This window comes from Pinus tabuliformis, chromosome 7, assembly GCF_031772625.1.
Source record: "Pinus tabuliformis cultivar Carrire ecotype Pingquan chromosome 7, CPIR1, whole genome shotgun sequence".
In the NCBI taxonomy this organism is placed as follows: Eukaryota; Viridiplantae; Streptophyta; class Pinopsida; order Pinales; family Pinaceae; genus Pinus; species Pinus tabuliformis.
The window spans coordinates 211,304,442-211,448,620 of record NC_142293.1 but is presented as its reverse complement, the minus strand read 5'-3'; positions in this window follow the sequence as shown (position 1 = coordinate 211,448,620).

Genomic DNA, 144,179 nt, shown 5'->3' with positions numbered 1-144,179 from the left:
TTGCAGTTGGTTTATGACAGGCTCATTGGACAATGATATACATGACTGCAGTGGGTGATGATGGCTCCAGGACATTGACTATCTAAACAACAGTGTTTACACATATGTTGGTAGCCCTCCGTTGGTCTAGCTTGAGAGCTTTGAAGGCAGGTCATAGGGATGACCTGAGGCACTTGGGTTTGTGCCATTATTTGATAGTAGTGCCAGATGTTTGTAGTATTATGAGTAGTTTGGTACAATGTGACAACGTGATGTGTTGACTGCCTCATGAGCATATGATGCTTATCCTTACATGAGCAGTGCAGTATAGTGACCATTGCAGGTTGATTGGTTTGGTATAGCTTGGGCAGTGATTAGTGGTTGGGCAATGGAGTGGTCAGATTGAGCAGGGTTGTGCAAGAATGTGCAGTGTGATCACTATTGTGCATTGATCAATAGTACAGTTGCAAGACTTGATAGGATATTCATCTTTAGCATAACAACATTCTCTTATCTACTATCTTATTATATTGAAGTAGAGCATAGGGGGATCTAGTCTAAAAATTGTGAAACATGGTCCGTCGGCTCGTTAAGGGTGGCGGGGTGGTGTGAGGCAGGTGATTAGAGTAACCTTCAAGTTGGAGCTTGAGAACACTTCAAGGAGACAGGGTGGTGCTAGGGCAGATCGTTGCCTGCACAGGGTGTTTTTGCGTCCTTTCAGTTGGGTCTGGTAAAATACAAGGTGATGAAACATCCTTCTTACAACAGCTAGTAAACAGAGTGTTGGGGCACTCGTCAGGTGGTGGTCTAACTCACAGGGCATAGGGGCATCCTTCGAGTTGTAATAGGATATTAGGGTGTAGTAGTGTCATACAAGTTGTAGCCTATAAATCAGGGGGTTATGGCCTCCTTTACTTGTGGCTGAGAACTTGATGTAATTTGTATTTCTTTTAAAAGAGAATAAGAAGAAAATTACTATGAAGTGTTTGGTGGTTTTTGACCCTGAGAGGGTTTTCCACCTAAAAACCTTGTGTCTACTATTTTATCTTTTTGCATTGTTGTATGGTGTTGTCTACTGCATTTTATATCTAATAAAGAATAATAAAAATGTTGAAGAATAATTAATGCTCTGAAAAAGATTACTCAAATGCTAATTGCTAAAATACTTCAGTATTTCCAACAGTTATAGTATAGAACATGAGGTGGGTGGATTCACCAACATAGCTAGCTCATTCAACCTTTTCTTGGGATGGAGATTTTTTTTTTCAACAAGAGAACATCTGAAAAAGTCAAAGAGAATACCTCTCTAGCTAAGAGAAAGCATTGAATTTTGGTAGTTGTGGTCGATATTCATTTATTGTATGAGTCCTAAAAATTAAAAGAGAAGAAAACATAAATTTGATTTTTTAAGTTGTCTCCAAATTAAAGAGGGAAAACTCAAAATTTGAATTTCTAAATTGCCTCCAAAATTCGGCTCCAATTGATTAAGTTGGCCCAACCCAAGGACATGTGCATTGGGGCACTCTAATCTACTATATATACACCATTCATTTCCTCCATGCGCACCAATTCGGATCACATCATCAACATATATTTTATTTATACATACGAAGGAGTTAAGGAAAGACGTTGAGTTTCTTTGAAGAAGTCTTTTGTGGTAGCCAAAGCATATTGGTTTTGATCTATCTTGAACAACAGTTGACCAAAGTCCCTAAGGCACAATTTGACCAAATTTCATGAGGTCAGGTTGGCCAAAGTTCTAAATGTTGAAGAATGTAACTAGTGTCGGTCTTCATAATTGTATCAGAGTCTCCATTGAAAACTTCTAGGGTTTATGCCGAGTGTCATTGTCCATGTCACATTGTAAAGGACCCTTCTTGGGATTTATGTGTCAAAGAAGAAATTTATCTTATTATAAAATAAGTCAATTAGGCCTCCCCCACCAACTTGGCCTCAAACTGGACAAGTCGGCCTAAACTAGGGGGCAGAATCACTATATAAAGGCAGCAACTCGACCTCATTTGTCACTCACTCACAACAAGTTCGATCTGCAACTTTTGGGGCTAAAAAAAGTGTGAATTCCAAGGAAGAAGAAGGAAAAGGATAGTGAAGGAGAAGAAGGTCTCTCACAAGCATAAGCAATTGAAAATTCTCTTTTTTCCCACACATGTGAAACTGCTAGAGGGGCCGAAATTCTGAAGTTGCTGGGAGGCTGAAATTTTGAAGTTGTTGGTGAAGTTGGGGGCCGAAATTTCTAAGTTGATGTTGGGTTGAAGTTGTTGGACAAGAAGAGACTACTCAAGTGTGCTAAAACATATTGGAAGGTTGACTTGATGGAGGAGGAAGGTTTGTTGGTCTAGGATCTTTGTCTATCTCATTTGAATTACTGAAGGAAGAGTTCTTGACTGGTTTTTACTTTTCCCCTATATAGGGGCTTTTCCCTGGCTGTGAGCCTACATCTGGTGTCCTTGATCTTCGTGTTTTGGTTTTGGTAATTTCTTGATGAACTAAGATAAAAGAATAACATAATAAAGATAATAATAATTTAAAGAAATCACAAGTAATTATCAACAAGAGAAAACCTTTCTACCTTTCCGATATTCTAACATGGTATTAGAGCTGAGGCAAAGAAGGAAGGAAAAGGCAAGTTAAAATATCTATTGAGGAAAAAGGAGATCAAGAAAAAGGGATCGTATAAGGAGATAAGTCTACCATCTACAGGAACTATGTAAAACTCAATGAAGGGAGAAAACAAATTAGGAGAAGCCTCCAACTACAAGGCCTGGAAAAAGAGGATAAAACTCATTCTCAAAAAGAACAAAGTTTTGGATCTCTTTCAAGGAAAAATCAAGAAGCCTACAGATGAATCAAGTGAAGCAGAAAAAGAAAAGTTTAAAGAAATTGAAATCTTGGCTATGAACCTTATAGTGGGATGGAGTTAAGGATAACCTAATTCCGTACATATCCAACATAAATTCCGCTTAACAAATGTATGAGGCTCTCTCCAAGTTATTCACAATCAAGAACATTGGTCATATAACAAGCCTCAAGAATGAATTAAGAACTGTTAAGATGACAAATGATGATATTATTTCATCATATTTTATAAGGATATCTAGAATCAGACATGAACTCCAAGAAATAGATGAAGTTGTCCCAAAAAAGGAGCTCGTAATTACTACCCTTCTAGGACTACCAAAATCTTGGAGTGCCTTTGCATCAGGACTTAATAGTTAGAAGGATACTCCAACATTTGAATAAATGTGGAATTCATGTAGTCAAGAAGAAGCCAGAATATCGTTAGTAAACAACAAGAAGGAGGAAGAAGAAAACACCTCGAATGCATGTTTTGCTCGTCACAATAAGGGAACCTTCAAGAAGTTCGAAGGACCAAAGAAGAAAGCGGACCTATCCAAGATTGAATGTTACAACTGTCACAAGATGGGTCACTACAAAAGCCATTGTCCAGAGAATGCAAGAAATAAGAAGAGAGAGGGAACATGCAAATGTTGCTAATGAAGATCGACCTAAGAAGAACAAGGCAGAAGAATTAGAAGTCAAGGACTTATACTACTAAGTCCTCTCTCTCTCACATAGCCCTCTTAGTCTTTTATTTTTGTTTTGAATTGTTTTCCTTTATGTTTTGATTTCTAGAGTTTATATGTCTAATGTCTTCTCAGAATATTTTTCATTTTGACAAGGTTGTAGGTATCCCTCAAAAGGATTAGGTTAAGAGGGAGCCTCCACCATTTTACCAAAAGATAAGTATTCTATTTTTGGTTTCATATTTTCATGTTTGGTTTCCTCCTTACATCCAAACTTCTTTGTATTGTATATTAATAACCTCTCTTTATATTTTCCTTGGATAGGAAAGCTTTTTGATTGCTCAAGGGTTATGGAGGAGACTTCAAAGGATACACTTGAAGCATGAAAGAAATTCTATTGAAGCTCGTCAATATTTGATGCCCTACAAGGTTTGTTAAGGAACAACTCAAAGGTATGCCTTAAACTATAAACTTTGTTATAAAGTTCTCTTCATATAAAAGGTATGATCATTCTTCTTTGAAATTTTTCTTTACATTACTAGCATCGCTATGTCTAGGGTTTTGAATCTCAAAGATTCTTGTTTGGGTAATTAATTAATAAATGGAATCTACCCTCATTACATTATCATTTGATCATTCATATGGAACCCTAAAAGGTTCACTATAAAACCCTAACCTAAGGGTGTGTCAATATTGATTATGAAACCCTAGTATACTTAGGGTTGTTGATGAAATCTAGAAAAGCTATTAATTCTATGATTAGCGTTTTTGGTATTGTTATAGAAAACCCGATTGTTTAGTGTTTGTTGTTAATGTCTAAGTTATGTATTATAACCCTAGATATTTAGAGTTTGGTATATTCGAGTCTATGAGAAAAACCCCTATAATGACTATAGTAAGATCCTAGGAATGAAACCCTAGGTGTATGTTCTTATGTTTGATCGAAACCCTAGCCTAGTGAAAATTGTTGTATATATAACTTTGATGTATTAATGTTTGTGTATTGGGTTTACTTAGTAGATATTGTTGTGAAATCCTAGATATATTCGAGTATGTTAACTTAATTGTTGATACTCATGTTTTGATTTGTAAAATCTAGGGTTTGTAACAAAACCACCGTAGACTAAAATTCTAGGAAATAATGATATTGTTTTCAATTGTTGATATGAATTTGCTTTGATAATAAAATTTAGGGTTTGCAACAAACCCTAGTAGAGTCTGTCATACAATTCTGAAAGTAATATTAAAGTCTTAGATCTATAGTACTATGATTGGATTGTAATTTGATTGAATTGTTGATATCTAAGATTTTGTGTCTCGATGATAAAATCTAGGGGTTTGTGACAAAACCCTAGCTAGAAATTGAAGTTTAGTATGTAAAATATATGTCTCTTATCGATTATGAACCTAACTAGGCTTAGGTATTTGGTGTCAAAAGTTTGAATGTTTGAATGCTTCCATTATAGTAATATGATTTAGTTAACTTCATGCTTTCCTATATCTGTACTTTGTTGTACTTGCTATTAAGGTTTTGCAGGTATGTGACCTTAAAGATATTAAAGATGCCCGTGATTGAAGATGTTTATAATAATGAGCATGATGAAAGGAAGCTATAAGAATGATGATGATCAAGAAGACCTTGATGATGTCGTGAAAGGTTGAAGCTTCTCCGATGTTATAGAAGAAGAAATTGTTGATCTCCCTAATTTAAGAGGGAACATAGTTAGAAGAAAATGGTACATCTCCCCAATTGAGAGGGAGGGAATATTATAAGTAATGATGGATACCTTGTAGAAGAAATTGGAGAATGAATAGATCTACTAAGAGGTGCTGCAGAAAAAATGAAAGAAGAAAAGCTTTTGAATATATGAATATGAATAACTAAGTGGCATCAAGATGATTGAGAACCCCGAAGGTTTGTGTTTACTTGTATATGTATATTTGAAAAATTATTCTTGATTGAGGTTTGTGTTTGTACAGGTAAATCTCTTTATAAGAAGGCCGAAACACTTTGGAAGCATGCTTGAACAAATGGATATATCTGGTTTAGTTTATAGGAGAGATGAAGCATCTAATGGTGAATGCCTGGGAGGACATTTGGCAATCCTATGTGTTGATGTCTAGATCCTGAAGAGGGAAGGTGGCATTGGTCATGGAGCTTTGACCTTGGATATGCACCTAGATTGCTGGGTTGATGGTTAGCAAGTAAGCATGATGGTAACTAGACTGGCTGAAAGCTTGTGTCCATCTTAGACCCACCTGGATAGATTACCATGGTCAAGTATCTAGTTTGCAGCATTGAGTGTGCTAGAACTCTTCATAGTTCATTTTGGAGATCTTCCATGTACCTTTATAAATATAGGCAATTATTAATACCTCCCTAGTTAAGAGGGAGTTTTCAAGAATGTAACTAGTGTCGGTCTTCATAATTATATCATGATGTATTATATTTATTAAAAGAAACAAAAATAAATTTTATTGTTAAATAAATTGACTTATTAAAGTATGGGTTTCATGCTTGGGTCAATTCTTTTTTAGGTCAAAGTCTCCATTGAAGACTTCTAGGGTTTATGTCAAGTGTCCTTCTCCATGTCACATTGTAAAAGACCCTTCTTGGGATTTATTTGTCAAAGAAGAAATTTATTTTTATTATAAAATAAGTCAATTAGGCCTCCTCCACCAAGTCGGCCTCAAACTGGACAAGTCGGCCTAAAATGGCGGGAAAAATCACTATATAAAGGCAACAACTTGACCTCATTTGTCACTCACTCAAAATAAGTTAGATCTACAACTTTTGGGGCCAGAAAAAGTGTGAATTTCAAGGAAGAAGAAGGAAAAGGATAGCTAAGGAGAAGGTCTCTCACAAGCATAAGAAGTTGAAAATTCTCTCTCTTTCCCCACATGTGTGAAGCTGTGAAGTTTCTGGAGGGGCCGAAATTCCGCAGTTGTTGGGAGGCTGAAATTCTAAACCTGCTGGTGAAGTTGGGGGCCGAAATTTCTGAGTTGATGTTGGGTTGAAGTTGTTGGACAAGAAGAGACTACTGAAGTGTGCTAAAACATATTCAAAGGCTGACTTGGTGGAGGAGGAAGGTCTGTTGGTCTAGGGTCTTGGTCTATCTCATTTGAATTACTAAAGGAAGAGTTCTTGACTGGGTTTTGCCCTGGTTGTGCGCCTACATCTGGTGTCCTTGACCTTTGTGTTTTGGTTTTGGTAATTGCTTGATGAACTAAGATAAATGAATAACATAAGAAAGATAATAATAATTCAAAGAAATCACAAATAATTATCAACAAGAGAAAATCTTTTTGGCTTTTCGATTTTCTAACATTGAAGTTATCTCAGCACACTGAATTTTTGTGCAAGGAATAGGAGGTCGAAATTCAACCTAGTTGACCTGCGTTGATAGTTGTGGAAGAGTCTAAAAATATCTTTCTTTAACTAGGTTTGACCTTAGTCGATTGGCTAGTCAGTTTGACTTTATTTGACTAGAGAGATTAGATTGTATCTCTTGTTGAGTTAAATAAATTTCTCTAAGGAAAGGTTGTTGGGTTTTTCCCTAGAAGACGGTTTTCCAAAGATAAAATTTGTGTCTCGTGTTTGGTTGTCTCTTTATGATCCTACTGTCATTATTGTTTCTATTTTTGAGATCTTATATGTAACTGTTTAATGATAAATGTGAACATAAGAAAGATTAAATTAAGAAATCATTAGAAATTATTCTTAGATTAGAAGGTCTTGAAAAATCAAGAGGTTCTGTATGCAAAAGACCATTTCATCTTTAGATGCTTTATCTATTACAAAATCCATGGTGGTTATTTTTCCTTGTTTAAAAACCCTTGTGGATTCTTGAGGATTTCGTTATAGTGCAAGAACCAAACATGTGTCATCTTGCTTCTTCATGAGATGGTTCACCTCTACATAGAAACTTAGTATAAGAAGTTTTCAAACCCCACTGGTGTCCACATGTTCTGATTTCTCTAAGCTGGATCCATTAGATTCTATCTCTACGACCAGTTTAAGATACTCAAATGCTGAATTCTCCATGTTTCGCGCTTCATGCTCCTCTCCATCCAGGGGTTGCAATTCAAAATACACATTATCGTTATTGTTAATAATTGATCTAGATTCTTTCATACCAACTATTCCATCAACTTGCATGGTATCATGCTATGTAATTTCTGACATAATGTTCTCTCCTTCTGTTGAAGAATGCATGAATTTGGTGGAGATCTCTGCATTCCGCTGATACACACGGAGAATTCCAGTGTATATGATTTCTCCCCTACCTTCTCTTTCTCTCTTTGCTCCTCCACAATCAAGAATTGCGTACCATTTTCTTCCTCCATGAATGAACTTTGTGTTTTGGGTGAGAAAAAAACATGGTCAGAATCCGCTCTGACCTGCAAAGCCAATGAATTGAAGCAGTCCTTTTCCTGGCCTACTCGGATGCACTGAGATAATTCATCCAAACCCAGTTCATTTCTCACTGAAAATTCATTGGTTACATGTTTGTTGAATTTAAATTCTTCTTATGTGACCTGTTCTGGGTCAATCCCCAATGGGGTTTCACGGTTTTCCATGGAAACATCCATAGAAATATTGTTATCCAGACACTCGCGTGAGATCAGCGCTGCTTCCGACATAGATAGAAGGAAGACAATGATAATGAGGCTTGACAGAGATGTAGAGTCTCTCTCCATTAAATCATCTGGAAAAGGTCTGCCCTGGCATCTTTCAAAATTCAAAAAGAAAACAGAGAGTTTCCACCAGCTTGGAATCAAACTGTTATGTATATTAGAAGTTTGGGCGGGTGAGGAAGACTCTTAATTTTAACAAAGCTGAACGAAAATAAAGTTTATTTAATATATATGAATGAATGAGCGTTTTACTGTGAAATTTAATCATTTTTTTACTTAATTTTTTTACTTTAATTTTTTAAAAGTCTTTTTATTAAAAAGATAATACCAAGGAATCGATGCTAATATATTGCCATAATTGTTCATGATGTCTCTTAAAGCATCACATTCCAAAATGAAATATTTTTCCTATTCCACTCCCTCAAAAGTACAAAAGTACACACTGTTCTTCCTAAGCTTCTTTAGCTCTTTTCCAACATCTCGTTTCATGATGCGATTTAGTTCTTAATTGAGCAATAAGAATATTTTCTCTCCACGAAATACTAGCACCAATGTACTCTTTTTGTTGAATATTACAAGTGGGGTTGAATTCCTGAACATAGTACTTCTTTCTAACCAAATCTTTTCCCCATATACGGTTATGGAACTTTTCCACAACAAAATTCTTTAACAAAATTATTTAACTCCTTGCTATTTGTGAGACATACATTGAGGTAAATATTCTATTTTTTCATCCATTTGTTGTTTTGTCTCATCCATGTTTTTTTCCTTTCACTCATGCATTCATTGAAGATAACTTTAGGCCATCTACCTACTCTCATTTGGTCAATTCTTTTTAGCTACCTTATAAGATGCACCATAGCAATTGCTTCGACGGGAGCTACTCCTGTTTCACTCAATAATATTTCATAAAAAACCGACCTTTTTATTTTAAACTTGCTCATGATCAAGCGTTTTTGGATTTTCTCAATTTGTTTCCATTTTGAGACAGGGATGTTGTTAGCCCACAGTTCACACCCATATAATATCACTGGACAAACTAGGAGTCCAAAAAGCACTTTAATCGTTTTACAATCCCATAATGTCACCTCTCTACATCTGCTTTGAAGTGCATATAATGCTTTCCACCCTCCTAAAATTTTCTTCTTTCTGCATTCCTCCCAATTAAGCTTGTTGTTGAAATCAATTTTGAGTTACTTGTATTCAGTTACTTCTTCAAGAATGTTGCCTTCAAAGAAGAACTTATGTTGGCTCTGGTTTCTTTTAATAGAGAAAAACATTAGTTTGCTCTTACTGATATTGACTTGTATCTCCATTGCTTTACAAAAATGTTCAAGGATATATAGGTGCATCTGCAATCTATGGGCTGATTTAGCAGTCAATACAAGGTCATCAACATGTAAAAGAAGCTTTAACATAAACCCGATTTAGCAATCAATAAAAGGTCATCAACATATAAAAGAATCTTTATCATAAACTCCCCCAAACAAACACTATTCCCACCTTACAAATTTAGCCACTCTTCCAATTTGATATATAACTATTGATATATAATCTAAATTGTGTAAATTTATTTAACTTTTACTGCCTAATCTTTTCAACTTAAAATTTGTACTTGGTTCTTTATTTGTCCCTGCCCAAAGAGCCGATAGGGATTCTTGTAATCGAAGTGCCTCTTTATTAGTGCATGTATAAAAATTAAGACAAAAATGAGCACATCAAACCTAAAGTTCCATGCCAGACATTTTTCCTTCCCCTATTAAATATTGATAAAGCTTTTACTTCGCCAATTAAATATTGACAAGACTTTTTCTTAACCAATGAAATACTTTGACGTCTTATTTGGACTTTTCTCGAGATAGTTTCAAAATATTAGGTTAAAAAACATGTCAAATATTTTCCGTCATCATGCTAGAGCAACTCTAACATTAGTCAGGTAACATTAAATGCTTAAATGTTTTAAAACCAAATAACATACCCCACAATCCATGTTATCCTCACCTACATAATTTCTGCCACCTATACCATCTTCTGTCCACCTGCACCGCCATGCAAATGTCAGTTTTGTGGTCTTTTCTGCAACACCATCAATTGATCCCATGTCGGTCGATCCCATGTCAGTCATTAGTATACAGCAAAATTGGCTATCATTGCCACAAAATTGCCATTAGTATGGCAACGAAATTGTATATGAGGGATACTCTGTAGTCTTGAATTTTCTTGCACACCAGCTTTGTATTCTTATTTTGTTTTGTTTCATGCATAATCCTCCTCTGTATTCCTCTTCTTATTTTGTTTTGTTCCGTGCAGATTCCTCCTTGTTGACACTTCGAATCATTATTGTTGAGCCTTTGGTGACACTTCGAATCATTATTGTTGAGCCTTTGGTGACACTTTCAATCATTATTGTTGAGCCTGTGACGATGCTTCAGAAGATTCCTTCTCTAAGTGCTGGCATCGAAGGCCTCGGGTCGGAAAAGGATCATGTATGCAAGCAGAGTGAAAACTTATGAAATAAATGCAAACTTGAACATCTCCAAAGTTATTCTTACTCTGTATCACAATGGACCTCACCCATTTGGCTTCATCTATTGGGAAAATCAAACTTGCAGCCCGCCAATAGAATCTATTTGAAGCGAGCATCTTACATCGATAACAACATGGTCGAGTCTCTGTATCTGTTGTTGTTGTAGCTATTGTGTATCGTATCCCATTGTAGTTGTTGTTGTAGTAGTTTTTGTTGTTGCAACTATAGCCCGACTAACAAAAAACAAAAAACAAAAAACAAAAAACAAAAAACAAAAAACAAAAAACAAAAAACAAAAAACAAAAAACAAAAAACAAAAAACAAAAAACAAAAAACAAAAAACAAAAAACAAAAAACACAAAACACAAAACAAAAACAAAAACAAAAACAAAAACAAAAACAAAAACAAAAACAAAAACAAAAACAAAAACAAAAACAAAATCGTACATGGATTGCATTGTCTATATAGTGGAAATGAAGAGATGCATAAGTTCCATATTTCGATTTTCAACTTGTCTGATTTCTTTCGATCAAATAAACTTCATATCTAATTGATGTTAATGCATTTTGTTGAGGAGCATAGAAAATTGACCAAGCTCAAGCTGCAGTAGCAGACAAGGAGCTATCGAGAGCTATCGAACAGCTGGTCTAGGGCAAACCGTTAGATCCTCACCCACAATCTTATAACTATGTGCATCACTGGTATTGTCTCAGATAATGCCCACTGGTATTGTCTCGATACTCTGGATGTTTCTTTCAATCTTCTTGCAGTACTGGTATTTCCTTGATACTCTTGATGTTTCTTTCAATCCTCTTGTAGCTCAGGTATGAGGCTATGTAGTTTGTATTCTCTTTAGATGGGATATCAAGTATGAGGATTTATAGTTTGTATTCTCTTCAGTTGGGTATCAGGCTCTGTACATACAATGTCATTGTAAGTACAACAAGTTTGATAAATTTAATTTAAAAAAAAACAAGTTTGATAAATTTAACTTCAAAAAAAATTCTAACTCATTTTCTTTTTAATGAATTCCCATTTTTGGAAAAATGTGTTCGAGCTTAAGCATGCATGTAAATTTTTTTACTAGTTCTAAATTTATTCATTTCTACGAATCAAGCAAGAAAATAACTATTTCAGCATTGAAAATATAGTAATTTACAAACTCTATTTCTAATAAATTAGCAGACTTTCACTTTTTTATTTTTTTTGTTACACTTAGTTAATTGAATAGTATAAGATTAGATGATTACTCTTTTACTGCTTTAACATCAGAAAAAGTCAAAGAGAATACCTCTCTAGCTAAGAGAAAGTGTTGAATTTTGGTAGTTGCGGTCGATATTCATTTATTGTATGAGTCCTAAAAATTAAAAGAGAAGAAAACATAAATTTGATTTTTTAAGTTGTCTCCAAATTAAAGAGGCAAACTCAAAATTTGAATTTCCAAATTGCTCCAAAAGGCAGCTCCAATTGCTTAAGTTGGCCCAACCCAAGGATGTGTGCATTGGGGCACTCTAATCGACTATATATACACCATTCGTTTCCTCCATGCGCACCAATTCGGATCACATCATCAACATATCTTTTATTTATACATAAGAAGGAGTTAAGGAAAGACGTTGAGTTTCTTTAAAGAAGTCTTTTGTGGTAGCCAAAGCATCTTGGTTTCGATCTATCTTGAACAACAGTTGACCAAAGTCCCTAAGGCACAGTTTGACCAAATTTCATGAGGTCAGGTTGGCCAAAGTTCTAAATGTTGAAGAATGTAACTAGTGTCGGTCTTCATAATTGTATCATGATGTATAATAATTTTTAAAAGAAAGAAAAATAAATTTTATTATTAAATAAATTGACTTATTAAAGTATGGGTTTCATTCTTGGGTCAATTTTTTTTATGTCAAAGTCTCCAATGAAAACTTCTAGGGTTTATGCCAACTGTCATTGTCCATGTCACATTGTAAAGACCCTTCTTGGGATTTAAATTTCATATTTAGTTTAGCCAGTACAGTAGATATGCACTACGAGGTGGCTAGATAACATGGACCTTTATGGTTTGGAAGAAACTAACTGGGTTAGAGTAGTAAAAGAGTAATCATATAACCTTATACTATTCAATTAACTAAGTGTAAACAATAAAGATAAAAAAGCGAAAGCCTGCTAATTTATCAGAAATAGAGTTTGTAAATTACTATATTTTCATTGCTGAAATAGCTTGATTCGTAGAGATGAATAAATTTAGAATTAATAAAAAATGTGCATGCATTCAAAAGATCGAACACATTTTTCCAAAAATGGGGATTCATTAAAAAGGAAATGAGCTAGCAATTTTTTTTTGGAAATTAAATTTATCAAACTTGTTGTACTTACAATGATATTGTATGTACAAAACCTGATACCCAGCTGAAGAGAATACAGACTATAAAGCCTCATACTTGATATCCCAGCTAAAGGGAATACATACTACATAGCCTCATACCTAAGCTGCAAGAGGATTGAAAGAAAAATCTAGAGTATCAAGGCAATACCAGTACTGCAAGAAGATTGAAAGAAACATCCAGAGTATCGAGACAATACCAGTGGAGATTATCTCAGACAATACCAGTGATGCACATAGTTATAAGATTGTGGGTGAGGAGCTAACGGTTTGCCCTAGACCAGCTGTTCCATAGCTCTCGATAGCTCTTTATCTGCTACTGTAGCTTGAGCTTGGTCAATTTTCTATGCTCCTCAAAAAAATGCATTAACGTCAATTAGATATGAAGTTTATTGGATCGAAAGAAATCAAACAAGTTGAAAATCGAAATATGGAACTTATGCATCTCTTCATTTCCACTATATAGATAATGCAATCCATGTATGATTTTGGTTTTTTTTTTTGTTAGTCAGGCTATAGCTACAACAATAACAACTTCTACAAAAACAACTACAATGGGATACGACACACAACAGCTACAACAACAATAGATACAGAGACTCGACCATGCTATTATCGATGTAAGTTGCTTGCTTCAAATAGATTCTATTGGCGGGCTACAAGTTTGATTTTCCCAGTAGATGAAGCCAAATGGGTGAGGCCCATTGTGATACAGAGTAAGACTAACTCTGAAGATGTTCAAGTTTGCATTGATTTCATAAGTTTTCACTCTGCTTGCATACATGATCCTTTTCCGACCCAAGGCCTCTGATGCCTACACTTAGAGAAGGAACCTTTTGAAGCATCATCATAGGCTCAACAATAATGATTCAAAGTGTCACCAAAGGCTCAACAATAATGATTTGAAGTGTCACCAAAGGCTCAACAATAATGATTCGAAGTGTCAACAAGGAGGAATCTGCACGGAACAAAACAAAATAAGAATAAGAATACAAATGAGGATTATGCATGAAACAAAACAAAATAAGAATACAGAGCTGGGGTGCAAGAAAATTCAAGACTACAGAGTATCCCTCACATACAATTTTTCTGCCATACTAATGAGAGTTTCCTGGCAATGATAGCCAATTTTGCTGCCATACTAATGACAATTTCGTGGCAATGATAACCAATTTTTCTGCCATACTAATGACAATTTCGTGGCAATGATAGCCAATTTCGCTGTATACTAATGACCGACATGGGATCAATTGATGGTGTTGTAGAAAAGACCACAAAACTGACATTTGCATCGCGGTGCAGGTAGACAAAAGATGGTATAGGTGGCAGAAAATTATGTAGGTGAGAACAACATGGATTGTGGAGTATGCTACTTGGTTTTAAAACATTTAAGCATTTAATGTTATCAGACTAATGTTAGAGTTGCTCTAGCATGATCACGGAAAATATTTGACATTATGTTTTTTAACCTAATATTTTGAAACAACCTCGAGAAAAGTCCAAATAAGACGTCAAAGTCTTTCATTGGCTAAGAAAAAGTCTTGTCAATATTTAATTGGCGAAGAAAAAGCTTTGTCAATATTTAATAGGGAAAGGAAAAATGTCCGGCTTGGAACTTTAGGTTTGATGTGCTCATTTTTGTCTTAATTTTTATACAGGCACTAATAAAGAGGCACTTCGATTACAAGAGTCCCTGCCAGCCCTTTGGGCAGGGACAAATAAAGAACCAAGTACAAATTTTAAGTTTAAAAGATTAGGCAGTGAAAGTGAAATAAATTTACACAATTTAGATTATATATCAATAGTTATATATCAAATTGGAAGAGTGGATAAATTTGTAAGGTGGGAATGGTGTTGGGATGGGGGAGTTTATCATAAAGCTTCTTTTATATGCTGATGACCGTTTATTGATTGCTAAATCAGGTTATGTTAAAGCTTCTTTTATATGCTCATGACCTTGTATTGACTGCTAAATTGGCCCATAAATTGCAGATGCACCTATATACCCTTGAACAATTTTGTAAAGTAATGGAGATACAAGTCAATATCAGTAAGACCAAAATAATGTTTTTCTCTAATAAAAGAAACCATAGCCAACATAAGTTCTTCTTTGAAGGCAACATTCTTGAAGAAGTAAATGAATACAAGTACCTCAAAATCGATTTCAACAACAAGCTTAATTGGGAGGAATGCAGAAAGAAGAAAATTTCAGGAGGGTGGAAAGCATTATAAGCACTTCAAAGTAGATATAGAGAGGTAACATTAAGGGATTGTAAAACGATTAAAGTGCTTTTTGGACTCGTAGTTTAACGAGTGATATTATATGGGTGTGAATTGTGGGCTAACAATATCCCTCTCTCAAAATGGAAACAAATTGAGAAAATCCAAAAACGCTTGGTCATGAGCAAGTTCAAAATAAAAAGGTTGGTTCCTTATGAAATATTGATGAGTGAAACAGGAGTAGCTCCCATCGAAGCAATTGATATGGTGCATCTTATAAGGTACCTAAAAAGAATTGAGCAAATGAGAATAGGTAGATGACCTAAAGTTATCTTCAATGAATGCATGAGTGAAAGAAAAAAAAATCATGGATGAGACAAAACAACAAATGGATGCAAAAATAGAATATTTACCTCAATGATTGTCTCACAAATAGCAAGGAGTTAAATAATTTTGTTATGGAAAAGTTCCATAAGCGTATATGGGGAAAGGAGTTGGTTAGAAAAAAGTGCTATGTTCAGGAAGTCAACCCCACTTGTAATCTTCAACAAAAAGAGTACATTAGTGCTACTATTCCGTGGAGAGCAAATATTCTTATTGTTCAATTAAGAGCTAAATTGCATCAACTTTGGTGTGAAACGAGACGGTGGAAAAGACCTAAAGAAACTTGGGAAGAATAGTGTGTAATTTTGCACTTTGCACTTTTGAAGCAGTGGAATAAGAGGAAAGACATTTCATTTTGAAATGTGATGCTTTAAAAGACATCATAAACAATTATGACAATATATTAGCATCGATTCCTTTATATAACTTTTAAATTTCACTGCAAAACGCTCATTCATTCATATATTAAATTAACTTTATTTTCATTCAGCTTTGTTAAAATTAAGAGTGTTCCTCACCCGCCCAAACTTCTAATATACAGACTGGTTTGATTCCAAGCCAGTGGAAACTCTCTGTTTTTATTTTTGAATTTTGAAATATGCAAGGGAAAACCTTTTCCAGATGATTTAATGGACAGAGACTCTACGTCTCTGTCAAGCCTCATTATTATTGTCTTCCTTCTACCTATGTCGGAAGCATAGTCGATCTCACACAAGCGTTCGGATAACAATATTTCTATGGATGTTTCCATGGAAAACCATGAAAACCCATTGGGGATTGACCCAGAACAGGTCACACAAGAAGAATTTAAATTCGAAAAACATGTAAGCAACGAATTTTCAGTGAGAAATGAAGAGGGTTTGGATGAATTGTCTCAGTGCATCCGAGCAAGCCAGGAAAAGGGTCCATTGGAGTGCTGGATAGACTGCTTCATTTCATCGACTTCGCAGGTCAGAGCGAATTCTGACCATGTTTTGTTCTCACCCAAAACACAAAGTTCATTCATGTAGGAAGAAAACGGTATACAGTTCTTGACTGTGGAGGACGAAAGAGAGAAAGAGAAGGTAGGGGAGGAATTGGATACACTGGAATTCTCCGTGTGTGTCAGCGGAATGCAGAGATCTCCCACCAAATTCCTGCATTCTTCAACAGAAGGAGAGAACATTATGTCAGAAATCACAGAGCATGATACTGTGCAAGCTGATGGAATAGTTGGTATGAAAGAATCTGGATTAGTTATTAACAATCACAATAATGCAGATTCTGAATTACAACCCCTGGATGGAGAGGAGCATGAAGCATGCAACATGGAGAATTCAAAATTTGAGTATCTTAAATTGGCTGTAGAGATAGAGTCTGATGGATCCAACTTAGAGAAATTAGAACATGCGGACACCAGTGGGGTTCGAAAACTTCTTCAAAGGTAATTGTGAGCATATTTTCAGCATTGGGCCAGTCAAAGGTTCAATCTTTTTCGTGATTTTTTTCATTTTTATTTTTATGGTGAAAAATAATTTGAAATTATACATTTTTAATTGATCGCAAGCTATTTCTCTTCTTCACCTTCTTCATCTGGGAACCTGTTGGGCCATTGGACTGCTAGGAAGAGCAATAAACTTTAGAGGTTGCAATCCATACTTTTAGGCCACTGCTAAGAGTGCCCATCATGAATGGTCATATATTTCAATTATAGTGCAGTGCATCAGCCGAGGGTAGGCCTTGGGTTTTATTCCTAGCTTGTTTAGTTTTCAACATGGTATCAAAGCGAGGTTGGCTGAAGTGTGGATTGAGGGGGTTACTGTAGATAACAATCTGCGCAACTAGATTGAAATCTTGGTGGTCTAGTTTTGAACGTTGGATCAGAGCAAGGCTTTCAAAAGAAAGAGAAAATGAAACTGTAGAACTTTTAGAATTCCGACATTGGCCCGTTAGAGTGGATTAATTTGTCATATTTGTGGGTTCTCCATTTTAATTATCTCTCACTTTTAGAGTTATAGGAGGTGGCCTTTACAATGGATTATTTTGGCATATTTGTAGGTTATATAGCTTAATTATCTTTCATCTTTAGAGTTTCATTTATCATATTTGTGGCAGTGTCAATCGCACATCAACCGCTGACTAATAATCTTTCTTTGGATGTGTCCATGGAAAGCCAAAGAACGTCAACGGGGAACCCAGGTGTGTGAGGTGAGAATCACACAGGTTACAACTGGAGGACCCAGGAGAAACTGCGCAAGGAAATAGGAGGCTTGGAGGATAGAGGAGAAGACATATGTGTTGTCTATTCTGTTTATGAGTAGCAGTGAGAGATTGTACTGAGAGTTGGATAGCTTGAGAGCTAAAGCTTTGTGTAATCCTGTGATATTTCCACTTGTATGATAATACAAATAGCGAGGTTTTTAGCTGAGGCTTTCTTTAGAGTATTCTTCTGTGTTTCATGTGTGATTGAATCTTCTTCTTTGTTATATGTGTTCTTTTTGATCTTGCTCAAAATCGATTAAGCTTACGCAAGTTTGATTGTAGAAGTAGATTAAGTATTTTGCTTTAGTACCTTTCATTATCGAGATTAATCTACAGTGAAAATTTCTACATGGTATCAGAGCAAAGGTGATCAGACCAGAGAACAAGTCAGTTGTGAGTTCCTGTTGGCTTTACAAGCTAAAGCATGCTGCTGATGGTAGTGTGGAGAAACATAAGGCAAGGTTTGTTGCCCGTGGTTTCTCACAGGTCGAGGGGATCGACTATGATGAGAGTTTTTCTCCTTTAGCAAGGTACTCATCTATCAAATTGATGTTGGCACTATCAGCACAGATGGGTTGGAAGATCCATTAGATGGATTTGAACACTGCATTCCTCAATGGCAAGATTGAGGAAGAGATGTACATAGAGCAGTCGGAAGGATTTGAGACCTTCGATTGTGAGTTGCATGTGTGCCGACTCAAGAGAGCTTTGTATGAGCTGAAGCAAGCACCTCGTGCTTGGTACACTAGGATCGACAACTACTTCACCGAGTTGGGATTCACAAAGAGTGAAGCGGATGCGAACTTATACCACATCATGGTGGAAGGTAAGTAGTTGATCATTATTCTTTAGGTTGATGATTTGATATTGACAGGTGATGATCAGTTGATCATGTCTTGCAAGGAGGAACTTGCAATAGAGTTCAAGATGAAAGACATGGGTCTCATGCACTACTTTATAGGCATGGAAGTGTGGCAAAAGGATGGGAAAGTGTTTGTGTCTCAAGGCAAGTATGCAAATGAGATACTCAGGAGATTCCACATGGAGAAGTGCAAGCCCATGCAAACTCCTCTAGCTGGTAACTGGAGGAAGGAGGATGCTACTTCAGGTGAGGTAGTAGAGGCTACTGTGTATCGGTAGCTTGTGGTTTCATTGATGTATTTAGTGAACACATGACCAAATTTGTGCTTTGCGGTGAACCAACTGAGTCAAGCTATGGTTCAGCCTACCAAGCTATTTTGGAAGGCAGCGAAGCATGTTTTGAGATACCTCAGAAGCACATCTCAATTTGGATTATGGTACAGACGGTCAAAGGAAGCGAAGCTTATAGTGCTTCACAGATGGAGATTGGGGAGGGAGTTCATCAGATAGGAAGAGCACATCAGAAGGAATTTTAAACCTTGGTTCAGTTGCAGTTTCTTGGTACAATAGGAAATAGAGGTCAGTTTCACTCAGCTCAGTAGAGGCTGAATACATGGCTGCAAGTCAGGCAGCATGTGAGGCCATTTGATGCGGAAAATTCTAGTTGGTTTCTTTGATCAGAGGATGGATTCAACTATGATCTATTGTGATAATCAAAGTTGTGTCAATCTCTTTGAGAATCCAGTATTTCGTGACAGGTCCAATCATCTTAGAGACTATGTGGTGAGGAGGATCATGTTGTTTCAGTATATTGACCGAGGAGCAAGATGCTGACATTTTGACTAAGGCATTGTCAAAGTGTAAATTCGAGTTCCATAGAGACAGGATTGGGGTGGTAGATAATCCCTTTCTTGTTGAGAGGGAGTGTTGAAAATAGCAACAAGAAATGCTAAAAATAGAAATGCTAAAAATAACATTGCTATAGATAAGACTTCAGGATATATTCCAATTTTAATTTGTCCTTGAATTAAAATTGAGAAATAAAATTCGAATTTAGTCTCTCTAGCTATTTGAAAAATAATTAATTAATTCATATTGAGTTAATTAGTTCAAACATGAAGTCTTTGTGAAGACATGCAACAATTATCCCTTTGATTGAGGAAGTTATCCCTTAATTAAGGAGATAAGGATGAGTTGTATTTGAGTTGTAATTAGTTAGCTTAGTTAACTGAGTTAAGTCCAGTTAAATTGGTTCCAAATAGTTGGAGGAACTAATTGTGAGTTTAGTTAGTTAATGCATGCATGCATGCAACTAGTGTTCTCCAGATAACTGAATATTCTCTCATAAATAACTCATGCATGTTAGTTCAGACAAAGACCCAGTTGAGATTAAAGGCAGGGACAATGTACTATCAATTGCTAGGATTTTCCTATAAGAAAATCTCTTGCATGTAGAAGGAATTAATACCTTCAGGATTGCACAATTTCTACAAAGGTTAGAGCAGTGTGTGAGGTGAGAATCTCACAGGCTACAGCTGGAGGACCCGGGAGAAACTGCGCAAGGAAATAGGAGGCTTGGAGGACAGAGGAGAAGACATATGCGTTGTTTATTCTATCTATGATCAACAGTGAGGGATTACACTGAGAGATGGATAGCTTGAGAGCTAAAGCTTCGTGTAATCCTGAGATATTTCCACTTGTATGATAATACAGATAGCGGGGTTTTTAGCTGAGGCTTTCCCCAGAGTATTCTTCTGTGTTTCATGTGTGATTGAATCTTCTTCTATGTTATATGTGTTCTATTTGATCTTGCTCAAAATCGATTAAGCTTCCGCAAGTTTGATTGTAGAAGTAGATTAAGTATTTTTCTTTAGTACATTGCATTATCGAGATTAATCTATAGTGAGAATTTCTACAGGATATGTATGGAATTAGGTTATCCTTAAATCCATCCACTATAAGGTTCATAGCCAAGATTTCAATTTCTCTAAACTTTGCTTTTTCTACTTCACTTGATTCATCTGTAGGCTTCTTGATTTTTCCTTGAACGAGATCCAAAACTTTGTTCTTTTCAAGAATGAGTTCTATCCTCTTTTTCTAGGCCCTGTAGTTGGAGGCTTCTCCTAATTTGTTTTCTCCCTTCATTGAGTTTGACATAGTTCTTGTAGATGGTAGAATTATCTCCTTATATGATCCCTTTTTCTTGCTCTCATTTTTCTTCAATAGATCTTTTAACTTGCCTTTTTCTTCCTTCTTCACCTCGACTCTGATATCATGTTAGAAAATTGGAAAGGTAGAAATATTTTCTCTTGTTGATAATTACTTGTGATTTCTTTAAATTATAATTATCTTTCTTATGTTCTTTTATCTTAGTTCATCAAGCAATTACCAAAACCAAAACATGAAGATCAAGGTCACCAGATGTGGGCACACAGGCAACGAAAAATCCCTATATAGGGGAAAAGTAAAACCTAGTCAAGAACTCTTCCTTCAGTAATTCAAATGAGATAGACCAAGACCCTAGACCAACAAACCTTCCTCCCCCATCAAGTCAAACTTCCAATATGTTTTAGCACACTTCAGTAGTCTCTTCTTGTCCAACAACTTCAACCCAACATCAACTCAGAAATTTCAGCCCCCGACTTCACCAACAACTTTAGAATTTCGGCCCCTCTAGCAGCTTCACAGCTTCACATGTGTGGGAAAAAAGAGAGAATTTTCAACTTCTTAAGCTTGTGAGATACCTTCTTGTCCTTCACTATCCTTTTCCTTCTTCTTCCTTGGAATTCACACTTTTTTTGGCCCCAGAAGTTGCAGATCGAACTTGTTGTGAGTGAGTGACAAATGAGGTAGAGTTGCTGCCTTTATATAGTGATTCTGCCCCTTAGTTGAGGCCGACTTGTCCAGTTTGAGGCCAACTTGGTGGAGGAGTCCTAATTGACTTATTTTATAATAAAATAAATTTCTTCTTTGATTAATAAATCCCAAGAAGGGTCTTTTACAATGTGACATGGACAATGACACTTGGCATAACCCCTAGAAGTTTTCATTGGAGAGTTTGACCTAATAGTTGTTCGTTCATGTGAAGGGATAGGTCCTTTGCGCAGGTCGGCTTGTCTTTTTGGAGGGTCGACTTGCAAAATGGAGGGACAAATGACACTTTTCAAAAATTCAAATTTTCTTTTTTACAAGGGTCATGAAGAACATGCCCTTTTTCATCTTCTTTTGACCAAAACAAAGCATGAAGAACATGATAGAAAATAATATTTTTTCTTCTTTTTTCTTTTACAAGAATTATATATTGATATAAGTACAATGATAATTATTAGGATTGAACCTATTTACAATTTGAACACCCCCTCTTAACGAGGGAGGTATTCATAATGACTCACCGAGATCTTCTCAAGTTGAAGACTTCTATAAGAAAGGATATGGGTTGATAATCATTAATGATGATAACATCCTCATAACCAACATTGTCAAAACACAAAGGCCTTGACAAGTAAGCTCTATCTCTCCACTAGATCATAGCAAAATGTTGGGAGGCATTCAAATAGGACACCACAACCTCTCAAGGCACATACTCCACCTATGTTCACCAAAGTATGTCCTCACAAGATCATTTCCTAATGCATTGTCACAATACTTGACACAAGGAAATATCAATCCCCAGACCAATCTTATATCAGACCAATGTAATTGAATTATGGTTATTAGTCCTTATCACATTACAAATCTCAAGAATGTCAGTTCATGATGCTTATCCAATCGACCATTCTCCCTATATGTGTTCATGTACTAGACTTATGGTTGTTAGTCCTGGCCATAGTATATGACACATGGACAAGAAAGGTGTCCATCCTCAGTCCCTCTCAACTTGGGAGGAGTAATCCACAAGCCCAAGCTTGTGTTAAAAGTATGCATACTTTCCTTACATTAGCTACTTGTTTATCTATGGAGATATGTTGTAGCTTCTCGTCTCTTATCTGCACCATACTCTTGAATCATAAAGCACTTCGATCTTCCATGAAAAACGAGGTTCTCTAACAATTTTTCTAGGGTATTACGATCAAATCCAACACATTGTCAAATTTTCCATCAAGCATTTTACGGAACCAAACTGATTCATAGCTAATTGTACAAACTACCATATCTTCTGGCTCGATGCAACAGAATCTTGCTTCATCTTTTTCCAAGAAACCATACTAGAACCAAACCATCAATAGTATTTGTATTTATCAGCACTACCAACCCAATCGATGTATCCTCAATTCCTAATATCCTTCATGTCAAATTTTGCTTCCAACACCCTCTGAAGTCCATATTTCTTCTTTTGACTCTTGAATCCTTCTTTCCCAAAATACAAAATCTTCTTTAATTATGAGGCTTCTTTTTCAAGTTCCTGGGATAATTTTTCTAATTGAGGCAATCATCCTAACATGATCCTCTCCCTCTTACTGTTAGAACCTTATTGCATCCATGTTTTCATTTGTTTCATTCTACAGTCAATCATGGCATACTTTAAGTTGACAACTCTTTGGTTCTTCTTATAGTCCGCATCTGGAAAGTCCTTTTTGCTTCAACTCTTTCATTTTCTACCAATGTCTAGGAAACTCTTATCATTAACATGTAAGCCTTACTAGGAGGTTATAGAAGAACAAATACAATTAAGCAAATGAAAATATCAATAGTAGAAATTAAAAAAGGCGATATGGAGTACTTATGTTTTGGGAAGTGAATCAAATCCTTTCTTGTAATCACCCTAATCCTTAAGATGACATTTTTGTCATTCACAAGAGTCAGGGATTCTTCTTTAAGTGGAAACAACTGGTCCTAGGGTTTTGTTCCTAGAGTTTTCAAACTTCTACTAGGGTTTACAAACCCTAGATGCTTCAATATCCAAAGTCTTCAATACCTCACAACTTTCAAATTGCAAGTTATAAATGTATACTAATGTGTCAATAACAAGCCCCAGAAATGCCATTTATATGCCTTCTATATTAGAGATGCAACTCACCGATGTTTTTGATTGACTTACTCTAATTGTAGTACAAAACTTTGGCCTACATATGCAAAGAGAGAATATAACACTTGCCATATTGATTGTGTCTTTGTCCTCGAGACAAGAGACACATGCATTGTAGCATAAATCCATGAAAAATGATACACTTATAGATCTCTGAGATCATTATTTAGATGAACTTAGGAGTGATTAGTTGTAAGAGAACTTAATCTAAGTCTATGCCTAGTTCTTGAAATAACAAGAAATTATATGTACCTCTTTAACCTTATATGTTCTCCATTTTTTCCTTCGAGTATGGGTACCATATTATAACTTCTTTGGGCTACTTCAAAGAGATATGCTTACAACAAACTCAGAATTCTCATCATGGTAGCTCAACTCTTCAATACTTTGCATAAGTGTCACAGTCCTTCGTATGAGCCAAGGGTATAGACATCTAGTATTCATTTGGAAACAAGAACAAGATAATTTGCTATGGATTAGATCCTCAACTATACTTCTCTTTGCTACAGACTTTGGACTTCATATCTTTGTGAGATGAAATGTCTTTATGGCTATTTGCACATATCATATCTTGTGTCATAATTCAGATTTCGTGGATGTTATGTCATAGGACATGTCACTGTTCTATAATTTGGATAGAGTTTTCGGACTTGACCATTCTATAGGATGACAAAGATTGGACCTTTATAGTAAGAAGGAGACTTTTCCTTGTACAATATTGAGATGCAATAGTGCCATTTTAGCTATATACCTTTGATCTACCATAGGACTTGTCTTTAAACACATGGATAATAAACATGTAGGGTTGGCTTTGATTCAAGGAGAAATACGGCCATGTCATTGTTCCAAAGAATTTCAGGTCACTATAATCAATTAGGAGGCTCTATCATTTTTTTTGCTAAGAGAGAAGACTCGAAATCATCCACATAGCTTGGACCACTTATTCCTTGGTTTGGATTTAGATACAGTTCTACAGAGGTGACAAACTCGGATTCCATTTGCTAATTTTAGGTATGTTCTATGCTAGAGCAATTTATTTCAATTTCTTTTCCAGATTAGAAATCACATCAACATAAAGTAAACTATAGATATAACATAAATATAAATCACAAAAGACAAGCCAAGACAAGAGGACACAAGATGTGGCTCCAGCCAGGGACAAACCCAAATGTGGGGAAACCCTTGATCAATTCTTCTTTTATGTTCCTCAAAGTTCAGCAGAGAAAGTGAGGGAGATAGTACATTTACAATAGAAGTCAATATTTTGACTTTTGATATCGCATTAGATTAGTTGAAGACATATTGCTTCAACTGATTCTCTAAGGTGACTCCTTCACCTATCAGAGTGCTGCCTTTCATCCATTTGCTACACATAACCGTGTGACATCATGCTGTATTGCACATAACTGTGTGACACCATGCTGTACTGCACATAACAGTGTGACACCATGCTGTATTGCGCATAACCATGTGACACCATACTGTACAAGTCCTCCTCATTGTTGCACCATTGAAGCCATCATTACAGTCTCACTGAGATCAGTCTTGACATTATGTCAATGAGGTCTTCTTCAACATGACGATTGTGCCTTATATTTTCATCATCATTGAGACAATGATCCTCATTAATGCTTTTCATCAAGTAGTCCTATATTATATCATTCCTCCATTACTAGTTTGCTGGAGCTTTAGGACTGTTTCTTCATATAGACTGTGATATTGGTCCTTATGTCGAGACAGTGAGATATAGATCTGAATCTCAATGTGATGTATGATCTCTCTGTATCCCTATGATCATCACTGAGATTGACTGCTTTCTACTGCAGGAATACCTTCATGATCTTTATGTCCACATCCGAAACTTGTCTTGAAGATAAGCCCAGACTTGGTTGTGGACACTACCTTCAGACCTTGAGTGTACCCAGACTTTGCTGCGGAGAACTTATTTATTGCTCCATGCATCGAGGTTGTGACTGCACCTAAAACCCAAACCAGGTGCAGTCAAACCCTGTAGCTCCTCTCTTCATGACTGCGTCTGCTTTCTTCATGACTGTGGCTTCCCTTTCCAAGACTAAAGCTTCATGTGTTGACTGTGGCTACACCTCCTCATTGTTGCGGCTCCTCTTCTTCGTAACTGTAGCTCCACGCCTTAACTGTGGCTTCACCTCCTTGTGACTGCTGTTATGACTGTGACTTCCATATGAAAACCACTGCGTGTAGGAAGTCTCTACCCTACGTATAAATGATTTCCAAAACAACGTATAACATTCACAATGACCAGCATATAAAATCCATTATGAATGGTGTATAGAGACAACATAGGTCTCCATGACCTGTACATAAGTGTATTTATGACCTACGTATGTCCTATCTTTATGACCTGTGGCTAGGGCATGTTTGTACTACGGCTAGGCCATCATACACTAATGTATACTCTCAATGTTTTTACTTCTCCAAAAACCCAAAGACGTGGAGAGGAGATCACATGAAGAATGTCTCAAAATGACTTCAAATCCTCTTCTATTTATACCAAAAATGTAGAGGTTGAATAGACACGTTGGTTGGGCTTCTGAGCCTACATAAGATGCTGGCGGACTTAACAATTTGTCCATAACATAAGTAAATTCATAACTTCATAAATACTTCTCGGAATCAGATGATCTTTAGATCCATCCTACACCTCTCGATGAGAGGGACCCAATAAAATTATCAGTTGTCATCAATAAGATGACCCACATGGAGTTTGGCCCTAGTTACCAATTTTAACACTCCCTCTCAACTAGGGAGAACTCCATCTATTGATCCATATGTCCGATTGTACTGTCTCTGCCATCAGTGCCCTGAACTGCACTGCTCAACTATGCTCAGCTCAGCTATGCTCAGCTCAGCGCAGCTTAGCTCAGCTCAACTCAGCTTAGCTCAGCTCAACTCGCTTTGCTTTGCTCTGCTTAGCTCTGGTCAGCGCTGCTGGCTTTGCTCTGCTTAGCTTTACTGGCTCTACTAAGATCTGCTGAACCACGAAGAAGAAGAATTGACCAAGAATGTGTCATACCATTCTCCACTGACCCGAAGTCAGTCTCAGAGTGTGTACCATTGGTCCCAGACTAGTCCTGAACCGACCCGAAGTCAGTGTCTTAGGAGGTACAACTCCTACCATTGGTCCCAGACCAGTACTCTATTGACTCGAGTCAGTCTCAGAGTATGTACCACTGGTCACAGACCAGTGCTCAACCGACCCGAAGTCAGTGTCATAGTGGGTACAACTCCTACCACTGGTCCCAGATCAATGAAGGTCATCCTAGCATATAGGGAGTACGGTAGATACAATGATGCATCCATCGATACTCCTATCGTCCCTATCCTCATTTCCCTGCTCATTGATTAGATGAGAGGTACTTCCCATGAGTCCCAGACTGCATGGGTAGGATGCCTCGATAGGAGAACTAATCAATCCTGTCATCATAGGATAACTAATCATCCTGTTACACAATTGTCATGGAGAACACATCATCCAGACCTCACAGGAAAACTAATCATCCTGCTACACATGGAGAACACATCATCTAGACCTCACAAGAGAACTAATCATCCTGCTATACAATAGTCATGGAGAACACATCATCCAGACCTCACAGGAGAACTAAACATCCTGCTACACAAGAGAGCGAATCATCATGTCCCACAAAAGACTCAATCATCTTGTCCCACAAGAGAGCAAATAATCTTGTCCACAAAAGAGTGAATCATCTTGTCCATAGGAGAGCAAATCTTCCTGTCCCACAAGACAGTGAATCATCTTGTACCAGTGTGCACCACCAGGGGAAGGTGAGTCACCTTGTGGTCTTATGTTGCTCCAGTAAGAACCACAAGCCCCCAGAGCTCCCAGAGCTCAATGTATGCAACATGCAGGACCCTTTTATAAGCGTCTCTTGATGACTCCAAGTCGTTCAGGAAAATCACAAATTTGATCTTTCCTCGGGGCTCTGACAAAGTGTAGTGACCTGTACATCATCTCAATGCAATGGAGCCTCCTTGCTCATCGGCTTACCATATCCCAGATAAGGCAGTATCTGATGTCTATTTGCTAGAGCAATCATTGATTACAGGATTCCTCAATAATCGAATCCCACTTCTGGTTATCACAGAGAATCACAGTGGTATTCATCATGTGTACTCACTAAAGAGTTTCCACAACCAGGCAACTTCATACGAGGTCATACTCGTAGTTATGTATCCAGTCTCGGCGGAACTAATAACAACCAACTTCTGCTTCTTGCTCATCCATGATATTGAAGCACTGAGAAGTGCTCTAGTGATCCTCCATACTTCCTGCCGAGTCAACATTCAAATAATCATGCATTTTTCATATTTCTGGTAGTGTATCTCAATCCATGAGAGATTGTGCCCCGAAGATATCTCAGAAGATTCTTGGCACCAATCTAGTGAGGTTCAACCAAATATGAGCTCACCATGCTAACTGAAAAACATATGTCCATAATCCAACTCCCTCTTACTTCTGCAAATGAGAGGGTCTGCACATGTCAGAAATAGTTTGTCTGCATAAGGTGTTGGTATGAGAGGTCTTTCATCCACAACCTTCGGGTAATGGTTTGGATCGGTTTCACTCCTAGTGAATCTCAGCTTCATCAAACAACTATCAATCCTCTCATACTATGCATGGGGTGTTTTTCTTCAAGCCATAGAGGGATTTCTTCCACCTATATACATGAGATTCATGTTCATGAATCTCAAATTCCACGGGTTGTTCCAAATCCGTGGACCTGCTACATGAGGGGAATGGTCGCCTTGTAAGATTTTCTTTCGATACATCTCAGACATGTACTTTCATTCTCTTTTTGAATTCAGGCTTCCCTGTCACCATCTGACTCACAAACCTCCGGTGATATGTGTCAATGGACATGGTCCCCAGTGGACTTCCTGTAACTTAATACAACCCTGAGCTCGAAAACATCTTTGAAAATTCTATTTTCAAACACGTACCTTTCCATCGACGAATGCCACCTTAAAGCCTTCGACTTCCATTCCTGAAATGGACACCAAGTTCTTCTTGTGATCAGGTACATAAACGAGATTCTGTAAATGAATCGAGTTACCCTCATTCAATGGAAAGGTAACATTCCCTACACCCTTTTCGGGATAAGTGGCGTCGGCTCCAAGTATAATCCCACGATTGTTTCCATCTCTACCAAATTAGAGAGTGCACCCTTCTATTCGATGAAGTGCCTTGAAGCACTACAATCAACAAGCTAGATTCCAAAGAATCTAAAGGAGAGGGCCAATACAAGATAACACTTCTTTATCTTATCAGAAACAATATTTGATTCTTCATACCTGGGGTTCCTTGATTTATTTTAAGAGTCGACCATTTCTCCTTGATGAACTGTATTACATGTCATTCTTTTGATCATTGAAGATGTCCCTGGAATGATCATCAAGTTATGTGTCCCTGCCATTTGGACACTCCTTCACATAATGGCCAAACTAGTTATTTGTCTTTCCTTCCACCCTGAGATCCGGTCTTCCAATGAAGTGATCTTTAGATGAGTCATCAGAAACTTCTGCTACGCCATTATGATAATATGCTCTGCTTTGACTTCACCCTTGGTGAATGAGAAGAGGGATGATGATCGCATTGATCCTTTTGTCTTGTCCCAACTGTCTTTGGTGATTGCTCTTTCACTCTTGCTTGGGAATTGTCTTCAACTCAGCTCTGATACCATGTTAATTTTAGGTATGTTCTATGCTAGAGAAATTTATTTCAATTTCTTTTCCAGATTAGAAATCACATCATCATAAAGTAAATTGCAGATAGAACAAAAATATAAATCGTAGAAGACAAGCCAAGACAGGAGGACACAAGATGTGGTGCCAACTAGGAACAAACCCCAATGTGGAGAAACCCTTGATTAATTCTTCTTTTATGTTCTTCAAAGTTCAATAGAGAAAGTGAGAGAGATAGTACATTTACAATAGAAGTCAATATTTTGACTTTTAATATCGCATTAGATCAGTTGAAGACATATTGCTTGAACTAATTCTCTAAGGTGACTCCTTCACCTATCAGAGTGCTGCCTTTCGTCCATTTGCTACACATAATCGTGTGAAATCATGTTATATTGCACATAACCCTATGACACCATGCTGTATTGCACATAATTGTGTGACACCATGCTCTACTACACATAACCGTGTGACACCATACTGTATAGGTCCTCCTCATTGTTGCACCATTGAAGCTATCACTACAGTATCACTGAGATCAATCTTGACATTATGTCAACGAGGTATTCTTCAACATGATGATTGTGCCTTATATCTTCATCATCATTAAGACAATGATCCTCATTAATACTTTTCATCAAGTATTCCTAGTTATTATATCATTCCTCCATTACTAGTTTGCTGGAGCTTTAGGACTGTTTCTTCATATAGACTGTGATACTGCTCCTTATGCCGAGACAGTGAGATATAGATCCGAATCTCACTGTGATGTATGATCTCTCTGTATCCCTGTGATCATCATTGAGATTGATTGTTGTCTACTGCAAGAATACCTTCATGATCTTTATGTCCACATCCAAAACTTGTCTTGAAGATAAGCCCAAACTTGGCTGTGGATACTACCTTCAGATCTTGAGTGTACCCACACTTTGATGTGGAGAACTTATTTATTGCTCCATGCATCGAGGTTGTGACTGCACCTAAAACCCAAACCAGGTGTAGTCAAACCTTGCGGCTCCTCTCTTCATGACTGCGTCTACTTTCTTCATGATTGTGGCTTCCCTTTCCAAGATTGCAGCTTCATGCGTTGACTGTGGCTACACCTCCTCATTGTTGTGGTTCCTCTTCTTCGTAACTTTAGCTCCATGCCTTAACTGCGGCTTCACCTCCTTGTGACTGCGGTTATGACTGCGGCTTCCACATGACAATCACTGCGTGTAGGGAGTCTCTTTGCCCTGCGTATAAATGACTTCTAGAACAATGTATAAGAACAACATATAACATTCACAATGGCCAACATATAACATCCATTATGAACAGTGTATAGAGACAACGTAGGTCTCCATGACCTATACATAAGTGTATTTATGACCTGCATATGTCCTGTCTTTATGACCTGCAGCTAGGGCATGTTTGTACTGTGGCTAGGGCATCATACACTAGTGTATACTCTCGGCATTTTTCCTTCTCCAAAAACCCAAAGACGTGGAGAGGAGATCACATGAAGAATGTCTAATAATGACTTCAAATACTATTCTATTAATACTAAAAACGTAGAGGTCGAATAGACACGTCAGTTGGGCTTCTGAGCCTACATAAGATGCTGGCCGACTTAACAATTTGTCCATAACAGAAATAAATTCATAACTTCATAAATGCTTATCGGAATTGGATGATCTTTAGATCAATCCTACACCTCTCAATGAGAGGGATTGAATAAAATTATTAGTTGTCATCAATAAGATGACCCACATGGAGTTTGTCCCTAGTTGCCAATTTTAACACCATTAGATTACCATACCACAAAGATGATGCTCAGATTTTCATAGATTAGATTGACTAACAATTGATTTGAATAGTATAGGTTTTAATACGGATTCAGACTTAGTTTCAATCTTAAGAACTTCAGAAAACCTTAGAGAGTTTGGAGTTCAGATTCCTTATTGCTCAAATCCCAATCTTAAAGATAGGATTACCACGAATTTAACCCTTTGTACCAACCACATAATTTTTTGTCAATGTCAGAAACTTCGCATAAGATAGTTGCCTAAAACTTTGCATAGCTCCCTTAGATTTGTATCAAAAACTTCACATCACATATATCGTATGCCTTTTGTAGAGAATTAGATACCTCATAGATCTTTCTAGGTCAACATATTTCCACAAAAGTTAAACACCATAGGTCCACAAAGAGTATGGAGGATAAGTGCCACAGAGAAACTCACATTGAAATTGGTGATGATGTCTTCAAATAAATCTTTCAAATGGTCAATCCTAGCTCTAATACCATGTTCAAATTTGACTGAAAGATGAATTTCTAGTCATGATAATTACTTTTAACCTGTTTATATATGTTTTTCCTTTAGAATTTACTTCATTTACTTGTGTCATTAAGAAATTATACATTTCATAGATATAAAGAAAGTGCACAAGATGCAAGAGACACCAAATATTAAGCTAGAGGCTAGGGAAAAAACCATAAGGGGGAAACCCAACAATCCTTGTAGATTTTTCGTCAACAAGAGAAATCCAAGTCAAACTAATTAGTGATCCAAATGCCAAGTCATCCCTCCATCTATCCATAATATTGTTCAAAGATTGTTGCACAAATAGTTTCTTAGAATGATATGTTAGGTGCTTCAAGATCTGCCACAATAAGTTCGGTTATGTGCCTCAAGATATGCCACAAGAACCTTAGTTATGTGCCTCATGATCTGCCATAGAAAGCTTGGTTATGTATGTTAGGATCTTCCAAAGAAGCTCGATTATGTACCTCAGGATATGCCACAAAAGCTCGGTTATGTGCCTCAGGATCTGAGATAGAAAGCTCAGATCATCATAGAGAGAAGGTGCCATAAAATACTCGCATTAACCAGAGTAATGTGCCTCAAATTTGTGTGCCACAGTGTCGAATTGTCTTCCACAAAAGAGACCCAAATGGATTTCCAAAAGATGGAGAATATATGCCAACATATAGTTGTTTGTTCATGTGAAGAGACAGGTCATTTGGGCAGGTCGACTTGTCTTTCTTGAGTGACGACTTGGCAAAATGGAGGGACACACAAAATTTTGTGTCAACATCAGAAACTTGGCATAATATAGTTGCCTCAAACTTGGCATAGCTCCCTTAGATTTGTATCACAGACTTCACATCATAGATATTTGCCTCATATTCATATTGTTTTTGCAGAGAAATAGATACCTCACAGATCTTTCCAACTCAATATATTTCCACAACAACAAAAGAATTTATTCGTCAAAAGGGAACATCACTTAACCGCCTAATAACTTATACCTCGTATAACTTATATTTTGAAAAGAACATTGAGGGGCACAAATCCTAGGAGCCCGAGCCTGTCACTTGTGATCCTTCGATCACCCATATCGAAGGGCCCTCAACCCGCCACTTTTGATGCATCAAGAAGCATATATGAGGGCATTGAACTCGCCACTTGTTGCCCATGCAACACCCAAATCTGCAATTAATTTGTGACCCATTCGGCGTGTTAATTCGATGAGTCTACACCCACCATTTTTCAACATGTCAAAGCATCACAGGAGCCTAATCCAAGGGACTTGAACCCACCACTTGTTGCCCATATAGAGAGTAGAGCTAAGGGCCCTGAACGCACTAATTGTCTTCCATCAAGCACTCGGTTTTGAGGGCCCTGAGCCCGCCACTTGTCATCCATCAAGTGCCCAGATATGAGGGCATTGAGCCTGCCACTTGGCACCTATCAAGAGAGAAAATATGAGGGCCATAAGCCCGCCACTTAGAACCCATCAAGAGGACATATTCGAGGACCTTGAGCCTGCCACATGTCACCCATGCACTTTACAGATCCGAGGGCCCTTAACCTGCCACTTGTTGTGCATGCAACACCTAGATCCGAGGGCATTGGGTGGGCCACTTGTCGACCATCGAGCGCCCAAATCCGACGACCTTAAGCAGGCCATTTTTCACTTATCATGTGTGCAAAACCAATGAGCCTGAGCCTGCCACTTGTCATGCATTAGAGGGCCCTAAGCAGACCACTTGTCTTAGATGCAGTGACCTAATCCGAGACCTACACCCATCACTTGTCATCCATCAAGCACCCAAATCTGAGGGACCTAAGCTTGCCACTTGTCCTCCATCCAAAGCCCAAATCTGAGGGCCCTGAGCCCGCCACTTCCATCAAGTGCCCAAATCCAAGGGCCTTGAGCTCACCACTTTCGTAAGCACCCAGATCCAAGGGCCTTGAGCCTGACACTTTGATTGAACACCCAAATCCATGTGCCCAAAGCCCACCACTTGTCTCTCATGTAGTGCCAAGATCCAACGGCCCTGAGCCCACTACTTTTCACCCATCAATAGGGCAGATTCGAGGGTCATAATCCCACCACTTGTAACCCATGTTGCACCCAAATTCAAGGGCCCTTAACCCACCACTTTTTTCCCATGTAGCACCAAAACCAAGGGCATTGCACGTTCGCATTCAAGGGCCCACATTTGAGGGCCTTGAGTAAGGCATTTGTCGCTCATCCAACACGCAAATCCAATGACCCTGAGCCTACTGCTTGTCAACACATCAGAGGGCACTGAGCAGAGAACTTGTCACACATGCAAAGGCCTGATCCAAGGGAGACCCAATCCCGCCACTTGTAATCCATCAAGCTCCCATATTTGAGGGACCCAAGCCCGCCACTTGCCCCATCCAAAGCCCAGATCCAACGACCCTAAACCTGCCACTTGGCATCCATCGAGCAACCAAATCAGAGGGTCCTGAGCCTACCAATTGTCACCTGCCAAGAGGGCAGATCCAAGGGGCATGAAACCACCACCTGTCACACATGCAACACCCTGATTTGAGGGCCCTTAGCCCACCACCTATCACCCTTGCAACACCCAAATTTGAGGGCCTTGAGCTCACCACATCTCTCCCATGCAACACCCATGCAATGCCCATATTTGAGGGCCCTGAGCCCGCCACTTGTCGCCCATGTAGCACCTAGATCTGACAGCAATGAGCGGGCCACTTGTCAACCATCGAGCGCCTAGATCTGAGGGAAATGGACAGGCGAATTGTTAACCATATACCACCCAAATCTGAGATCAATAGGTCGACCATTTGTTAACCATCAAGAACCCAAATTTGAGGGCACCGGGTAGGCCACTTGTTGACCATCAAGTGACCAAATCTGAGGGCAATAGGTAGACCACTTGTCAACCATCAAGTGCCCAAATCATGTTGTTTTTCCACGATATTGTAATCTAGGTTAGGGTCTTAGAACCACTGACACTACCAATCCAAATGCCACAACAAAATGCTTTGCACAGTGGAACAAAATACAACAATAAATCAACATGTGGACAAACATAGACAACTTTTTACAATTTTAAAGGAAATTGGTACCTCTCTTTCTCCTGGGTTTATAAGGGCAAAAATTTTGAAGACCTTTTGAAGGCTTCTTTGTTGAACCTTATGTCATGCAGTGGATGTTTCACTCATCATAAGGATATAATTATGATATTTCATCATAAGGAGAAAATTATTATATTTCATCATAAGGAGAAAATTATGATATTTGGAGGAGACATTTATGATATTATTAGGAGCACGAGTTTGTAGATGCACATGGAGGGAGGCTTCTTCATTGAACCTATTGACTTGTGGTGGATGTTTCACTCATTATAAGGGGCTAACTATGATATTTGGGCAGATCAAATAACTACCTTTCTTTGGAGCAAGAATTTATGAATACACATGGAGTAATCTCTTCCTCTTGATGTTCAAGATATGACGCCATCAATATGTACACCTCGAAACTCCTCATGGTTGATGAGATATGATCAATCAAAGTCGGTATCCCCTATTGTGGTCAAGAAACCCCAAAGATGATGTAGCAAGCAACTTTTAAATTCTCTCATTTATGGCATCTCAATTCCAAATAATTTAATGTTGGACCTATCCTAACCAATTTTGCATTCAAATTTGTCAAAGGGAAATTTAATTGAATTTTTATGTGTTAAATTCGGCCTCGAAGACAAGTCGACCTCCAAGTAGAATTCATTTTTGGCTCCACAAGTTTAATTTGAAATTAAAATCTAAGGTCAACTCTCCTCCAAATTTTATCAAGTTAGCTCCTCTTTAGAAACCTCCTCCTTCTCTATAAAAGGGCAATCAACGCCTCCAAAGAAAAGAAATTCCATGCCAATATTTTCAAATTTCATTCTACATCCTTGGGTAGTCATGTCAAACAAATGAGCAGGACTATTTTGAAGTCATACTTTGAGTTTATTTTTCATGTTTGGGTTTGGTTTCTTCGTTGGGTTCTTGTGCATCTTCAAGGCCATTCGGCCCTCCTTTTTTGATGTTGATCAGGGCTTGTTTTCTAAGCTGATGCATGGATACATTTTCCATGTTCTGAGGCAATTTGAAGCTCGTATGTCTGAGACTATTGTGGCCGTGTTCCAAGGTAGTTTCAAACTATGTATGAGGCTCACATGTTTCAAGCTACCGCGACTCTGTTTTGAAGCAGGTTCAGCCTATATCTAAGGCCTAGTTTGGCCTTCCTAATCCGAGTATTCTTTCTGATGTGTTCTATGGGTATTTTGACCTCTGAGGCATGGATCTATGGCATTTTAGTGGTTTTGAAGGAGTCTCAGGTCAATATTTCTTTACAGTTTCAACCTCTCTTTCAGGATAATTTTGTGGCAAGACCCTGAGGCTTACTCAACAAGCATTCGTGTGTAATTTTTTAGGCTAATCTTGAGGTTGGTCCAACAGTCCCTTTTTGAAAAATCATAGACCAAATTTCAAACATTTTCTAAGACAAATCAGGGAGCATCCTTGAGATATTTCATACACTAGTCTAAGGCCAACTGGTGGGCTCCAGTATTGTAGCAATAATGCTACAACTCCTGGAGCTTCCTATCTCTAATTTTATCAACCCGGTAGTTCGTACAAACTTGGAAGCGACGGTGTTGTATGCACAAGTACTAGCTCTTGTCGCAACTGTCACTTGGTCAGCTGGCACAAGTCCGCTAGGGCTCAAGCCAACTTCTATATGCTCTCAGAAGAAGCTTTATGAGTGATGGATGAAAGCTAACTCAAAGGAGGCTAATCTACTTGCAGAAAGAAACTGAAAGCCAATCAAAGCATGAAAACCCTAGTAAACCCTAATTTGACTAGCTAAGCCCTTATAATGCAAAACTGTGAATGGAACTTCTACCAATGATGCCTTTACTTGCAGTGAGTTGAAATACATGCATCTAAGTTACTTGCATCTGAAAAGACATGTTTTTGTATTTTTTCATTAAGTGGTTGGATTTATTGTGATGGTGCTTTTGATTAGGGTTTGACTGTGCAGGAGCGGTTCGAATGGAAGGAAAGCATGAGCAAGGTCAGGGGGGCTAGGAGAGGTCCCAGAGGATCTCTAGCATCAGTCCACAGAAGTCTACCACATTCGGATGCTCAGCAACCGAGTTTGCAGGCTTCTATAGGAAGTCTGCAGGGGATCCTACAGGAAACTCAGGGGTTCTACAGGAAGTCTGTGAAATTCTACAGGATGTTCGACCGAGGGAGTCTTGGGTGATGGTGAAGTGATGGAGTGGTATGGGAGGATAGGTGAGATGGAGATGGAACTGGTGATGGCTCAGGAGCAGAGAAGTCAGATGGAGAAAGAGTGCATGAAGTGGGTTGGTGGATGGAAGGATGGGATCAATGAAAAGTCAAGTAAATGGAGCTACGTGAGTAATGGAAGAGCTGGAAGGTAAATGAGCGGAACAGAGGTCGATTAGATGGCTTTAGGTGTGGTTGACAAGAAGAGGAAGGTAATGGAATGGTGTGGAGCAGTGTAGATGAAACAAATTGTTCATGAATGTCACAAAAAACGAGAACTCATCAATCTACGTTAACTGTGCTATTTAAACTAATGAACAGCAATGCGAATTGTGAAAGAAACTTGTGCATGGAAGTGGAATGAAGAAGTAGCGATCAAGACCAAAGTGCATGGATGGATCTATGCCTAAAGTAACTGTTGCAGCTTGCATGGACGTGAAAAGAACTGCGTTTGTTTTTGGTGGTTGGTTCAGACTGCACCCCAATCCCTAACAGAGATGGCAGTGAGGTCCTCTTAACCTTTTCTGGAGCTCCACTGAATTATAACTGTCCTATTCTAACCTAAGCAACTGGAAACAAATTCACCATAAACGAATCCTATTCAATCTCATAACAAAACTAAATCAGCAGACTGTAAATTCGAATTGCATGTAAACGTAAAGAAACAAAGTGCTGGAACGAAAGGCAAATAACATTACAACACCGAGGAGGTCTATTGCTCTCAGGTTGGGCCCTAACCTGAGAGCTATAGCTCCCTTAGAAACTCAGAATGAGATCAAAATCTAACTGCCTTTATTCATAACCAAAAATCTGATGTCATGCCAAAACTGGCTTACAAAAGGAACCAACACCGAGTTGTAGCTCGTACTTAGAAATTACAAGAGTAATGCGAAAGTTCAAAAAGCTCCTATCAAAGGCTACGGCCTCAGTATTTATGCAAAATGATAATCCAATAGGTTTCCTTGATTTGTGGAGCTCGGCTGTCCAACTGAAGGTTAAACTGTTGATCCTGTAGAATAGTTGTAACTGCTGTTCCTGTAGAACGGTTGGCTGCCTCTAAGCTTAGTGGGGAGATTGGTTGGAGCTCGGAGCTATGGTGGAAATCATGAGGAAGGTCCCCCAAGACTGTGGACATCCTCTCCTAAAAACCAGCAGCGCCACCTTGCTGTCTCCTTGTCTCCTTTTTCGTGGTCTTTGCTCCCTTTTAATGCCAAAAACCTGAAATCATCATGTATTAGTCACGTAGATAGAATGCCTACCCTTCTTCCTACAAACAACATGAATAAACCAAGAAAGGAATGCATAAGCAATAAAAGATGAATGGTTTGAGCAAAGCAAGTAGGCCAAATGAGCCCAAATTGTACCAAAAATTGGGGCTCATCATCACCCCCCAGCTAAATCATTTGCTCATCCTTGAGCAACTTTGCCCCAGCTCCTTGTCCTTGGCCGAGAACTAGGACCCGGAACATGCTCCTTCTTTCCTACTTTTGGTGGCTCTGCTTTTTCTGCCCCTGGTGGAGATGTGGGTGGCGCTTCTTCCCTCTTTTCTGTTTCCTTGAGCCGGGCTTCTGAGGCTGATTGGCCTATCCTTCTTGTCCAGGAAGTTATTTTTGGGCTTCCCCTCTCGGGGGTGGCTGAAGGTTTAGAGGGGGATCTCCCAATGGGTGAAGTAGGGACATCCTTTACAGTGGTTTGGCTGCTGGGTGGAGTAGGGACATCCTTTACAGTGGTTTGGCCGCTAGGTGGAGGTTGCAGATTTCCTGTTTTTCTTCTCCCACTTCTCCTAGCTTCAAAATGTGGAGGGGTTTCCCTCTCTCTTTTCTCTTTTGGCTTTGGAGGTGTGCTGAGGGCGGCCAGCGCAGCTGCCGCTTCCCTTTCAAGCCTACCAGCCTTCTCTCTCTTGCATTTTGCTTTCCCAGGGCTCCCTGTAGAGGGTCCTTCTTCTTTTGATTTTGGGCTTCCTGTAGAAGACCCTGCTTTATCCAGTTTCGGGCTTCCTGTAGAAGCCTGTTTCTTTATTTTCGGGCTTCCTGTAGGAGCCTCTTCTTTTAGCAACTTTGGGCTTCCTGTAGGAGCCTCTTCCTTTAGCAATTTTGGGCTTCCTGTAGGAGCCTGCTTCTTTGTTTTCGGGCTTCCTGTAGAAGCCTGTTTCCTTATTTTCGGGCTTCCTGTAGAAGCCTGTTTCTGTGTTTTCGGGCTTCCTGTAGAAGCCTGTTTCTGCTTTCCTGTAGGTACAGGTGTCACCACCTTTTCTTGCTCTGCTGCATGGGTTTTGCTTTTTGGTTTGGTTGCAGGTGCTGATGAGGTACTTGTGCTGATGTGGACAATCTCCACTTTGTCCTTTCTGCTCTGCAACCTTTTCTCTCTTGCTGACAAGATAGGTGTGTCACCTTTTTCTTGGTCTTCCTTTTCCTCATGCTTCCTCCTTGGTTCTTTCTTTTGCACTGTGGTCGGGGTTTTCTGGCCTGCTTCCTTCTTTCCCTCGGCCACTGCTTCTTTTTCCTCACTGCTGGAGGAACCACTTTCTTCAGCCAGCATCTTTATGTCTCCATCTCGTGTTAGATTCCTGAATGCTTCCCATGAGAGGGGAACTTTATATGAATGAAGTGCATCCTCCACAAGCAGCTTGATCAACCCATGGTGGGCTACCTGATCCGGTATGCCATCTTTTAGCTTTGTAGCACACTCAATTAGGGACTGTAACAGGAAATAAGGGATGCTCAGTTTCTTTTCTACAGGAAGCTCACTCCGGTGCCTCAATTCAGTGAGCAACCGAAAGTGATACCCGTAGACGATGCTATAGCGGCCTTCACAGGTTATATATTTCATTATCTGTAGGCTGACTTCGTTCCAAGGTGGTAGCAAACTGGTTCTGCGCACTCCATTTTTGTCCTCCGAGAATTCCTCCTCAGGTGGAAAGAATTCTTTCTTTGCCTGCTGGCTCAGCTTTCTTTCTTCCTTATCCCACGGCAAACCCATAGGAAGTTCAGTAATCCGACTGATATACTGTGGGGTGAGCTTGAGGCTTAGGCCCCTGAAGGTTACTGTGGCCAGTGTTTTGGACTTCGGCCTTAGAGCCTGCAAGAATTCTTCAGCCACTTCATCATCGTAACCCTGCAACTTATCACAAAAAGATATCCATTGAACCCGTGTGAAGAGTTCTACCACCTCCTGGTTTTCCCTTAATTTGGTTGAATCTGTGGGTTCCCGTCTGATAAACCCACCCGACATGATGAACACGGTTGTTTTAACTAAAGGTAGCAAATGCAAAAGAGTTTTGGTCTATTGAGACAGAGCATGCACATAATCTACAAAATTTATCCCTGCAGACCTCAACACAGTCTAATTACACTGACATCCTGTAGAATCGACAGTATAGGCACAACAAACAACAATTTCACCGATGTCTCTATGACCAGACTGTGGACGATGATCCTGCCACCTTTGAAAACCAATTGCATGAAGAGTTTCAGGGTTACCTTTTTCTGCCACCTTTCTTACGTGAAGAACCCGCCTTCCTGTAGAACTGCATTCCTGTAGAGACTGCGTTCCTGTAGAAACTGTGTTCCTGTAGGAGCAGTGCGCAAACTTCGGGGAGGACTATAGTTGGCCTGCGCTCGAGGTGTGCTTCACCGGCGTTCTGGTAGCCAAAAGCTCGGCGTATCAACGTGCAGAGGAGATCAGAATAGCCACTCGAGTTTGAAGTGGTGGTTGATAAATGCATGCGCACAATCTAGCCGATTAGATTTTGAATCGGCGCAATCCGTGGCGCGGGGGGTGAGCTGTCCCTGCCGGACCGTTGGGCGACGTCACCCATCATTCGCCTGCGTATTCACTTGCTGCCGCATCCATTCCCACAGATCTGCCGCTGCCTTCTTCTATTAACTCGTTTTTCGTTTGACGGGATTACTCTCACGTGCGTGCTGCTCATTCTTTTTGTCGTGGCCGCCACCCAAACGTCCAACTAGACCATAACTAGCCGACGTGGCCAGTCAACTGGCCATACGGCCGCTCAACCATTCACTTTTACGCTGTGCAAACAATTCAAAGTAAAATTCATGCGATTTGATGGAAGGAAGGGTTGAGATACTTACCTGCGTGGCTGCACATGATTTTTCCAGTTTTTGGACGACAGTGAGCGGATCTACCTGCTGCATGCGAACTTACACAGACCCGGAGGCTCATGGTTACAAGCTGCCGACGATGGAGTGGATGATTTGGTTGCATGCGCCCGCGGTTCATTGCAGATGGCGGTGCTGTGAATGGTATCCACTTTAGCAGGTTTAACTGTTACAGGATTCCCGCGGGATGTCTCGTAACAGTTCTTCCTCCTTGGGTGCATGCTGCACGACGGAGGATCTGGCCTTTTGATCACGCTCCCGGAGCTTCTGATGCCTGTGTTATGAGATCTCAGCACTTATTTATCTTTGAAAATGGCTTTTCCCGCGAGAACTCATCGATCTGCTTTGCTGGTGCAGGTAACTTTGTTGCATGTCGACAAGGATGGTGGAGCAAGGTAACAGCAATGTGCAAGGGTGCCAACAGTGGCTTGCATGCATCCAAACCGATCCTTAGCCGCTAGATCTCCTCTTAAAATGAATTTTGGGCCGTCCCAAACTTCTACAGGAAGTTTCCTGTAGAACACAGAGCTTCCTGTAGAAAGTTCGGGCTTCCTGTAGAAAGTCTGCACTTTCCTGTAGAAAATCCGCGTCTTCCTGTAGAAAGACTGCATCTTCCTGTAGAAAGACTGCATCTTCCTGTAGAAAGACTGCATCTTCCTGTAGAAGATTCAAACCATGATAAAATTGCACATACCTTGAAAAAGCATGGGTATTCTTGGAGGAGGTGCTGGTGAGGTCCTTTGATATCATGAGAAGGACCCTTGGCTTTGAGTTGAGAGGCTTCCTCTCCTCCATAGAACATCTGCAACCTGCATGCAATCTTTCAATATTTTGCTTATTGTTTTTTCTCTTTTTCTTTTTTTCTTTTTTTTTGAAAGATAACAGGGGCGCCTCAAAGAGGTTTTCACCCTTGCCATCTGCCCTGAGCGCCTCAGAGAGGTTTTCACTCAAGGATCTTTTTTCAAACCTTTTTTTTTTTTTTTTTGAAAGACAATAGGGGCGCCTCAATGAGGTTTTCACCCCTACCACTTGCCTTGGGCGCCTCAGAGAGGTTTTCACCCAAGGATCTTTATTTATTTATTTATTTTTTTTTTATTTTTTATTTTTTAAATCCTTTAGGGTATGCCCAAAGTAGAGGCAGAACCCTTCTCTATGACCAATACAGATTTCTCCATAGTTTTGATAAACTCTTGTCTTGAGAGAGGTCTCCTGTAGATCTTCAATCGATGCCCATTGACAAGCATGGGAATGGCTTCCTCATCAATGGTTCGAATAAGGACAGATCCATTGTCATGGCATTTTTCCACTGCATATGGTCCTAGCCATCTGGTTCTCAACTTCCCCTTGAAATCTTTGTACCTGGAGTCATACAACAAGGCCCAATCTCCCGGCTGGAATTGCTTGTCATGGAGATGTTGGTCATGCCACACCTTTCTCTAAAGTTGAACCACTTCCGAGTGAAGGAGGGCCTGCATCCGGTGCTCATCCAGTCCATTCAGCTGCAATAACCTTTCTTGCTGTGCATGGCTGAGATCTAGGTCCAGCTGAGCTGCCATCCTCAAAGTGTTATATTCAAATTCAATGGACAGCAAAGCTTTCTTCCCATAGACCAGCTCATAAGGTGTGAAGCCGGTGGTGGTCTTCCAAGTGGTGTTGTAAGCCCATGTGGCTTCAACCAGGTGATCTGCCCAGTCCTTTCTGCTGCTGCTCACCACTTTGGTCAAGATCCCTTCTAATGCTCTATTGGTGACTTCCACCTGCCCGTTTGCTTGAGGGTGATAGGGGGTGGAAGTCCTATGCTTGATCTTGTGATGAGCTAGTAAGTCTTCAACTAGATTGGATGTGAACTGGCTTCCTTGATCGGTCACCAGCTCTCTTAGGTAGCCAAACTTGTAGAAGATGTTCTCTCTTAAGAACTCGACCACCTTCTCTTCTGTTGCTTCTTTGATTGCCTTGGTCTCTGCCCACTTTGTCAAGTAGTCAGTACACACAATGATGTAGGACCTTTGCCTCGAAGAGGGGTTGATGGGACCCACAAAGTCCATGCCCCACTTCTCAAATGGCTCAAGAGTCACTTGAGGTTGGAGAGGCATCTCATCCCCTTGAGTCGGTTTCCCCATTCTTTGGCATTGGTCACATTGGCTGATATACCTTCTGACATCTTGATGGAGTGTGGGCCAATAGTAACCTGCCTGCAGGATTTTGAAGGCAGTCCTCTTTGCTGCAAAGTGTCCCCCACAAGGCCCATCATGACAGGTGAGGAGGATATCAAAGACTTCCTCCTCCCTTACACAACGCCTTAAGATCTGATCGGGGCCAAGCTTGAATAGGTTTCCCCCGATCCAAGTAAATGAGGCACTTTTTCTGATGATTCTGCTCTTCTCTTTGGAAGAGAGGTGCGGAGGGAACTGAGCTGAAACAAGGTAATTTGCTATATTAGCAACCCATGGAGAGAGTACTGAGATAGCAAACAGATTCTCATCAGGCATCTGGTCATCCACTGTTCCATCTTCATCTGCAGACAAATCCAATCTAGATAAAAAATCAGCAACAACATTTTCTCTACCTGGTTTATCAACAATGGTCAAATCAAACTGCTGCAACAAAAGTAACCATCTAATGATACGAGCATTCACATCGGGTTTATTCATTAAATATCTAATTGCAGCATGGTCAGTATGTACAAATGTTTGATAGCCAGTGATATAATGACGGAACTTGTTTAGTGCATGGACTACAGCCAAAAACTCTTTCTCGGTTACAGTGTAATTCAGTTCAGCTTTGGTCAAGTTTTTGCTAACAAAGTAAATGGCATATGGAAGTTTTTGTTCAACTTGTCCTAAAGCTGCACCTATGGCTTTGTTCGAGGCATCAGTGTGGATGTGGAAAGGTAGGGCCCAGTTTGGACCTCTCAAGATTGGTGCTGACACCAACTTGTCCTTTAACTCATTCAAACTCTTCTGACAATCGTCAGTCCATTTAAACTCCACATCTTTTGCCAACAGGCCAAACAATGGCGAGGCGAGCTTGCTGAAGTCTTTAATGAATCTCCTGTAATACCCCGCTAATCCCAAGAAACTCCGAACATCCCTTACCTTTTGGGGAGGTGGAACCTTCTTGATGAGAGCAATTTTGTTAGGATCCACCTGCAACCCCTGGCAAGAAATGGTATGGCCTAGCACGGTCCCTTCAGTCATCAGGAATTCACATTTTTCGGGACTGAGGGACAGGTTCATCTCAATGCATTTGGTTAGGACTTTTCCCAGATTGGACAATGCTTCCTGGAAGTTGGCCCCATAAGGAGTAAAGTCATCCATATAGATTTCCACTGCATCATGGACCAGCTCCGAGAAGATGCTCAAGACAGCTCTCTGGAAAGTAGTGGGAGCATTGCATAGCCCAAAGGGAAGGACTCGGTAGGCAAAGGTACCCCAAGGACAAGTGAAGGTGGTCTTATCTTGGTCTTCCGGGCTGATTTGGATTTGGTTGTACCCGCTAAACCCATCCAGGAAAGAGAAGAACTTCTTTCCTGCCAGTCCATCCAACACTTGATCTATGAAAGGTAGAGGGAAATGGTCTTTCTTGGTAGCTTTGTTCAATTCTCGGTAGTCCACACAGATTCTCCACTTCCCATTCTTCTTGGGAACCAACACTAGAGGGGACACCCATTCACTATCTGAGATGGGGTAGATGAATCCGGCATCCAACAGTTTTTGCAATTCTTCCTTGACAATGTCCTTAAGGGCTGGATTCATTCTCCTCTGAGGTTTCCTAACCGGTTTACAATCCTCTTTGATGTATATGTGATGAGTACAGACCGAAGGATGAACTCCTTTCATCTCCTTATAGCTCCAAGCAAAAGCATCTAGGTGGCTGGCCAAAAGGCTACACAGCTCCTTTTCCTGGGAAGGAGATAGGGAGGAGCTGATCTTTAATGCTCTCTCAGGGCCGAACTCCACATTCTTGATTCTGGGAGTGACAGGGTTGGTTGTACAAAGATCCACTAAGGTGCTAGCTTGGGCATCCTCCACCAATTTCTCTAAAGGTAGTGCACTGATAGGTGGGTTTTGGATCAAGGTCTCGATCAAGTCATCCTCGGTTGGGGGGTTTCTTCTAGTGGTATCTAGGGTACACAGAGGTGCTGATTACACCTCGTCTTCTTCTCCTTCCTCCAACCAGAGTGGTAAGTCATGCTCTAAGGAGGGTTGGGCAGGAGGGTATAGGACTAGTTGCTTGGACATAGGACCATTTTTGATGGTCATATTTCCTGCACGGCAACTGATGTAAGCATCTGCAGTGGCTAACCAAGGCCTTCCCAAGATGAGGGGATATCCAGTAAGCTTTGCCTTTGGTTGTAGAACCAGGAAGTCTGCAGGGTATTCCCAAGAGTCAATAAAGACCAAGACATCCTCCACAATCCCTTCGGGAGTCACGGTGGAGCGATCTGCCAGTTGCAGTACTGTCGAGGTCTTCCTCAAGGAACCCTGAAGATTGAGTTTGAGCATGGTATCCCTGGTCATCACATTAATGGCAGCCCCCAGATCAATCAAGGTGTGAGGTATAATGGTGCCATTGATGTGGACATCTACTACAGGACTTCCAGGATCTAAATACTTTGGGCAGATGACTTGTCCTAACATAAGGTCAGACAATTGTCCTATGACATTGATAGTTGAAGCATCTTTCTTCCGTCTGCCTGGGTGTTTGAAACACTTCTCCTTAACCAGTTTGTTGTATATTGGCACATCTTTGATGGCTTGGAGAAGGGGTATCTTCACACACAACTGCTTGAGCTCTCCCAGAAGCTCATCTTCTTCCAGGTTGGGTTGTGTGGTGGTTGCTAGTCTCTCAGGAAAGGGTGGAATAGGCTTTGGTTCACTCTCCTGATGGTCTTCCTCGTCCTCTGGGGGAAGAGGTTGGCGATCTGGAAGAGTCTTTCCAGATCTAAGATTGATCTCCTGGATCTCCACAGCATAGGTAGGGCATGAGGTTTCCCCAGTATATACCTGCTGAGCCTATCTATTGTTAGGGTTCGGGTTCGGTTGAGCAGGCATTTGAGGTTGCCTTGGAGGAGCAGGAGGTAATGGTTGTGGTTGAACTGGAGGTGGAGGCAGAATGGCGGGAGGAGTGTTGTACTGGGGCCTCCACCCCGACTGAGGTGCATTCCACTGAGGCTGTGGCTGGGCATGTGATTGATATGAGTGAGTAGTGGGTTGAGTAGGATACTGAGGTGGATAAGACCATGGAGGAGGCATGGACCAGGAAGGATGAGCAGGGGGACCCCAGGAAGGCATAGGAGTCGATTGGTTGGGGCTGTAATAGGCTTGAGGTGCCCCTTGCATTCCCTGCTGATAAGGTCTAGATCCTTGTGGCCTCCTTTGGTTGATGAAATAGAGAGGCTCAGTGGGGGCTTCTGTCCCTTGGTACATGGCTTTAAACCCAGGTAAGGTTGGACACTGATTTGTGGGATGGTCCTCCTCACAAACGAAACACACTTCAACCGAATGCAATGGACATTCGTTCTTAGGGTGTCTCCTTGTGCACCTAGGGCAGAAGACAGCCAAGGCTCTCTCAGCTTCTTCTTTCTTCTGCTGAATCCTGAATGTGTCAAGTTGCATGGCAATGGTCTGTCTCACCTCACTCTTAAGATCTTCTAATTGATTTGCAAACTCATGTTTGGAGAAAGGAATACCAGCTGAGGGGAGGTTTCCTCTACCTCGTTTCTGAGCTGCCCTGGAGTGGTTTCTAAACACAGTCTTGATGTCCTCATAAGGCAGTTGGTAAATATCCCCCCCAGCTAACATGTGAAGGGTATCTAAGAGGTCTTCAGGGACTCCTCGGAGCAGAACCAACTTGATGGATTCAGGGTCAAGTGTGCACCTGGCCCGCTTATAGCTAAGTTGGAACCTTTCCTCATAATCCTCTAAGGACTCATCATTCCCCATGGTCATCCGAAAGATTTCCCCTTTTGTTTCCTTGGACCTACAGTAATCCCGGTACTTGGTATTGAAAGCTTGCTGCATCTGAGCCCAAGCGGTGATACTATTCCCAGGTAAGCCCATGAACCAGCGTAATGCTGCATCCTTAAGAGTGGAAGGGAAAAGTTTCAGCTTTTGCTCATCTTCAGTATAGTCATAGGTTCTGCAAAGGACAACAAACTCAAACAGGAAGGTATCAGGATCTTCAGTAGTCAGCCCATGGAAGTGAGGTAAAGCAGAGGGGCTAATGTTCTTCATTTTCATCTCTCCATTGGTCTCTCGGATGGGGAAGGCACCTTCTATCCTCTCATCTTCTCCTCTATTGTCAGCCATAGCTTCAGATGGAGTGGTCTCTAACTCTTCTTCTTCTATAGGATCTTGGTATGTCTCAGGATGTTCACCTATAGGTTCCTCTGGATCACTGTCACCAAAGAAGAGAGAAGGGTGACTAAGTGATGTGGTGGGGGTGTTGGGTAGGAATTTGCCTGATCTATCTCGGTTCCTACGAGGCATGAAATGGAAAGACTTCTTTTTGATTGCTTTTGTTTTTTTTTCTCTCTGGTACCTGCAAAACTGAAACAGATTGATCTACAACTAACTATCTTGCAGAATTGAAAGTCTAATCTACGCTTGCAGAATTGAAAGGCTAATCTATGAAAGCAGGAAATGCTAGTCTATGAAAGCAGGAAATGCTAATCTATGAAAGCAGGAAATGCTAATCTATGAAAGCAGGAAATGCTAATCTATGAAAGCAGGAAATGTTAATCTATGAAAGCAGGAAATGTCTATGCTACTTTTGCAGAATGGAAATGAAATAAACTACTGAGCAGAAAGTAAGAGTAAGAAAATAGAAGAAAAGAAACAATTACTAATACTCTGACGCTTCCCCGGCAACGGCGCCAAAAAGATGGTGGGCTCCAGTATTGTAGCAATAATGCTACAACTCCTGGAGCTTCCTATCTCTAATTTTATCAACCCGGTAGTTCGTACAAACTTGGAAGCGACGGTGCTGTATGCACAAGTACTAGCTCTTGTCGCAGCTGTCACTTGGTCAGCTGGCACAAGTCCGCTAGGGCTCAAGCCAACTTCTATATGCTCTCAGAAGAAGATTTATGAGTGATGGACGAAAGCTAACTCAAAGGAGGCTAATCTACTTGCAGAAAGAAACTGAAAGCCAATCAAAGCATGAAAACCCTAATTTGACTAGCTAAGCCCTTATAATGCAAAACTGTGAATGGAACTTCTACCAATGATGCCATTACTTGCAGTGAGTTGAAATACATGCATCTAAGCTACTTGCATCTGAAAAGACATGTTTTTGTATTTTTTCATTAAGTGGTTGGATTTATTGTGATGGTGCTTTTGATTAGGGTTTGACTGTGCAGGAGCGGTTCGAATGGAAGGAAAGCATGAGCGAGGTCAGGGGGGCTAGGAGAGGTCCCAGAGGATCTCTAGCATCAGTCCACAGAAGTCTACCACGTTCGGATGCTCAGCAACCGAGTTTGCAGGCTTCTACAGGAAGTCTGCAGGGGATCCTACAGGAAACTCAAGGGTTCTACAGGAAGTCTGTGAAATTCTACAGGATGTTCGACCGAGGGAGTCTTGGGTGATGGTGAAGTGATGGAGTGGTATGGGAGGATAGGTGAGATGGAGATGGAACTGGTGATGGCTCAGGAGCAGAGAAGTCAGATGGAGAAAGAGTGCATGAAGTGGGTTGGTGGATGGAAGGATGGGATCAATGAAAAGTCAAGTAAATGGAGCTACGTGAGTAATGGAAGAGCTGGAAGGTAAATGAGCAGAACAGAGGTCGATTAGATGGCTTTAGGTGTGGTTGACAAGAAGAGGAAGGTAATGGAATGGTGTGGAGCAGTGTAGATGAAACAAATTGTTCATGAATGTCACCAAAAACGAGAACTCGTCAATCTACGTTAACTGTGCTATTTAAACTAATAAACAACAATGCGAATTGTGAAAGAAACTTGTGCATGGAAGTGGAATGAAGAAGTAGCGATCAAGACCAAAGTGCATGGATGGATCTATGCCTAAAGTAACTGTTGCAGCTTGCATGGACGTGAAAAGAACTGCGTTTGTTTTTGGTGGTTGGTTCAGACTGCACCCCAATCCCTAACAGAGATGGCAGTGAGGTCCTCTTAACCTTTTCTGGAGCTCCACTGAATTATAACTGTCCTATTCTAACCTAAGCAACTGGAAGCAAATTCACCATAAACGAATCCTATTCAATCTCATAACAAAACTAAATCAGCAGACTGTAAATTCGAATTGCATGTAAACGTAAAGAAACAAAGTGCTGGAACGAAAGGCAAATAACATTACAACACCGAGGAGGTCTATTGATCTCAGGTTGGGCCCTAACCTGAGAGCTATAGCTCCCTTAGAAACTCAGAATGAGATCAAAATCTGACTGCCTTTATTCATAACCAAAAATCTGATGTCATGCCAAAACTGGCTTACAAAAGGAACCAACACCGAGCTGTAGCTCGTACTTAGAAATTACAAGAGTAATGCGAAAGTTCAAAAATCTCCTATCAAAGGCTACGGCCTCAGTATTTATGCAAAATGATAATCCAACAGGTTTCCTTGATTTGTGGAGCTCGGCTGTCCAACTGAAGGTTAAACTGCTGATCCTGTAGAACAGTTGTAACTGCTGTTCCTGTAGAACGGTTGGCTGCCTCTAAGCTCGGTGGGGAGATTGGTTGGAGCTCGGAGCTATGGTGGCAATCATGAGGAAGGTCCCCCAAGACTGTGGACATCCTCTCCTAAAAACCAGCAGTGCCACCTTGCTGTCTCCTTGTCTCCTTTTTCGTGGTCTTTGCTCCCTTTTAATGCCAAAAACCTGAAATCATCATGTATTAGTCACGTAGATAGAATGCCTACCCTTCTTCCTACAAACAACATGAATAAACCAAGAAATGAATGCATAAGAAATAAAATATGAATGGTTTGAGCAAAGCAAGTAGGCCAAATGAGCCCAAATTGTACCAAAAATTGGGGCTCATCACCAACACATTAGAGATTCCAACACAAATTTAAAGTGATTCTCCTAAGCCCTAATAATGTACTTCTTATGCATATAAGGGCTTTATTTTGGTGACTAAACCTAATCCATGTCAAGACTTATTTTAAGGATATATCTATGAAACATTGGAAGATTTGCAAAGCAAGTCTAGCCCTTTTCTCTTGAGGCAGCTTTGATCTCACAATTCGGCCATTGAAGCGATAAGATATTCAAGCTGTTATGAAACCAGCTCAAGAAAAAGATAGAAGAGATAGATCAATGCCTTAGCATTCAGCCTCTTCGAGGGGGCAACCTCCTTTACATTACATAAATGAACAATTCTTGGATGATTCAAATGAAAAAACCTCCTTTCTATATATAGGAGTCTAAGGAGTCACAATATAACCCAACTAACCTAACAATAATCATATAAAGCCACAAAAATAACAATAGAGGGATTCTATGGGGCACAGTAATAACAATATGGGGACAATAGGGGCACAACAATATTAATAAGGGATACAAATACAATAGTAATGGGGTAATCACTAGTATTATAGGGACCCAACATGCCCCTCTCCATAAAAAAAGTGTTGTCCTCAATGCTTGAGTAGTTCTGGATGCTTCTGTATAAAATTCTCATCCTCCCATGTGGAATCTTCAGCAGATAAGTTCTTCCACTTGATAAGATACTCCGAAATTGATCGATTTCGTAGCTGTCGAGTTCTTGTTTCTGTGACTGCTTCCGGTTCCAATATAATTTTTCCTTCCTCGTCAAGTTCTGGCAATATTGTTTGAACTGGGAGCTTGTCGCCTATAACCTTCTTTAAACATGAAACATGGAAAACTGGGTGCAATCGAGAAGCTGCAGGAAGCTCCAATTTGTATGCCATAGTACCAATCTTTTGCAACACCTTGTACGGACCATAATACTTTGGTGATAATTTATTATCCTTCTTAGCTTGCTTGAGGGACATTTGCTTATATGGTTGTAGCCGTAGGAATACCCAATCACCTACATCAAAACTTCTTTTGCTGTGATGTTGATCTGCCTGTTGTTTCATTCTATTTTGTGCCAACACGAGGTTATCCTTTAAGAGTTGGAGGACTTGTTGTTGATGTTCGATGTGATGTTCCACTGCTTGAACCTTAGAATTTTCTCTTAAATATGATGTGATGGATGGTGGCTGATATCCATAAAGTGCCATAAATGGGGTCATTTTTGTTGCTGTATGGAAGGAAGTGTTATACCACCATTCAGCCAGAGGCAACCATTTGACCCATTGTGTCTGTTTATCAGATACAAAGCAACGAAGATATCCTTCCAAACATTTGTTTACTATCTCAGTTTGCCCATCAGATTGAGGATGATAAGATGAGCTATGAGCTAACTGAGTACCAAGAAAAGAAAATAATTCTGTCCAAAAATTTCCAGTGAAAATGGGATCTCTGTCACTTACAATAATCTTTGGGTTTCCATGTAGCTTTTGAATTGTTTCCATAAATGCAGTAGAAACTGTACTGGCTTTAAATGGATGTGATAATGCACAAAAGTGTGCATACTTGGTAAGTCTGTCAACTACCACCATGATGACACTCTTTCCCTCAGACTTGGGTAAACCTGTGATAAAATCCATTGAAACCTCCTCCCAACGTTGGCTTGGAATGGATAAAGGTTGTAATAGATCCGGTGTCTTAATTGTTTCAACTTTATTTTGTTGGCAAACAAAACATTCCGCCACAAACTTTTGAATATCTGATTTAAGGCCATCCCAAAAAAATTCCTTCTTAACCCTGTGGTAAGTTTTTAAAAATCCTGAGTGCCCTCCTAAGGGAGAAGTGTGCAATTCCATAAGAATCTTTTGTTTTAGCTGGGAATTCTTACAGAGGTATAAGCGATCTTTGTACCATAACGAATCATTTTGCCAGCTAAATGTATCAGACGTACTGGAATCTTGTTGTAACTTTCGAATAAGTGCCCACACTTCTTCATCATTCTTCCATTCCTCCCTTGCTTCGTTTATCCAATCTGGTTGGATAATAGAAATGGCGCACAACAATGCTTCCACATCCTCATCCTTTCTTGAGAGTGCATCTGCCACCACATTTTGCTTCCCTTTTTTGTAGATGATTTCAAAGTCATAACCCAACATCTTTGTGACCCACTTTTGTTGCTCTTCAGAGGATAATCTTTGTTCTAAAAAGTATTTAAGGCTATCATGATCCGTTTTTACCTTGAAGTGTCTTCCCATTAGGTAGGGTCGCCATTTCTTAAGTGCATGGAGTATTGCCAACATTTCCTTCTCATAAATAGCTTTGTGTAAAAACTTTCCCTTGATTGGACGACTTTCAAAAGCAATGGGTCTTTCATCTTGCATTAAAACAGCACCAATTCCATTTCCTGAAGCATCACATTCCACAATAAAGGTTTTTGTGAAGTCCGGTGTAGCTAAGACCGGTGCTTGGCACATTGCCTCTTTAAGATGTTCGAAGGCCTTTGTTGCTTCTGGAGTCCATGAAAATGCATCTTTCTTCAATAATGTTGTTAGAGGTGCTGCTATTCTCCCATAATTCTTAACAAACTTGCGATAATACCCTGTCAACCCAAGAAATCCTCGCAGATGCTTTATGGATGTGGGGATTTTCCATTCCTTAATGGCTTTAATTTTGCTAGGGTCTACCTTAACTCCTTCATGAGATACAATATGACCCAGATATTCCACCTCTTGTACTCCAAAGAAACATTTGGATCTTTTTGCATATAATTGTTTCTCCTCCAATAGTTGTAGCACCTTGTCAACATGTTCAACATGATCCTTCCAAGACTTGCTGTAGATTAGTATATCATCAAAAAATACTAACACAAATTTTCTAAGGAATGGTTTGAAAATGGAATTCATCAAACCTTGAAATGTTGAAGGTGCATTGGTAAGGCCAAAAGGCATGACCAAAAATTCATAATGACCCTCATGAGTTCTAAATGCTGTTTTCGGAATGTCTTCAGTCTTCATTCTGATTTGATGATATCCTGAACGAAGATCCAACTTGGTGAAGTAAATTGATCCATGCAATTCATCCAGTAATTCATCAATGACAGGAATGGGAAACTTATCTTTAATAGTGAGCTTGTTGAGCTCCCTATAATCCGGACACATGCGCCATGATCCATCCTTCTTGTGCACCAATACTACTGGAGTAGAGAAAGAACTTTGACTCGGTTGAATTATACCAGCCTCTAGCATTTCTGCAACCATACATTCAATTTCACTCTTTTGGGCATAGGGATATCTGTACGGCCTGATGTTTGGAGGAACACTTCCTGGAATCAGATGAATAGCATGATCATGATCACGAATAGGTGGGAGACCTTTGGGAGTCTCAAATACCTTGGAATGATTGTCCAAGACTTTTTGGAGATCTGGAGAAATAGATGATTCCAATGTGGAAACATCTAGCGAACATAATTGTGCAATTACACCTCTTTGTTCCTTTTTAGAAGCTTTGTCATACCGTTAGAGCTGATTATCTTTCCCGATTTCCCTGCAATACCCCTTAATTCAACTTCCTTTCCTTCCACAAAAAATTTCATGAAAATTAAAAGCTATTGTACCCAAGGATTGTAGCCATTGGACTCCTAGTACAACATCAACACCTCCCATTGGAATGGAAAGCATTGGGCTAGTCAATACATATTCTCCCATGGATAGCTTGATATTATGGCACTTTCCAGAGTAATTTATTGTTCCTCCATTTGCAACCATCACTTGACACTCTGGTGCTGGATATAAGAAGCAATTCAATTCTTTTGCTACCTTACAATGAATAAAATTGTGGGTACTTCCTGAATCAATCAACACTATTACCTTTTTCTTCTTGATTTGTCCTTCTATCTTGATGGTTTGAGGAGTGGTAATTCCCACCAATGCATTACAAGATATGGTCGGATTCATTTCTTCTTTATCTAGGCTTTGTTCCTGGAGTATATCCTCTTCTTTTGACCTTTCTTGCTCCTTTTCTTCTTCCTCTTCACAATCTATGTAGAATAATTTCTTCTCAGCACACTTATGACCTTTAGTGTATTTGCTATCACAACTGTAACAAAGCCCTTTTGCTCTTTTTTCTTCCAATTGTTGTGGTGTCAACCTTATAGGTTGTGGAAGACTAGGGGAAACAACACTTCCATCTTTATAGTTGTGAGTGGTATGCTTCCTGGTTGCCATAATTTTGCTTTCCATTTTTCTTGCTAACCTGAATGCCTTCTCTAATGAATCAGGTTCCCAAAGGCGAACATCATGTTGGATATTATCCTTTAAAGTCCCTATGAACACATCAATCCTATGCTCCTCTGGAATATTTTTTACCCTTATGTTCAATTTTTGGAACTCCTCAATGTGCTCCATTATTGAACCCTTTTGTTTGAGACTTATCAATTGGCTAAAAAAAGTGTTGCTTTTTGTATCCTCATAATGTGCTGTCAATTCTTCCGTAAAAATTGCCCAAGTGATAATTTTTTTATGAGAGCAAAGCCATTGATACCATACAAACTGATTTGGTTCCAAATATAAAGTTGCAATACGTACCTTTTGTGTGTTTTGCACATTATTGAGATCGAAAAATTGCTCCATCTGTAATATCCATGTTGCGGGATCCTTGCCATCAAACTTCCTCATATCGATTTTTGGAATATGGTGGGTCTTTGATCCCACATTAGAGTCTATGAAATCATGATTAAAATTTCTTTTGTTCGCATCATGAGTTTCCTTTACTACCTTTTCACCATTAGTAAGTATTTCTCGTAGAAAATTTGTCAAATTTGTCTTCAAATCTGCCATGTCTGTCTTCAAATTTGTCTTCAAATCTGCCATGTGTCTCTTCAAATATGTCTTCAAATCTATCTTCAAATCATCCATCTTAGCTTCCATGCCCTTTACCTTAGATTCCACGCCATTTATCTTAGCTTCTGTTAGCTTTTATGCAAGTGACACTTGTTGCACCTGGTCTTGTAATTTTGATATATCATGTAGCATTTCTTCCTCTTCTTCATGAGTCATGCTAGAGATTTCAGGTTGCTTACTAGGTGTTTGCATTTTCTTTCTTTGGGATATCAGTTACCGATAATAATGCTCTACAATGCCCTTTGAATTCCTTCAAAATAAATTTTCAAACCAAGCTTAAGCAAAAAAAAAAAAAATCTACACACCTTTTTTCACTTTGTAGGAGCTCGATATTGCCTCTGATGTATCTCTGTACTTTTAGATCATCTAGTTCTGAAATTGCGGCTTGCAGTAGCCCTCTGTGTCCTCTTTCCAATGCCACTAGTTTGATCCAAATTTGATTCTCCAAGGAAGAGTTATGCGGAATCTCTCACAGTGACCTGATTATAGACTAGTTCAGTAGAGTGAACTTGTACGACGTGCCACATGTCACTATTTCGACCTTTGGCTCTAAGCATCAGATTGAAATTTCATAAGAAGGTGCAGAAAGAAGACAGACTGCTAGGTCACCTGTTTGGAATGTAATTCATGAGTCTTCAAAAAGACCAACTTCCTCAGATCATATCTCCACAAATATAGCACGAAAAGATCTAAAATTCGGACCCGAGGTTCAGTGCGATTTCTTCTCAAATGGGTTTTTTTTAGCTTCTGAAACATCGCAGAAAAAAAGTACAACTAAAATGCCACGATGACCTATTTGGAGCAGCGAAACCCTAGAATCCAAAGCTTTGATACCAAATGTTAAGAAACTAGCTCAAGAAAAAGATAGAAAAGATAGATCAACGCCTTAGAATTAAGCCTCTTCGAGGGGGCAACCTCCTTTACATTACATAAATGAACAATTCTTGGATGATTCAAATGACAAAACCTCCTTTCTATATATAGGAGTCTAAGGAGTCACAATATAACCCAGCTGACCTAACAATAATCATATAAAGCCACAAAAATAACAATAGAGGGATTCTATGGGGCATAGTAATAACAATATGGGGACAATAGGGGCACAAAAATATTAATAAGGGATACAACTACAATAGTAATGGGGTAATCACTAGTATTATAGGGACACAAAACAAGCATTCTTCTAAGAATTTAAGATAGCTCTACACATTGTCTTTAAGAAGGTTTTCATTTTTGGCAGCAGTAATAAAGCAATCTTTCTGAGGAGTCTTTCATTGACTATCTTAACCCTAATATTTCCTAAGGCCTACTTTGTTGTAATCAAGTTATTATTTAACTATGAGATCCTCAAGGGTTGATTTAAGTTCAAAAAGGCATTGAACAAGGATTGTGGAAGAGCACTTGAAGTTTGTGTTATGGAACAATGTAATGAATTATGCTCATAACTCTTTTTGAGTACAGATCTTGAGGAGTGTTGAGGTAGGTTGAGATTTGACAACTAAACAAGGTCTAAACTAGTTGTTCAAAGTATCTAAGGTCTTTGGAGCTAGAATTCAGAGGTTGTTCCAGGTATGTGGTATTACTAGTATTGAGTGGTTGCAGTGTTGGAATTGCAAAGGATCCCTTTTGTAGATAGTTTATGATTCAGGAGTATTGGTATTGTGTATGACTAAAACTTGTCTAAGGCATTCCTTGTTGATTTTTGAATTCTATGTTGATCATTTGACACATATTCCTAAGCCCTGTGATTAATCTTTGAAGTGATTTAAGCCTCTAGTCATGATAGAGATTGAAGATTCATATTCACTATGGAAACAAAGTTATATTCGTCTTCTTACTAAGACATCTTAAGAAGTAGTATATGTTGGAAAGGCATTTGTGGTAGAGATGAACTATGTATATACAAAGGTATGATTGGTCTATACTGTATAGGTCATTTGGCTAAAAGGCAGAACATCTGAAGTATGGCTTGACTGTCATCATGTTGCTAGACTTACTTGAGTTTGTCTATTAGATATGCATTAACAATTTACTGAATTATTGAGAGTATGGAATAGTATTGTTGCCATTACCACTATACATTTACTAGGGCCGACAAAGTTTTATTAATGCTATAGCACTGGTAACTTAAGTGTCACAAAGAACTAACTTGTGTAATCATCATTGTTGGAACTTTTGGTCTGTTGAATTCTTTACTGATGAATGTTAGAATAAGTATTTGTTGAAACATGATCAAAGTTGTTTCCTAGGGTTATAATTGTTGCAATACATCTATGGTAGTGGACCACTCCTATATTGCTACTATCATGCTCATGTATATTGTGCTAGGGTTTTTGCCTAAACAAGAGATCTCAAGGTTTGAAAGAGAATATTCTAAGCAAAGTTGTTGGGACAAGGATTGTATACAGTAGGGTTATTTATATTGAGTAGAGATTGTATTATCTGATGCCAATATTTGTATGACTGTTATTGAGACTAGATTTGACATTCAGGGTTTTTCGTTTGTGTATGATGCTGCTAATTTTTGACAAAGACGTGTATATGTTGAGATAGGGTTTTCAACAAAATTATTCATGCAGGGTTTGATAGAGAGAGTATGTTGTTGAACTAAAAGTTTTGATCCTTGAGAAAGAAAAGATGGTATTCTTTTATGACCTTGTATTGAAAATTGACAATGTCAACTGAGAACTTTTTATATTGTTTATGTTGATATTAAGCACAGGTGGATCTAGTCTGAAAATTGTGAAACATGGTTTAGGAAAAGTAACTAGGTTCAGTTTTCATTATGAATTGTAACTATAATATTATGAAGAAAAAATTGTTATTCCTTGCATCATGGGTTTCATGAGCAAGATGTGGTCGCCATAGGTTAAAAGACTTCTTCTTGATGTCTTTAGGTTTTTATATTACATCATAAGTATTATGAAAATCATAAGGTCAAAGGCTAATACTCCAAGAGATGTGTCATTATCCTCATGCAAATCTGCTCTGCAAAAATGAAGGAATCTCCTTGATGATATGTCAGCTTGAATACAAGGCTCTCATGTCGGCTCAAAGGTCCATTGTTGACTCATGTATATACAAGGAGTATCATGGAATCAATGGATCAAGTCTTCGGATAAGTTCTAAGCATAGTCAACGAAGAAAAAAATACATACATAGTAAACGAAGTATTTCAGAAGTCTGCAAAACATAAATATACAATATCTCTAATCTCAGAAGTCTATGATATATATCTCAGAGGTTGTTCTGAGATCAATACGATGTGATAGCTCTATGAAGGCATTCAAGGATTGTGTGTGTGTATATATATATATATATATATATATATATATATATATATACATATATATATATATACATTGATTACTTGTTATGGTGTCTTGTGTAGATATATTTAGCAACATCTCTCGGGGAACACATATATTGTGACTACAGTTCTCGGTGGTGGCCACAGTTCTCAGTGGTGGCACATATACTGTAGCTCTCAGTGGTATCTACAACTCTCAGTAGAAGATCCAATTGTCGGTGGTGGTACATCTAAATAGTGACATAACCCAACAAAGAGTATGTAATCCTATCCCAAGATATCAACATAAATAAATGACTGTGGCTGTCAATAAAAGGAGGAATCGAAGACAGTGACAACAAGAACATAACGAGAAAGAGAGCAGGGAATTGTGGACTCAACAGAGCAGAGGCTAGTGACAATTGTCTTGGAGGTAACCTGGTGTCTATCTTGTCAAGGGTATTGGTATTCTTCATCTAAACATCTATAAGAAGAGATTCAAGGGTTTACTCTCAAGAGGAGAGGTTTTCCTTCGCTTGGAGCCAACATCTGGTGCACTTATATTTTGTTGATTTTCTTGCTTTGATCACTGTTTGATGATTGAAGAACAAGCAAACATAAAGAAGTAAACTAAAAGGAAAAGACATCACCAGTAGTTGCCAACGATGATGGAAGAATCACTAATAATAATTTGCCCAAGATTCTTCAACATAGTATTAAAGCTATGGTTCAGTCAAGGGCAATGAATACAATGATACCGAATGTAAGGATCAATCCTCTTATGGCATCATCATCTCAGCATACATTTCACGAAGATGGTCAACCCTCTCGTATCAAGTGCTAGGATCTCGTTGTGAAATCACAGTCCCCCTCTTTACATTAATTCAAGATTACATTGAAGATCTTGGTCTAAAAATCTCAGCAATACTACATGATCTCGTGAATACTGTGCTGATCTAATAAGTCGAAGGAAGATAATATACTCGGAATTCCTGTGATCACGGTATCAATAGTATCGGCTTCACAGTCTTCAACACAGCCACTATAATCGTGGATGGGGCAATACACTCTTGACATATGTACAGTCTCTAGGACTCTATTCATCAATGGATGATGTCATGAGGATTTCAGTGCAGGCATACTAAACACAATCTCTATCTCGGCATATTAAATAGATGCAACATATCCATCATAATGAAGATTTAAATGCATGAATAAAATCATAGTCATGGTCTCAGTATACTCATGATAAAAGGATCTCATAGTAACTTACCTTATCTCGGCATTCTAAATGCATAATTATAATCACAGGATCACTGCCTCGACATGTTTGACGAGGATCACAATCTTAACATACGTATCATGAAAATGATCATACACTCTCAGGTCTCAATGATCCTATAGTAATGTCCTATGTCTCAACATCCAAGAAATCGTATAAACGCAGTCACGATCATAATAAAGGCAGAGCTACAAATATCAGTACGACTCTCATGGATATATAAATATCTCAATATAGATTTCGTTGGTATAATGGTGATCTCAATAATTCTAGTGAAGGTGTAGCAACTCTCAGTAAAGCTGTAGAGACAATCCCAGAAAAATGTACATTGATGATTTTAGTGATAGTGCAGCTATCATGACTTCAGTAATGCAATAATATCAACCCTGTTATGTAGCATGAAGTTTTGGTGATGACACAATATGCTAAGTGTTGCATACCACTTCAGTAAAGTCACAATTTGGAGATAATATTGTTAAAGCATAAACATACTTGGACCTTCTATAAAGAAGTGTCTCAAAGTTAACTCCCTTATTCTAGGCAATTAGTGCTAGGCCTCAGTGCCATAAGGAGTCAAAGCACCTTGAAGATGAATTAGGAGTCAAGATGATCTCAAATCAGTTTTGATGATATCAAAATCACAAATGTCATGTTGTGGTGCTAGGTCTCCAAGGAAGTCTTGATAAAAGGATACTAGCAGGCAACTCAAACAAAGGAAGCATCAAGGTGAAGGTCTCCTCTTCACATGCCAAGTAAGTATCCTTCATGTTTAACAAAATTTTTCTTTAATGACTTTGTTTTGCAAGGAAAAAAATAAATATTGGATGATAGTCATAGTCATCATGAAAATATCCTTGCATAAAATGAGGACGATAGTCTTAAATGAGTAAATTCATTGAATAAGGTCTCCTTTGAATTCATAGGTAGACATTAGGGAAGCTAGTAAAGTAATTACCCACATTATAAGAAAAGTATGATTCTTAAAAGGAAATTAACAAGAGGAAAAGAAAAGGCGTGTCACTGAATAGGATGGAAGGAGTTGAATGAAGCTCATGGTAAGAGGGAGTAGAATTCTTTAACTAAATATCTCCCTATAAATCTCTTTTTGGGCTCCTAGATTCTGCATAAAATGTGACTATAATACATTACAAGATTTTGTGTGACATCATGGAAGTATTAGAAATGAGATCTCGTGACTTCATCACGAAGGTGACTAGATTCACAAGGATAAGTAAGATACCTCATTCATCAACTTAGGGTTTTCATGGAAAAAGGTTAGTTGAAGGCAATAACTTTGCAGAACTCAAACATTTAAAGAAGGCTCATCATGCAACAAAAGGAAAACATCTGTCAGATAAGGATCTTTAAGATCCTCAAGATTCTTTGATGGAATCTTCACAAGAAGATTCACTGATCCAGGGATGAAGCAAGAGTTTCAATAGAAACTCCAACTTGTGGAGTTCATGGATGATGATGATGTAAAAGCAGTTCAAGGGATTGAAGATCTTTCAATTAAGAAATTTGTTGAAAGAAGCATGGACAACTTAAAGGTAAAATGAGGTATGTATACTTGTATTTAATTTTGTAATATCATGTCGTATGGTTGCAGGTAATATGGATCAATACCTCGATCTTGAGAAGCATGATCAAAAGGAAAAGGATCTCCTCCTCTGAAAGGATACAGAAAGGCGTAAGTCACACTAGATGAAATCAACATAATATGTCCTCATATGAAGTATGAGGTGGTTGACTACGATTAAAAAACTCTAATTAGAAACCCCCAAGAATGGAGTGTGTGAGGAAGGAAGAGATAGTAAACTATGTGTAGAAATTTCACCTGTAGAACAAACCGATATATGCAATGTCCTAAAGCATAATACTTGTTCTACTTCTACAAAACATTAAGCAGAAGCATAATCGAAATCATGAGAAACATCAAGTAGAAACATGCATAACTTGATCAAGAGAATTAATCACACATAACTCAAGATATATCCAGGGGAAAGCACCAGCATAAAACCCCAACCATGTATTATCAATCAAGTGGAAATCCTCTTCACAATACAAGAAGAATTAGCTCTCAAGCTATTCAGTTCTCAATGAATTATGAAGATATGAAGATATGTCTCATGAACCACCCAAGCCTATCCTGTTTATATAGGCTTTCCCTATGGTCCTTACATAGTTTTCTTAGGAAATAATAGCAAAAGCACATGCTATTAATTCCAACATACCAAAAACAACCAATGGTCCAACTACGTATTCCTTGAGAACACTAGTTCCTCAACCATGCAAAAACTACTTACTAGAAATAGTTAAGCATCTGATAGTACACTATCCCACATCTGATCTCAACTGGGTCTCTGACAGAACTGACATGCAACAGTTATCCATGAGTGAATCCTCAGTTATCTAAAATAATAGTTGTCACATGCATGCAATCATTAACAAACTATATTTTATTATTTTAACAACTTGTTAAAATAATCTAATTTGACTTGACTAGTTAGAACTAAGTCAACTGATTCTCTCATTATAGAACTAAACCTTATCTTCTTTAATCAAGGGATAAATTCCTAAATCAAGGGAGAAAATAATTGCATGATCTCACAAAGACTTCAAGTTTAATTTTCCATAATTAATTAACTCATGGAGATTAATTAATTAATATTTTAAGCTGCTGTTAAGACCAAAATTAATTTTACTTCATATAGATAGACTAGGGACTGTTATAAATAGGAAGGGACCCAGAAATGCTATTTTTAGAACTTTCTATTTTTAGTAGTTTCACCTCTCACCCAATGTGGCAAATAACCTCACTGGCCAAACTGCTATTTTTAGACATGCTATTTTTAGCAGGTATATTTTTAGCACATTCTAAATTTAGCATTTCTTGTTGCACACTTTTCAACACTCCCTCTCAACAAGAAAGGGATTATCAACGACCCTGATCCTGTCTCTATGGAACTCAAACTTGCCCTTTGACAATGCCTTTGCCAAAATATCTGCATCCTGTTCCTCGATCGAAATATACTGCAACATCATGATCATCTTGATCACACAATCCCGTAGATGATGATAATGGATATCTATATGCTTAGACCTGTCATGAAACACTCGATTCTCAGAGAGTTTAATGCAACTCTGATTATCACAATATATCACCATTAGATCCATCATCTGACAAAACAATCCCACTAGGATCTTCTGCATCCAGATGGCCTCACATGCAGCTTGACTTCTGCCATGTACTCTGCCTCCGCTGAGCTAAGTGCAATTGATCTCTGTTTCTAGCTATACCAAGAAACTGCAACTGACCCAAAGTTGAAGATCCCTCTAGAAGTGCTCTTCCTGTCTGATGGACTACCTGCCCAATCTGCATCTGTGAAGCCTTGGAGCTTCACTCCCTCTGTCCGCTTGTACCATAATCCATACTGTGTAGTGCCTCTGAGATATCTCAGCACATGCTTTGCTGCCTTCCAAAATAACTTGGTTGGCTGAACCATAGCTTGACTCAGTTGGTTCACTGCAAAGCATAAATCTGGTCGTGTGTTCACTAGATACATGAGTGAACCCACAAGCTGCCGATAAACTGTAGCAGCTACTACCTCACTTGAAGTAGCATCCTCCTTCCTCCAATTACCTACTAGAGGAGTCTCCATGGGCTTGCACATATCCATGTGGAAGCGCCTCAGTATCTCATTGGAATAATTGCCTTGAGAAACAAATACTTCCCCATCTCTCTGCCACACCTCCATTCCTAGAAAGTACTGCATGAGGCCCATGTCCTTTATCTCAAACTCTCTTGCAATACTTGATTAACTCATCATCACTTGTCAAAATCAGATCATCGACATAAAGTACAATAATCAATAGCTTACCATGTACAATGATGTGGTAGAGGTTCGCATCCGCTTCACTCTTGGTGAAGCCCAACCCAGTGAAACAACTGTCGATCTTGGTATACCAAGCACGGGGTGCTTGCTTCAACCCATACAATGCTTGCTTGAGTCGACACACATGTGACTCACGATCGAAGGTCTCAAATCCTTCAGGCTGCTTGATGTATACCTCTTCCTCAATCTCCCCATTGAGGAAATTTGTCTTCACATCCATCTGATGGATCTTCCAACCCATCTGTGCTGATAGTGATAGAATCGATCTAATCGATGAGTACCTTACAATAGGAGCAAAGGTCTCATCATAGTCAATCCCCTCAACCTGTGAGAAGCCACGGGAAACAAATCTTGTCTTATGTTTCTCAATACTACCATCAGCTGCCTGCTTTACCTTGTAAAGCCATTGGGAAACAACCATTGACTTGTCCCTCGGTTTAGGAACAACATCCCATACACTGTTCCTCATGATAAAATCATACTACTCTACCATCGCATCCATCCAAATTGGCTGCTACACTGCCTCCTCAAAAGATGAAGGCTTGGTCGCTACACACTCCCCAACTAGGGCCATGTAGCTAGTGTATCTATCGGGAGATCTCATCTGTCTCTGATGAGAGGATGGCTACCCCACATTCTCTCTCGCATCCTGCATCAATCTGTCAGCTTCCCAAGAGCGTTTCCGCCCCTCTTTGGAAGACTATCTAGTAATAGTGATATCCACCACTGGAATCTCTGTACGTGGCTTATCCGCATCATCAGGAGGCTCCTCCTCCTTAGGAGCTAATAGTTCCTCATTATCACCATGCAATGTGAGCTCCCTCTCAAGTGACTCTCACATGGCTCGCTGCTCATCAAACTTTAGATCCCTGCGCACTACTGTCCTCTGACTGTCAGGCAGAAACACCCGATAGTTGTGAGGTGTATCTGTATACCCCACAAGTATTCCCAACTCAGCTGTTGGGTCTAACTTCTTCTGAGCATATTTGGTCACATGACAGTAAATTGGTGATCCAAAGATACGAAAGTGACTCACATCTGGCTGCTTCCCTGAAAAAGCCTCTGTAGGTGTCTTCATCCCCAAAATACGATGAGGACTTCTGTTCTGAAGATACAATGCTGTATTGCATGCCTCAGCCCACAGATGAAGTGGTAGGCTTTGGTCATGCAGCATTGCTCGAGCTGCTCCCATAATAGATCTATTCTTCCTTTCAGCCACCCATTCTGTTGTGGGTTATGAGGTGTTGTGAGTTCCTGTTTAATTCCTTCTGAAGCACATAAGTCTTTAAACTGCTGGGAAACATACTCTCCACCGTTATCACTCTGCAAGGCCTTTATCTTCCTCCCTGATTCTTTCTCTGCCAAAGCTTTGAACTCACAAAACTTCAAGAAGGTTTGATCCTTCTTTTGCATGAAGTAGATCCAACATCTACGAGAAAAATCATCTATAAAAATAACAAAGTACCTTTGCTTCGTGGTGGAGGCTGTAGAGAAGGGCCCACATACATCTAAATGAACTTGATCCAGAACTGCTCCTGCTCTACCATCCCGATCATGAAAGGAAGCCTTCGCATACTTACCCAGAGTAAAACCTTTGCATGTGCTTGTTTGCTCCAGTTTGCACTTGGGTAATCCAGTAGAAATTTGATGCATGATCTTCAAGGCCCCATGATGTAAGTGGCCGAGTCTTCTATGCCATAACTCACCAATGTCTTGGCCATGCACCTCTTCTGCCTTGGAACTGAGAGCAACACAATCTTCTACCTGTAACTTGTAGAGATTCTTAATTCGAATCCCAATCTGTTTGGTTTGTTCAGTGCCGATATGCCTTAGGAAAACCTTTCCCAAACTAAAGACTACATCATAGCCTTTATCCTCAAGCATAGCAATAGACACAAGATTCTTTTTCAGCCCTGGTACATACATAACATTAGAAAGAGTGAGGGGAGAACCATGCTCCCTCTGAAACATAACCGTACCTCTACCTGAGACACAATACTTTCTGTCATCGCCCATCTCGATCTGTATCTGGAGATCCTTCTCCTCCAAAGTGCTGAAAAGGTTCTTATCACCTGACATGTGGAAATAAGCTCCACTATCCAAATACTAAACACATCCCATGCTGGATGAAACCATGCATGCAATAAGCGAGAAATCCATCTCAAACTGTGAAGCTAGTGCACCACCATCAGATTCCTTGGAGGAATATTTCTTCTTGGACTTCCTCTTTGGGCAATTATTAGCATAATGACCCAACTCATGACAATGAAAGCATCTCACCTTCGACTTGTCAAACTTCTTCCCTCCTTGAGAAGACTTGGAATGGGATGCCTTCCCTTTCCCTTTCTTAGCTTTAGAAGCTAAAGCCAAGTTCTCTTCATCATCATGTTTTGATGAAGAAGCTCCATCCCTGGTGCTCCGTCTGATCTCCTCCTGTATCAAATCAGACCATAGTCGTTCCCAATCTGGCAGTTTGTCCCTTCCATTCACTAAGTTCTGGTAGCTATGCCAACTCTTAGGAAGGCTAAGGAGTGCTAGACTCACCATATCCTCATCAGCTGTAGTGACTCCTATGCTTGCAAGCTCATCTCTGCAGGTGGTGAGCTTGTTCAAGAATGTAGAAATAGAGTCACCCTTCTCACACTTGATATTTCGAAGCTTGTCCTTCAGTGCCAATTTCCTTTGATCACTGCTATTCTGATATAAATCTTTCAATGTTTTCCACATTGCAAATGGAGACTCCTTCCCATGGAGGCTTGAGACTATGTGATCTCGAACACCCTCCAAGAGAATTCTCCTAGCTCTAGCCACACACTTACCCCATTCCACCAGCCCAATCATGTCAGTAGGGTTAGGGACTTCTTGATCAATGAAATCCTTAAGACCATTATCTTCCAAAACTGCCTCCATGTGATCCTTCCAAGCTATATAGTTTGAGCTGCCGTCAAGGGCATACTCAAGCCTCAAACCATTGAATGCCATCGATGAAATAGATATGATAAGATCTTGAGATCTATATCAAGAATAAGAAACTTTGAATTCCTCCTGCTAGTATACTATTCTTACTTGATCACCTGTGCTTTGATACCATGTAGAAATTTCACCTATAGAACAAACTGATATATGCAATGTCCTAAAGAATAATACTTGTTCTACTTCTACAAAACATTAAGCGGAAGCGTAATCGAAATCATGAGCAACATCAAGCATAAACATGCATAACTTGATCAAGAGAATTAATCACACATAACACAAGATATATCTAGGGGAAAACACCATCATAAAACCAAAACCATGTGTTATCAATCAAGTGGAAATCCTCTTCACAATACAAGAAGAATTAGCTCTCAAACTATTTAGTTCTCAATGAACTATGAAGATATGTCTCATGAACCACCCAAGCCTATCCTGTTTATATAGGCTTTCCCTATGGTACTTACGTAGTTTTCTTAGGAAATAATAGCAAAAGCACATGCTATTAATTCCAACATACCAAAAACAACTAATGGTCCAACTACGTATTCCTTGAGAACACTAGTTCCTCAACCATGTAAAAACTACTTACTAGAAATAGTTAAGCTTCTGATAGTACACTATCCCACATCTGATCTCAACTGGGTCTTTGACAGAACTGACATGCAACAATTATCCATGAGTGAATCCTCAGTTATCTAAAATAATAGTTGTCACATGCATGCAAGCATTAACAAACTATATTTTATTATTTTAACAACTTGTTAAAATAATCTAACTAGACTTGACTAGTCAGAACTAATTCAACTGATTCTCTCATTATAGAACTAAACCTTATCTCCTTTAATCAAGGTATAAATTCCTAAATCAAGGGAGAAAATAATTGCATGATCTCACAAAGACTTCAAGTTTAATTTTCCATAATTAATTAACTCATGGAGATTAATTAATTAATATTTTAAGCTGTTGTTAAGACCAAAATTAATTTTACTTCGTATAGATAGACTAGGGACTGTTATAAATAGGAAGGGACCCAGAAATGATATTTTTAGAACTTTCTATTTTAGTAGTTTCACCTCTCACCCAATGTGGCCAATAACCTCACTCGCCAAACTGCTATTTTTAGACATGCTATTTTTAGCAGGTCTATTTTTAGCACATTCTAAATTTAGCATTTCTTGTTGCACACTTTTCAACACTCCCTCTCAACAAGAAAGGGATTATCAGCATCCCTGATCCTGTCTCTATGGAACTCAAACTTTCCCTTTGACAATGCCTTTGTCAAAATATCCGCATCCCGTTCCTCGGTCGAAATATACTGCAACATCATGATCATCTTGATCACACAATCCCGTAGATGATGATAATGGATATCTATATGCTTAGACCTGTCATGAAACACTCGATTCTCAGAGAGTTTAATGCAAATTTGATTATCACAATATATCACCATTAGATCCATCATCTGACCAAACAATCCCACTAGGATCTTTTGCATCCAGATGGCCTCACATGCAGCTTGACTTCTGCCATGTACTCTGCCTCTGCTGAGCTAAATGCAATTGATCTCTATTTCCGGCTATACCAATACACTGCAGCTGACCCAAAGTTGAAGATCCCTCTAGAAGTGCTCTTCCTGTCTGATGGACTACCTACCCAATCTGCATCTGTGAAGCCTTGGAGCTCCACTCCCTTTGTCCGCTTGTACCATAATCCATACTGTGTAGTGCCTCTGAGATATCTCAGCACATGCTTTGTTGCCTTCCAAAATAACTTGGTTGGTTGAACCATATCTTGACTCAGTTGGTTCACTGCAAAGCATAAATCTGGTGGTGTGTTCACTAGATACATGAGTGAACCCACAAGCTGCCGATAAACTGTAGCAGCTACTACCTCACTTGAAGTAGCATCCTCCTTCCTCCCGTTACCTACTAGAGGAGTCTCCATGGGCTTGCACATATCCATGTGGAAGTGCCTCAGTATCTCATTCGCATACTTGCCTTGAGAAACAAATACTTCCCCATCTCTCTGCCACACCTCCATTCCTAGAAAGTACTGCATGAGGCCCATGTCCTTTATTTCAAACTCTCTTGCAAGACTTGATCAACTCATCATCACCTGTCAAAATCAAATCATCGACATAAAGTACAATAATCAATAGCTTACCATCTACAATGATGTGGTAGAGGTTCGCATCCGCTTCACTCTTGGTGAAGCCCAACCCAGTGAAATAGCTGTCGATCCTGGTATACCAAGCACGGGGTGCTTGCTTCAGCCCATACAATGCTTGCTTGAGCTGACACACATGTGACTCACGATTGAAGGTCTCAAATCCTTCAGGCTTCTCAATGTATACCTCTTCCTCAATCTCCCCATTGAGGAAATTTGTCTTCACATCCATTTGATGGATCTTCCAACCCATCTGTGCTGATAGTGCTAGAATCGATCTGATCGATGAGTACCTTGCAATAGGAGCAAAGGTCTCATCATAGTCAATCCCCTCAACCTGTGAGAAACCACGGGCAACAAATCTTGCCTTATGTTTCTCAATACTGCCATCAGCTGCCTGCTTTACCTTGTAAAGCCATCGGGAAGTAACCACTGACTTGTCCCCCGGTCTAGGAACAACATCCCATACACTGTTCCTCATGATAGAATCATACTCCTCTACCATCGCATCCATCCAAATTGGCTGCTGCACTGCCTCCTCAAAAGAAGAAGGCTCGGTCGCTACACACTCCCCAACCAGGGCCATGTAGCCAGTGTATCTATCGGGAGATCTCATCTGTCTCTAATGAGAGGATGGCTACCCCACATTCTCTCTCGCATCCTGCATCAATCTGTCAGCTTCCCGAGAGCATTTCCGCCCCTCTTTGGAAGACTATCCAGTAATGGTGATCTCCACCACTGGAATCTCTGTATGCGGCTTCTCCGCATCATCAGGAGGCTCCTCCTCCTTAGGAGCTAATAGTTCCTCATCATCACCATGCAACTTGAGCTCCCTCTCAAGTGACTCTCACATGGCTCGCTGCTCATCAAACTTCAGATCCTTGCGCACTAATGTCCTCTGACTGGCAGGCAAAAACACCCGATAGTTGTGAGGTGTATCTGTATACCCCACAAGTATTCCCAACTCAGTTGTTGGGTCTAGCTTCTTTTGAGCATCTTTGGTCACATGACAGTAAACTGGTGATCCAAAGATATGGAAGTGACTCACATCTGGCCGCTTCCTTGAAAAAGCCTCTATAGGTGTCTTCATCCCCAAAATACGATGAGGACTTCTGTTTTGAAGATACACTGCTGTATTGCATGCCTCAGCCCACAGATGAAGTGGTAGGCTTTGGTCATGCAGCATCGCTCGAGCTGCTCCCACAATAGATATATTCTTCCTTTCAGCCACCCATTCTATTGTGGGTTATGAGGTGTTGGGAGTTCCCGTTTAATTCCTTCTGAAGCACAGAAGTCTTTAAACTGCTAGGAAACATACTCTCCACCGTTATCAGTCTGCAAGGCCTTTATCTTCCTCCCTGATTCTTTCTCTGCCAAAGCTTTGAACTCAAAAAACTTCAAGAAGGTTTGATCCTTATTTTGCATGAAGTAGATCCAACATCTACAAGAAAAATCATCTATAAAAATAACTAAGTACCTTTGCTTCGTGGTGGAGGTTGTAGAGAAGGGCCCACATACATCTAAATGAACTTGATCTAGAACTGTTCCTGCTCTACCATCCCGATCATGAAAGGAAGCCTTCGCATACTTACCTAGAGTACAACCTTTGCATGTGCTTGTCTGCTCCAGTTTGCACTTGGGTAATCCAGTAGAAATTTGCTGCATGATCTTCAAGGCCCCATGATGCAAGTGGCCCAGTCTTCTATGCCATAACTCGCCAATGTCTTGGCCATGCACCTCTTCTGCCTTGGAACTAAGAGCAACACAATCTTCTACCTATAACTTGTAGAGATTCTTAATTCGAATCCCAATCTGTTTGGTCTGTCCAGTGCCGCTATGCCTTAGGAAAACCTTTCCCAAACTAAAGACTACATAATGACCTTTATCCTCAAGCATAGTAATAGACACAAGATTCTTTTTCAACCCTGGTACATACATAACATTAGAAAGAGTGAGGGGAGAACCATGCTCCCTCTGAAACATAACCATACCTCTACCTGAGACACAGAACTTTCTGTCATCGCCCATCTGGATCTGTATCTGGAGATCCTTCTCCTCCAAAGTGCTGAAAAGTTTCTTGTCACCTGAAATGTGGAAAGAAGATCCACTATCCAAATACTAAACACATCCCATGCTGGATGAAACCATGCATGTAATAAGCGAGAAATCCATCTCAAACTGTGAAGCTAGTGCACCACCATCAGATTCCTTGGAGGAATATTTCTTCTTGGACTTCCTCTTTGGCAATTATCAGCATAATGACCCAACTCATGACAATGAAAACATCTCACCTTCAACTTGTCAAACTTCTTCCCTCCTTGAGAGGACTTGGAATGGGATGCCTTCCCTTTCCCTTTCTTAGCTTTAGAAGCTGAAGCCAAGTTCTCTTCATCATCATGTTTTGATGAAGAAGCTCCATCCCTGGTGCTCCGTCTGATCTCCTCCTGCATCAAATCAGACCATAGTCGTTCCCAATCTTGCAGTTTGTCCCTTCCATTCACTGAGTTCTGGTAACTATGACAACTCTTAGGCAGGCTAAGGAGTGCTAGAATCACCATATCCTCATCAGCTATAGTGACTCCTACGCTTGCAAGCTCATCTCTGCAGGTGGTGAGCTTGTTCAAGAATGTAGAAATAGAGTCACCCTTCTCACACTTGATCTTTCAAAGCTTTTCCTTCAGTGCCAACTTCCTTTGATCACTGCTATTCTGATATAAATCTTTCAATGTTTTCCACATTGCAAATGGAGACTCCTTCCCATGGAGGCTTGAGACTATGTGATCTCGAACACCCTCCAAGAGAATTCTCCTAGCTCTAGCCACACACTTACCCCATTCCACTAGCTCAGTCTTGTCAGTAGGCTTAGGGACTTCTTGATCAATGAAATCCTTAAGACCATTATCTTCCAAAACTGCCTCCATGTGATCCTTCCAAGCTATATAGTTTGAGCTGCCATCAAGGGCATACTCAAGCCTCAAACCATTGAATGCCATCGATGAAATAGATGTGATAAGAACTTGAGATCTATATCAAGAATAAGAAACTTTGAATTCCTCCTACTAGTATACTATTCTTGCTTGATCACCTGTGCTCTGATACCATGCAGAAATTTCACCTGTAGAACAAACCGATATATGCAATGTCCTAAAGCATAATACTTGTTCTAATTCTACAAAACATTAAGCGGAAGCATAATCGAAATCATGAGCAAAATCAAGCAGAAACATGCATAACTTGATCAAGAGAATTAATCACACACAACACAAGATATATCTAGGGGAAAGCACCAGCATAAAACCACAACCATGTATTATCAATCAAGTGGAAATCCTCTTCATAATACAAGAAGAATTAGCTCTCAAACTATTCAGTTCTCAATGAACTATGAAGATATGTCTCATGAACCACCCAAGCCTATCCTGTTTATATAGGCTTTCAATATGGTCCTTACGTAGTTTGCTTAGGAAATAATAGCAAAAGCACATGCTATTAATTCCAACATACCAAAAACAACCAATGGTCCAACTACGTATTCCTTGAGAACTCTAGTTCCTCAATCATGCAAAAACTACTTACTAGTAATAGTTAAGCATCTGATAGTACACTGTCCCACATCTGATCTCAACTGAGTCTCTGATAGAACTGACATGCAATAGTTATCCATGAGTGAATCCTCAGTTATCTAAAATAATAGTTGTCACATGCATGCAAGCATTAACAAACTGTATTTTATTATTTTAACAACTTGTTAAAATAATTTAACTAGACTTGACTAGGTAGAACTAAGTCCACTGATTCTCTCATTATAGAACTGAACCTTATCTCCTTTAATCAAGGGATAAATTCCTAAATCAAGGGAGAAAATAATTGCATGATCTCACAAAGAATTCAAGTTTAATTTTCCATAATTAATTAACTCATGGAGATTAATTAATTAATATTTTAAACTGCTGTTAAGACCAAAATTAATTTTACTTCCTATAGATAGACTAGGGACTGCTATAAATAGGAAGGGACCCAGAAATGCTATTTTTTGCAGTTTCACCTCTCACCTAATGTGGCCAATAACCTCACTGGACAAACTGCTATTTTTAGACATGCTATTTTTAGCAGGTCTATTTTTAGCACATTCTAAATTTAGCATTTCTTCTTGCACACTTTTCAACACTATGCAACCATGATGAAGGCAATCAACATCTAAAAGACCAACAAGAGTTGAATAGGAGATCTCCCAGAAAGGTATGAAGAATCTAATGGAAAAGATGAAGATCCTGGACAATGGATATCTTTGGGCGATGTGTCAACATGAATGCAAGATGTTGAAACCTATAGAAATATGTCATGATGAAGAAGCCATCCAGCAAAGCACTATTTATTGTTGAATTTATGTCAAGATGAAGTCATGAAGGGATACAAATCAAAGTATGGGAACAAGAAAGCATTTATGTGATGAGTACTCTGAAGCATAGACAATGACAAAGGAGTAGCTAGATGAAAAAAGGACCTAACATATGTCAAGAAGGCCACTTTCCATGAAGGGAGCAGTGTCATGACAAGCCAGGAAGGAAAGTGATCGATGGTCGGTGCCCTACCTAGAAGAATTTCAAACAAAGACTGCATGACTTCACAAGGAGATCAAGCAACTGAAGGACCCACGAAGAAGAAGTTGTTGATGAATGGAAAAGTCCCTAACTAAGAGGGACTTATAACAAGTTCCCAATTACAAAGGAGCTTGGACAAGTTTCTTGTCAGAGGAAACTTGGGCATGTCTTCTTCACTTGGGAAGAAAGAATGGTAGGATTGGGTAATCATCTGGCATCCGATACTCTTTGAGGATGTGTAGGGCATCCAAGCCAAGAGTAAGCAAGAGGACTAATATTCTTTGAGGGTTGGGAACCCAAGACAAGAATAGTCCTAGAAGGTCATACTCAGTGAACACCCAGGGGGGTATGTACTTTGAGAGACAATGACTATGGTGTTTATAAGTCATTGGTCTCGCCAACATTGTGCTCTGATCTATTGAGAGATAGAGTTGTTAGTCAAGACCTTGTTATGTGACAATGTAGGTTATAATGATGCTATACAGATGAATTACTAGTCCAACTCTTTTTATGAGATCCCTTTAGTGTTGAATATCCATGTACCATTTAATGAATACCTCCCTAGTTAAGAGGGACTGTTGAAGGAAAAGTAACTAGGTTCAGTTTTCATTATGACTTGTAACTATAATATTATGAAGAAAAAATTGTTATTCCTTGCATCATGGGTTTCATGAGCAAGATGTGGTCGTCATAGGTTAAAATATTTCTTCTTAATGTCTTTAGGTTTTTATGTTACATCATAAGTATTATGAAAGTCATAAGGTCAAAGGCTAATACTCCAAGAGATGTGTCACTATCCTCATGCAAATCTGCTCTACGAAAATGAAGGAACGTTATGAAACCAGCTCACAAAAAGATAGAAATGATAGATCAACGCCTTAGAAATAAGCCTCTTCGAGGGCACAACCTCCTTTACATTACACAAATGAACAATTCTTGGATGATACAAATGAAAAGACCTCCTTTCTATATATAGGAGTCTAAGGGGTCATAATATAATCAGAGCCGACATAACAATAATAATGTAAGGGCACAATAATAACAATAGTGGGCTTCTATGGGGCACAATAGTAACAATATGGGGACTACATGGGTACAAAAATATAATAAGGGGGTTGTACTAATAACAATAAGGGGTTACACTATTAGTATAAGGGCTTAACATGCCCCTTTCCTTCAAAAAGTGTTGTCCTCAACACTTGAGTAGTTCTTGATGCTTATGTGTAAAATTCTTGTCCTCCCATGTGGAATCTTTAGCGGGTAAGTTCTTCCACTTGATGAGATACTCTGAAATTGATCGATTTCGTAGCTATCAGGTTCTTGTTTATGTGACTGCTCCAGGTTCCAATATGATTTTTCCTTCCTCTTCAAGTTTTGGAAATATTGTCTGAATTGGGATCTTCCACAACTTTTTGAATGAGTGGCCATACTTCTTCTTCCTTCTTCCATTCATCCCTTGCTTCATTTATCCAATCTGGTTGGATAATAGAAATAGCATAAAACAATGCTTCCACATCCTCATCCATTCTTGAGAGTGCATCTGCAACAAAATTTTTCTTCCCTTTTCTATAGATGATGTCAAAGTCATAACCCAACATATTTATGACACATTTTTTCTGTTCTTCGAAAGATAATATTTGTTCTAAAAAGTATTTAAGACTATCATGATCCATTTTTACCTTGAAGTGTCTTCCCATTGGGTAAGGTTGCCATTTCTTAAGTGAATGTAGTATTGCCAACATTTCCTTCTCATAAATAGCTTGCTTGAGATGTAGTCGTAAAAATACCCAATCACCTACATCAAAACATTTTTTACTGCAATGTTGATCTACCTATTGTTTCATTCTATTCTACACCAAAGTGGCGTTATCCTTTAAAAGTTGGATAACTTGTTGTTGATGCTCGATGTGATCTTTCACTGCTTGAACCTTTTTCTTCTTGATATGTCCTTCTATCTTTAGAGTTTGAGGAGTGGTAATTTCTTCCAATGCTTTACAAGATATGGTCAGATTCATTTCTTGATGCTCTATGTGATCTTTCACTTCTTGAACATTTTTCTTCTTGGTATGTCCATCTATCTTGATAGTTTGAGGAGTGGTAATTCTGGCCAATGCATTAGAAGATATGGTTGGATTCATTTCTTCTTTCTCGATGTGATCTTTCACTTCTTGAACCTTTTTCTTCTTGATATGTCCTTCTATCTTGAGAGTTTGAGGAGTGGTAATTCTTGCCAATGCTTTACAAGATATGGTCGGATTCATTTCTTCTTTCTCTGGGGTTGGGTCCTGGCGTATATCCTCTTCTTTTGATGTTTCTTGATGCTTTTCTTCCTCCTCTTCATACTCTATGTAAAATAATTTCTTCTCAACACACTTATGACCTTTAGTGCATTTGCTATCACAATTGTAACAAAGCCCTTTTTCTCTTTTTTCTTCCAATTGTTGTGGTGTCACCCTTATAGGTTGTGGAAGGCTAGGAGAAACAACACTTCCATCTTTATAATTGTGAGGGGTAGACTTCCTTACTGCCATTATTTTTCTTTCCACTTTGTAGCAAAGCCCTTTTTCTCTTTTTTCTTCCAATTGTTGTGGTGTTGCTCTTATTATCCTCATAATGTGCTATAATTTCCTCCATGAAAATTGACCACGTAACAAGTTGTTTACGAGAGCAAAGACATTTATACCATAAAAATTGATCTTGCTCTAAATATGAAGATGCAATACATACCTTTTGTAATAGTGATACACCATGTAGATCAAAATATTTCTCCATATGTAGTATCCAATTTATCAGATCCTTGCCATCAAACTTCCTCATCTCACTTTTTCTTGATTTTAGGAGCTCGATCTTGAAACAACTGTAACTCTATACTTTCAGATCTTTAAGTTCTAAAATTGCGACCTGCAGTAGTCCTCCGCATCCTATTTCAAATGCTACCAGTCTTATCAAATTTAGATTCTCCAAGAAAGAGTTATGCACATTCTCCCAGGATGACCTGATTATATACCTTTTCAGGAAGAGCGAACTTGTATGAAGTTCCACGTGTCACTATTTTGACCTTAGGATCTGAAAAATATAAACAGGAAACTAAAATCTGTCCTCTTTCTGTAACTTCTTGCGAAATTTCAATCTGATGCTCAAAAGAAAAGTTATGACTATTTTCCCTAGGTCACCTGTTTGGAATGTAGTTCGAGAATCTGCAAAAAGGTAAACTTCCTCAGATCATATCTCCGCAAATATAGCACTAAAAGCTCTAAAATTAGGACCCGAGGTTCAACATGATTCGTCTCAAATGGGTTTTTTTGTTCGTTTCTGAAACGTCACAGAAAAAAATTTATAGCGAAAATGCCACGATGACCTATTTGGAGCAGCGAAACCATAGAATCCCAAAGATCTGATACCAAATGTTATGAAAGCAGCTCACAAAAAGATAGAAATGATAGATCAACACCTTAGAAATAAGCCTCTTCGAGGGGGAAACCTCCTTTACATTACACAAATGAACAATTCTTGGATGATACAAATGAAAAGACCTCCTTTCTATATATAGGAGTCTAAGGGGTCATAATATAATCAGAGCCAACATAACAATAATAATGTAAGGGCACAATAATAACAATAGTGGGCTTCTGGGGCATAATAGTAACAATATGGGGACTACATGGGTGCAAAAATATAATAAGGGGGTTGTACTAATAACAATAAGGGGTTACACTAGTAGTATAGGGGTCTAACAAGGAATCTCCTTGATGAAATGCCGTCTTGAATACAAGGCTCTCATGTTGACTCAAAGGTCCATTATTGACTCATATATATATACGAAGTAACATGGAATCAATGGTTCAAGACTTCAGATAAGTTCTAAGCATAGTCAACGAAGAAAAGAACGCATACACAGTAAATGAAGTATATCGGAAGTCTGCGATACATAAATATACAATATCTCTAATCTCAAAAGTCTGTGATATATATCTCGGAGGTTGTTCTAAGATCGATACAATGTGATAGCTCTCTGAAGGTATTCAAAGATTGGGTATATATATATATATAGATATATATATATATAGATATATATATATATATATATATATATATATATATATATATATATATATATATATATATATACAGTGATTACTTGTTGTGGTGTCCTGTGTAGATATATGTAGCAACATCTCTCGGTGAACACATATATTGTGACTACAGTTCTCGGTGGTATCTACAGCTCTCAGTAGAAGATACATTTCTTGGTGGTGGTACATATAAACAGTGACATAACCCAACAAAGAGTATGCAAGTCTGTCCCAAGATATCAACATAAATAAAGGACTGTGGCAGCCAAGAAAAGGAGGTATCGAAGACAGTGACAACAAGAAAATAAGGAGAAGGAGAGCAGGGAATTGTGGACTCAACAGAGCAAAGGATAGTGACAATCATCTTGGAGGTAACTTGGTGTCTATCTTGTCAAGGGTATTGGTATTCTTCATCTAAACATCTATAAGAAGAGATTCAAGGGTTTACTCTCAAGAGGAGAGGTTTGCCCTGGCTTGGAGCCAACATCTTGTGTACTTATATTTTGTTGGTTTTCTTGCTTTGATAATTGTTTGATGATTGAAGAACAAGCAAACATAAAGAAGTTAACTAAAAGGAAAAGACATCACCAGCAATTGTCAATGACGATGGAAGAATCATTAATAATAATTTTCCCTAGATTCTTCAACAAGGTGGAGATTGAAGTCTCCTTCAAGCTGGAGCCTGAGAACACTTCAAGGCAGCAAGGTGGTGATAGGGCACGCTAGAACCTGTGCAGGGTGTTGGAGCATCCCTTGAATTGGAGTTGATAAAGCCAAGGCATTAGAGCATCCTTCCAGTTGGAGCTAGTAAATCACGATATTGGAGTGTCCTTCCAATCGGAGTTGGTAAATCAGGGAGTTAACATCCTTCAAGTTGGAGACTATAAACCAGGGGGTTAGAGACTCCTTTAGTTGATGCTGAAAATCTTGGAAGTTAGAATTTTTCCTACTTATGTAAATTCTGAAGACCTATACTAACAACCATTCAGCGGTTTTTCCCCCAGAAGGGTTTCCACCTAAAAATATCTTGTCTATTGTCTTGGATATTTTTTATTGGTGAATGGTGTTGTTTTTTGTTCATGTGATGTAATGTTAACTTATGTTTTAATCTAATGCTAATGATAATCAATGCTTTGTGAAGTTAAAATTAACTAATTGAAGGGAAATATTGATTCACCCTCCTCACCCCTCTCTGTATTTCCAACAATGAATTATCAAAGGGAAAGAAACAAAACTACTTTTTGCAAAATTCAAAGTAGGCACTCATTAGATTTTGCATCCAACAAGTGCTTACATATGAAATTTGAGTAAGCATATAAAAAGGTAAATCAAAAATATGATTAAGAAAATTAGTTTTCTTCATTTCCCTCCAAAAATATTTACCCTTATAGTTGACATCATCTTCTTGAATCCTAGTGGTTATTTTAAAGTTGATTTGGATTGTACATTTTTTGTTAAGGCCCATTTTTAACCTCAAAATTACCCTAATGGTGTAACCATTTTTGTGGAAGGCTATCCTTATATTGAACTAGGTATTCATAAACCCACTCTCACTTGTGTTAAGTATCCATCAACCCACTCACGTTTATATTGAATTAGTTATCCATAAACCCACTCTCACTTGTGTTGAGTTAGGTATCCATCAACCCACTCTCATTTGTATATCGAGTTAGCTATCCATATCCCACTCTCATTTGTATTTAATCCATGACCAATACTATTTCAGATCAGGTACCCATAAACCCACTCTTGTATGTATTTCATCCATACCCATCCCTATATTGAGTTGAGTGATAAATCCACTTTCATTTTTATTTCATCATTTTCATCTACAACCCACTCTTCAATTTAATTGGGGGGGGGGGTGAATGGTTTTAGTTTCACTCAACCAAGGTTGACATACAATTTTAATAATTATTTTATGTATTAAGAATGGCTTGTTATAAATCCACGCACCCTAGGTCTAGTTTGTGCCTTAGCTAAGAAACATAAACAAATTGGTAGGGCCTAACTTAAATACTTTACACAATGGAATCTACGAACAATCAAATCAATGATAGTACATACTATTATATGCCCAAAAATTGTTTATTACCATTCCATTAATAAGAAAACTCATGGGGCTCTCGTACGAGGGATATTGGCCCTTTATATCCCAATACAATGCCAAATACAATGTTAAGTTGTTTTGACCAATACCTTAGGTTTGAGGCTTTGTACTCTAAGCCTTTCCTACCCTCATAAAGACATGTACAACACTAAATACTTAGTTGTAGAAAATTAGGGCTTTTATCATCCCACTTTAGGTTACTTAAACACAAATCATCTACTTAGGCATGATCCTTAGCCCATGGTTTTCTTGCTATAGCTTTTTCTTGGGCCATCTGCTAACTCCTTTTGGCCTTTAGCCCTTTTGCTAGTTTATCGTTTGCTCCTTTACGCTTCAACTAGCCATGCTCGCTACTACAACAGCCTTAATCAACTCTCTTTTTGCCTTGACCTCCCTTTTCTACCTTACACAGGCTAGTAGATGCCTCCCTAAGCCCAGCAAGCTGCTACAATAGCCCCTCAACCCTCCTACAACCTCTTGTGGCCTATTCCTTGATTGCAGCCTCACTTCAAGTTGTTAGTGGTCTACACAAAACTTCTTTCCAACCCTTCCCAAGAAGCAAAACCTTAAGCAAACTTGGCCTTGTCCACAGATCTTTCCTTCTTTAGCTGCAACTACTTTTGTTGCCTTGGCTAAGTCACTTTTAGCCTTGATCTTCACAAGAAGAATGCTCCATTTGTCTCATTTCCTTTGTATTTATACTTTTCCAAGGGGTGTGTTTTTGGGCCTTGATAGTCGACCTAAGCTGATTTGACACCTTTAGCCAACAATAATTAAATTAGAATAATAAATGCTTTCCTTGGGTTCAAATCCCACTCACTTTGGGTCCAAAACCCCAAACTTGGATGTAAAGCCAATTAACCAAACCAAAAAGCCTCAAGGGCTTTTCCAACCAAAAATACCTTTCAAACTACCAATATTTCAACACTCCCTCTTAGTGAGGAAGGTATTTCCACCTACCTTTGAATCTGATCTGAAACCACGTCTTCTGTAAAACCTAGATATTTGAAGACAACATGCTCTACGAAGCCTCCCACTTCAGAGCATCATGCGTGGCCATCCAAGAAATCTTCGGCTTCATGACTTTTCTTGTTCCTAGAAATCTTCGGCTTCATGACTTTTCTTGTTCCTAGAAATCTTCGGCTTCATGACTTTCCTTATTCCTAGAATTCTCCAACTCCATGACTTTCCTTACATGGCCATGACTTCCTTGAATGTGCCATGACTTTTCCTTACATGATCATGAATTTCCTTGCATGGTCCATGACTTCCTTGCATGTACAATGACTTTTCCTTGTGTGCACCATGCCTTCCTTGCATGGTCTACGACTTTCCTTGCAAGCACCATGAATTTCCTTGCATGGCCTGGAAGACTCCACTCTCTCGCTTTAACCTGAAGGTTAGACTTCCACTAGGTGAAAACTCTCCCCCTGAGCCCGTGGTCTCTTTGCATTAGTCACACAACTCCCTCTCAAAGCTAACACATGTGCACATCTCACATCCAACTGCTCTTTGAAGTAGCTCTAACACCATGTTAGAAATCCACGCACCCTAGGTATAATCTATGTTTTAGCTAGGAAACATAAACACACTAGTAGTTCCTAACTTTAAACAATTTTGCAAAGAGAAATATACCAGCAATTAGGTCAATGATAGTACACGATATTTTATCCCCAAAACTTGTTTCTTACAATTCCATTAATAGGAAAACTCATGGGGCTCTCGTACCAGAGATAATGACCCTTTATATCCCACTACAATGCCAAATACAATGTCAAGTCCTTTTGACAAAACCTTACGGCTGAGACTTTGTCCCCCAAGCCTTTCTTGCCCTCATAAAGACACTTATAGCACTCTAAATACTTAGTTGTAGCAAACTAGGGCTTTTACCAACCCACATTAGATCACTCAAATGCAAATCAGCTTACCTGGGCATGATCCTTTAGCCCATGGTCCTCTTGTTGTAGCTTTTGGGACCTCTGCTAGCTCCTTTAAGCCTTTGACCCCTTTACTAGCCCTATTGTCTGCTCCTTTACCATTCAACCAGCCATGCTTGTTGCTACAACAGCCTTAATCAACTCTTTTTCTACCTTGTACTCCCTGTTTTTACCTTAAACAGGCCAGTGGATGCCTCCTTGAGCCCAGAAAGCTGCTACAATAGCCCTATAGCCCTCCTCCTTGCTTGATATGGCTACTTTGTTTAAGCCTGCGACCTCACTTCAAGCTAACAACTGTCTACACAAAGCTTCTATCTAGCCCTTCCCAACCACCAAAACCTTAAACAAACTCAGCTTGGTCCACAAATCTATCATTCTTCAACTCATTGTTTTAAAACTCGAACTCAGACTCGAAATCGGCCGAGGGTCAACTCCGACTTGGTATTGACTCAGACTAATTGATTCCAATGACACAGTCTTTGTAAAAAGTACATTAAATACTTAATTTTAATGAAAAAACATATTTATAAGAAAAAAATTTCTGCGTAAATCACACGCAGAAAATAATCTTTAAAAAACATATTTTTAAATATTTCATTCATGTTTCCAAACTCAAAGCATTAAAATAATAGAGAGAAGACAACATTTGATCAATGCATGCTCATGAATATATCTATTATATCAAAATGGCACTAAGTGCATTGTTCAATACATGTAATATATAGAGATCAGAACAAAAACACATAACCAATGTTTCTCCAAAAATCGCCCAAGAACCTCCTTAATGTTGCTCCAAAAACCAACTCCCATTGCTCACAAACTCCTCACAAATGCTCACATAAATGCAATGAGATAGTTGTGAGGAATTATGAGGGGGTTGGGTCACCTTTATAGGCGTGGGAGAAGGATAGAGGGGCTAGGAAATAGTTTAAACAAAAAAAAATGATTTCAAGTCCACCCAGCATGCCTTTTTTTGTCACCGCCGAGACCGACCCTTTTAATTCTGGCTCAGTCGGTCCAATTGGTCCATTACCAAATCAGTGACCAACTTGGCTAGTTCAGTAATGGACCGAACGTCGGACCGGATAATTGACCTAGTCGGTCTAGACAGGGGTATGGCTCGGTAAACCATGCTGATTCCAAGCCAGACTGGACGTGGAACCGGATAATTGACCTAGTCAATCTGGGCAGGGGTATGGCTCGGTCAACCAAGCTGATTCCGAGCCAGACCGGCCTAGTTTTGAAACTATGCTTCAATTTTGGCTCCTTTTCACCTTTAGCCTTGATCCTCACAATAAGAATGTTCATTTTGTCTCCTTGTCTTTGTATTTATACTTTTCCAAGGGGTGTATCTCTAGGCCTTATTGGTCGACCTGGGCAGACTTGACACCTTACGTTGACAATAACTAAATTAGAATTATAAATGTTTTCCTTGGGTTCAAAGCCCACTCACTTTAGGTCCAAAACCCCAAACTTGGGTAAAAAGCCCATTAATCAATCCAAAAGGCCTCAGGGGATTTTACAATCGGAAATACCTTCTGAACTACCAAATATTTCAAAATGGCTAAAGACCAACCTAGTCAAAATTCATGATTGTATTTTTTGTTTTGGGTAAGTTCATGATTGTATTTCTTGGTTTGGTTAAGGCTGACTTGATCAACCCATAATCCCTCTTGGGTAAAACACCATAATCTTCAATTTTGTATATATGCATAGCTCTCATTTGTGGTTTCGCAAATCTTGTGATCATTCTTTATAAAAGTGATTTGGAAAATGGGCACCATAAAATGTTGCACTCTCTTGTGATTAGGTTATTTCTCTTTCTAGCATGTTGCTCTTGGGTTATTTTTCTCTCTAGCTGGTGCTTCTTTTCTTTCTCTTTACTGTAGATTTAGCATTTACTGCTTGGTTCCATTCAATCCTTTCTCATTCCTATGAATTATCCATTGGGACACCACAATCATAGTTTGAATTTAAAATAGATATGAATGGAACTTAACTACATTCACTTAGAGTCTATTTCTAACCACAGTAATGTATGGTCAATTTTTAACTGAAATTAATTGTGATCAAGAACAGGGATGTATACAAGTACATATATCCATACCATTTTCAGATTTCTTCGTAACAAGGTGTGTGTGTACACACACACACACACACACACACACACACATATATATATTAGTATGCACATAGGCATACATATAGGAATATGTGCCTACACAAACACATAATACTCAAGAAAGGAAACCACCAAATTACCAAAAAAATTGAAACTGTTCTGCTTATATTGCAGAACATTCTCAAATTTTAGACTGCATTTTCAAACAGGAAGGATAAGTAGCCAATCTCCAGAAATTGGACAAGAGTTCTGCTTGGGTGCGTTGTTCTTGGAATTTATTCTACTCATAACTCTAGTTTCCAATGAGAAAAGACTTATTCTCGTGCAGATCCCTAAATTTATTTTCACCTAAATTCTATTTTTCAGGATCTTTTTGTCATTCTAAGAGTTGTACCATATGGATTGAATGGTTCGATGTTGCACAAACCATGTCATGACTTGCCAGAATAAGTTGGGTTATACATTTAGGAATTCACGCGAATAAACCCTTAGTTGTCAAAGTGTCTTTAAGATCTCACTTATTCATTTAAACTAAGTTAATAACTTAACTATTATTATTATCATTATGAACAAATTTTAGATAATTAAAGCTTACAAGGCCTTGCTTCAATCAAGGACTGATATGAGCTGCACATGCTTTAAGAAAAAGCAACATTACCCTCAGGTTGTCCATCTTCCAAAACCCAATTATTAGTTCACATCATTTATATGAAACAATTATCTAAATTCATATGATTAAGAGTAAGATCATTTGTAATCTCAAGAGGCAAACAGTTGAACTCTGAATAATCCTATTATCAACCTCCCTAAGGTATGTATACTGATCTATTCATGTTAAATTTCTTATGCATTTTGTTATAACGTTCATGCAGTATCCTTTCAGGAACTTAAAGAGTTAGCTACGTTCCACTCTTTTTCAGCAGGCCTCTACTGATCTTGACAGGGATAGGTGAGGTTGATGCCATCAAGGAAGATTTGGAAGTTCAAGAAGAGAGGAAGGCATAAATTCATCCCCAAAAGTGCATGCATATTCCTCACAAGAAACATCTAAAAACGTGAGTAAAAGGAGGCCAACCCTCGTCAGCATGAGAATTCCCACTATGATAACAAAGTCCATCTTCTTCCTGTATCATTAGATACTCCTTGTAATATATTTTCTAAGTAAATTTCCTACAAATGCATTCTAGAGAGTTCAAAATTCAGACACAGATCTTGTTTAGTCTAAAAAATAATTACCATGGCATAAGAGAACTGATTTATAAAAATGGATGCCAAAATAATGTTAGATTTAATTTATGTCTGTAAAATTTAGCTGCAGTTCATTATGATCTTTTTCTAACAAAGGTTATAAACAACTTTTAGCAGTGATCAGTTTCAATCAATCATGATAAACTTTTAACTATAGTAATGTCAACATGGTCAATATATTTAACTACAGTTCATTATGATCCGTCTCTAAAAAGGGTTAAATACAACTTTTTACAACAGTCAGTTACAATAAATCATGATCAGATTTCAACTATAGTTAATCTCAACATGTTCAATATATAACCATAGTTGATTGACATCAAAGTCAACATAAGTAGAAGTGGATGTGTATGGATGCCTTTTTCTTTATGGCATGGTGAATATTCAACATATCTTTATGCATTTATACAAAGATATCTACACACACATACATATATCCATACATGTGCTACAATTAAAACACATCAATATTTTACACTTAGTACTTATGTATTACATTGAGTTGCCCAGGTTCATGAGTGCATCAAAACAGAAACATGCACATCAAAGTTGCATGGAGTCTCTTGTATGAGGACATTTTAGCACCCAGGTGTTGTTGGGAAAAGTATCTATTCAGAACACCCCTATCCCACTCTAAGGTGTGACAGTGCCTTAGCAACAAACAAGGAAAACTACTTTCGTATTCTTCTTTATGAAATGTAAACGAAGAGGAAGGATGTAACTAACCTGTGTCTTTCGCTAGTTTGTTGATCCAATCGCTCTCCTCTTTGTTCGCTTCCCGCTGCCTGCTCCCTTACTGGCCCAGCTTCACCAAGTTCCTGCAAGATCACAGAAGAGGAAAACTACACAAAAGACATAGATTTACATTCATAAATAGCTTAGGATCAGATTTAAGCTAAACATGCAAATATAACAAAGCATCATTGATACACGGTATGTAGGAGAAACTCAAATAGTTTTATTGATATGATAAGAAAGTCCAGGAGGAGATACAACTAAGTGAATCCCGATCCAGCATCTACCTCCCAGCAAAGGAATCCCTTCCTCACCTCCAACAAAGCATAAATCACCCAATGCACTAATCTCAATCTCAAAACCAACAGCAATTCTATGCAAAGTACAAAATTCCAGCCTCTGGATCTCTGGGATGAGGGATCCATATATAGATGTAAGCAGAGAGGATGAGTCAGCTTATGTTTTGACTTGTGGCTTCTCTCTGTCAGTTCTTGCTTCCACTTGGAGGCTGAGAGCCTCTTACTCATCCTTGGTCGAACTCAGTGAGGCAAGTGTCATTGAGGAAGATTCTGGAAGCTTCCATTGTCTGTACACCTCGCGGAATGACACTGCCATTTGGAATTTCCCACTCAGCGCACCCTGGTAGTGCATTTAGGTGCGTTGCAACGCACCTAACTAGTGTACTGGGGTGCTTTGCAACGCAGGCAGCTAATGGAGCAGCTGAATTGATCCTGATTTGATTGATTCTAAGTAGTTTTTGGTGGAGAACTTCTGGGAGAAGCTGTCATTGGTTGACCTTGTTCCTTTAGGGGCAGGAACAACACTTTTAGGGACTTTGGATCCCTTGGATTATGGACATTTCATGCTTAAAGCTGTAAGGGACAAAAATGTCTATAACAGTTGCCCCCTAAAGTATGATGCCGTTTATCGGGTGAAATGCTTTATTAGGAGGATCCGAAGTTCTTTCAATGCTGGGAGGAGACCTGTAATAAGATACAATACAATACATCATCTTCATACTATTTTCATGATCTAGCTGAGGCGGGCATTCCCATGCTCAGCTTTATAAATTTATTTTTATGTACATAGGACAGACAATCGTCTGATGGTAGACTGATGATCTTGATGAAATCATCTTCCTTTTGGTAGGATGATTATCTGTGCTGCAATGTTGTACATGTCAATGCCTTTATTTTTCCTGAATATATATCGCAGCCCGGATGGATGAAACTAGATCCGGGGTATTCAATATCGTCCGATCTTCACTCTAAGTACAAGTCGATCCATGTGATAAATGTTTTGAAGTCGAACATGGAAAGACATCGCTTGATTACCAGTCAATGACGTAAACTGTTAACAAGTGCGAGAGGAATCACCGATAATGATAATGACCCTCAAGGTACTACAGTACAATTCACGTGGTGTGAATAAAGGACTTGGCGTCGAACACCACGCAAAATCTTTCGGTCGAAGGTCATTGATGTATACCTATCGCCGGAAGTGAGAAACTTGCCATTGAGGCATGCCAGCTTCAAAGTACTGAAGGGGTGTTCCTAGATCAACTTCTTGGATAATGAGCTGATGTCGACAAGAAGCGATCCATCAAAGGAGGGCCTTGATGTATCCCACATCAATGACACGGAACGGAGCAAATGATTTTGATGGAGGTGAAAACGATCTGATGATATATGGTTCAGGGTGGAGGTCATGAAAGAATGAAGTATAATGTATGGTAGTGGATGGGACACGGGTGACTTCTCTGGATGACTTCTCTTGAACATGTTGGCGACACTTATATGATGGATTGGTAGCATTTACCCCAAAGGTGGATGGTATGGCGAGACCATGGTGATGTGACCAGTGAATGAAACAACCTAACCCGACTCAGGCACGGAGTGGAAGTGTCATGTTCAAGAGCGACTTGCTACCAATAAAGGTTCTTTGAGTTTCTTCCCAATTTTTCCCCAGTCATTACTGACCAGTACCTCTTTATTTTTGTCAAGCTTGAGGAGGATAACATATGCTTGTTCTATAATTTTCCCTTCGGGCAAACCCATCTCTATGTTTTAACGAGCCTAGCGATAGTGAAACTCGTTCTCGCCTAAAGACAAGTTTGTCGCTATTAATCTTTTTAACGAGTCTAACGACAAAGATAACTCAATCCTTTTCATTTTTAGAGAGTCTGAAAAGGTACGTAAAGGTAACTCCAAAGTTCCTTTTTCTTCATCTAATCCCTTAAGTTCGAAAATGTATAAAACAATACAGAAGGGATGAATTTTCGATAGTTTTAACGAGCCGAACAAAACAAGCGCTCGATCTTTTTGTGCAATAATCCCTCAGGTCCAAAAAGATTAAAATCTAGAGGAGGGATAGCACTTCCGGTCACTTTAACGAGCTGGAAGGCCAAAACTCGGCAATCTTTTCATATTTTACGAGTTAGATGAAAAGAGCTTAAAGAAGACTCCTCTTTTGAGGAACGAGTGATAAAATGGGTAGCAGCTGATTCCAGGTAAGGGTTGGAATTTTCCAAGCACGACAGTGTCACAAGGATGGCTAGTGAAATCACTCTTCGCAGCTGTTCCTCAAAATGGGTAAACAATCAAATGGAGGTGAATGATCGGCCAATGGAAAAGTGGAGGTGATGGTGCAAACACGACCAAGGCTTTAATGGCTGATAATGTTACATTCACGGTGGTTATTTACCGGAGGATAGTTCATTTTTTAACGAGCTTAAACGCGGATTGAAACATTTGCTCGGTCTTATGTTTATTTTTTAACGAGCATGAACTATGTGATAAAACTGCTCGAACTTATGTTTATTTTTTAACGAGCATGAACTATGTGCTAAAACTGCTCGATAACATGGTCTAGTTTTGATTTTTTACCATAAATAGCTTTGCCTTTTCAAAGATAGTACTGTACTTTCAATTGCTTCATCAAACTAGTTAGAAATGAACAACATTTGCTTGAAAATGAGATTAAAATGCTAATATTTTACTTTGAACTACGTAAAAAGCAATTAAAAAGTGTTTTTGCCTCTCATTTTACCATTTCATTTGAACTTGGTTTGTTGGAGCTTTGGAGGTGCCTCTTCCCCCTTGATTTTCATCAGCTGATTTCAGGAGATTCTGTGGACGATTCTCGGTGCCGTCTGGAACAGGTAGGAGCTAAACCTGAGCTCTTTCATTTCATGGTTTCCTTTCTGCATTCTGTTCCTCATTCTCTGCTTTTCTGAGCCCCTGGGGTTTGATGGGCTCATTCTGCCATCAACGCACCCTGGGCATTCGAAACCTGCGCTGAATGTTGACCATTATGAAGGCAGTTTGACATTCAACGCAGGTGTAACACTGTGCAGGTGCGTTGGGCGCAGAAAAGGAATTTGTTGCACAGTTTTTGATGAAAATTTTTCCCTGTTTCTCATCAAAATCAGGATCTAACTCCTCTCTTGTTTGTTTTTCAGAGATCTTGGAGCAAAATGACCCTTACATGGCGAGAACGAGAACATGAAGAAGAGGACATGATTGCCCTACATGATCCGGTTACAGTGAACGCACTGCGGAACTGTGGTTTGCTGAAGTTCTTCCGCATCTCTAGCATGAGACAACAGATCAACCTACTGCAATATTTGCTCGATGCTTGGGATCCTATCAATCAAGTTTTCCAGATTAGGGGCAAATCTATCCCCTTGACTGCAGTAGACATTTACTTCTTGACTGGCTTGTCGAGGCGGGGTGCCCCCATCTCTTTGTCAGGTTCGGCCCGAGGGAGTGACTCTGTGAGAGATTATGTCCACCAGTATTGCAGGGAAGGATCTCAACCGAGTAAAGACGGCAAGATCATCATTCGTGATGTTACTGACAGGTCCCTTAGGTCTATCCTGTTTACTTTTGGTAGGATGGCCGGTAGGGCGTCTCTTCATGTAGCCAACAGATCCTATATGCAGCATGCCTTGGAATGCCTCCAACCGAAAATATTCAACTGGTGTGATGCAGTACTTCTTGTGATGAAAAGTAAGTTGACCAAGATAAAGGACGGGAGGTTGAAGAACTTTGGGTTCGGTTCTATTTTGACCGCCTTTGCCTTGGAGAAGATACCACTGATGCGGCCGTAGTACATTGCACTTGACTTACCTTCTCCTACTGAACCACACATGCAGAGATGGGTTGACCATATGTCTAGGCATGCTGGTCAATCTCAGATTTCTTTTTCTGATACCTTCTTCAGGTGGTTTGACCGTCAGGAGATGGTCTATTCCGAGTATCCATATGTTGGCATGGACTTCCGGGGTGATCCGGATTTAGTACTGCCGGATGGCGAGCAGTGGGGTGCTATTGGTAAAATCTTAGACCATATCACTGTTTACTGTTTTTATTTATAATGTCCTTGTGCTTTATTCTATCAAGACTTTAATAAAACTCATGTGTGCATGCAGATGTTGGTCCTGTTCGTCCAGTAGTTCGCCTGAGAGTGCCAGCCGCTACCCCAGCAGGAGAGGCCGCCGGGAGGTTTATCCTTCGTGACCTTGATGTGGCCGAGACTCTCACAGCTGTGCAGGAGCAGGTTGAGAGCCTTACTCTCGGTATTCCAGATGTGAGGATCGACGAGCTACCTTTGCAGTTATAGTGGCATACTACTGGTGTGCCTAGACGATGGACTCGTCTCTTACGCATGATCGCACAGGCTGTGACTTGCTATCACGAGCATCATTAGACTAGGGTGCCCCCTAGCATTTTGAGTTTTTGGGTCATGTGACCGATTTTTTCTTGGTTACAGAACATTATATGTAAACCATAAACAGCTATATATATATATATTTTGATTTTCGGGGTTTTATTCTGGTTGAGTTATATGATCCACATGTAAAACATTGATGATGTGTTTCTTTTTATAAATGTTGCAAATGTCTATCTAACACATAGTTTTCTAATGAGTCGGTTAATGTGTTAAAGTTTCTGGAAATATGTTGGTATTGAATCAAATCAAATTGTCTTTCCAAAATCTTAACCCTTAGGAACATGCGATAAATGGCTGGGTTTCGGACGAAATATATACCATTGAGTTGTAGTATTACGAGTTGTGAGTCTAGCCTGACGATTAGTCGGCGTATACCATGGGTGATGGCATCAGAGAGAAGTTCTATCAACGTGCTATACTTAGTGATGTTATTCGTTGATTGACCAATACATACACCTCTGAAACTTACTAACTCGCCGCTTGGATAAAAAATGGCCCAGGCTGCGGAGGACAGGTTCCGCGAACTACGACTCGCTCCGTCGGCATATCCAACACATGCATCCAAAAGGTTTGACATCTGCAATAAATGTAAAAAGGTGGATTACTTGAACAAAACGAACACTTTAGCGAAAACAAAGTACAACAAAAGCATATTGGTCACTATTTAAGCATAGTAACGCTTGAGGTACAACCCATTACGAGGTTGCGTCAGTGGAATTCCGTCATAATCCATTAACTCGTAGGCTCCTTTTGCTAACACTCGTTTAACAATATAGGGGCCCATCCATAAAGAATTATATTTACCTGCTCCCAATTTATCGGATTCTTGGTCGTAAAGCAAGACCAAGTCACCTTCTGAGAAGACACGGGGTTTGACATTTTTGTCGAACTGCGCCTTGACTCGTTTCTTATGGGCTTCGTTAGCCAAAGCGGCATCATGACAGGTTTCATCCAATTGGATTAATTCCAAGAAACGGGCCTCTTCTTCTGAAGTTCCGGGGAGGAGATCGATTGCGAGTTTAAGAGACGAGATTTCGCACTGGACTGGTAAGACTGCTTCCAGGCCATATACCAGTTGGAAGGGTGTGAACCCAGTCGCATTCCTTACCGATGTTCGGTAAGCCCACAAGGCTGAGTACAGGATTAGGTGCCACCTTCTTTTGTGAACTCCGATCATCCTTTGCAACATACGCTTCAGGACCTTGTTGATCGCTTCAACTTGTCCGTTGGCTTGCGGATAATACGGAGTAGAGCTGTCGTGAGACAATCCTAGTTTGGCAGCTAATTCGAGCATCATGTGATTGCAAAAATGCGATCCATGATCCGTGACTATAGCTTGTGGTACGCCGAATCTGGCGACTACAGGATTGAAAAAGAAAAGGGCAGCTGTTTCACCAGTGTTATCTAATGTAGGCATCGCCTCGTCCCATTTGGTAAAATAGTCCACGACGACTATAATATACCCATGCCCCCCAGTCGAGGTGGGGTTACATGTCATGAAATCGATGCCCCATTTGGCGAAAGGCCCAACAACAATTATTGGCTGTAGAGGTGCGGGTGGTCTTCTGGTTTTACTATCAAAAATTTGACAAGCATGGAAACTTCTGACTGCGGTTATGCAATCTTTGAACATTGTTGGCCAGAAGTATCCTGCTCATAAGATTTTTTGTGCTGTAGCATATCCAGATTGATGCCCCCCACAGGCCCCTGAATGACACTCATTCAGGGCTTTTTCGGCCTCCTCATGGGTGAGGCACCTTCTCAGAACTGTATCGATACCACGACGGTAAAGTGTATCACCGACGATCATGTAGTCTTTTGCTTGGTATCGAATACATTTCTGTTCAGAGTGAGAGGTATTAGGCCTAAACTTTTGGGTTTGGAGATAAATTATTATATCTCCATACCACTCATTGCTTGTAGATATCAGAAACAAATTCTCATCCACGATTGATTCTTCGGATGTTTCATCGTTGGACGACGATGGGAGATCGCATAATAATTCTGCAAAAACTAGAGCTTTCTTTGATTTGGATTTTACAAATTCCAGATCAAACTCTTGAAGGATTGCTATCCATTTTGAATATTTTCCCCCCAGCAACTGTCGCGACAATATATAGGTCATGGGGTTGCAATATGACAGAATGGTAGTTTTTCGGAAGAGGACATAGTGTCGAAATCTTTGTATCGCTTGAACAGCTGCAAGCGCTAGTTTTTCAACATAAGAATATTTTCTTTCTGTATCATTTAAGTTTTTACTTAAATAATATATAGGGTGTTCAATTCCATCGACCTCTTGAACTAAAACCATTGCGATGGTTGTATCTGCTGCAGCCAGATACAGGTTAAAATCTCTTTGATAATCGGGGGCGTACATTAATGATGCTTTTATTAAGGAATCTTTTAAAGCATCAAAGGAAGCTTGCGCAACCTGATCCCAGACGAAGGGTACCTCCTTTTTCAAAAGACGTGTATAACCTTTAGCAAGTTCGGCGTAATTTGGAATGAACCTCCTCAGAAAGTTTGCTTTCCCTTGGAGTTTCTGAATCTGAAGCAAATTTGAAGGTGGAGGCAAATTTATGATTGCCTGGACCTTGCACGGGTCGAGACGAATCCCATCCTTGGAGACTACAAAGCCAAGTAAACGACCAGAACCGACGCAAAATACACATTTGTGCGGATTGAGTCGTATCTTGTAGTGTCGGCAACGTAGAAATATCGCTCTTAAATGCTGCGGATGATCAGTCCGCTTTCGCGAATGAGCCAGAAGGTCGTCGAGGTATGGTTGAACGATGTTCTTGATGTCATGGAAGGCATAATTCATTGCCCTCTGAAAGGTCGCCCCTGCGTTCTTTAAACCAAAGGGTAATTTTCGATATGCGAATGTGCCCCACGGAAAAATGAATGCAGTCTTTGACTGGTCCTGTGGGCGGATATTTATTTGATTATACCCGGAAAATCCATCCATGAATGAAAAGATTTCGCATCCGGCGCATTCATCAATTATCTGGTCGATGAAGGGTGTAGGGTAGTTGTCTTTCGGACAAGCTTGATTTACATCCCTATAATCGACACACACTCTAATTGTCCCTTGTTTCTTCATAACAGGGACAATATTCGATACCCAATCGGTTAGAGGAACCGGGTAGATGAAACCAGCATGGAGAAGTTTTTCAACTTCTGCTTTAATGGCAGCGGCTTTCTTGGGGTGCACCTGCCTGAGCCGTTGTCGTACCGGTTTGACATCTGGATACATCTTAATTTCATGTTCAACGATACTCAAGTCAATGCCTGGCATTTCATCATATGACCAAGCAAAGACATCTCTGAACTCGTGAAAAAGAGCGCTGTATATTTCCAGTTCTGAAGGAGAACAACATTTGCCGACATAAATATTCTCTACAACATCCGTTTTAGTCGAGATATTTATGGCTATAGTCTCTTCAATGTTGGATAAGTTTCGCTCGGAATCCACCGTATTTACAGTATTTGACAGGAATTCAAAAATTGAAGGATGATAAAGGTCATCTTGAGTATCTTCTTCACAATCTGGAAGAAGGGAACGATGGTGGCAATCATTCCATGGTGCCCCTTCAATCAACATTGATTGTACAATTCCTTCGTCGGTTCCATGCACTCGCGACCAAGGATCTGAAGGGGTACCATATTCTCTAGACCTATCTACCCAAACGCTTGATGAGCGTTGATTTGGGTTTGCCTCCCATGCTAGAAACATTGATTGCTACAATATTTCTATTGGGCTTGGGGGCAAAACCATTGCATGATCCATGTTGATATCGTTTTCTGAGATCTTTGTGGAAGATATCATATTGCAGGTTCCTATCGACGCTACTTCCGCCAAGTTGATTGGAGGTGGAAGAGCGAAAGTTCCCATTAGTATAGGATCTTTTAGTAGGCCTACTCCAATATTCTGAAGCGAATGGGGGCTTCCATGGATCATGGGAATGCTTCCTGTAACTTGTGAACCATTGGGGAGGAAGTTTTGTTGGTCGACGATTGTAATCCCCCCCTGAAAGGGAAATGCAATCTTTCTAAAATAGGTCAACACAACAGCTGCCATGGCATATATCCACGGTCTTCCTAGTAGGATGTTGTAATCAAGATTCCCATCGATGACTTCAACATCTATTTCTACTGTTTTTCCCCCTAGTTCAACCTTCAAGTTATTTAGGATACCATATGGGGTATATGTCCTTCCGTTGAATGCTTTTAATGTCGTCGAAGATCGCGACAAGGTTGGATATCCTAAAGTTTTCCAGCAACTCATCGACATAATACATGTAGATGCCCCCTCATCAATAATTGTTCGATGAACAGTTTTGTTGAGGGCTTTCACTTGAATAAGGAAAGCTAGTTGGGCTGGTAACTGAGGATCGTATCCTTTGTGGTCGAAGGATACAAGATTAGAATCCTTAGGATCAACCCCACTAATGGCTGATAACAAAGCCTGCCTTTGGGATGGGCAATTTTGTAGTACTTCAAGAGTCGACATAGCGGATGGCGATTGGGCCAAATCTTCCACTATGTTATAATGCTGCGTCGCTCTAGCGCGAGGATTAAACGTCGACTTGTGTACTACTCCCTTTGGCGGTTTTATTGTTAATTCAGGAATGATGGGTGGTACAACTTCTGTCGAAGTTGTTGTCGAACTACTTGGTTGATCTTTATCCTTGTCGTTCGACAACTGCGGATTCCCGTAATCTTTGTTCCTTGTCGAAATCAAAGCATCATTTTGTTGCTTCGAAATCGACAACATTAGCACTTGAGACGGGGAAGCATTTCCACTATCAACCAGATTTGTTCCTAGATTTGGAAACGGATCAGTTAACACAGCTGAGGTTTTCGAACTCTTAAAGAATCTTTTAAGCTCAGCTTTGTATGGACATTGTGAGGTCCAATGATCCTCATCACATATGTGACATCTTGCGGGGGGTTTCCTATTTCCAGGAGGGTTTGAAGAAGTTTTTTCAGGAGATGACTCATCCTGTTTCTTCTTCTTCCCTTTGCTTTGTTTCTTCTTGCTTCCTGGTTGTTTGGTTTCTTTGCCCTTATCTGCTGATACGACATTTACTTCCGAAGCAAGAATTTCATCTTTTGCATTTTGATCTGAAATCTTACGGGCTTTCTTGGACGTAGCCCTTGTCAATTTCGCGTTTGTCGTGCCAATCACGCCATCGCCGGCGTGAGAGTCATTGTTTGATTTAGGAGGAGGAGGAATTGAGGATTCCGGTCTAGGGGCGTCAGGTATTTTGTCGTAGAGTGTGCCGGACTGAGTATAGATCAAATCCAGATATTGTGCATGAGCTATAACTTGCTCTTCTGTTACGACTCCCCCCTTTGCCACATCTTCCGTAATGGAAGGTAGTAAAGACTTGATAAACCATTCAGCTAATAGCTGATTGGGAACGTATGTTTTTACCATCCTACGACGACGTCGCCACTCATGTATATGATCAGATATGTGTGTGGCCGTTGTCTGTTTGAAGTTGGTAAGGAGTTCTCTTCCCGTTTCATACCTTATTGGTAATTGAAAATGGGTTAAAAAAGTCGTGGCTAAGGTACTGAAGTTGTCGAACGAAGCTCTAGGCAATTCAATATACCATTTTGCCGCTGGACCCGTTAACGTCCTCTGAAAAAGGCGAAGCCTTATTGAATCATCGTTTAGGGTGTTTGATGAACACCATAGATGAAATGTCATCACGTGATTCTATGGATCTTCACCTGGATTTCCATTAAATTTAGGAATATCTGATGGAAGTTTATGAGGGATCGCTGGCCACCAAGGGGCGTAAGCAATTGGATCGTTTGTTAACCGGTGTAAATCAGGTAACTCTAAAGTTGCCACGAATGGTAACTGTTGATTCAGGTTAGGTGAAGCATACCCACGATATGATGGAATTGCCTGAGCAGTTGGTCTTTGCATACCAGCATAATGCAGTTGATGCTGGTATGATTGATAAGGTTGGTGGACATGACCATTGTAAAATGGCTGATTTTGACCGTTTTGAATGTACGACTGTCCACTGTTCGCAAAGATCTGCTGCTCAAAACCTTGGTATACTTGTTGGAATTGTGGTTTTTGGTATTGCACCAGCCACGGTTGTGAAGCCATGTTCTGTTGCGCTATACTAACCGTTGGACCAAGGTGTGGGGTAATTGTACCCGTTTGGACCTGTGTCGCCCCACCAGTTGGCGATTGTGGTTGAGTCACAGGGTCAAGGGGCTGTTGCATTACAACCTGAGAAATCTGAGGTTGACATACAATAGGCAGCGTTTGAACTTGTGACACTGTCACAATAGCCGGTGTAGTCGGGATGTTCGACATAGGTACACATTGTTGCATAGAATACACAACTCTTGGTTGTTGGGGTAGTATAGGTACCCAACCACTTGATGTAACTCCAGTATAACTTGAATACTGTTGTGAACTCCCGTATGGATATCCTCCTGGAGGGGGTAATGAAAAGGCATACTGCCCCCCATGCGGTGGTAACCCGGAACTCAAGGGGATTGTCTGCCCTTGGGGACTGGATTGCCCAAATTGACCTCCAAATGGATCAATTTGTTGAGACTTAATATAAGAGTTTCCGGATATTATTCCGGAGGAACAAACAAGAACGGACCATACTGTCGAAATAGCCCCTGGATGGACTCCTTCTAGCGGTTGTGAGCTAGTCAGGACAGATGGTACGCCGACAAACATTGTCGGAGTGACGACAGGGAGTTCTGCTGTCGTTGTGTCAGTCAACACAGTCCTAGATGTTGACGGTTGTTCAGACATTTGGAGTCTATCCAAAAGATTACCTAGCGATTCTAAAGGAACTTCCGCTGGTGGTAGACCAACTTCTGATGAAGAAGGAAATAGAGTGACCCCGACTCCAAAATGTGTTGGAGTACTTGCTTGCGGATCTTCTGCAATTTCCTCTATTGCAATCAAACCAGGTGGAAGGGGAAGACCTTCAGGTCCGTAAAATATTTCTGGTGCCGAAGAAGGGGTTGAATCGACAGCGACAGATGTTTGAGGAGCAAGACTCTCCGAACCGGTTGCAGATGGAACTGGTTCAGTAACACAAGTGTTTACTCTCAGACTAGGATCAATATCACTGTCCCTCTGTGGCTGTTGAACTTCTTCTGTAGAGGCAGGGTTTCCAGAAATGTTTGGAGTAACCGGAATCTCGGATGTTGTTGGAACACTTGTTCTAACTTTAATAGGAGATTTCGAACCGGTTAAACGAGTTCGCTTTGTCCGTACTGTTTTCGATTCCGGAGACAAAGACGGTTGACTCGTAAGCCTCCGCGAACGACGGGGTTTCAATTAACTTTATTCCACGATTGCGGATTACTCGATCAACTAAAATAAAAAGGGGGAAATGTGTTTCCGAATTAAATGAATTTTAGACGCTTTAGACACAACTTGTTTTTTCAGTTTTTAAGAGTCGAGAAAAAACAAAAGATGACTCTAGTCTCGTTCGATTTTTAATGAGCCTGAAGTGACAAGTGCTCAGATGGACCTTTTCTGTTAAGGAGTTTGAAAAGGAACGAAAGGGACTGCCCTGGAGATCTAGGTAGAGGGTGTGCCAAACCAATCGCAAAATTGCAGAATACTTTTTAGGGTACGGGCGATCAATCTTCCCGAATGCTGTGTTCAGTGCATTGTGATCAGTAGGGCGGCCGACACGGCTTCCTATGGATAAAGGTTTTATGCCTATAGGGGTCTCCTAATATATACTCGACGGTACGTGGGAGCACAATCCATACTGGCACTTATCGTCTCACAGTGGAGGAATCACCCAACCAACAGTGAGGACAACAGTTACCAGGCTTTACGACGCCGGAACACGTCTCTAGCCTAGACCTCTATGTTGTGCGTTAAGTTCCAATGCGTTGTTAAGTTCATTCAATTTATTTTAGGTTGATCTTTCTTAGAAGTTTGCCTTTTTGGATCACCACGGGATGTAGATGTAATTCCTAAATGCAGTCTAAAGATGATAAGCAAGCTTTTATCTCTTTTCAACAATGAAAATCCTAGCTACAAGGGGAAAGAAAGACAATCTTTTCTCAAAGAGCAAAGAGCACACTGTAAATGCACTTTTCCTAAATCAAGCCATACAAACTGTCAAAATGCAAATGCACATATGCATGTATTTTTTTTCACTTTCTTAATATTGATGCCTAAAAAGAAAGTTGTTGTACAAATTTGAATTCGATTTCAAGTGAAAAACACAAACAAGTTTCTTTTCGAAATCAACAAAGTAGAGACGATTACAACACTTTATGATTTTGAAGTAAACACTTGTTTCGACACTAGAAATTCACAAATTCAAACCAAAGACAAAAGTAAAAGCGTAATCAACTGTCAACAGCAAACAAACTTTCTCCTAAGATCAAAACGACACTTACGAAAGGTATAGATCTAAGGGCGACAGTATGACTAGTTTACTTTTGCAATGGGAAACTATAAATGACGTAAAAAATACACAAAAACAAATACAGTTTCTTTTATACAACTGAGGCGGAATTGAGGCAAAGAAAAGGGGTTTTCAGATAGGTACACACACTGATAACAGGCTGCAAAAATCAGAGATAAAACTGAACAAAATGAACCAAAGAACCTCAGCTGCACAGGGCAAAGGCTGATCAGCGCACCTGTTGCACAGAGAAACTGAATTGCAGCGCAGGTAGCCCTCTCGGGACCTGCGTTGAAATGCAGAGTCTCTTCACAGAGCCTGCGCTGAAGCAGAAACGAGAATTTTCTCTGGGTTCTGGGTCACGGTTTGCAGTTTAATCTATGGTTTTTGGCCGGATAAAAGCTATCAGTAAGGTACAATCAGAGGGATGATTTAAAGGAGGACTAAGAGCTATCACAAAGGGCAATTAGAGCATTTGTGGATCAGCTGTTCAAATCATAAACAAATCCTAGTGAGTGGATTGAAGTAGCAGCTACTTTGCACTTGATAATGGCAAGTGCAGTTCGATTGCTACTTCTGTGTTTATGAAACAAACAACAAGAGAAACACAAACAAACTAACTAGATACGCTCCCCAGCGGAGTCGCCATTTTGTTGTTGGGAAAAGTATCTATTCAGAACGCCCCTATCCCACTCTAAGGTGTGACAATGCCTTAGCAACAAACAAGGAAAACTACTTTCGTATTCTTCTTTATGAAATATAAACGAAGAGGAAGGATGTAACTAACCTGTGTCTTTCGCTAGTTTGTTGATCCAATCGCTCTCCTCTTTGTTCGCTTCCCGCTGCCTGCTCCCTTACTGGCCCAGCTTCACCAAGTTCTTGCAAGATCACAGAAGAGGAAAACTACACAAAAGACATAGATTTACATTCATAAATAGCTTAGGATCAGATTTAAGCTAAACATGCAAATATAACAAAGCATCATTGATACACAGTATGTAGGAGAAACTCAAATAGTTTTATTGATATGATAAGAAAGTCCAAGAGGAGATACAACCAAGTGAGTCCCGATCCAGCATCTACCTCCCAGCAAAGGAATCCCTTCCTCACCTCCAACAAAGCATAAATCACCCAATGCACTAATATCAATCTCAAAACCAACAACAATTCTCTGCAAAGTACAAAATTCCAGCCTCTAGATCTCTGGGATGAGGGATCCATATATAGATGTAAGCAGAGAGGATGAGTCAGTTTATGTTTTGACTTGTGGCTTCTCTCTGTCAGTTCTTGCTTCCACTTGGAGGCTGAGAGCCTCTTACTCATCCTTGGTCGAACTCAGTGAGGCAAGTGTCATTGAGGAAGATTCTGGAAGCTTCCATTGTCTGTACACCTCGCGGAATGACACTGCCATTTGGCATTTCCTGCTCAGCGCACCCTGGTAGTGCATTTAGGTGCGTTGCAACGCACCTAGCTAGTGTACTAGGGTGCTTTGCAATGTAGGCAGCTAGTGGAGCAGCTGAATTGATCCTGATTTGACTGATTCTGAGTAGTTTTTGGTGGAGAACTTCTGGGAAAAGCTGTCATTGGTTGACCTTGTTCCTTTAGGGGCAGGAACAACACTTTTAGGGACTTTGGATCCCTTGGATTATGGACATTTCATGCTTAAAGCTGTAAGGAACAAAAATGTCTATAACATCAGGATACCATAAATGCCTAGTACCCCAGGTTCATGGGTGCATCAAAACACACACATGCACATCAAAGTTGCATGGAGTCTCTTGTATGGGAACATTTCTAGTACTTGGGTACTAGACATTTCTAATACCTGGGTACTAGAAATTTCTAGAGATGGGGGTACCCGGTACAAACCTCCAAAATAGACTATGCCAAGTGTAGGTATGTACATCAATATTTTACACTTAGGGGTACTGTTGTATTACACTGAGTTGACCAAGCTCATGGATGCATCAAAACAAACACACACAAACACATCAAACTTGCAATGGATCTCAGGTATGGAGGGCATCTTTAGTACAAGAACTACCAATTACAAACCTTGAAAAATAGAGCATACCAAGTGCAGGTGTTGTGTGTGTGTGTGTGTGTGTGTATGTGTGTGTGCATCAAAATTGCAATGAATCTCAGGTATGGAAGGCATCTTTAGTACAGGAACTACCAATTAAAAACCTTGAAAAATAGAGCATACTAAGTGTAGGTGTTTTGTGTGTTTGTGTGCACATGTTATCTTGTTTGGTTTGAGAACATTAGCCAAAGATGTAGCTTGATATGAGATCACAGGAGCCATTCCCATCAAGTCCTTTCAGGTTACGATATGCTCATTTGAGTTGCTGATTAATACCAACATCGATCTAAGACTCTGGGGAAGTGGGTGAAATTTTGTGAGTTTGAAATGAATGCCAACAACAAGACAATAGTGTACGTTACATAAAATCATTGTCGGTTGTGAGAAGATGGTACCTACAATAGAAAACTGTCCACAACTAAAAATTGAATCCCATGGCAGCAAAATGGTGCCCACATAGCAAAATGCAGATACCTACTGCATACAATCAATGTCCACAACAAGAAGATGATGCTTGCATGGCTAAAAAGGGATGCACATAAAAAGAAAATGGTGCCCACTGCTTACTGTCCAGAGCAACAAGAAGGAGACACAACAATAAAAAATCAATTCTTGCAACAGCAAATAAGCACCCCAAGCTCCAAATTGGGGCCAAAACCACTCATCAAATGACAAACAATGCTACTATATTTTTCATCTCCATGGTGGAAAAAATGATTGCTGGGCTCTATTTTCAAACTATACATGTTCCAAACAAGGTTGAGAGTGAAGAAAATAAAGCATTGGTATTTTTTAACTCAGTTCTGTTTACAGCCAGTTAGGAGTAGCCTGAGTGGTTGGGATTCATGGTGCTAATGCCACCCACCTCAGTTAGAATCATAGGTAACGTAGCTCAGTATGGTTTGTGTGCTATCATAAAAGGACAGGGGGGCTTTCTAGGCAACAATGTTATGTGATTCTTGGTGGCAGCAATGATTTATCTTTTAGTTACTGATTTCCCACTTGATAAATTAAATAAAAAAAATTAATTTAAAAAAACAGATACGTATGCATTTGTTGGTTTCCTACTGGGTACGTGCCCAACGAAGGCTTTATTTTCTTGTTATGTATGCCCTAAAGAGTGTAAAGGGTTGAGAAAATAAACCATTGAACTTTTTCTTCCTTATATTTTTTTATGTTAGTTTTATTCTACATTTGAGGACACACATCGAGGGCTATAGTCCACAAGATATTATTTTAACTGGAGATTAGAGAAATAATGCAGTTTTTTTTCGAGTCGATCCAACAAAATACAACATGATTACTCATTTCCTTCTTACTTATAAGGAACTGTCCCCAATTCTGTTAAAGATCAGTAAATCTTTGTTCAAACCTAAACTAGGAAATCCATTTAGCCTGATATGGTAGAGTCATTTTTTGACCAGCCAACTAAATTGTTGTGCTTGCTTCCTATGGTTCTAGTTCAGGTATCAAAAAACGCATCTTCTCAAACTAACAACAGAACTCTAGAATGGTACCTTTCCTAGTGAGACACATGCACCTCTTTGTGCAAGTGTGATGGCTCATTAAGTTTCATAATATTGATGCTAATATCATGAATACCAAGGTGAGTTTGGAGATCAACACAAAAATCCTTTAGGCCTTGTTAACCCTCAAATTTTCCCCTTGCAAATTAGAGGGTTATGAGCCAGCTCTTAATGGGTTGGCATTCAGAGTTGGCTTTCACAGTTTGCTGCTTCCATACAGGTCAGAGCCAACCTTCATAGAGATCAGATGAAGGAGTTTCCAATGATTTCAGCCAATTTCTTAGTCAAAGATATTTGACGGCCACTTTCATCAGTTCTGGAGGATACTACTATTTTTAGTAGATAGAGTTCAAAGGCTTTAATGTCAAAGGTATGAGTTCGTGATTCTGATGAGCTATTTTCGTGCAACATACAAGACATTGATGTTTTAGTAGTTGAGGTTCTGAGGCTCAATTAGCGGGCTAAGATTTCCCATTAACCGGCCATAAACCAGCCAGTTTATGACAGACCCAACCGGTTTTCCCATAAACCAGCCAGTTCATTACCAACTAGGCAGCAGACCACACGTGAGTTGTTTTTTGGCTTTTCTAGGCAGTTTTGAGGTTACCTAGGGGCTATTTCCCTCCAAAAACAACCCTGTTGAAAAATGTAACTAGGTTCAGTCTTCATAAAATGTATTCGTCAAAAGAATTTTTATTATTGTTATAATGACTTATTAAAGCATGGGTTTCATGCTTGGGTCATTATTTTATTATTCAAATTCTCCATTGTGGACTCCTAGAATTAATAAAGAGTCATTAGAGTCATTGTATATTTTATGAGACCCTTGTTGGGCTTTCGAATGATGTAAAAAGAATTATTTTTGGGTTAAAAATGAATTATGTAACTTCCACACAAGTTGGCCTCAAGAAGATCAAGTCGGCCTCAAGGAAGGCAATTTGACCTCATTGGAAGGCAATATATACAAGGCAATTCAACTTCATTTGGGGAATCTCACTCTCTCTCACATAGTTCAATATCTGAAGCTAGAAACTAGAAGGAAAAGTGCGAAGGTGAAGAAGGCTAAAAGGAGTGTGAGTTTCATCAAGAAGGAAGGCAAGGACAAAATCAAAGTTTTGGGTGATGACGGAAGCTGCAAAGTCAAAGCTGTTGCTGATGACGGAAGCTGCAAAGTCGAAGTTGTTGCTAATGCCGAAAGCTACATAGTCAAAGTTGCTGCTAATGTCAGAAGCTGCAAAGTCTAAGTTGTTGCTAATGTTGGAAACTACAAAGTCGAAGCTACTACTAATGTCAGAAGCTGCCAAGTCGAAGTTGCTAGGGTTGAAGTGTTGCTGCTACTAGGTGAAAGATTGGATCGAAGAAGGAGAGGTTGGCTTGGTATGGAGGTCTTTGTCTAGGTTGAAGAGTGTCAAGTAAAATTAATCAAGGAAGAGATTTTGACTGGGTTTTCCCCTAGATAGGGATTTTTCCCTGACAAAGTTCCTACATCTTGTGTCTTGTGTTTTTGTGATCTGCATGCACACATAACTTGGTAATTGCTTGATGAAATATAATATAAGAAATAAGCAAAAGAAGCCAACATAATTCATAAGTAATTATCAACATGGTATTAGAGCTAAGGCCGAATAATATTGATTTCTGAACATGGTATTAGAGCTAAGGTCGAAGAATATTGAAGATCACTTTGTTGGCTTGAAGGAAACGATTACTCCCTCTATGATAAGAGTGAGATTCAATACTGTAGGAAGTTGTATCCCCTAGGAAGTTCTTGGGTGCTCTTACAAGTTCTCTTAATAACGATAATGCATGGACTATTGATAGTGAAGCACCTAGGCATATGACAGGGAAGAGTAATCAACTTCACACTCTATCAAAGGAATCATCTTCTCATACAGTGGAATCAGAAGACAATAAAAGCTATGCTATTGAAGGCCTGGGAGAAACTAATCAAAGGAACCTCTAGACGTTGATTAAAGGATCATATAAGGAGACCTTATAAGGAAAGAAGCTTATCTTCAAGGATAATGTGTAACACAATAAAGGGAGAGAACAGATTAGAAGGAGCATCCAATTGCCAATGCTTGGAAGAAGAGGACAGATCTCATCCTTGAAAAGAATAAAGTCTTGGATCTAGTAAAAGGAAAAGTGAAGAAGTCTAAAAAATCAAGAAGTTTAAAGGACCAAGAAAGAAAGGACAAGGATCAAGCAAACTTTGCCAAAGAAGTTTCAAAAAAGAAGAACATGATGGAAGGACCAAAATTCAAGGACCTATTTGTTAGGAACTCTTAGGGACTCTATCCCTTGCATGTCCTTCTACTCTAAGTATCCCTCAAGCTTGGAGGGAGCCCTTACCAACTTCCAAAAGATAAGTATCTTATTACCTTTTCATTTTTAGTTTGTATGCATTAAATATTAATCACATTTATATTTATATTTTCCTTGTTTAGGAAAAACTTGTTGAAGCCTCAAGGAAGGAGGACTCAAAAGACAAAGCATTGGAATTACAAGGTTTGTTAAGAAACAAAAAGGTATGTCTTAAACTATAATTTTTTGCTCTCTTCATGATATTCATTCTTGATAAAATATTACTAACATCATTGTGTCTAGCTCTCATGAATCATAAAGATTCTTGATTGGGTGATTCATCGTTAGATAAATCTACCCTCCTCATATCTCTGATTACCCCTGTGTTACCCTAGAAAGGTTCTTTGTGAAAAACCCTAACTTAAGTGTATGTTGAACCATAAACTACCTAGGGTTATTGTTGAAGTCAAAAGAAAATTGTTTGATGCCTTGATGATGTCATGTTTGGGGTTTTGGTATGGGTATGGAAACCTAATTCATTAAGGTTGAATGGTGATGTTTGAAATCTCAAACCTTTTAAGTATTGATAATCTAGGGTTTTCTATGTTTAATATTAAAACACTAGATCATTAGGGTTTGGTAGGGTGTATAAGCAAGACCCATCCGATCGAAACTCTAGTTTGATAAAGTTTGTTATTTGTGCCTTTGGGTTTGACTAACACATGTTACGATATTCTTGTACATGATGATGGAATCCTAGATGTATGAGTTGACCTAATCGTTGACGATTATGAGTCCTAGGGTTTGGAACTAAGCCCTAGTCGAAGTTTGATATTCTAGGATGATAGTCTCTATGAATTCTAGGGTTTTGTAGCTAAAACTTAGTAGAAGTTAAATTCTCTACTATATGATTTGGCAAATCTAGGATTTATAAAAGGTTCATAAAAACTTGAAATTGTATTGTGATTAGTTTGATTGTTGAAAATTAGTAAATGAAAATCTAGGGTTTACATCAAACCCTAATAGAAGCTAGTCATGTTGTTGATTGAGTTGTGATTGGTTTTGATTGTTGAATCTCATGTATGAAATCTAGGGTTTGTATGAAATCCTAGTAGGAAGTCTAACATATGAATTTTGAAAGTTGTTAGATGCATTGTTATACTGGTCTCTAGGGTTTGCTATATGTTATAAAAGAGTTTTTCGTTTCTCTGAAAGAAATATTGAAGCCCTAGATATAATGAGATTGATATCTTGAGTTGTCGATGTGATTTAAGATTTGTAACAAAACCTGGGCAAGAAATTGATGTATAAAAGTAAAGTCTCTCATTTATTCTGTCTATAAAGTCTAATGCTTCCATTATTGTATGATTTTGATGAGTTTAACTTCATGCTTCTATAGATTTGGTTGTACTTTCTATCTAAGTTATGTAGGTACATAATCTTCAAGATGGTGAGGATGTTCGTAAGTAAAGTTGATATGATAAGCATGATGAAGAAAGTTATAGGAATGATGATGGTCATGATAACTCTGATGAGAATGATGAAAGCCATGAAAGATTCTTCGATAAAGAAGTTGACCTTCCGAGGTTAAGAAGGAGCTTGGGTATATTCCTTGTGTAGGAATGCTTAGATCTTCCATGGTTAAGAGGAAGTGATGGATATGGTTCTCTACTTGATGTGTCATGCACTAGACCAGGACTAACAGTTGTAAGTCTTCGTGAAGGCCATAAGTGAGAGAAGGACACATCACTCTTGTCTTCATGGAAACAAATCTCGACTTAAGAGGGAGGGCATACTATAGTCATGATGGATGCCTTGAAAGAAGAAATTGGAAAATGTATTTTTGAGGGGCTGCTAAGATAAGAAAACCCAGATCAGTGTGCAGAATATGTTGCTACATGTGAATTAGGAAAGGAAGATGTGTGATTAAGGAATCTTTTGTCAAGATTCATTTGAAAGTCCTACTATGATTAAGATGCAACATCAGTTGTTTGAAATACTCCGGAGGTTTGTGTTTACTTATGTACATTTGAAAGTTTGTTACTAATTGGGGTTGTGCTTGTACAGGTAAATCTCTCAAAGGTTTGATAGCATGTTTTTACATGCTTAGTGTTATCAATCAGTTTGATTGGAAGAGATTTGTTACCGATTGTAATAATCGGGAAAGTTGAGGCTTTGTGTGTGAGACACATTGCCTGGGATGACATTTGGCCAGCACTTTGTGTTGATGTCTAATTCCCAAAGTAGGGAGGGTGGCATTGGTCATGGATCTCTGACCTCGGATACCCACTGAGATCCCTAGGTTGATGGTTAGTAAGTAAGCATGATGGTACCTAGAGAGGTTGAAAGCCTTAGTCCATCATAGTCCCACTTGGATAGATTGCCCTGATCAGGAATCTAGTTCGTGGCATTGCGGTGCCTAAACTGTTGAGAGACCTTGGATAGATTGCCCTGGTTAAAAATCTAGTCCATGGCATTGTGGTGCTTAAACTCTTGCCTCATGGATTCCAAACCCTACCCTTTGCAATTTCACTGCCTCAGGATGACCGAATATTTCATAACATTCTCTCATGAAAGTTTGTTTTGATATGATTTGGGAGGTTTTAGGTATTCTTTTATAATGTTTTGGAGGAGCTTCACAAGATATTGTTGGCATTATGGCACATGATTGGAGCTATGGCACAGGTGTTGTCCTTGATGGTAACTCACTTTGGTGACAGATCTTAGTACAGGCTCTCAGAATGAAAGAAAAAGATATATACGCAGGTTCACCTAGATGAAAGCGCGTATACATGCGGGTTAGATGTTACAAAGGCGCGTATGCGTATACACGCACTTTCATGCAAGGAAAAGCACGTATATGTTGGAGAACTTACTTTTGGTCCGTGGTAGTTAGTCCTTGGTATTTGAACCTATGGTTTTGGACCATGGTATCTCGTCAGAAGTGTTGATCCCAAGTATTAGGTCCTTGGTATTGGTTTATTATGGTTTTGGACCATGGTATTGTGAAAGGCCTAAGACTATAAAAGAGGAAGGGGATCATTTGGCAAAGGATCATCTGAATTAATTGAATATCTAATAAGTACTAGATCTGAAATATTGGTGATTGGGGTTATGGTGCAGGTTTGGATATGAATGAAGGAGGAACCTTAGCGCAAAGAGAAGGATAAGTTCTATTGATGGGTCATAATCTTAAGGCTTGAATGATAGTATCTTTGTATGATTTTGATGTGTTATATGTGGCGCATGCTTGACCTATAAATCTGATACTCTGGGCTAATCAATGTCTGAATTTTTGAGAGAGTGAATTATCCTTTATAGATCTATACACAGGTTCAGTGAAGCAAAGGTGCGTATACACACTGTTTTGGTAAGGGAAAGAAGCATATACGCAAGTTGGCTTTGACACAGAAGCGTATACACGCAGTTTTTTGAACAGTGAAGTAGCGTACATCACTTAATTTATGTTCTAGCTGCTTTTGTTTATTGCTGCAGTGGTTAGGGTTTAGAATTGGTGTGTGGTTACAGTTACTGTGTTCTGGGTACAGCTGTCAAAGAAGTGTTTATTTTGATTTAGTTTTGATTGGTGAAAAAGTGATTGGTTGATGCAGAAATTCTTGATATTTGATTGATGTGGATCCAGTCTGAAAATTTATGAAACGGGGTCCCTGGAAGAAAGAGAAGGCTGTAGCCTTCTGTAGGACAACACCTACGTACTAGTATCTTGGCTAGTGCAAGAGCTAAGGGGGTTGTAGCTCCCTTCCAGGAGAAGCTGGAGAACGAGAGAAGGTTGTAGCTCTCTGCAGGTTGCAGCCTGCGTACTGGTAAAGGACTGCACCAGTACATTGTAAAAAGAAGTTTCTAATTAAAAGAAGATAGAGACGAATTGGAGCAGGTGGTTTTCACCCACATTGGGTTTCCACCTTATATCTTGTGTTCTTGTGTGTGTGATTGTATTCAGATCTATTTTACTGTTTCTATTTATTCTTTATTTGATCCTAATACATAGATTAATGATCAACATCAGTAAGATAAACTAAATTATAAGTTTGCATTGCATACGCCGGTTTCCTTGTTTGTAGTTGTGTATATACATGGTTTTATCTAACTGAAGCACATATATGATCTGGGTTTGAAAAATAAAATAAGTGACTTGATAATACTGATTCACCCCCCCTCTCAGTATTATTTCCAACAATTGTGTTATCGGGAAAAGTGTCCATTTAGATCTACTCTATCCCACTAAGGTGTGACAACTACCTTAGAAACAAACAGAGAAAACTACTTTTGTATTCTTCTTTATGAACTATAAACAAAGAGGAATATGATGAACCAACCTGTGTCTTGCGCTAGTCCTTTGATCCAATCTCTCTTCTCTTCGATAGCTCCCAGCTACCTGCTCCCTCACTTGCCCAGCTTCACTAAGTACCTGTAAGATCACAGAAGAAGGAAACTATACAAAGACATGGGTTTATATTCATAAATAACTTAGGATCAGATTTAAGTTAACCATACAAATGTAACAAGCATCAATGAAACACAAGCATGGAGAAGAAACTCAAATAGTTTTATTGATATACAAGAAGATCCAGGAGGAGTTACAACCGATGATTCCTGACCCAGCATCAAACTCCCAGCAAAGAAGTCCCTTCTTCAACCCCAACAAAGCATAGATCACCCAATTCTCTGATATGTATCTCAAAACCAACAACAATTCCTTACAATGTGCAAAATTCCAGCCTCTGGATCTCTCGGATGAGGGATCCATATATAGATGTATGCAAGGAGGATGAGTCAGCTCATGAATTGATTAGTGGCTTCTCTCTGTCAGTTCTTGCTTCCACTTGGAGACTGAGAGCCTCTTACTCATCCTTGGTCGAATTCAGTGAGGCAAGTGTCATTGGAGAAGATTCTGGAAGCTTCCATTGTCTCTCCACCTCGTGGAATGACTCTGCCACTTGTCATTTCCTGCTCAACGCACCCTGGTAGTGCATTTAGGTGCGTTGCAACACACCTAGCTAGTGGACTTAGGTGCTATGCAACGCACTTGGCTAGTGGAGCAGCTGAAATGATCCTGATTTGACTTATTATGAGCAGTTTCTGCTGGAGAACTTATGGGAGAAGCTGTAATTTGTTGACCTTGTTCCTTTAGGAGTTAGAACAACACTTTTAGGGACTTAGGAGCCCTTGGTTTATGGACATTTCATGCTTAGAGCTGTAAGGCACAAAAATGTCTATAACAGTTGCCCCCTAAAGTATGAGGCCGTTTATCGGGTGAAATGCTTTATTAGGAGGATCCGAAGTTCTTTCAATGCTGGGAGGAGACCTGTAATAAGATACAATACAATACATTATCTTCATACTGTTTTCATGATCTAGCTGAGGCGGGCATTCCCATGCTCAACTTTATAAATTCATTTTCATGTACATAGGACAGACAATCATCTGATGGTAGACTGATGATTCTGATAGAGCCATCATCCTTTTGGTAGGATGATTATCTGTGCTGCAATGTTGTACACTTCAATGTCTTTATTTTCCTGAATATATATCGCAGCCCGGATGGATGAAACTAGATCCGGGGTCTTCAATCTCGTCCGATCTTCACTCGAAGTACAAGTCGATCCATGTGAGAAATGTTTTGAAGTCGAACATGGAAAGACATTGCTTGATTACCAGTCAATGATGTAAACTGTTAACAAGCGCGAGAGGAATCACCGATAATGATAATGACCCTCAAGGTACTGCAGTACAATTCACGTGGTGTGAATAAAGGACTTGGCGTTGAACACCACGCAAAATCTTTTGGTCGAAGGTCATTGATGTATACCTGTCTCCGGAAGTGAGAAACTTGCCATTGAGGCATGCAAGCTTCAAAGTACTGAATGGGGTGTTCCTAGATCAACTTCTTGGATAATGAGCTGATGTCGACAAGAAGTGATCCGTCACAGGAGGGCCTTAATGAATCCCACATCAATGACATGGAACAGAGCAAATTATTTTGATGGAGGTGAAAACGATCTGATGATATATGGTTCAGGGTGGCGGTCATGAAAGAATGGAGTATAATTTATGGTAGTGGGCGGGACACAGGTGGCCTTTCTGGATGACTTCTCTTGAACATGTCGGCGACACTTATGTGATGGATTGGTAGCATTAACCCCAAATGTGGATGGTATGGAGAGACCATGGTGATGTGACCGGTGAATGAAACAACCCAACCCGACTCGGGCATGAAGTGGAAGTGTCATGTTCAAGAGCGACTTGATACCAATAAAGATTCTTTGAGTTTTCTTCCCAATTTTTCCCCAGTCATTGCTGACTAGTACCTCTTTATTTTTGTCAAGCTTGAGGAGGATAACATATGCTTGTTATATAATTTGCCCTTCGGGAAAACCCATCGCTATGTTTTAACGAGCCTAGCGATAGTGAAACTCGTTCTCGTCTAAAGACAAGTTTGTCGCTATTAATCTTTTTAACGAGTCTAACGACAAGGATAACTCGGTCCTTTTCATTTTTAGAGAGTCTGAAAAGGTATTTAAAGGTAACTCCAAAATTCCTTTTTCGTCATCTAATCCCTTAAGTCCGAAAAAGTATAAAACAATACAGAAGGGATGAATTTTCGATTAGCTTTAACGAGCCGAACAAAACAAGCGCTTGATCTTTTTGTGCAATAATCCCTCAGGTCCAAAAAGATTAAAATCTAGAGGAGGGATAGCACTTCCTGTCGCTTTAACGAGCTGGAAGGCCAAAACTCGGAAATCTTTTCATATTTTACAGGTCAGTTGAAAAGAGCTTAAAGAAGACTCGTCTTTTGAGGAACGAGTGATAAAATGGGTAGCAGCTGATTCCAGGTAAGGGTTGGAATTTTCCAATCACGGCAGTGTCACAAGGATGGCTAGTGAAATCACTCTTCGCAGCTGTTTCTCGGGTAAACAATCAAATGGAGGTGAATGATCGGCCAATGAAAAGTGGAGGTGACGGTGCAAACACAACCAAGGCTTTAACGACTGAAATGCTTCATTCACGGTGGTTATTTACCAGGGAATAGTTCATTTTTTAACGAGCTTAAATGCGGGTGGAAACATTTGCTCATACCTTATGTTTATTTTTTAACGAGCTTGAACTATGTGCTAAAACTGCTCAATTAATCCAGTCATATGATAAGAATGTCTCATATAAAACGGCAATTTTCAGAGTTTTGCCCCACATCCTTTCTTTATGCAAGTTAGGTGACGACCAATCCTACGAGTTTAAAGGGTTAGAGGTCCTAAAAATTTAAAAAACAAATAGTCGCCCTTCGCTTGCACTCCAAAAGGTTTGCATGCCCCCAGGTATAAAACAGAGTTTCAAGGTTACCTCTACTTCTTTTCTGCCAAAACATTTGTTTTACCAAGAGAGGCCTACCTCCTACAGGTTACCCAAAGATTGTTCTATTCGCGGTGCAAACAAAACACTTCTTCGGTGATGTCTACTGAGATAAACAAAGGTGAGCGACGATGCCCGCCAACTCACATAACTTTGACAAAAGAATCTTATTCTAGAATAACCCTTCTTCCAATCACCGACGGGGTACAGACTAGTCATATTCTCCCGCGGAAACCTACCCTATACCCAAAGTTTTCCTGCCGAAGCAGACCAGGACGCATGCCCCCTGGGTTTCAGTCATATCCCTCCGAATTACTTGCGCTTATCGGGAGGACGGACTGGGGATTGAGACATTTCTTGCGTAAAAAGACCGTTTAGGGATGGTATATGACTATTTGCTATGCGTGATCCGGGAAATGAAAGCTGGTCCACGAGCTTGACCACTCTTCCTTCGTGCGGAAAACACATTACTCTAAAGAGTGAGGAGACGATGGCTCCCATGCAATAAATATAGTCTCGTCCAAGGAGTAGATTGTAATCTAAGGGTCCTTGAACTACCATTACGTTCATGTGAACTGTCTTCCTTCTCAATGTTATTGGCACATCGGGAAGGATCCCTAAAGGTCGACTGGTTCCTTTATCAAAGCCTGTCAGATTTCTGATCTCAGGCAAAAGCGATGGCGAACCAAGCACTTTCCAAGCAGTAGAGGAAAGGATACTCACAGAAGCCCCCTCATCTATGATGGTACCAGCCATGACCATTCTATATATTTGAACGATAATTCAGAATGGTATGCTTGCTGGTAAACGGGGTCTGCCTAGTTGATTCCAGTCGAAGGAGACAACTAGGTTGCTTGGAGGTGGGACCGAGTAGACGGTCGGGTATGGCTCTGAAGAACTTCCTTCCAGCGGTAAAGGAATGGGTAGATTGCCCCCATGTTCGTCGGAGTCTGTGTTGATGAAGAGAATTTGGACGGTGTCATCCTTGTTCTCTTCAGTGACTGTATCATCCGAAGATAAAACCTCTGAAGGCAATACCGGGTCAACTGCCGCCTCGACCTTTTGACTTTCATCTGGTATGGATTTGGATGTTTTATCTTCAATGATAGGTGCTTCAGCTGACCACCTGGGCGGGCTAGCTGGATTCTCAACTAGTGACAGACTCGGCAAGAGTTTTTTTATATCCAGGAGGAAGTCGTAACGGTGAAACCGGACGATCATCCAAAACTCTTTTAGCTTCGTCTAAGAAGGGACAATGGTGGACGGCATGATTGCCTTCGCACAGTTTACAAGGAAATCTAGCTTTCCCTTTTTGTCCTGGGGCTTCACTTTCACTAGTTGATGGTGTGATTTCAACATGATCACCAGAGGTTGACGACACCGGATTGTGCAAACGAGGAGACCAGTCCCTTAATATCCGAGGGATGCAAGGACAATCTCTGTGAAAGTGGTCTCCTTTGCAAATGACACATGGCGATTTAGGCCTGGTCGGTGCAGTGTGTGGATTTTCGTTAGATGACACTTGTTTGCCCCCATTCGCCTTTGGTTCCTTCTTCTTCTTCTCTTTCTTCTTCTTTTCCTTCTTCTCCTTAGGAACTTGGCTTTTAGTTTCACTAGCTCCATCAAGCGAAGAGGAAGAATTAGAGGAAGTAGAAGGCTGGTGGGCAACTCTGGACTCGTCTAATTGCTGATTCGATTGTTCAGGAAAGGTGGTGTTCTGAATGACAAAGGTTGAGAAGAGCCATACAGGCAAACCAATTGTCAGTCCTGGAAGCGACAATGTGGCCATATGGGGCGCACCAACATCTCCCTAAGAGGAGAAGGGACTAGGATTTCCACCAAGGGGAATTCCTTGGTTGGTAGGCTCCATTTTCTCAACCCAAGATCAACGTAGGAAAAGGGTATGAATATTCCGTTTAAAATAAATTTTAACACGCTTTGACACAACTTGTTTTTTCAGTTTTTAAGAGTCAAGAAAAAACAAAAGATGACTCTAGTCTCCTTCGATTTTTAATTGAAGTGACAAGTGCTCAGATGAACCTTTTCCGTTAAGGAGTCTGAAAAGGAACGAAAGGGATTGCTCTGGAGGTCTAGGTAGAGGGAGTACCAAACCAATCGCAAAACTGCAGAATACTTTTTACGGTATGGCAGTCAATCTTCCCGAATGCTGTGTTCAGTGCATTGCAATCAATAGGGCGACCGACACGGCTTCCTATGTATAAAGGATTTAAGCCTATAGGGGTCTCCCAATATATACTCGACGGTACGTGGGAGCACAAGTCCGTACTGGCACTTATCGTCTCAAAGTGGAGGAATCACCCAACCATCAGTGAGGACAACAGTTACCAGGCTTTACGACGCCGGAATACGTCTCTAGCCTAGACCTCTAAATGTTGTGCGTTAAGTTCCAAAGCGTTGTTAAGTTCATTGAATTTATTTTAAGTTGATATTTCTTATGAAGTTTGCCTTTTGGGATCACCACGAGATGTAGATGTAATTCCTAAAATGCAATCTAAAGATGATAAACAAACTTTTATCTCTTTTTAGCAATGAAAATCCTAGCTACTAGGGGAAAAGAAAGACACAATCTTTTCGCAAAGAGCAAAGAGCACACTGTAAATGCACTTTTCCTAAATCAAGCCAAACAGACTGCCAATATGCAAATGCACATGTATGTGTTTTGTCTTTCGCTTTCTTAATATTGATGCCTAAAAAGAAAGTTGTTGTACAAATCTGAATTTGCTTTCAAGTGACAAATACAAATAAGCTTTTTTTCGAAATCAAAAGGTAGAGATGATTACGACACTTTATGATTTTGAAATAAATACTCGTTTCGACACTAGAAAGTCACAAATTCAAACCAAAGGCAAAAGTAAAAGCATAATTGACTATCAACAGCAAATAAACTTTCTCCTATGATCAAAACCGACACTTGCGACAGATCTAAATCAAAGGACGACAGCACGACTATTCTACTTTTGTAATGGAAAACTGTAAACGACGCAACAAACACATAAAAACATCTACAATTTCTTTTGTACAACTGAGGCGGAATATCAGTAAGGAAAAGGGGTTTGAAACAGTGAAATACTGATCACAGGCTGCAAAAATCAGAGACAAAACTGAAAAAATGAAGCAAAGAACCTCAGCTGCACAAGGCTAGGCTGATCAACGCACCTGTTACACAGAGAAACTGCATTGCAGCGCAGGTAGCCCTCTCGGGAAGTGCGTTGAAATGCAGAACCTATTCACAGAGCCTACGCTGGGGCAGAAACGAGAATTCTATGCGGGTTCTGGGTCACGGTTTGCAGTTTAATCTATGGTTTTTGGCCGAGTAAAAGCAATCAGTAATACACAATCAGAGGTAGATCTAAGGGGGGTTCTAAGAGCTATCACAAGGGTAATCAGTTAGTTTATGAATCAGCTGTTCAAATCATAAACAAATCCAGTGAATGGATCGAAGCAGCAGATGTCTACTTTGCATTTGTTAATGGCAAATGCAGTTCGATTGCTGCTTCTAAGCTTATGAAATAAACAACAAGAGAAACACAAACAAACTAACTAGACACGATCCCCAGCGGAGTCACCATTTTGTTATCGGGAAAAGTGTCCATTTAGATCTACTCTATCCCACTAAGGTGTGACAGCTACCTTAGAAACAAACAGAGAAAACTACTTTTGTATTCTTCTTTATGAACTATAAACAAAGAGGAATAGGATGAACCAACCTGTGTCTTGCGCTAGTCCTTTGATCCAATCTCTCTTCTCTTCGATAGCTCCCAGCTACCTGCTCCCTCACTTGCCCAGCTTCACCAAGTACCTGTAAGATCACAGAAGAAGGAAACTATACAAAGACATGGGTTTATATTCATAAATAACTTAGGATCAGATTTAAGTTAACCATACAAATGTAACAAGCATCAATGAAACACAAGCATGGAGAAGAAACTCAAATAGTTTTATTGATATACAAGAAGATCCAAGAGGAGTTACAACCGATGATTCCTGACCCAGCATCAACCTCCCAGCAAAGAAGTCCCTTCTTCAACCCCAACAAAGCATAGATCACCCAATTCTCTGATATGTATCTCAAAACCAACAACAATTCCTTACAATGTGCAAAATTCCAGCCTCTGGATCTCTGGGATGAGGGATCCATATATAGATGTATGCAAGGAGGATGAGTCAGCTCATGAATTGATTAGTGGCTTCTCTCTGTCAGTTCTTGCTTCCACTTGGAGACTGAGAGCCTCTTACTCATCCTTGGTCGAATTCAGTGAGGCAAGTGTCATTGGAGAAGATTCTGGAAGCTTCCATTGTCTATCCACCTCGTGGAATGACTCTGCCACTTGTCATTTCCCGATCAATGCACCCTGGTAGTGCATTTAGGTGCGTTGCAACGCACCTAGCTAGTGGACTTAGGTGCTATGCAACGCACTTGGCTAGTGGAGCAGCTGAAATGATCCTAATTTGACTTATTCTGAGCAGTTTCTGGTGGAGAACTTCTGGGAGAAGCTATAATTTGTTGACCTTGTTCCTTTAGGAGTTAGAACAACACTTTTAGGGACTTAGGAGCCCTTGGTTTATGGACATTTCATGCTTAGAGCTGTAAGGCACAAAAATGTCTATAACAAATTGGTATCAGAGCAGGTCCTTCTGAAGAAGCTTGATCGCTTGAAGGAAGATCCATCATCATGAGAAACTACGAGAGAGAAGCATCTATCAGGCCACCGATTTTTTATGGGACAAACTTCGTATATTGGAAGGTAAGAGTTACTGCCTATCTTCAATCTCTTAGTACAAACGTTTGGGATATCATAGATACAGGGTACTCTTTTCCATCAACAACTCCTACAGATCCGGCTGAGAAGAAGAAATATGAAACAAATGCAAAGGCTGTCAATACCCTATTAGGATGTCTATCTCAATAAGAATTCGTCAAGGTTATGCAGTATAAATCTGCAAAAGAAATATGGGACAAGATTTTTCTGAGCTATGAAGGAGATGAATAGGTAAAATGAGCAAAACTTCAAACCCTCAAAATTCAGTATGAAAATCTCAGAATGCACAATGATGAAAGTGTGGCTAACTATTTCCTTTGTGTAGATGAGATTGTTAATTGTATGAAAAACTTGGGAGAAGAAATAAAAGACGCTGTTGTGGTTGAAAAAGTTCTAAGATCTTTGTCCCCTAGGTTTGAATCTAAAGTTTATGCAATAGAAGAAAAAGAGAATCTATGAAACCTTACCATGTCACAGCTGCACGGAATTCTAACTGCTTATGAAATGAGGAAAGGAGGACCATCAGACAGGAGAGAAGCTGCCTTCAAGGCTTCAGGAAAAGGAGACTAATATGAGTCAGGACACGTGTCAGAAGAAGAAGAAGAGTCAAATTTTGTCAAGAACCTTCAACGGGGTGCTGGAAGATTCCGAGGTAAGTTACCTTTCAAATGCTTTGCTTGTGGAAGAGTCGGTCACTATGCTGCCAAATGTCCTCATAAGGATAAGATTGACAAGGGGAAGGAACCTGTTAGATGGAACAAGAAACAAAATGTAAATAAGAAAAGCTATTACACTCATGAAGACAGTGATGGACTCTCAAATAGTGATGAAGATGAACGAGGTAATAATTATAAAATTTTAATGGCTTTTGAAGATGATGATTACATGGATGCTATAGATGAAGAAGGTCTTTATGAAGAGATTTCTAAACTCAAAATTTGTTTAGAAGAGAAAAATGTGATTATTGATTCTCTGTAATGTCAACTGGCTGAAAGGGAAAAACATCAAGAAAAATTGGAATGTGAAATTGTTGGTCTTAGAAAAGAGATTGAGAAAACAAAAGCTCTTAATCTTAAATTTGTTAAAGGATCTGAAAATCTGGATGAGATTATCAATGTGAAACGTTCTCCTCTAATCAAGACATGTCTGGGATATAATGGAGAAGCATCTCAAGCATCCACCTCCAAAAGTTATCTTGATGCAGCAAGGAGGAGCGAGCAAAGGCCTAATAGAAATCATCAAGTAAATCAGGGACAATTTACCTCAAGAATGAACAAATACTATCAAGAAAATCGGGGGCAATCTACTTTAAGGACAAACAAAAGCCACAACCAGCCACAGGTAAAATCTTCCCAATTTGCCTCAAGAATGGATGTCAGTAGAAACTATAATCGGTTGGTTGATAGATTTGATAATTGCAGGAGTTTCTTCAATGGCCAATGTTTCTCTTGCCATAACTTTGGCCACAAAGCAGCTCAATGTGTTTCCTATAAGACAATCATGACTAGAGAAGCTCAAAAACAAAGAAGTATGACTGGAATCACGAAAAGGACCTATAACAACTTTTCCACCCTTGAAAATGAAATTGAATGTTATATTTGTAATAACTTCAGTCATGAAGATTCTGAATGCAGGAGCAGGTTTCGGAAGACAACTCAGAAGGAACAAATCTCAAGTGCCAGAACATGGAGAATGAAGGAACCGCAACCAGAAAGATGTGGGATAGCTTTATATGCAGAAGGACATGAAAATCCATGGTACATCGATAATGGATGTTCAAATCATATGACAGGTGATAAAGAAAAACTTCAATCATATAATGCTTTAGAAAAAAGAAAGAAAGTTTCTTTTGGAAATGATACCCCTGCAGTCATAAAAGGAAAAGGCACTGTTCAGTTGAAAGAAAAAGTCAAAGCTGGAAATGTTTTGTATGTTGATGGCTTGAGGCATAATCTACTGAGTGTCATTCAGATGTGCGATCGAGGAACTGAGGTAATATTTCAATCAAATGGATATAGTGTTCATGATCTTGATACAGGAAAAACAATGATCAAAGGCATAAGAACTCCAAATAATTTATACATATTTGAAGAAGGACAACAAAAATGCTAATTGAGCAAGAATGATGAGCAATGGTTATGGCACCGAAGGTTGGGGCATCTAAGCTTTTTAGAGATAAGGAAAATATGCAAATACCAGGCAGTTCGTGGTCTTCCAGACATCAGAATTCCAGACAATACAACATGCAAATCATGTCAGTTTGGTAAGCAAACCAGAACTAACTTCCCTGAGAAGGAAGGATCAGCTAGCAAGCCTCTTGAACTAGTCCATACAGATGTATGTGGTCCATCTAGGAAAAGGTCACCTCGAGGAGAAGAATACTTTATATTATTCATTGACGACTTCTCCAGAATGGTTTGGATAGGACTTATGAAGCACAAAGATGAAGCCTTCGAAAAATTCAAATATTTCAAAGCCTTTGAAAATGAATCAGATCACAAAATTAAATGCCTCAGGTTTGATAGAGGTGGGGAGTTTACCTCGAATGAATTTTTTGATTTTTGTGAAGAACATGGAATAAGAAGGGAATTCTCTACAGCTAGGACTCCTCAGCGAAATGGAATAGTGGAAAGGATGAACAGAACGGTTCAACAAATGGCTTGTGCTATGCTTGATGAGTCTAGAACTCCTGCAACCTTCTGGGCTGAAGCTGCATTTGCTACGGTTGTTATTCTCAACAAAACAAATGTCCGGGTGAACAACACTCAAACTCCTCATGAGCTTTGGTATGGTGAGACTCCTTCGGTAAAACATTTCAAAATCTTTGGAAGCAAATGCTATATTAAGAATAATGATGAACATCTTGGCAAGTTTGAACCTAGAGCAGATGAAGGCATTCTCCTTGGTTATTCTCCTCACATCAAAGCATATAAGTGTTACAATAAAAGATTTGGAAGAATTGTTGACAGCATTGATGTAGTGGTTGATGAAGAAGGAAACATTCCTAGGCAAGTAAATTCTGAAAATATTGAAGAAGATGAAGACCATCCTTCAAATCAGACTGATGATGAAGAAGAACCTCAAGAGGCACCAGAGGAACAGATAAGGATAGAAGAGAAGACTCCATCCAGGTACGTTCAGAATAATCATCCAGAATCTCAAATTTTGGGATAGAAAGAGGCAGGTATACAAACAAGAAGAACAATTGCAGAAGCCTCAAGCTATTTGGCATTGCTCTCCTCCACTGAACCACAAAATGTAAAAGAGGCATGCAAAGATGAATGCTGGGTCAAGGCAATGGATGAAGAACTTGAGTAGATCGAAAAGAACAACACTTGGGAGTTGGTCCCTAGACCAAAGTATAAGAATGTCATAGGAACAAAATGGCTCTTCAAGAACAAGTTGAATGAAAATGGGGAAGTTAATAGAAACAAGGCTAGACTTGTCTGTAAAGGGTATGCTCAACAAGAAGGAATAGACTTTGAAGAAACTTTTGCTCCCGTTGCTAGACTTGAGGCTATCCGAATTTTCCTTGCTCTCTCAAGCTTTTAGAAGTTCAAAGTATTTCAAATGGACGTGAAATCAGCCTTTCTAAATGGAGACTTAGAAGAAGAAGTGTACATTGAGCAACCAGATGGTTTCATTCTTGGGAATGATCCAAATCTTTTATGCAGACTAAAAAAGGCTCTCTATGGTCTTAAACAAGCTCCAAGGGCTTGGTACTACCGTTTGGACAAATATCTTCATCAACAAGGTTTTTCAAAAGGATCAACAGATAGCAATCTTTATATAAAAAATAAAAATAACAAATTGCTAATACTTGTTGTGTATGTAGATGATATTATATTTGGTAGCAATGAAGAAGCTATGAGTCAAAGCTTTTCCTTGGTGATGCAGAAAGAATTCGAAATGTCTTTTCTTGGAGAACTGACATATTTTCTTGGATTGCAAATCCAACAAAATGAAGGCAGTATCTTTTTGTCTCAAACCAAGTATCTCAAACAGATCTTGAAGAAATATGGCATGGAAGATGCAAAACTAGTATGTACCCCCATGGTTACAGGATGTAGCCTCAGTGCAAATGATGAATCAGCAGCAGTGCATCAACCAACCTATAGATCTATGATTGGAAGTCTATTTTATTTGACAGGTACCCGACCAGACATCATGCATGCAGTGGGAATAATTGGAAGATTTCAAGAAAATCCTAAGGAAACTCATCTTTAGGCAGTTAAGAGAATCTTCAAGTACCTTCAAGGAACTCAAAACTATGGCTTATGGTATCCTAGAGATACAGATCTCACACTTCATGCTTATACAAATGCAGATTGGGCCGGAAGCGTGGATGACAGGAAGAGCACAAGTGGTTGTGCATTCTTTATGGGTTCCAAATTAGTATCTTGGTTCAGCAAGAAACAAAGTTCAATTGCTTTATCTACAGCTGAAGCGGAATATGTGGCTGCTGCATCTCGCTGCACTCAACTCCTTTGGATGATGCAGACCTTGCAGGATTTTCTAATCACTTGTACACCACCCATCTCCATCTTATGTGATAATACAAGTGCAATCAACATTTCAAAGAACCCATTCATGCATTCAAAGACCAAGCACATACCGATCAAGTATCACTTTCTCCGGGAACAAGTGTTGGAACAAAAGGTCAAATTGGAGTATGTTCCTTCTAAGGAACAAGTAGCTGATACTCTCACTAAACCACTGCCCAGGGAAACTTTTGAATACCTCAGACAGAAGCTGGGAGTAGTTGATGCATCATCTTGCTGTTAAAACTTGTCTATTTCAGAGAAAAATGGGTGTACGCGAGTTGCCTGAGGAGGATCTGCGTATATATGCCGGTTTGTTCAGAGATAGTCGCATATATGGAGGCTTGATGGATATCAGTAGGGACAGGCTCTGGTTGAAGATAGTCTGATATGGGTCTGACAGAGACCATCTGGCACAGGTTCCGGGGGAGCAGATAAACTTCTAATGATGCATTGTTGGCATTATCTTAGAAGCTTTTGGTTCTAGTTCGCAGCTGTTGTTGGTTTCAGGTGGAACAAATGCAGAGGGAAAACAGAAGGAAATCATGGTTGCTGATCTTAATAGGTGATTGACAGATGCTACTGAGATCAGTTATTGGTGACTTTCATAAGTCTTGCTCTAGATATTTCGTCTCTATGTCATGTATCTCTTTTATGGTTTCAAGGTCATGTAACGGCCTATTTTGGTTTCCCCACTATGCCTGGGATGAAAATGTAATGTACTTGGTTGTCATATGTAAATTTCTGATGTATCCCCACTTGGTTGGGTGGATGATCCCAACTTGGTTTGGTGATGGATGTATGTATTGAGTCTTTTTGTGATAGGAAGGTCCTTTATTATGTAAGGTTGTTCTTGAAAAACATCTTTTTGCAGATCTTGCCTACAGTCAGGGGGAGCATGGTCAGCAAAACAGGGCAGAGATTTCAGCATGTACTCAGGGGGAGCACAACCCTTTGCCCTTGATGACAAAGGGGGAGAATGGCTTTGAGGATATTGGGGTTGCCATCAAGTCCAAAGGGGGAGATTGTTGGCATTATGGCATAGGATTGGAGCTACGGCACAGGTGTTGTCCTTGATGGCAACTCACTTTGGTGACAGATCTCAGTACAGGCTCTCAGAATGAAAGAAAAAGATATATACGTAGGTTCACCTAGACGAAAGCGCATATACACGCGGGTTAGACGTTACAAAGGCACGTATGCATATACATGCACTTTCACGCAAGGAAAAGCGCGTATATGTTGGAGAACTTACTTTTGGTCCGTTGTAGTTAGTCCTTGGTATTTGAACCTATGGTTTTGGACCATGGTATCTCGTCAGAAGTGTTGATCCCAAGTATTAGGTCCTTGGTATTGGTTTATTATGGTTTTGGACCATGGTATTGTGAAAGGCCTAAGACTATAAAGGAGGAAGGAGATCATTTGGCAAAGGATCATCTGAATTAATTGAATATCTAATAAGTGCTAGATTTGAAATATTGGTGATTGGGGTTATGGTGCAGATCTGGATTTTAATGAAGGAGGAACCTTAGCGCAAAGAGAAGCATAAGTTCTATTGATGGGTCATAATCTTAAGGCTTGAATGATAGTATCTTTGTATCATTTTGATCTGTTATATGTGGCGCATGCTTGATTTATAAATCTGATACTCTGGGCTAATCAATGTCTGAATTTTTGAAAGAGTGAATTATCCTTTATAGATCTATACACGGGTTCAGTGAAGCGAAGGCGCGTATACACGCTGTTTTGGTAAGGGAAATAAGCGTATACACAGGTTGGATTTGACACCCTGAGGGGCATCTTCTGTATGAGGGGCATCTTCTGTATGTGCTAATTGGTTGGATACCCTTGCTAAACATGATCTCTCCTCAAAATATGACAAGTAACCCATATTTTTGATATTTGATGCCTTCAAATAATGAGATTATGCCAAGTCACCACCCCTTGGGGTTTTAGCCTAGGAATTGGGGTCTTCAACTTAAAATGTGAATATCTCACAAACTAGGAGGAACTACGTGGAATTCCACATATCATCAGAAACTTCTTGATGAGGAGAATCCAATGACATGGATCTCCAAGACAAACTCAATGGTTTTCCACTTCAAAAACCCTTGAAAAAGTTAGGGTATGTTCTTAGTCCAGGGAACCCAAACCCTAGGACTAGGGTTTTCAAACATCCAATAATGGAGTTGCTAACTTGATGTAATCCAGACAATTGTAAGAAGCATTCATTATCAATTTGACATCAATGACAGGTGCTTTAGTCAAAGTCAAACCCATACAAACTCTAGGGTTGACATCAATGACAACACCATCCAACAATCTCCCCCTTTTTCATTGATGGCAACACACATACTCCTCCCACAAGTACAACTCCCCCTGACTTCATGCTTCCATATTCTTCTCATGACATCAACCTCCTTCTCATGATTTCTCTCCCCCTTTGATATTAATGGCAAAGGGTGACTCCCCTTGACAATCTGCCTGTTTCCTGTAGATCTGTAACTTACCTATGCTCCCCCTGACCTGAAGCCTTCTTCTAATAATCTTTCAATAACGATCACTGTGGAATTGTAATCCTTAAATTATTCTTCTCCCCCTGAACCTATTATGTATTTGACAGATCTGTCTTGATGCTGCTATTCTTGCCATGTTTCTATCTGTCAATTGTAGACATGTGCCACAAATATATCTTCAAAATAATGTATCACCCAATTTTTCAGTTGGATTATCCTGACTCGTGTCATCATCCAATGTACTTGTTGATTCATCATTACCTTTCACCCTTACAAATTTAGAAAGTATGATTGCTGAGATGTTCTTATCTGCTTGATCTTCTTGTTCCTATTTTTCTTTCCATACCTTCTTATACCTGTAATCTCGAGCTATGTTCCCATAGTTAGGACATTTGAGGCCTTCAATTTTGTCCATAGGAGATTCCATTTGATATTTGCAATCACGAGCTATGTGGCCATAGTTATAGCATTTGAAACATTCAATGCTTGGCCTATTTGGCACGAACTCTCTATTGACAAATACATCATGAAGCCTATCTCGTGATCTTGCAAACTTGCTTTGTGGATGATAATGTTACCTTCCAAATAATTCACAATCCCTAACCATATGTCCTTAGTTAGTACCTAAAAAGCAATAACCATTAAATGAACATGCGTACCTAGATGATGCATTCAGAGCCAATGGTCCTTGATAGTTGTACTTGTCAACAACTTTACAATCGCTAGCTATATGTCCAAAGTTAGTACATGAAAAATAATAACCATTAAATGGACAAACGTACCTGGATGATTTTATATAATCATTCATTACTTTGATCAATGTTTTTCTCAATCTCACTTTTTGAAGATGTGGAGCTTGTACCTTCATCAACTAGAGCCTTACCTGCTCTTTTTGTCAAATTTTTATTTGTCCTGCCCATAGCCTGCAACTGTTCCTTTTGCAATTCCTTGAACTTGTTAACTTCATTAAGGGTTGCATTAAGTTCTTCTTGCTTTTGAGCAAGGTCTTCTTGAAACCAACTTTTCAAGATTTGTCTTCTTTCTGCTACTTCTATTTGTAGCTTTAGAAGGGTAACCTTTCTGCTTCTTTGTTGAGGACCTATATCTGTTCTTTCTATTTTTCATTTTCTTTCCCGAGCCTGACTACTTCCGCAATAGCTGTATCCAAATCCTTTTGCTTTTGATCAAATTCAGATACGTACCTTTTATCAAATTCAGTTTGTTGACTTGTCAAATCTTTCTCTTTGTGCTCTGCTTCATGCACTTGGAGTTTCAATAGAGCAACTTCTTCTTTGAGTGTACGATTCTTCGACTCTTCGACTTTTTCGACTTCTTTTAACTGGATTCTAAGAATGCTGATAATTTCCTTGGATTCCTTATTCTTGTTGTTAAGTCTTATGACATGTCCTTTTGATATCTTCAATTCTTCCTCCAAACTTTTAGCCATTTCCTTTTCACTCTTGAGTTCCTTTATAACTCTGACAACTTCATTTTGAAATTCAATTTCACTCATTTCTTCAAATTCTTCACTATCATCATTGTTTGATTCCTTGATATCAGGATCCACGTGATTATCAACATCTATACCTTGACCTGCATGCTTCCTTGAGTAGAAACTATGGAGTCTTTCTCAAAGAATTTTGGTCATTGAGCATTGACAAACTTTCGCTTTTACGGGATCTGACACGACACTAAAAATGACATTCATGGCTTTCATATTGTACCTTTTAGCTTTGTCGGTAGATGTGTCTCCAAAAACAATATATTTCCATACATCATGAGATTCCAGATGGACTACCATTCTAGATCACCTTATCCAATAATTACCTTCACCAAATTCGGGAGTTGGTGTACAAAATTGATTTTCTTTAGATTTGGAGACTGTTACAGTACCTGAAACTTCCTTTCAATGCTTGGTGACTTTCTTCTTCAATTTTTCCACCTTTGTACTCAAAGATATTCCTTCCAACGGTTAAGATGCTATTGAAGGAACCTACTCTGATACCAATTGTTGGAAACACTGAGAGGGGGGTGAATCAATGTTTCTTAGCAATTAGCACTTTATTAATTTTTTTTCAGAGCATAGTTATTTTTCAACATTATTATTATTATTCTTTACCAGATATAAAATGCAGTAGACAACACCATACACCAATGCAGAAAGTTAAAACAATAGACACAAGGTTTTTAGGTGGAAAACCCCCTCCAGGTCAAAAACCACCGAATGTTTCTTAGTAAGGTATAGCAATGGATACCCCTTTAGGGTAGGGCAGTTCATTGCCCACCAGGGGTTGGGACAATCATGGGTTCCTGAATGATAAAGGAGGCTCATCTATGGCCCGTAGGAACTAGGGTGATGGCCATGATAATGGTGTAGAGCACATGTATTGGCTATTGCCCACGTGCTAAATGTCTTTGTCCTGACCATCTTTTTCATTTTGTGGTACATTTTCCTGTTGAATGTGGCCAATTATGCTCTTACTTTTCTTTTCAATTGCATCAACCTTCGGGGAATTGTTCCAGGCCCGACCTAAGGTGTGGGAGGAATGTGGACCCAGGTGGGAGGAATGATGAATGGGGTTATAATGAGCAGAAGGGGCGTGATATATGTGGATGAGGGAGTGGGACCATGCAACCAAAATCAGGGTTTCCTAGAAGTACCACCCCTAGAGCCCAAAGGTCAGTGAAAGAGATCCCATGGGACCTGGGTCCAAGGTTAACATTCAAAAGAGGTCTTAGGGACAAGAGCACAAACCTAGCCAACTCTTTACACCGAATCCCCCCATTAATCCATGCCCAAAATTTTCCATGACAAGTAAACTACAATACTCAATTACCAAATGGCAAGTCATACCTTCAGGTTTGGGAGTCCCACCTTCAAACATACGACCATAACAGATGGGTGAGGGACCACACGGTTGGCTAATGTGGTGGAGAAATCGCACAACGAGCTAGTTGGTGGCTGCTGGTTAAGGACCATCTTCTAGAATTTTTTTCTTCTAGGGATATCACCCACAAAATGGTGTAACATTTGGCTCCAACTGGGACATGATCTATCAAACAATGGGCGAAGGGATATCCCCCACAAAATGGTGGGTAACATCTGGCTCCAACTGGGATGTGATCTATCGAACAGTGGGTGAAGTTACATGAACGGGAGGTCATGAGAACACCAACAATCTCTTGGTACACCGTAGACCTGTTACTTGCACATAGATGAAAAACACGGGGCAACATGCTTTCGCTGCGTCTCATGATTGCACATGCTTGGATTAGACCCATAAAATCGACTCATAAAAATAAACTTTCAAATGTAGTTTTAAATCTAAATGCAACTAATCTATCATGAGAAATATCATATGACATTAGTTCTAATGCGAAAATCAGTATGCAATGCATCCTACCCTATCATGCATATGGTACAAAACTAATACTAAGTGTAATCATAAAGCCAGTGCAACCAACATATCATCAAATCAATATAAATATGCCATCCTATATGATTACTCATGTAGCAAATGCCAAAGGGAATGTGGATAGAATCATATGGATGATAAGGCCGATGGGAGGTAGGAAAATAGAATGCCATGTGAAAATAGGTAAGACAAGGATGTAATCTAGTCCATGAGATCCTCTATTCTAAAAAAAATATAGAGATGTCAATGATTAGGCCCATTAACTCTTGATGGATGTCAACCTCGGGCATATGATGGTCCTCATTAATTATGTCATATTTTATGGCCTTTACAGGGTTATGATTAGTAGGAATGGGAGATTGATGAGATGGAGAAACACGAGTCAGTTGCCTATGATGATCACACTGGAAGGGGGAAGTTATTGATTGATCATGATCCTGAGGGGGTGCCCAAGGAGATAAAGAATATTTAATGAGGGGTTCTTCCTTGACACTATGCTCAGAAAGGGGAAAGGGATCAAGGTTACTTGAGATCATATGAGAACAAGTGCGAGAATCACTCTCAAAATGATGAAAAAGGGAAGAAGACAAAGGGGAGGGTGGCATGTTATATCCAATAGGTTTCTCTTTCCCAAAATCATAATATAAAGGCTTAGGTTATTTGAATATTGAATCATAAGGAGGAGCCTTATTGATTTCCTTAGTATCATAGATTGGGCCTTTCCTAACAAGAAAATTGATCACTTCCAACTACCTCTCCTTATGTAAGGGAAAATAATTTTTTTCCTTCCCAAGGGCATCAATGGATATGTCATCATGTTGGCTTGATGGGCCTTGACCCAAGTTCAACGTTAAGTAGCCAAGCAAATCCCTACACTACTGGCCCTTTCGGCATCAATCTGCTGAGCGCAGACTGAAGTCTCACCCGAAGCAGTATGGGGGGATGCAGGAACCAAGTTTTCACACCCTGAGATGGTTGTGATGTCGGGTATATGCCCTAACCTTCCTTCGTGTAGATCGATAAGCCCTTTAGGGCTTATCAAAATACTTCTCTTATTTGTCCTCGAAGCCTTCGTGAAAGTCTTTGATCGACCTTTGCGGACCCTAAATAGATAGATCAGGCACTTACGCGCCTCTGTAATTACTCCTACTTCTGTATCTACTCTGATTTGCTTAAGTATTGGTTATTTTAACATGCATTACGATGATCTTTGCGTAAACAAATATTCCTACTTGCGTTCATACGACAAAGTAAAATACATAGATTCGCACATCAATATAGCATTAATTCATAACATAATCGCAACATTCATAACAAAAGTAACATAACGAATACATAGATAATTGCAGAATACTTCTCTTTATTGATAATCTAGATTTCCAGTATAGACTCTGGCTACCTTGCACACAGAACTGCAGGGGTCTGCGCACTCAGTTGCGGACTTCTGCCCTAGGCCTCTGCGCACTCAGCTGCAGAGCCTCTTCCTACGCTAAGACTCTTCGCTCTTAGCGCTCACAGACCATGAATTTACTCAGAATTCTACCAAAACTTGCGACTTAGCTGCCTTAGACTCTTCTAAGACTCCCTTTTTATACAATCCCATGGTCTGCGAACCAAGGGCGGATCTCATCAAGTCAACGCTACTATCTAAACTAAGGGCGAAAAACCCTTTTTTACTACTTACATATTCACGCTCCGCGTGCACAAAATGGGGAGACTTTACATTCTTTCCTACAAAATTTGGGCTTTTTGCCCCAAAACTTGGGGTTTTAACCCCAAAATTGACCTTAAGGGACTCGTTCCCAATAGGCCCCAACACAAATCTGGGGACTTGCCCTCGAGTCACTCTGCTGGCGTGGAGATTTTGTCATGAAGACCTCCTAGCTCCACTTGTACCACTGCAACTTCGACAATGCACTGTGTTGCCGCTTGCTTCATCTACTCGACCAGTTGCTTCGTCGTTGGCCCTGCGTCATCTACCTATACCTTCTGCTATGTTTCCTGCAAACTAGTCAGTTTGCCTTCAATGGTGGCCGTGAGCACATATGCTTCATCTAGCCAAGGCTTCAATTGAGCCTTCAATAATTTTTCCTTGTGCTGTGCTCCGTCCACCTGCTCTTTCAACGCCTTTGCTTTTTGTAGCTTCTCTAGCCTTTGGGTAATGGCAACGGTGCGTGCCATCGCTTTAACCTCATCATATCGCTACTGTAGCTCCCGTGCCTTCGTTTCTAGCCTCTGCACATTGGGATCTTCCTGTAATTTGGTGACTACTTTGAGCGACTGCTCGAAGAGTGAAGTGCAATTCTTAACCGTGCTATCTATGGCTACAACGGCGTCCTTAACAGCTGCCTCACACTGCTCTCTAACTTTTGGTGGATTTGAAGGCTAGGCCTTCAACTCAAGTTCTGCAATCTTAAGGTTTAGTTCAAACTGAACCTTTGCCAACTCTATTCTCACGTCGCACACTCGCTTCTGAATTCTCACATCCACTGGCTCATCTTTGGGAATTTCCAGTTTTGGGACAGACCTGCATGGCTTAGCCATGACCTTGGCCGTGCACTCATTCTTGTCCGTGATGGCCTTAAAGAGATCAATAGCAGAGTTCTTCTATGCAGCCATCGAAGCATTGTTCACCCTCTGCTCACTGATAATGTGTTGCGTGCACTGTTCGTGGGCTCAAAGTTCCGTGATCACACCATCCTGCAACGTGTGAAGGGCTTCACTTGGAAGCGTGGCCAAATTGAGTCCAACCCCCTTGAAGGCGCTAACAGTGGCCTTGTCAGCTTCTACTTTTGTAGTTAGTGCTCTGTTCGACATCACTATTGACTGGGGATCCAGTGTACACACCATCCCTGTTGCTTCTAAGGTGCCAGACGCCAAACTAGTTGACGTCGTGTTGCTCCATCCCACATTGGTCTGTACCTGTGATGCTTGTATTTGCAGCTCACACAGACCCATCTGAATGGCGCCAAAGGCTTGTTTCTGCTGCTGCTCAAACTATTGCAACAGTTCCGCGGTTGCGTCCCTTACCGCATCACCAATGTCGTTAAAATCACCTTCAGCCAAGGTGATTAGGTGGATGGAAGTCTTGTTGGCCTTGGACTTCTTCCACGACCCTACTTTCTCCTGTTCCTTGGTGTTCTTCATCCAGAACAGAGTAGTCTCCAGGTCCACTCCTCCCTGCTCTGATTGTTGTTCTTCCTCCTCTGTTTCCGGGAAGGTGACTTTTGACTCTTGTTAGAGCTGCACTCCTCCTCTTCTTCCTATCCTCCTGTTTGCTTCGTGGAAGCGCGCTTTGCCTTGGTTTTATCCTCAACCTCCTCCTTCCTTTTCTCAGCCAATTGTTCCATCTTCAGCCTGACCTCTTCCTTTTTTCGCTTCGCTGCAGACTTGCTAGACCCAGCTGTCAAGTTCGAAGTGGTGTGCCTATTTTTCAGCTAGTGGCCGAGGACCGCTGTGATCACGTCGTCTGTGGCCAGGTATGGAAGGTCATACCACTTTTTTTCAGGATCCTTTCGCACGTGCATGGAAACATGGTGGAAGTCCGCCTTGAACTCCACATACTATGTTAGCTGAGCAAAAATTGTCGGTAACAACCACAGCTTGCGGTTGATGCCCATGTGGATATTCATTTCCATCAAGATCCAAAAGACCTTGTTGTCCATGACCCTTTGGGGGTCCTTCGTAGCCCAGAGTGAAGCGAACTTCACTGCTTTTGGTAGGTCTTGGGCGACTGGAGGAAACTGACTATCCTCTGGTAACTCCCACATGACTAGCACTATGAACAACAACAACCATGCATAGTGAAACGTTTTGCTTTGATCCCACACCTCTCTGCAATTCGCGAGGAAATTGCTACAGAGGTAGCGTGCCCAGTTGAACTGTCTGCCCTCCACGCACTGGGCCGCTAATGACACGACTAGTGCCGACACTTCATCTGCGTGACACATCCTCATAATCTTTCCTGCTAGGATTTGAGCGACTACCTTGACCGCGATTTGGTTATGCTAGTGATGAAGTAGCGCACGACTTCTTAGCGAGCTTAAATTTATCCTTCATTGCTTTGACGAGGTCGTTCTCACCTATCTTTCTACCAAATTCCATGGCCAGATTTTCTCCTGGGTGCGGCAGCTGAGTGATCCTATGGATTAGCATGTCAGTGATCGGTATCGGCTCCTCTAGCCACAAGCACCCATCGTGCACCAAGCACATCAGCTGCTTGATCACTATCATCATTATGGGCATGCGGTTGTAATGCAGCACCCACAACATGTTTAACAGACTAGCCTTATCCACCCCTTTTACCCACTTTCTTGGCTCCAATGTGGCCACACCGGAGTCTTTATAAAAGACGTGATGCATGAGTTGATCTGTCGCTAAGTGGGAAAAGTGATCTGTATCAGCCAAATCCTAATCCTCCAATTCTAAATGGGGATGCACCCTAGGAGCGGTCCTTCAAAGACGATTTTTTCCGGCAGCAAGGCTGTATGCAGTGTGACCTTACTTTCATCAATGTCCTTCAGAACCTTTGTCTTGCCTCTGCACGGAGGAATGTACTCATGCAGTTTAGAGATAGGGTCAGACCCCTTAATGTCAATGTCCTCCGCCCCCATGTCAATGTATTCCTCATCCATATGGATTTCTTCAACATGCTCTTTAGGCTCCAGGTCAACTAGCTTGCCCTTCTCCTGTACGGTGAGATTTTCCTTCCGTGGGTGCTTTCTGGGTGATGCACGCACTGGCTATGGCACTTTTTGCTTATCTTTCTTTGTTTTTGGACCCTCTTTGGTTGGCATAGGCATCGGCTTGGGCGACCTCAGTGATTTAGGCACTTCTACCGGTACTATGACGCTCACAACATCTGGGGTTGCGCCCTCAGCTTCCATTACTACTTCTGCGGTAGCTCCCTCAGTTTCCATTACTACTTCTAGGGTAGTTCCCTCAGCTGCCATTGCTTCTCTAGCGATCACGGTTTCTGCGGGTGCTGACAAGATACTAGACAACAACTCTCGTGTTTCCTTTGGCAACTTCTCAAATGCTGAACTCGCTATCAAAGCTTCAAAGTACTCACGGTTCATACGCGCTTGAGAGCTCAACACCTTAATTCTCAAAATGCTAAGTGTTTTTCACTGGGCAGCCACCTATAATTTATAGGCATTTTCAAATTCAATTCCAACCGTTCCCCCCCAAAATTTGTTCATAAATGCTGGATTGGCGCGACAGATTTTCACAGATCTCGCCCTTAAATTTTGACTTAAATGCGCCCCCCACTCCATTTAGCCGTTTTCCCATTGTGAAGTCATGAATAGTGACCATAATAGTCACTTTCCGGTTGCCCTGCACGGTCCCTTATTAGATAGCGCAACTACCCGCGCGTTTCTGCTGACGCTGTGACATGCCTTCATTCCGCGCAATTCCCCAATCGTGTAACTTCCCAACTCGGGCAGTGTAGTTTATAGTCCCGTGACACCTTTTAGCTGGCTGGAGCACTAAGACTGTGCTTCCATCATGTAGTCATCTAGCCGAATCTTTGACGTATGGCTTCAATCAGTTGCCATTCACTCGCCCTAGGAATGGTTCTCCATTCAACTTTACCAACTAAACTGCTCCACCATCGGTAATCTCCTTGATGACATATGGCCTCAGCCAATGCATCCGAAATTTTCCTGGAAATTTATCAAACTTTCTGTCATATAATAGAACTAAATTATTTATCTTGAAGGTGAGTAGTTTGATGTGTCGGTTGTGCCATGCCTTTTCCCGCTCCTTTTGAACTTGTTGATGGGATCCAGCTAGAAATATATCCTCCTCAAGCTCTGTTAGTTGTGCGAGGCTCTCTTCTAGGGCTCTGGAATTCGCCATTCCTGTGAATGCCGCTATGCACAGAATAGGTAATATGTACTCCATCGGCATCACAAATTCTACGCCATAAACCAGCCTGCATGACGTTTGTCCAGTTAGCTTCTTGCAAGTCGTTCTGTAAGCCCATAGTACTGCAGGTATGTGCACATCCCAGTCATTCCTTTTGAGCATTGAAAACCTTTGTTAGCACATTCTCCAGTATCTTATTAAACACTTCTACCGTTCCATTAGCCTACGAGTGATAGGGTGTGCTCTTCTGATGGTAAACCTGAAACTCTTCCGTCATTGCGCTGATCGTTACATTAAGAAAGTGTGTACCGTGATCGCTCATTAAATTTTTTGGACAACCAAACCTTGTTAGCACGTACTCAAAGATAAATTTGGCTACTGTCTCACTTGTATAGTTCTTCACAAGCTGTGCCTCCAACCATCTGGTTAAGTACTCAGTCACAGTGATGATGTACCACACATCCGTCTTCTTCCCTAGAGGCTGAATTGGTCCTACAAAGTCAATTGCCCACTTCTTGAACCGTTGTAGCGATATTTGTGGATTCAGCGAGAGCTCATCCCTTCGTGAGGGTTTGCCAGTCTTTTGGCACATGTCGCTTGCCCTACAATACGCTTTCAAATCCTTATGCAATGTCGGTCACCATAGCCCAACACGTAGAATCTTCTACACTGTTGATTTTCCTGCATAATGACCTCCCACGGCTCCGCCATGACCCTCAATGAAGATTCTATTTTGTTCAAACTCTGTCACATAATGTCGCAATATTTCATCTGATCCCATTTTGTACAAGTGCCTTGCAATGACAGAAAAGTCTGTTGCACGCACCACCAGTTCCTTCTTCTGTTGACTTGTATATTCCTCTGGAGTCGTCGTCAGGAAGTGTATAATATCTTCAAAGTGGCTATCTGTGACGCATACTACAAAGAGTTGTGCGTCAGGCAGTACTTCCTCCAAATTAGTAGGCTTTTCACCATTTTAATGTGCGACAGATGATCAGGTCCTGCATTCAATCGTCCTGGTTTCACAATGACTTCAAAATCATATTCCTGGAACAACAACAACCACCTGCATATCTTTCCCCCCAACACTGGCTTATTGACTAGGTATTTCAATGCAGAATGGTCTGTATACATATTAAAATGTCCACCCAACAGATAATGCCTAAACTTCTGGAGTGAGTACACCATAGCTAATCCTTTATGCTCTGTTGCAGAATAATTTTTCTCAGCTTTGGATAGTTTCCTACTTGCGAACGCTATAGGGTGATCCAAGTTCCCGTCACTAGCCTGTGTCAGTACTGCTCACAGCGCAATACATGACACGTCAACATGGACATGAAATTTCTTCTTCCAATCTGGGAAGACTAGGATCGACGCGGTGACCATTTTTTCCTTTAGCACATCCAAGCTCTTCTGGCATTCTTCATTCCGACAGAACGTAACATCCTTATTTAACAATTTTTCCACAGTGATCTGAGCATAGCTCTTGATGAATTTCCTATAGTATCCTAGAAGGGACACAAAGAAAAAATTTCTTCAGATTGAGCGCGATCTGGTACCTTCGGCATGTATCTAGCATCACGCGCAGAATTTCCACATGGCTCTTTACCAATCCAAACATTGTCCAATTGTTAAAGTATACCTCGAGAAATTTGTGAATGAAATAATTGAACACCGCAATGATTATGCATGAAAAGATCGCCGGTGTGTTCTTCAGCCCAAAAGGCATCACCGTATACTGGAAGCATCCCCATTCAGTCACGAAGGTCGTCTTACTTCTATCCTCCAGCGCAATCTTGAATTGATGGTATCCAGAGAATCCATCAGTGAACGGATATGCTTCTTGGCCGCCAACATTATCCAGGACCTCGTCGGTGAACGAAGTTGGGAAGGGATCATGCATGCAAGCATCATTAAATTTTCTAAGATCTACGCATATCCTTATTTCTTCCTTCTATTTCTTTTCCTGAACCACTATTGGGCTCACCCAATCAGATTCTTCCATCGATTCAATAATACCTGCTGCAAGCATCTTGTCTAACTCTAAACGAACCCTTTCTTTGTACTTCAGATTGAGGTGATAAGGTCTTTGCTTCACAGGTTTTGCATCTGGTTTTAGGGTGATCTTCATGACACCCAGGTCCCCTATTATCCCTTTTAGATTTGAAAACTTCATGGGAAACAGATCCTGATATTCGTGGAGTAGTTAGGTGACCTTATCTATTGTCGCGTCATCCCAGTAGTCCCCAATCTTTGAAAACTTTGGCTCTGCCTCCGTGCCAATGTTCACCTATCTAGTTTTGAGCGGCTCAGTTATGTCGGGGTTCTCTAGTTGTGGTCCTTCAACTTCGTGGTGACCTTTAGTCTCCAAGATATTAATCTTCCTCGGGTCTTCGTCTTCTTCTTCTGCTGTTACATTGTAGCACTCTAGCGCGTGGCTCAGCTAGGTAGTCCAATCAGGTTGAATCAAATCTAGAGGATCCTGCGGTATCCTAAAAATTACTGTCTTAACCTCCTACAATACTTCATCGATAGACTCAAATCCATCCTCAAAACTGAACGTCATAAAAAATCCTTGGCGCAGGATATCCCATTCTTTAGTGCCATGGTGGAGTTCTGTCTCCAAGTACCAATTCATTGGTATAACATCCAATGTATGACAAAACAGATGGACCCACTCCAATTGAGGCTTCGCTCCGTACACTTAGTCCATTTGGCCAAATTGTCGCGCAGATCATTTATTCCATCATACTTTTCTATTAATCGCACCTTTGGATGACCAAAGCAGACCCTCATCATCCTCCTATATTCGCGCCAATCATCAAAACTATCTTTGTGCGTACCCGACCACCTGGTGCGTTTAGGGCGTAGTGCCTAATCCAATGCTTGGAAGCGATGCTTCTCTGGCACTTCCTTTTCAAATGCATCCAAAAAGTGATCAACAACAGTTAACCCATCATAGTAAGGTAGATTTCTTACCTCTGATGATACACAACGCAACGAATTGGTCATCATATTACAGCGCAACGTAGATACTTCATGCAGTCAATTCTACCAGTGCTCTAGTTCTTCGTCTGAATCTGATGTGCAGGAGCTCTTCTGGTCCCACGCAATACGTCCATTTGCTGTCAGATTCACCCAGTCCCGATCCTGTGTCGTTATTTTGTAAATCTGGTCCAAATCATCATCAATTTCATAATCGTGAACTGGTTCAGTATAGTATGGTCCTTCTACAGGGTCTAGTGGCACCACTACGCAGAGCGATTTCTTCTCAAACATCATCTTTCGCTTCTTCAGATTGATTACCCCATTCATGCCAATGGCCCAATCGATCCCAAGGAGCATGGGGTAAGGATTGCTGTCATCCACAATCTCTATCACTTCAAAATTAGCTAGTGCGCTTGCGCCTTCGATATCAACTGTTACTGCTTGCAACCTCCCCATTGGGATGATTTTTTGCGTCGGACCCTAGGTCCAAGATAACTTGGTCCATTTCATATTCTCCTATCTGCGCGGTCAGTCTCATCTCACATCCAATCCTTGCCTTATGCTTACCAAGCTTTCTAACTATGCGTGGTCCGTTAGTAGTGTTTTCCTTGCCAGCGCACCTATTGATCAACTTCTACAGTCCCTTCACAACCTTGCTATTATGGAACAATTTCATGCAGGTCTCAAAGAATGTGGTAATCATGGTCGAGCCCATTTCTTTAGACAAATTGTCTTGACTCCCTGAAGTAGAGGCGTCAGCGAAACTTTTTCTTCGCTTCCATAAATGTTTATTTTGTGCATTCTAGATCAAACCCGGTCTCCTTTTTTGGTGCTTTGCGGACCCACTCACCTTCTTCAGGCTACTTCCCCTTATCCTCACCAGTCCTTGCTCCATTCCGTAGCACAATATTTACCTTAGGATCTTCCTCGTGAGGCTCAGCCCTCACTATCTACAGGTTTTGAGTTGGTTGCTGAGGTTGCGCCCCATTCTCACGTATCTTAGCTAACAATATAAGGCAATCCTTTGTCGCATGGTCAAATTGGGTACAATAGCGGCATGACAACCGCATCGGATTCAAGCAGTCTCGTGCGTAGTGTCCCGGTCCTCCATAATTGTAATAAATAATCTGCCCTTGACCTCTACCACGTCCTCCTCCACCTCAGCCTCGGCCGCGCCCCTGATACTCACCTCGTGCTCCTCCGACGCCTTGGTCCGAAGGCCGCATTTCTTCCTGCACCTTGTATGCAGGGGTCTTATCCATCATTAATTCTTAACTCGGGCAATTGCGCTCATCATGACCCACAGATTGACAGAAGTTGTAGAAGAGCTGTTGCGGTGTCTGTACGAATTTCTGCAGCAAATGGCAGTCCTCTGTTGCATGTTTCTTAGCTACCTGACAAATAGAACACCATAGTGTGGGCCTTGTACTTGGCCCTGCTACAGCTTCCCACCTCAAAGGAATTGGTCCCCCTAATGCAACATAATTTGCGAAAAGAGGACAGTGATCTTTGTCATGACCATGGCTTTTGCACTTTAGGCACCACACTTCTTTGCGCGCCTTTGGCCGAGCTGTTTTGTCTTTCTTCAGACTTTTCATTTCGAGGCAAAGGTTCTGCAACTGTGCATGAATCTGCTAAACCCCTAGATTAACATCCTGCATTGGTGTCTCGTGCAACCTCATCGCAATTTCCAAAGCTTCCACCTATGTCCTGATCTTCTGTTGTGGTAGCGCAACCCTTAGATGAGGCAGGAACGAGGCCACAAACCATTCACGGTGCTACCCATAAGTCAGATTCATGTTGGCTTCACGGATTATACACTTCAATATTTGATCCAAATCCCAGGGGTCTCTCCATGCTTTATCATGATCTCCTTGAATCCCACAATTGAATGCGCCTCAGACTTAGGTCTACTAAATTCCTTATTCAGTGTAGTCTAGATATCTGCCAACATGGACGTTGGATTATCAGTGCAATACTTAATGTACCAAGTTAGTGCGCGGTCCTGCAAAGCACTAACCAATGTCGCTTTCTTCATTTGATCATCTATGATACCCTGAGCTTCCCATACAGCCTTCGCGATGAACCAAAACTGGTCCGGATCTTCATTTCCTACACCCTTGAACACAGGTAGCTTTATGGAGTTCGCCATGTTGAATGGTGGTGGAGGTGGCGGCGGTGTGGGTGAGGGGGTAAGCAGTGGAGGTGAGGATGCAGGTGGTGTGGGTGGATGAGGTTAGGATGGAGGTGGTGTAGGTATTCGCGAGAATCCCTGTCTTATCAACTGAATAGCGCTCAACGGAGAAGCATGTGCTGCTCCTTCGTCATCACTCAGAGGAGGCTCAATCAATGGGCTATATTCAAGGCCTTTTCTTCCTCCGTCCCTGAAAGTCCTTCCACTTTGTGTAGCCCCAAACATCACGGTAACTGCATAACTTGCTTTTCACACAAGGGCATCTTAATACAAGTATTTAACGATTTAAAATACTTACCTTGCGACCCTTTGAAGAAGTAGCACTCTGCTTCATTGTAACTGACTGAAGTATCGACTACGAACTCTGTCACAAACCCTCCTATGATACGGTCGAACCAATGATCGATAATGCACGCGATCTTATCTTCAGAGGCTTCCAATTTCCGCACTAACTCCAGGGTCTAGACAATCGGACCGTCAAGCCTCCACCTCCCTTGGCCGTCTGCCAACTTCGCGATCCACTTGTATAATTCAATTGGGAAGGAACAAAATAAGATTTCATGTATCTCTGTGTACATATATATGTCCAACCACTGTTCTTTCATCAATCGCGGATTCATGTTTTCTTGCGCTGTGAATTCGTGGATCTTTCTATCCAACCAGTCTTCAATCTCCTTCTTAGTTGGATTCCAATGATTCGACATCACACATCTCGTTATGTAGATCCAAATGGAACCATTTTTTGGCTTGATGGACCCTAATGCAGGGTCAGCATTAAGTAGGCAAGCAAATCCCTACACTACTGGCCCTTTCGGCATCAATTCACGGAGCGCGGACTGAAGTCTCACTCGAAGCAGAATTGGGGGGTGCAGAAACCAAGTTTCCGCACCCTGAGATGGTTGTGATGTTAGGTATATTCCCTAATCTTCCTTCACACAGATTGATAAGCCCTTTAGGTACTTATCAAAGTACTTCTCTTATTCATCCTCAAAGCCTCTACGAAAGTCTTTGATTGTTCTTCGCGGACGCTAAATAGATAGATCAGGCACTTGCGCGCCTCTATAATTACTCTTACTTCTGTATGTACTCAGATTCACTTAAGTATTGGTTATTTTAACATACATTACAGTTATCTTCAAGTAAACAGATATTCCTACTTGTGTTCATACAATAAAGTAAAATACATAGATTCGCGCATCAATATAGCATTAATTCATAACATAATCGCAACATTCATAACAAAAGTAACATAATGCATACACAAATAATTGGAGAATAATTCTCTTTATTGATAATCCAGATTTCCAGTACAGACTCTGGCTACCTTGCGCACACAGCTGCAGGGGTCTGCGCACTCAGTTACTGACTTCTATCCTAGACCTCTGCGCACTCAATTGCAGAGCCTCTTCTTATGCTAAGACTATTCACTCTTAGCTCACACAAACCCATGAACTTACTCAGAACTCTAGCAAAACTTGTGACTTAGTTGCCTTAGACTCTTCTAAGACTCCCTTTTTATACAATCCCATGGTCATGGACCAAGGGTGGATCTCATCAAGCTGATAAAACTATCTAAACTAAGGGTGGAAAACCCTTTTTGACTGCTTACATCTTCGCACTAAGCGGCCACAAAATGCGGAGACTTTACATTCTTTCCTACAAAATTTGGGCTTTCTGCCCCAAAACTGGGCTTTTAACCCCAAAATTGACCCTAGGGGACCCATTCCCAACACCATAAATAATACCCGAGAGAAAGGGAGGAACAATTTCAACCTCATCCTCCTTGTTGGTGTCATAAATGGGAGCACAATAAAATTGAGGACCAACAATTTCCCATTTCTCCTTTTCAATATGGAATTAATCTCCAATATCATCTTCTAAGTGGCCTGTTAGCTCTGCTATGCAATATTGATTTTCCAAGGTCAGAGGAAAATCTGGTCTGTGTGATGGTGTCTTCAAAGGAGCTCGCAATGGTCACTTTCTCCTTTTTCTTCAATCACCCTGCCTATTCACATCCATCTCCATTTCCCCTATCTGCCTTCTAAACCGGGCAAGATAGCCCCTTTTGACTTTAGCCCTGAGCGCGAAGCCAAAACCTGCCATAAAACCTCACCTTGATGAAATCGCGTGCTCGTAAATCCCTTGCCTCATCTCCACCATTGATCACCCCGCCGATCTAACGGCTCCCATCGCATCTGATAAAGTGAATTGCTTGATCATTTCTCTGCCGTCTGATCATCTTTGTAAAGGTCCGAAAACATTCACTTTTATCGCACCAACAAATTGATTGAACGTTAGCGCGTGATGAAAGTGGTTTTTCTTTCTCATCAGCTGCTACGTGTCAAGCACTGAATGGAATCACGTGACCCCGTCCTTTTACCACTTAGTGCCTGAAAGTAGTGCGACAAAAACCATTTACCGCCGACCAATCCGCCCCGCACGACAACGATTGTGTAACTTCACCTCCCGATCACCATTCAATTAGTCTGCTGAAGATCGGACGACCCTAACTCACTCTGCTCTCACCTTGGCCGATAGCCTCTACCAAGCCATCTCCACCGTCCATTCCCTCAATCCGACGGCTATTCTCTCCACTCATCCAAATCGTCCACTCGCCCATGCAGTCCATGTCCTTTGACCACTCCACTTGCCCAAGAAGGAAGATGACCAACTTACCAATACCAATCACTGATAGACCCCAAAAACCATGTTTAACAGACAGTATGGAAAAGTGGAAAAAGGACAAGCACGACTCTCTAACCGAATTTATCAGTTATGGAACCCCATTGGTACGAGCACTCCAACTGCCTAGGAGTATCGCAAAACACCTGAACAGATCAGATTCATCCACTAAAGCAAGCAAACACAGTCAAAGACCCCATCAAGCAGTTAAATGCAGTTGATAGTCAATTATGACCTCTCCATACCTAAATGGCCGAGTGCCCTTGTAATGTAAATCTATAAATACCCAGAAAAAAGATGTAATCAAGGTTGGTGGTTGGAATCTGATGTAAGGTTAAACTTCTGGAGACTGTAGATATTTTGTCACTTGCAACGTCTCGTCTTCATTTTTAGCTAATACAAGCTTCTTTTGCTGTTAACTGCTCACTTTACATTTTCCTCTGTTCTAAGCTTATGCTTGATATGTTACATTCTGGATCTTTTGAGGTTTATTACTAGATAAATGTCATCTTATCTGTGTTAGATTGTTGAATGTATTACTGAATAGGTTACTTAGGTTTCTTTCTATCTGATGCAAGAGAGCTGTCATCCTGTCTGTGCATTAGTAGAATAGATTTACAAGCTTCTTTACTAGTTGCAGCCGGCCATCACATGGTCTTGTGCATTTGCTGGTGTGGTTAGTATTCTCCATATTCACCTAATATCTAAACTGTGAGCATTTGGTGGTCTAAAGCCTTGTAGTCTGAGGGTGTTCATGCATGTCTGGAGTGAAACAAAGTAGAAGTGGTTATCTGGCTTGAACAAACCATCGGTCCTTCCATTAAACCTGCAACAATAGTTGAATTTATATGTTACCAGGCATCTCCGAGCTACAACCTAGGAGAGTTTCTTGGAATCCTACCATAATTGGTGCCGTTACCGAGGAGAAGAGATTGAAGCCCAGCTTCCTTGAGAGAACAACACAGATCCAACTTTGATGATAGACAAAGTCTAGACACATTATTGGTTGTAATCATATATCTGGCGACTCTACTGGAGGACCAACCTTTTGGCGACTCCACATCATAGTTCTAGCTCAGTTTGTGAGGCATACTCAGAGAAATCCTCAAAAATCACCAGTTGACCTAGTGCCTAACCCTGAGAAGATTGTCAAGTAGAGAAAAACATCACAGAAAGGAGCATCAGGATCAAGTAAGCCTAAATAATCTTATGTATCTCTGTAAGAAAGGCTTATAGCTGAGCATGCACATGTTGAAGATATAGAGCTTAGCATTATCAGTGAAGAAATACTCTTAGAGATTCATAAAGCTCCTTGTTCAATAAGTTCCCCTTTGGATCTCAGTCCAAAGAAAACATCCCATACAGTCCATCATTTTCCTTCTGCCCTGTCATTCATTTCTCAGCCTTTTGTCACCCAAATGACCAGTACCCTTCCATCTACCCCAGTCATGGCAGGTCAACAAGCACCTACCAAAATGGAAAGAATCATAGCTACTAGGTATGGACCCCTGGTCTTGCTTGTTCCTTTGAATGCCATGCCTACAGGAGAATATCAGAAATACATGCCTAAGTTCATTGGTGCAGAGGGAGTAACAGCTGAAGAACACCTTGAGTCTTTTTATAGTTACGCTGATAACCTAGATATCAGTGAGGATGATGTATGGATGAGAGTATTTGTCCAAAGCCTTGATGGAGAGGCTAGAAAGTGACTCAGAGAGTTGACCCCTAGGTCTATAACAAACATTGAAGCATTAGATGATGTGTTTTTAAAGCATTGGGGAGATAAGAAAGCCCTGCTATATTACCATACCGAGTTTGGCAACTTGAAGAGGGAAAATGGGGAACCATTGTCTGATTTTAATAAAAGATTCAATTGTATGTATAGCAAGATACCAGCTGAAGTGAAACCTACCCCTACCTCTACTAAACTCACCTATGCTAATGCCTTTGATTATGATTTCTTCCTGTTATTAAGAGAAAGATGATGTGCCACTCTAGCTGAGATGAAAGATGCAGCCTTAGAGGTGGAATCCAATATCATGGATGCAGAAAAACTCAAAGGACATGCTGATAGAAGGAGGCAAAGAAGTGAGGCTTCCTCTTCTTCTTCATCTTTAGAGCCTAAAATAGACAAAATGACTAAAATGATAGAGTCATTGGTTGCTGAAATATCCAAGCTGAAGGTTGAGCAGAACTCTGGGAAAGCAAGGCTTCCCAATACATTTGATCCTAGAAATCCAAATCCATTCAGAAGAGCAAACGAGAAATTGCAGATCATTCCGAGGGGCAAAGAGGCCAATGAAGAACAAAGAGTTAAGACTCCTTTCCAGAACATAGTCATGGAGGAGGAACAGTTTGATGAAGAGGATGAGATTCACTGCATGGAATACAAGGGCAATGCTGCCTTTTTGACATTAGCTGCCTATGAGGAATCATTACTTAAGGACCAGACTAGTCATGAATGGGACAAAGAAGCTGTTCTACATACTGAAGACTAGCAAAGATATAATTTGAGGTCAAGAACGAGTAATATCAAAGAGAATCCTGCCCAAAGAGCTGCCGTCCCCATAGAGCAGCAGACCAGCAAACAGAAAAGACCAGCAACTGATCCCATCATCCTCAAAGCACCCGCTCAAGAGGTAAGAGGCCCTGACAAGTCTCTTTCCCCTTTCAGTTTTGAATTAGAAGTCCAAAAGCTAAAAATATCTATACCTCTGATAGAACTTGCAAAGAGTGAGGTCTTTTGAAAGCCCATATTTGAAGCACTTGAGTTGAAAGCCACACAAGCCTCCATTGACTATGTGAATTTACAAGATGATAAACCTGCAGTTGTGCTTAGCCCAATGACTGAACCTGCTGATGACAATTCTCCATCATTTTATGTCTCCTTGACCATTCATGATAAAATCCTCCATAACTACTTGCTGGACACAGGGGCCAGCCATAATCTAATGCCCAAAGCTATCATGGAAGAGTTAGGCCTTGACATCACCAGACCTTATCATGATTTATTCTCCTTTGATTCAAGAAAGGTGAAATGTTTGGGGCTGATCAAAGATTTAGCTATCACCCTAAATCAACTACCCATGAAGAGCATGATGATGGATATTGTGGTAGTAGATGTCCCGCCAAGTTTGGTATGCTACTTTCCAGAGGGTGGAT